Source organism: Oncorhynchus clarkii, chromosome 12 (assembly GCF_045791955.1).
Source record: "Oncorhynchus clarkii lewisi isolate Uvic-CL-2024 chromosome 12, UVic_Ocla_1.0, whole genome shotgun sequence".
Taxonomy (NCBI): Eukaryota; Metazoa; Chordata; class Actinopteri; order Salmoniformes; family Salmonidae; genus Oncorhynchus; species Oncorhynchus clarkii.
In genome coordinates this window covers 38,595,854-38,705,534 of record NC_092158.1, presented here as the reverse complement: position 1 = coordinate 38,705,534, position 109,681 = coordinate 38,595,854, and the positions used below count along the sequence as shown (strand labels likewise).

At 42.8% G+C, this 109,681-nt stretch overlaps 1 protein-coding gene and 1 pseudogene across 1 annotated transcript; both read left to right on the top strand.

Moving 5' to 3' along the window:
- Window positions 1-15,822: 15,822 nt before the first annotated feature.
- Window positions 15,823-23,563, top strand: LOC139422460 (DNA repair protein RAD51 homolog 3-like; annotated as a pseudogene).
- Window positions 23,564-29,964: 6,401 nt separating this feature from the next.
- LOC139423161 (protein phosphatase 1E-like) lies at window positions 29,965-88,169 on the top strand. Its single transcript, XM_071174865.1, has 7 exons — window positions 29,965-30,211; window positions 78,930-79,051; window positions 81,522-81,721; window positions 83,761-83,949; window positions 84,150-84,293; window positions 84,446-84,539; window positions 86,976-88,169. Exons 1-7 carry the CDS (start codon window positions 30,030-30,032, stop codon window positions 87,899-87,901), a joined length of 1,857 nt encoding a protein of 618 aa, XP_071030966.1. The 5' UTR covers window positions 29,965-30,029; the 3' UTR covers window positions 87,902-88,169.
- Window positions 88,170-109,681: the final 21,512 nt, after the last annotated feature.

The following is a 109,681-nucleotide window of genomic DNA, read 5'->3' as shown; positions in this document are numbered from 1 at the left end:
CATCCAGAAGTAGAGGTGAAGTAATTATTGTGAAAAAGAACTTACCACTTAAGGTCTTGAATTGTGTGAAAGATACATTTGATCGCTTTGTTATAATTAATGGTACTTTACAAGGGCAGAACATTTCCATAATTAATATTTACTTCCCCCCCTGCCCACCCCCCTGATTTCCTTACTAAGGCATTTCTAGACTTTTCAGAATTAAACTCAGACACTGCAGTGGTTGGAGGAGATTTTAATTGTTTGTTGAACCCCCTTATTGTTAAGTTTCCCAGCGGTATAGCTTCACTCTCTCCTCAAGCTAAGTCACTTAAAGCTTTTTGTGATGATCTGGGGTATGCTGATGTTTGAAAAACTTTTCATCCCTCCAACAGAGTACACTTTTTTTCTGCACCTCATGGATGTCAGACTAGAATAGATTACTTTTTTATGCCCAGGACGTCTTTGCAGTCTGTTTTATCCTTTAGGATAAGAAGCATAGTCATATCTGATCATGCGGAGGTGATCCTGGACATAAAACTCAACTCAAAAATTCAATCTGTCAAGACATTGGAGGTTGAATACAACCATTCCTAAAGACCATACATTCACATCATATTTTATTACAGAGTTTAAAGCATTTTTCTCTATTAACTCTCAATCAACCAATAACCCCTCGCTCCTTTGGGAAACCTGTAAAGCGTACGCCAGGGTCTGATTATGTCATACACAGCCACTAAGAGGCGGGAAAAGCAAAAGACGTTAGAGGGTGAATTAGGAACTAAAGAGAAGGACTACATTTAACCTCTTTGATCTCTAGGGGCGCTATTTCATTTTTGGATAAAAAACGTTCCCGTTTTAAGCGCGATATTTTGTCACGAAAAGATGCTCGACTATGCATATTCTTGACAGTTTTTGAAAGAAAACACTCTGAAGTTTCAGAATCTGCAAAGATATTGTCTGTAAGTGCCCCAGAACTCATTCTACAGGCGAAACCAAGATGATGCGTCAACCAGGAAATGAGCAGAATTTCTGAAGCTCTGTTTTCCATTGTCTCCTTATATAGCTGTGATTGCGCAAGGAATGAGCCTACACTTTCTGTCGTTCCCCCAAGGTTTTAGCAGCATTGTGACGTATCTGTAGGCATATCATTGGAAGATTGACCATAAGAGACTACATTTTCCAAGTGTCCGCCTGGTGTCCCTGCGTCGAAATTGGAGCGTAAAGCCAGGTGCAATTATTTTTCCATTTGAGAGCAGGGAGAAACCAGGCTTCCACGAAGGATATATCATTGAAGAGATATGTGGAAAAACACCTTGAGGATTGATTCTAAACCACGTTTGCCATGTTTCAGTCGATATTATGGAGTTCATTTGGAAAAAAGTTTGCGTCTTGAGGGCTGAATTTTCGTTTTTTTTTTTTTTTTTTTTTTTTTTTTTTTTTTGGTAGCCAAATGTGATGTACAAAACGGGGCTATTTCTAATACACAAAGAATCTTTTTGGAAAAACTGAGCATCTGCTATCTAACTGAGAGTCTCCTCATTGAAAACATCAGAAGTTCTTCAAAGGTAAGTTATTTTATTTGAAGGCTTTACTTGTTTTTGTGATAGTTGCCTGCTAAATGCTAACGCTAATGCTAACGCTAAATGCTACGCTAGCTAGCTACTGTTACACAAATGATTGTTTTCCTATGGTTGAAAAGCATATTTTGAAAATCTGAGATGACAGTGTTGTTAACAAAAGGCTAAGCTTGAGAGATAGCATATTTATTTCATTTCATTTGCGATTTTCATGAATAGTTAACGTTGCGTTATGGTAATGAGCTTAGGTCTATAAATAGAATCCCGGATCCGGGTTTGGTCGTCGCAACAGGTTAAAACTCCCACCCCTGCCCTATTAAAGGAAATATCAGTCCTTAGATCAACGTTGGACTCTCTCCTAACACAGGACGCTGAAAAGAAAATGAGATTTGTCAGGCAAAAGCTATATGAATATGGCGATAAGCCAGGAAAGTACTTGGCGTACCGAGCTAAAAAGAGAGCTGACTCAGAGTCAATTGCTACTATTACTGATTCTGATGGCAATCATTTATATGAAAATAAATTGATAAATGACTCATTTAAGAAATTGTGTGCAAATCTTTATGCCTCAGAACTGCCAAATGATGCACCCAAATTAATGGAGAACTTATTTTCTAAGATTGAGCTCCATACTATCTCCGAAGAACAGAGGTCTCTCCTTAATGCCCCTATTATCGAGGAAGAGATAATGTTCACGATTAAGAATCTGCAAAATGGTAAGGCCCCAGGACCAGACGAGTTTTGTAGTGAGTTCTATAAAGAGTTCCATGGCCTGATCCTTGAGCCATTGCGTGATATGTTTAACCCCTAATTTTCAAATGACCAGCTCCCTCAAACGCTGAGAGAAGCCAACATATCACTTATTCTCAAAAAGGGAAAATGTCCAGCGTCTTGTTCCTCGTACAGACCAATTTCCCTTCTGAATGTGGATAGAAAATTGCTTTCTAAAATTCTAGCCACAAGAGTAGAGGACTCACTGCCACTAATTGTGAAAGGAAACCAAACTGGCTTCATTTAGGGCCGTAAGTCATGCAACAATGTCAGGCGGCTTCTTAATGTAATTCAAGCCTACCAGCAAAGTGCTATGGATGGTCTTGTGCTCTCCCTAGATGCTGAGAAAGCATTTGATCGCGTGGAGTGGTCTTACTTATTCTTTGCTCTAAATAAATTTGGTCTAGGGGACAACTTTATAAAATGGGTGAAAGTTTTATATGATGATCCTCAGGCTGCTGTCCTTACTAATGGGCTAAGGTCAAAAAGCTTCTCTATATACAGAGGTACCAGACAGGGCTGTCCTTTGTCCCCTCTCCTATTTGCACTCGTTATGGAACCACTGGCCGACGCCATCAGGTTAACTAACGCCTGCTATACAGAGGCTGTTCATTGGTGATGATCACCATAATATAAGCTTGTATGCTGATGATGTCCTGATATTCATCTCTAGCCCCGAGACTTCAATTACATCTCTTATTAATATTATTGAATTATTCAGCAAATTCTCAGGCTATAAGATTCACTTAACTAAATCAGAGGCTATGCCACTTGGTAACCTTCACTCTGTACCTAATACTTCTCCCCCCTTCCCTTTTAAATGGTCTCCCTCAGGTTTTACGTATCTGGGTATATTTGTAACTCCTAAATTCCAACAAATGTATAAAGCCAATTTTGTTCCCTTGTTTGATACAATAAGACAGGATCTGGAGCGCTGGAACTCTCTCCCGATTTCTTGGTTGGGTAGAATATCCCTTTTGAAAATGAACATTTTTACAGTATTACTCTCCAACAAGGTAAAGGATGAAAATGGATGGCTAAGTTCCTTTATATGGAGTAAACGCAAGCCAAGACATAAGATGGCAATATTGCAGCTGCCAAGTTCTATGGGCGGCTTGGATCTGCCCAATATCAGGTTCTATCAGTGGTGTGCCCACCTATGTTATATTTATGACTGGATCACAAACAATGACTCCTCTATTTGGTTAGACATTGAGACTTCTCTTTCAAAATACCCCTTACATGATCTTTTATTTTTCAGAAGTTTCAAGTCTGTAAAAGATCACTGCAATAATCCCATTACACTTAACACACTCAAAGTATGGAGGTCAGTTCAACGCTTTCTGGGAAGGTCCAAACTAACCTCTGCTCTTACCACAATTCTTAACAACCCAGATTTTGGTCCAGGATTGCTGTATGCTGGCTTTACATTTTGGCTTAATGAGGTCATACGCAGACTAAATGACTTATTTGCTGAGAAGATTTGATTGTCATTTGAGCAGATGGTCGAGAAATATCGACTCCCAAAGCAGGACTTTTTCCGCTTCCTACAAGTAAGACATTATATTCTGAAGAGCACCACCTTAATTGGTAACCCTGAAATGCTTTTTTTTTACCACAAAGGAAAATGTCTGTAAGTCTGTTTTATGATGCTTTAAGGTCCTTTTCTGCTGTCAACACACAGCTGGTAAAACAAGTGTGGGAGAAAGAATGGTCTGTTACTATTGACGAAGAGATGTGGGAGGACATTTGGAATATGCAAAAACAATATATGTAATCCTACTAGAACAATCCAATTAGGAATAATACACAGATTGCATATATCCCCAAATCGCAGACATGCTTTAAGCCCATCTTCCTCTTCTCCTCAGTGTCTTAAATGCAAAACTGATACAGGCACCCTAACACATTGTTTATGGTCATGTACCAAAATACAAAGATACTGGTCTGGTGTTCTGCAAGAAATTGAAAAGATCCTAGGGGTTTATCTAGAATTGGACCCAGTTTATTTACTGTTGGGTCTCCCTAGTAGGCATGTTACTTCTGTGGGTAAGAGGAGGCTTTGCCAACATCCTTAACCTTCGCAGCGAGGAAATAACATCCTTTTACAGTGGATTAGTGATGTTAAAGATTGGCATATGATACTATTTGAATGGGTGTCTCTGGAATATCTGACATGTATGTTGCATTCTAAAACAGATCAGTTCTACAAAGTATGGGAACCTTATCTAAATTACCTAGAACCTGAGGTATCAGCTATTATGCTGCAAGGATTCTCTTAGAATGGTGGTGATCTATGTATTTCAGAATTCCACTGTACGTTCCATGTGTGGAACCTAACTTCTTTGTTAAAACTGAGCTTTTTTGTTTAATTTCTGTTTGTAAGTTTGTTTAAAATCTATGTATTGAGAGACGCAATGATGGGGATGGTGTGAGAGAAGCGCCGAGCGGGGAGAGGAAAATAGTGTACGTGTGTATGTATGTATGTATGTATGTGTGTGTGTGTGTGTGTGTGTGTGTGTATATATACGCAGGAATGTGTAAGTGAGTGCTGTTTTTTTTGTTGCTTTGTCTCTGTTGTTGTTGTATCTCTTAATATGGGTGAAAATTGTGAAATTCCAATTAAAAAACTGTAAAAAAAAAAAAAAAAAAAAAAGATGAAGTTTAAAATATAACTCTGAATTGTGTGTGGTTTGTAAACTCTCCTCATTTAGTAATACAGGAAATTACCACGGCAGCTTCCTATCAAGCACTTTGAGAGCCTGTTTGTAAACAGACTGAATGGGTTTTAATGTTGTACAGCAAGCTTGGGCCCAACTAGTCAAGCAGTATGTTAAGTGGGGGAGTATCATAGATTTGAAGTACAGTTTTGCTACCTCAAATCAAATTTATTTATATAGCCCTTCTTACATCAGCTGATATCTCAAAGTGCTGTACAGAAACCCAGCCTAAAACCCCAAACCGCAAGCAATGCAGGTGTAGAAGCACGGTGGCTAGGAAAAACTCCCTAGGAAGAAACCTAGAGAGGAACCAGGCTATGAGGGGTGGCCAGTCCTCTTCTGGCTGGGCCGGGTGGAGATTATAACAGAACATGGCCAAGATGTTCAAATGTTCATAAATGACCAGCATGGTAAAATAATAATAATCACAGTAGTTGTCGAGGGTGCAGCAAGTCAGCACCTCAGGAGTAAATGTCAGTTGGGTTTTCATAGCCGATCATTAAGAGTATCTCTACCGCTCCTGCTGTCTCTAGAGAGTTGAAAACAGCAGGTCTGGGACAGATAGCACTTCCGGTGAACAGGTCAGGGTTCCATAGCTGCAGGCAGAACAGTTGAAACTGGAGCAGCAGCACGGCCAGGTGGACTGGGGACACCAAGGAGTCATCATGCCAGGTAGTCCTGAGGTATGGTCCTAGGGCTCAGTTCCTCCGAGAGAGAGAGAGAAAGAGAGAATTAGATAGAGCATACTTAAATTCACACAGGACACCGGATAAGACAGGAGAAGTACTCCAGATATAACAAACTGACCCTAGCCCCCGACACATAAATAACGGCAGCATAAATACTGGAGGCTGAGACAGGAGGGGTCAGGAGACAATGTGGCCCCCTCCGATGATACCCCGGACAGGGCCAAACAGGAAGGAAATAACCCCACCCACTTTGCCAAAGCACAGCCCCCACACCACTAGAGGGATATCTTCAACCACCAACTTACCATCCTGATTCAAGGCTGAGTATAGCCCACAAAGATCTCTTCCATGGCACAACCCAAGGAATGGGCACCAACCCAGACAGGAAGATCACGTCAGTGACTCAACCCACTCAAGTGACGCACCCCTCCTAGGGACGGCATGAAAAAGCACCAGTAAGCCAGTGACTCAGCCCCTGAAATATGGTTAGAGGCAGAGAATCCCAGTGGAGAGAGGGGAACCGGCCAGGCAGAGACAGCAAGGGCGGTTCGTTGCTCCAGAGCCTTTCCGTTCACCTTCACACTCCTGGGCCAGACTACACTCGATCATATGACCCACTGAAGAGATGAGTCTTCAGTAAAGACTTAAAGGTTGAGACCGAGTCTGCGTCTCTCACATGGGTAGGCAGACCATTCCATAAAAATTGAGCTCTATAGGAGAAAGCTCTGCCTCCAACTGTTTGCTTAGAAATTCTAGGGACAATTAGGAGGCCTGCGTCTTGTGACCGTAGCATACACGTAGGTATGTACGGCAGGACCAAATCTGAAAGATAGGTAGGAGCAAGCCCATGTAATGCTTTGTAGGTTGGCAGTAAAACCTTGAAATTAGCCCTTGCCTTAACAGGAAGCCAGTGTAAGGAGGCTAGCAATGGAGTAATATGATCAAATTTTGGGTTCTAGTCAGGATTCTAGCAGCCGTATTTAGCACTAACTGAAGTTTATTTAATGCTTTATCCGGGTAGCCGGAAAGTAGAGCATTGCAGTAGTCTAACCTAGAAGTAACAAAAGCATGGATTAATTTTTCTGCATAATTTTTGCACAGAAAGTTTCTGATTTTTGCAATGTTACGTAGATGGAAAAAGGCTGTCCTTGAAACAGTCTTGAAATGTTCGTCAAAAGAGAGATCAGGGTCCAGAGTAACGCCGAGGTCCTTCACAGTTTTATTTGAGACGACTGTACAACCATCAAGATTAATTGTCAGATCCAACAGAAGATCTCTTTGTTTCTTGGGACCTAGAACAAGCATCTCTGTTTTATCCGAGTTTAAAAGTAGAACGTTTGCAGCCATCTACTTCCTCATGTCTGAAACACAGGCTTCTAGCGAGGGCAATTTTGGAGCTTCACCATGTTTCATTGAAATGTACAGCTGTGTGTCATCCGCATAGCAGTGAAAGTTAACAGTATGTTTTCGAATGACATCCCCAAGAGGTAAAATATATAGTGAAAACAATAGTGGTCCTAAAATTTACAGTTGATTTGTCAGAGGACAAACCATCCACAGAGACAAACTGATATTTTTCCGACAGATAAGATCTAAACCAGGCCAGAACTTGTCCGTGTAGACCCATTTGGGTTTCCAATCTCTCCAAAAGAATGTGGTGATCGATGGTATCAAAAGCAACACTAAGGTCTAGGAGCACGAGGACAGATGCAGAGCCTCGGTCTGATGCCATGAAAAGGTCATTTACCACCTTCACAACTGCAGTCTCAGTGCTATGATGGGGTCTAAAACCAGACTGAAGCATTTTGTATACATTGTTTGTCTTCAGGAAGGCAGTGAGTTGCTGCGCAACAGCTTTTTCTAAAATGTTTGAGAGGAATGGAAGTTTCGATATAGGGCGATAGTTTCTTATATATATTCTTATATATTTCTTATGTAGGCCTCCTTGCTCGCACACACTTTTTTAGTTCTGCCCACAAATCTTCTATAATTTTGAGGTCAGGGCTTTATGATGGCCACTCCAATACCTTGACTTTGTTGTCCTTACTTTGGAAGTATGCTTGGGGTCATTGTCCATTTGGAAGACCCGTTTGCGACCAAGCTTTAACTTCCTGACTGATGTCTTGAGATGTTGCTTCAATATATCCACATAATTTTCCTGCCTCATGATGCCATCTATTTTGTGAATTACACCAGTCCCTCCTGCAGCATAGCACCCCCACAACATGATGCTGCCACCCCCGTGCTTCACGGTTGGGATGGTGTTCTTCGGCGTGCAAGCCTCCCCCTTTTTCCTCCAAACATATTGATGGTCATTATGGCCAAACAGTTCTATTTTTGTTTCATCAGACCAGAGGACATTTCTCCAAAAGTACATCTTTGTCCACATGTGCAGTTGCAAACCGTAGTCTGGCTTTTTTATGGCGGTTTTGGAGCAGTGGCTTCCCCCTTGCTGAGCGGCCTTTCAGGTTATGTCGATATTGGACTTGTTTTACTGTGGATATAGATACTTTTGTACCCGTTTCCTCCAGCATCTTCACAAGGTCCTTTGCTGTTGTTCTGGAATTGATTTGCACTTTTCACACCAAAGTACGTTCATCTCTAGGATACTGCTTCTTCCTGAGCGGTATGACGGCTGCGTGGTCCCATGGTGTTTATTCTTGCGTACTATTATTTGTACAAATGAACGTGGTACCTTCAGGCGTTTGGAAATTGCTCCCAAGGATGAACCAGACTTGTGGAGGTCTACAATTTTTTTTCTGAGGTCTTGGCTGATTATTTTGATTTTCCCATGATGTCAAGCAAAGAGGCACTGAGTTTGAAGGTAGGCCTTGAAATACATCCACAGGTACACCTCCAATTGACTCAAATGATGTCAATTAGCCTATCAGAAGCTTCTCAAGCCATGACATCATTTTCTGGAATTTTCCAAGCTGTTTAAAGGCACAGTCAACTTAGTGTATGTAAACCTCTGACCCACTGGAATTGTGATACAGTGAATTATAAGTGAAATAATCTGTCTGTAAACAATTGTTGGAAAAATGACTTGTGTCATGCAAAAGGTAGATGTCCTAACCGACTTGCCAAAACGATCATTTGTTAGCAAGAAATTTGTGGAGTTTAAAAACAAGTTTTAATGACTCCAACCTAACCTCCAACTTCAGCTGTATATTGGCATGTTTTCCGGCCTTCAACTTTGTCTCCGGCTGAACAACACCTGTGCCAATATATCCTCCAAACACCGGCTTCTCGGGCATTGTCACTCAATTGTACCATAGCATTGTTGAATACTAATTTCTGATGGGCTTGACGGGAATTCTAGAGCATGCATTATTTCCCTATACACCATGTCGATATTCATGTTATAAAAAATGTATTCCCTTCGACCACGCCCACAAATTGGGGAAAACAATCATTCTTTCCCGTTCGCCCCCATTGTAAAGGCGCCAACTTCGTTGTTGATTTTTTGTTATACAGAAATAACAACAATTGCAGAAAGAAATACCGAAACTTCTGTACTTTTTCAATACTAGAGCATGAAAAACGGTTCAGTACTAGATTCTTACTTTCGGTACTTGTGACTCACACCGTATACTGATTGAGAGGATGGAGTCTGTCTGGATTTTGTCTGACTCTTCTCAAGGGAGCAGTAGTAATCTGGCCAGCCTACTTGCTTATAGAACGGTGAGACAGCTGACATAGCGCAAGACACTTTTGAGAAGCAAGAGGATAGCGAGAGAATGCCAACAGCATGGCTTCTTCTTCTATTGATAACATCATACTCCTGACCCATCCTGTCTCAGCCTCCAGGTATTTATGCTGCAGTAGTTTATGTGTCGGGGGGCTAGGGTCAGTTTGTTATATCTGGAGTACTTCTCCTGTCCTATTCGGTGTCCTGTGTGAATCTAAGTGTGCGTTCTCTAATTCTCTCCTTCTCTCTTTCTTTCTCTCTCTCGGAGGACCTGAGCCCTAGGACCATGCCCCAGGACTACCTGACATGATGACTCCTTGCTGAACCCAGTCCACCTGGCCGTGCTGCTGCTCCAGTTTCAACTGTTCTGCCTTATTATTATTCGACCATGCTGGTCATTTATGAACATTTGAACATCTTGGCCATTTTCTGTTATAATCTCCACCCGGCGCAGCCAGAAGAGAACTGGCCATCCCACATATGCTCTCTCTAATTCTCTCTTTCTTTCTCTCTCTCGGAGGACCTGAGCCCTAGGACCATGCCCCAGGAATACCTGACATGATGACTCCTTGCTGTCCCCAGTCCACCTGACTGTGCTGCTGCTCCAGTTTCAACTGTTCTGCCTTATTATTATTCGACCATGCTGGTCATTTATGAACATTTGAACATCTTGGCCATGTTCTGTTATAATCTCCACCCGGCACAGCCAGAAGAGGACTGGCCCCCCCACATAGCCTGGTTCCTCTCTAGGTTTCTTCCTAGGTTTTGGCCTTTCTAGGGAGTTTTTCCTAGCCACCGTGCTTCTACACCTGCATTGCTTGCTGTTTGGGGTTTTAGGCTGGGTTTCTGTACAGCACTTTGAGATATCAGCTGATGTACACGGGGTATCACACATGTCTGGATCGAACATTGCAATCATAAATGTTGATACTGTAAATTACATGAGTTTTCAAATATGGAAATGTGAAGTGCATATTTGGACTCACGGGTACAGTGCCTTGCGAAAGTATTCGGCCCCCTTGAACTTTGCGACCTTTTGCCACATTTCAGGCTTCAAACATAAAGATATAAAACTGTATTTTTTTTGTGAAGAATCAACAACAAGTGGGACACAATCATAAAGTGGAACGACATTTATTGGATATTTCAAACTTTTTTAACAAATCAAAAACTGAAAAATTGGGCGTGCAAAATTATTCAGCCCCTTTACTTTCAGTGCAGCAAACTCTCTCCAGAAGTTCAGTGAGGATCTCTGAATGATCCAATGTTGACCTAAATGACTAATGATGATAAATACAATCCACCTGTGTGTAATCAAGTCTCCGTATAAATGCACCTGCACTGTGATAGTCTCAGAGGTCCGTTAAAAGCGCAGAGAGCATCATGAAGAACAAGGAACACACCAGGCAGGTCCGAGATACTGTTGTGAAGAGGTTTAAAGCCGGATTTGGATACAAAAAGATTTCCCAAGCTTTAAACATCCCAAGGAGCACTGTGCAAGCGATAATATTGAAATGGAAGGAGTATCAGACCACTGCAAATCTACCAAGACCTGGCCGTCCCTCTAAACTTTCAGCTCATACAAGGAGAAGACTGATCAGAGATGCAGCCAAGAGGCCCATGATCACTCTGGATGAACTGCAGAGATCTACAGCTGAGGTGGGAGACTCTGTCCATAGGACAACAATCAGTCGTATATTGCACAAATCTGGCCTTTATGGAAGAGTGGCAAGAAGAAAGCCATTTCTTAAAGATATCCATAAAAAGTGTCGTTTAAAGTTTGCCACAAGCCACCTGGGAGACACACCAAACATGTGGAAGAAGGTGCTCTGGTCAGATGAAACCAAAATGGAACTTTTTGGCAACAATGCAAAACGTTATGTTTGGCGTAAAAGCAACACCCTGAACACACCATCCCCACTGTCAAACATGGTGGTGGCAGCATCATGGTTTGGGCCTGCTTTTCTTCAGCAGGGACAGGGAAGATGGTTAAAATTGATGGGAAGATGGATGGAGCCAAATACAGGACCATTCTGGAAGAACCTGAGACTGGGACGGAGATTTGTCTTCCAACAAGACAATGATCCAAAACATAAAGCAAAATCTACAATGGAATGGTCAAAAATAAACATATCCAGGTGTTAGAATGGCCAAGTCAAAGTCCAGACCTGAATCCAATCGAGAATCTGTGGAAAGAACTGAAAACTGCTGTTCACAAATGCTCTCCATCCAACCTCACTGAGCTCGAGCTGTTTTGCAAGGAGGAATGGGAAAACATTTCAGTCTCTCGATGTGCAAAACTGATAGAGACATACCCCAAGCGACTTACAGCTGTAATCGCAGCAAAAGGTGGTGCTACAAAGTATTAACTTAAGGGGGCTGAATAATTTTGCACGCCCAATTTTTCAGTTTTTGATTTGTTAAAAAAGTTTGAAATATCCAATAAATGTCGTTCCACTTCATGATTGTGTCCCACTTGTTGTTGATTCTTCACAAAAAAATACAGTTTTATATCTTTATGTTTGAAGCCTGAAATGTGGCAAAAGGTCGCAAAGTTCAAGGGGGCCGAATACTTTCGCAAGGCACTGTATGTGGTTTGCTGACATGACATCAAAACGATATTTGTTATAATCCTCAAGTCCAACAGTTTTTTTTCAATTTCAACTTATTTTAGACGAAATAGTGAATTGTGCAAGGGTGCCAATATATTTGACCACAACTGTACATGTTTATGTTATGTTTTAGTATTTCATTGCAGGTGCAAGGACTACAACTGAAAAACAAAGTAGAGGGGAAAAAGAGGAGGAAATACCTACCAGAGCAAGTTTTGGGCAGCATGTGTTTTGCTTGTTCCTTCTCACTACCTTGGCACCATGAAGTGGAGGCCGGAAGGTTTGGCCATGCCGGGGAGTGTGAGGAGGACGTTGTATCGGGAGAGAGCTCGCAGCACCAGGGCCCGGCCATGCAGGTAGAGCAGAGCCTCACACACTTGCAGCACCACCAATAGCATGGTCTCAGCACTCACCACTGGGAACTCAGCACGCTGGTGTGGAGGAGCACAATTAAGCATGCATTTCATTTATCCAAATATTTAAGTATAAAACACAGATAAATGTTGAAAGTGTGTGTGTGTGTGTGTGTGTGTGTGTGTGTGTGTGTGTGTGTATGTGCGCCTGTGTGACTGGTGGGGATTACCCTCTGGTACAGCAAGTTGTGCAGGGAGCTAACGTAGATCCTCTCAAACAACAGGCGGACCCTTAGCAGGTCACTGGACATGCCCAATGTCATCAGCTGAAGCAGGTCAGGATGTAACAGACAGTCACACTGTAGTTACTGGGTTAGGCACTATATCCCTAGACGACAGCGTCAATACCACTGAAATGACAGGTGTGATTTAGGTAAAAGACTATCATTTGGAGGAACACTAGTGGAAACTCAGCGCAGCAGTTCTTTCATATTTTCTTTAAGGGGTTTAAAAAAGTTCAAACAGATTTTGTTGATGTCTTCTCACCTGGAGAACTCTAGCTCAATGAGCAGCAGATCCAGGTAGTAAAGCCCTGCGCAGGCATGCATTTTAATCCTGAGCCCTACCCATGACGTTCAGACACTACCCTACCCATGACGTTCAGACACTACCCTACCCATGACGTTCAGACACTACCCTACCCATGACGTTCAGACACTACCCTACTCATGACGTTCAGACACTACCCTACCCATGACGTTCAGACACTACCCTACCCATGACGTTCAGTCACTACCCTACCCATTCCCATGACGTTCAGACACTACCCTACCCAGGCCCATGACGTTCAGACACTACCCTACCCATGACGTTCAGACACTACCCTACCCATGACGTTCAGACACTACCCTACCCATGACGTTCAGACACTACCCTACCCATTCCCATGACGTTCAGACACTACCCTACCCATGCCCATGACGTTCAGACACTACCCTACCCATTCCCATGACGTTCAGACACTACCCTACCCAGGCCCATGACGTTCAGACACTACCCTACCCAGGCCCATGACGTTCAGACACTACCCTACCCAGGCCCATGACGTTCAGACACTACCCTACCCATGCCCATGACGTTCAGACACTACCCTACCCATGCCCATGACGTTCAGACACTACCCTACCCATGACGTTCAGACACTACCCTACCCATGCCCATGACGTTCAGACACTACCCTACCCAGGCCCATGACGTTCAGACACTACCCTACCCATGACGTTCAGACACTACCCTACCCATGACGTTCAGACACTACCCTACCCATGACGTTCAGACACTACCCTACCCATTCCCATGACGTTCAGACACTACCCTACCCAGGCCCATGACGTTCAGACACTACCCTACCCATGACGTTCAGACACTACCCTACCCATGCCCATGACGTTCAGACACTACCCTACCCATTCCCATGACGTTCAGACACTACCCTACCCAGGCCCATGACGTTCAGACACTACCCTACCCAGGCCCATGACGTTCAGACACTACCCTACCCATGACGTTCAGACACTACCCTACCCATGCCCATGACGTTCAGACACTACCCTACCCATGACGTTCAGACACTACCTACCCATGCCCATGACGTTCAGACACTACCCTACCCATGACGTTCAGACACTACCCTACCCATGACGTTCAGACACTACCCTACCCATGCCCATGACGTTCAAACACTACCCTACCCATGCCCATGACGTTCAGACACTACCCTACCCATGCCCATGACGTTCAGACACTACCCTACCCATTCCCATGACGTTCAGACACTACCCTACCCATGACGTTCAGACACTACCCTACCCATGCCCATGACGTTCAGACACTACCCTACCCATGCCCATGACGTTCAAACACTACTCTACCCATGCCCATGACGTTCAGACACTACCCTACCCATGCCCATGACGTTCAGACACTACCCTACCCATTCCCATGACGTTCAGACTACCCTACCCATGACGTTCAGACACTACCCTACCCATGCCCATGACGTTCAGACACTACCCTACCCATGCCCATGACGTTCAGACACTACCCTACCCATGCCCATGACGTTCAGACACTACCCTACCCATGCCCATGACGTTCAGACACTACCCTACCCATGCCCATGACGTTCAGACACTACCCATGCCCATGACGTTCAGACACTACCCTACCCATGCCCATGACGTTCAGACACTACCCTACACAGGCCCATGACGTTCAGACACTACCCTACCCATGCCCATGACGTTCAGACACTACCCTACCCATGCCCATGACGTTCAGACACTACCCTACCCATGACGTTCAGACACTACCCTACCCATGCCCATGACGTTCAGACACTACCCTACCCATGCCCATGACGTTCAGACACTACCCTACCCATGACGTTCAGACACTACCCTACCCATGACGTTCAGACACTACCCTACCCATGCCCATGACGTTCAGACACTACCCTACCCATGCCCATGACGTTCAGACACTACCCTACCCATGCCCATGACGTTCAGACACTACCCTACCCATGACGGTCAGACACTACCCTACCCATGACGGTCAGACACTACCCTACCCATGATGTTCAGACACTACCCTACCCAGGCCCATGACGTTCAGACACTACCCTACACATGACGTTCAGACACTACCCTACCCATGACGTTCAGACACTACCCTACCCATGACGTTCAGACACTACCCTACCCATGCCCATGACGTTCAGACACTACCCTACCCATGCCCATGACGTTCAGACACTACCCTACCCAGGCCCATGACGTTCAGACACTACCCTACCCATGACGTTCAGACACTACCCTACCCAGGCCCATGACGTTCAGACACTACCCTACCCAGGCCCATTTGCTTTTGCCAAATTTAAAGCCCGGCCCTGCCCAAAACCCGAAATCAGAAATAACTTCCTCCGTTAGTAAATCCATTAGCTTCTCCTTGATGTCTGCCACTCGCTCTGCGTGCGCTTTGCTCTTAGCGGTTCTGAGTCTGTGAGTCTCCATAGCAACGGTTCCGCTTGTACTTAGCTGTTTGCTACTTTTCGGCACTCTAAACTCCGACAAAACTCAAGGAACATTATTTTCTATGAAATAATCGCTCCTGTCTTATATTTAACAAGGTTGAAGCACTTCTGACACCATGTTATGATCTTAGTCAGATATGACTATACTGAGAAGCAGAACACGAACAAATGGCTCAGCTCCAAATTGTTAGTGATCAAGTTAGTGACTGCGGAGAGGGACTGCAGCTCCTTTAAAGTGACCATGCAGCCCTTCCAGCTGTAACATCCAGCTTAGTGGACAAAATCAAAGACTGTAGCTTCTTAATTGATGCGATCCCATAGGAGTTATATAAGATGTGGTTCCAGGCCCCAGTGGTGTTACTTGGTCATGGTAATGAAGGAGCCACAGGTGAAGGAGAGGAGGGGTTAATGTCCCCCTGCCCTAACTCACTGTCCCCAATCACAGGCAGGGAGGCCAGAAGACCCAATGCATGCCCCGGCTTATCTATAGACAACTGGGTCCAGCAAGAAAACACGGGGTCACTGAGTCTCATCCAGATACACAATACTGCCATTCCAAAATATTACCACACTATATGTCATTTAGCAGACGCGTTTATCCAAATAAACTCCAACACTATCCAGTATATGACAGTCTCATGATGATGATATAGAGACAAATCCTAATAAGACATGTGGGCACATGATGCAACTTTTTTTGTCTTAAATCAACATCACTGATTTAGGCAAAAGTTTGATCTTGAGCCAGAGTGAATACATGTTTGAACCATTATGTTCCTTTCCGAACTGTATCACAGGTTTGGTCATCTTTCGGTTGAGGTGCAGTTCAGAGCCACTGCAACATGGGAGAGGCCATCAGGCCAGGAAAAATAGATAACTCAGAGTATGGTGCCATGCAAAACACATATAAAACGTGCTGTACTAAAACGCTTATTAGCATATCAGAATTTCTATTACACAACTTTGAAGTATTTACTTTATGTCTAAAAGAGAGGAGACTTGAGAGAGTATTTATGTGCAGTGTGTGAATGACTTGTCAGTCTTACTGGTTGGGGTCAGCTCCATATTGCAGTAGCAGCTCCGTAACACCTGCCCGGCCCAGGAGAGAGGCACAAGAACAGAGGTGTCTTTCCCAAGTGACTGACACAGTCCACATCCACACCTATAGCACGGCATCAGAACAATTGATGAATGATAAACTTCATTAGGAAACCATTTATTCATAACTGCAAAGCTCACTGGGTAGGTACTAATAGGTAGGGATGACAAATGCTTACTCATCATCGTCATGCATTACTTGTGTTATTGTTTTGTTTTACCTTTCTTGAGCAGCTTCTCCATCTTGTGCAGATTCTTCTCTGTAGTGTACTAGTGCAGCTGAGCAGGTAAACCTCTATTCTTCACAATGCCTAATCGCACTGGGCAGGGTACCGTCAAAGCAGTTATCCTGCTCCATTCAGGTCCAACTAAAGATACCACCAGGTGGGTCGCTGAGGTTAAATAAGATGTGCTGAATGTCAGTTAGCTGACTAGCTAAAAACAGCTATTTTTTCTTCTATCCAGACAGTACATTATATAAAGACCTTGTAAAAAGTACATACATTCAGAGTTTTTATAACTTTTTTTGTTTTCAAAAACAAGTCGGTCCCTCTCCTTGTTCGGGCGGTGTTCGGCGGTCGACGTCACCGATCTTCTAGCCATCACGGATCCATTTTTAATTTTCCATTGGTTTTGTCTTTCTTCACACCTGGTTCCAATCCCATCAATTACATGTTGTGTATTTAACCCTCTGTTTCCCATCACGTCCTTGTCGGAGATTGTTTGTTTGTATGTTCGTGTGTTATGTATTGGTGCGCGATGGGTTCTTGTACCCACTTTGATTTATTTTGTCATTTTGGTTTGGTCTATTAAACGACTCCATTTATACCAAGTTGGATTCTCCTGCGCCCGACTTCCCTGCCACCTACAAACACATTATTACATCAGAAGAAGAAATTGTGTTAATATATTGTTCAATTTAATTCTCAAAAATAATAAACAGAGATTTTCGACTCATAAAACAGCTGTCTAGCTAGTTGTCTCGACCTCTGATGCTCAGCTATGAAAACCCAACTGACATTTACTCCTGAGGTGCTGACCTGTTGCACCCTATTTAACCTCTGTGATTATTATTTGACCCTGCAGGTCATCTATGAACCTTTTGAACACCTTGAAGAACGATCTGGCGTTAAAGGCCATGTACTCTTATAATCTCCACCGGGCACAGCCAGAAAAGGACTGGCGAGCCCTCAAAGCCTGGTTCTTCTGTAGGTTTCTTCCTAAATTCCTGCCTTTCTAGGGAGTTTTTCCTAGCCACTGGGCTTCTATATCTGCAAATTGCTTGCTTGCTTGCTCTATGGGGTTTTAGGCTGGATTTCTGTATAAGCACTTTGTGACATACAGTTGAAGTTGGAAGTTTACATACACTTAGGTTGGAGTCATTAAAACTTGTTTTTCAACAACTCCACAAATTTCTTGTTAACAAACTATAGTTTTGGCATGTTGGTTAGGACATCTACTTTGTGCATGACACAAGTCATTTTTCCAACAATTGTTTACAGACAGATTATTTCACTTATAATTCACTGTATCACAATTCCAGTGGGTCAGAAGTTTACATACACTAAGTTGACTGTGCCTTTAAACAGCTTGGAAAATTCCAGAAAATGATGTCATGGCTTGAGAAGCTTCTGATAGGCTAATTGACATAATTTGAGTCAATTGGAGATATACCTGTGGATGTATTTCAAGGCCTACCTTCAAACTCAGTGCCTCTTTGCTTGACATCATGGGAAAATCAAAAATAAATCATCCAAGGCCTTAGGATCTTTTTTTTAGACCTCCACAAGTCTGGTTCATCCTTGGGAGCAATTTCCAAATGCCTGAAGGTGCCACGTTCATTTGTGCAAACAACAGTACGCAATTATAAACACCATGGGACCACGCAGCCGTCATACCGCTCAGGAAGAAGACTCGTTCTGTCTCCTAGAGATGAACGTACTTTGGTGCGAAAAGTGCAAATCAATCCCAGAACAACAGCACACAATTCACCCAACTTATTGTAGGAAGCTCGTGGAAGACTACCAAAAATGTTTGACCCAAGTTAAACAATTTAAAGACAATGCTACCAAATACTAATTGATTGTATGTACACTTCTGACTCACTGGGAATGTGATGAAAGAAATACAAGCTGAAATAAATCGATCTCTCTACTATTATTCTGAACTTTCACATTCTTAAAATAAAGTGGTGATCCTAACTGACCTAAAATTTTTACTAGGATTAAATGTCAAGAATTGTGAATAACTGAGTTTAAATGTATTTGGCTAAGGTGTATGTAAACGTCTGACTTCAACGGTATATGCTGATGTAAAAATGACTTTAAAAATACATTTGATTGATTGATATTTGAGTGATTGATTGATACTGTTCATTTACTTCTCCTTGCCTGGGTTTACATTCATTGACCACACGGGGGCGACATAATGTAACGTAGGTCGGTGGAGCTCGTGAACACAATTTAGGAGGGATCGTTGAAAACGGCTAGCTACTTACTTGCAAGTTGCTTTTCTCATAGCTAGCTAGCAGGTGTCTAGTTAACTCCAGCTTCTGTAGAAGTAAAACGTGTCTTACTGAGGAGGTAGCTAAGCGAAAAACTGGAGTTTTATAAAAGTTATATTTTCTGTGCTAGGCATTTTCACTGAGGTGTTTGTTATGGGATTTTTATGAATAATGACTAAATTAGGTATACATTTAACTATAACTAAACATAATACTACTATGTTACTGTATGAATGTATGAATCTTATTATAATCATAATACTGAATATAATGTGTGTAGTTTTAGTCAAGAATTATAACAAGGACTTTCTGTTCCTTGTTAGAAACTAATGGAGACATAGTCAGACCGGCTGGAATACTGTATTCCTTACAGGACATTCTGTCCCTACCCAGGGAGGGGAGAGACCTTGGGCTTGTAGTAGATTGTTTAACAGGTGGCAGACAATGTGGGAACTATATTGCCATTGTATCTGAGAGGAGGAGAGACATTTATGACGAAATGTGAGGTATATAAATCAATGTACATGATATTATGACCAGAGCTCTCGGAAAATAAACGCTACTGATTCATTTTGAGACTGGTCTCTGTCCATTTTATGCAAATAAGTATCTTACAAATTCTTAGAAACGGACAGAGTGTTTTAATTGAATTGGTTAATGAACATAAAGGTGTTAGAAACTGGTTCAATGTATCAAGCAAATTATCATTACTGGCAAGTGGCATGCTAGCTTTTTAATTTGTCTGCCCGTATCCATCTCATTCAGGTCGCTGAAATGGGTAAGAAAGAGAAGGTGGCAGAGGGCTGTGTTAAGCTACGCCGCCTGTCAAAGTGAAACTGCTTAAATCTGGGTTTCATTCCGCTGCAGACGTGTTTGACTTGCAACCTCCAACTAAGCAAAGTTAGCCAACCAGTCACAGTTGTTGTAGTTGTTGATGTATCATTATTACAGTAGTAGATTATAATACAGTTACAGGACATGAACTGGGTGAAACAAATTACACCTAAATATCCCAAATATATTGTTTTTGTCAATGTGTGGTGCCAACTTTTTCCCCCAATGTGTCTTACAGTGCATTAACATTTGTATCTCTCCCCTTCAAGATTGTCTATCTTGTCCTCTTCAGCTCCATCCCTGTGTTTGTATTTGTAGAGGCTCCCAGAAGGAGGCGGTAGAGGTGCTGCAGCCTGTGAGGTGTGAGTCTGGCCAGGAGAGAGCAGCAGCATGCAGGCTAACGGCACAGGAGCTTCTGGAGGAAGAGCAGGAGCTGGGCACCATCTTCACCTTCTGCTCAGCGCTGGACACAGCCCTGGGAGGGAGCCTGCCGGTGGCGAAGAGCACTGAGGCCTGCGAGGCGCCTGGAGTGGGAAATACCCAGCTCTGGTAAGCTCTGGTACCTCTGTGTGGAAGAGTTACTCACCTGTTCCGTATAATGTAATAATAACATAGTAAAATAACTGCACCATACATTCACACCTAAACCCCTCCTTATGTGTCCCTAAGTATCCAGTTGGCAGTAGATGTGCAGATCCCTATGTGTTTTGGGGGGCTGGGAGACAAGGCTCTGTACATAGACACAGAGGGCAGCTTCTTGGTCCAGAGGGCTGTGGACCTAGCCCAGGCAGCTGTGGACCACTATGGGCTGCTAGCAGAGGATGCACGTAACTAAGTAGTACAGGACAGAACAAAAACAATGAGACTGAACGTTTATATCATCCATCATGTAGGATGACTTATAACTGATTTCTTAAGCATCTAATTAGTGCTTATGAGTCAAATCAAATCTAATTTGATTTGTCACATGCGCCGAATTCACCTTACAGTGAAATGCTTACTTACAAGCCCTTAACCAACAATGCAGTTTTAAGAAAGACTTTCAAATGTTACACATATTCGTCACATCGGTAGTTGTCACTACATTGTCATACATACTAGGCTATGAAGAGAATGGTTTACTGATGAAAAACTGTAGTATTGTTCTGTTATTTGGTAAATGCTGACATAAGGGGATCAACAGTACTGTTGCATGCATTCAATCACTGCTTGCTCGTTTCGTCACACCTTTTAATCGCTACACTATGTGTGAGCCATGACAAAATGTACAACAATAGAGACGGTTTAGAGAAGGGTTCCGTCTTAGATTCAAGCTTAATTGGAGAAATGTTTTACTTCACTGTCTCTGATTTATTTGTCTTAATTTTTTCCTTCTCCAGAGCAGCAGAAGGCCTTGAAGGAGCTGACTGTGGAAACAATCTTTTCCACCCTCGTCCTCGTCCGTTACCATGACTACGTGGAGCTGTTGGCGGAGATGTATCTCCTGGCTGACTTCCTGGCTCAGCACCCTGAGGTACTAATCCCTACCAATACTGTCACTGATCCCAAAATATCCAACCAATCCAAAGGGGTTATTTCTACAACCTCCATTTTGGGTTGGGCTCCGTTCCATTTCAATTCCAGTCAATTTCAAGGAACGAGTCGAAATGGAATTCCTTAACTGAAATGCTCATAGAAAATTATGGTTAAATTTCTGGATTGACTGGAGCAAAATAGAATAGTAAAAAAACTGGAACAGCAAAGACAGCATCAATAAAATACTTTGCTTGTGGCTTTTGTATATTAACTTGGGCCCCAGTATTGGTCAAATCCAGGTCCAGCTGGTGGTGATTGACAGCATTGCCTTCCTGTTTCACCATTGCTTTGATGACCTCTCCCAGAGGACCCGCCTCCGGAACAGCCTCGCCCAGCAACTCATCCAGATGGCCACCAATCGCAATGTCGCAGTATGACCTGACATTGTCCACCTTGCTGCCTCACCAGACTTTCACTAATTTCTTCTCCATCGTTTGTATTCTTAACCCGTCTTCCTTTTAGCTGGTGATAACTATTTTCTAGGCCTGGTAAAAAACACATTTAAAGGAGCAATAACAACCAAGAAGAGTCCAGTTACAACCACATCCTCCCATAATTTATAGAGCCTATCTACCTACTCCCTATTGCAAACTACTATAATGTATAGTAAATAGCCATAACTGAGCTATCCTTCCAAGCCCAACCAAAACTATGCTCACCAGACTTGCTTTGTGTCTCTCTGTCCCTACTCAGTATTTACTACCTCCCATCTCCGGTCCCAATCCAACCACGCATTTAGACTAAGCACTCTCATTCCAAGAGATAAAAAGGCTCTTATTAGTGCAATGCTGATTTAAGCAGCCAGGTAGATTGGGATCTAAATGGAATGGCCGCTCCATGCCAGGATGGCGCTGCACAGTTTTTAATCAGCAAAAGAGTTATCTTATGAGCCCTGGAGCAAATTCACTTTGTTATAGTAATTTGTTGGTTGGCGGCACTCAGGGACCCCTTGGAGGACACACAGGAAAAACAACACAGCCAGTGGATAGGACAACCTGTTCCAATGTGAGCGGGGGGACCCTAGGGGTCCATGGAGGTACTGCTAGCGGTCAGCGATGTTAGTTTAGTTTTCCTTTTCCAATTATAATGTGGGGTGGTCCAAAAAATTAAATACTGTCTACCAAATCTTTTCATTAAAAAAATGGTCATTCCTTCTTCTTGCCATTTATCACTCACCTGATGATAAGACAAGAAATGTGATTTTTTTGGTGGGCTAAGGTAGGATGGGGGTCCCTGGGTTGCCGGTTTGCCTGGGAGGGGGTCCCTGACAAGAAAAGGTTGAAGGCCCCTGCCGTACAGTCATACCAGTAATGATCCTCTGATTGTGGAGAGCTGGAGTTCTTTTCTGCTGCTCTGCTGTAGAGAGGGAGAGTATGACTCATCCTGACGCAAGCCCACAGGACCTGTCTCTATGTTTGCTGAGTACATTCCTACTGTATGTCTACCAATACCTAAGTCCACAAAACCTATTATTGTGTTACTCGGTGCCCAAGTCCACATAATAACCTAGTCTAAATGCCATCTCCAATGTCGTCTCTCAGTCTGAAATGACAATATAGCATACCGGCTGTATTGCTGATGGAAGGAGCATCAACACATAGGCAGGAAATTATAAACACTACACAATAATTTTGGGTCTCCCAGCCTCACAGCTGTAAAGGACAGCAATTGAAGTGGAAAAAAGGAGGTGCCACTAATAATGTGTTGTTAAGGAGGGATGTGTTTTATTCATTGACAAACTCTTCTTTTCTCAGAACATACCACTGCATCAATGAGACTGAAGAGGACTTTTTACCTTTACTTTTTCTATCAGGGTGAAATGATTAACACAATACATTTTGCCTGTTGTCTTGTTTTTGCCTCTATCATGTTTCTGCGGAAGCCAGTTTCCTTTTGATGAACTTTAATTTCCTTTGTGTTTAGGTTATTCGTGCCAATCAGACTTCAAAGGTTTGAATCAGCCAATCGAAGCTTATTCCTGCCTTAGATGAAAAGGACGGCTCCCGAGTGGTGCAGCGGTCAAAGGCACAGCATCTCAGTGCTAGAGGCGTCACTACAGACTAGAGGTCGACCGATTATGATTTTTCAACGCCGATACCGATTATTGGAGGACCAAAAAAGCCGATACTGATTAATCAGCCGATTTTTAAAAAATGCATTTGTAATAATGACAATTACAACAATAGTGAATGAACATTTATTTTAACTTAATATAATACATCAATAAAATCAATTTAGCCTCAAGTAAATAATGAAACATGTTCAATTTGGTTTAAATAATGCAAAAACAAAGTGTTGGAGAAGAAAGAAAAAGTGCAATATGTGCCATGTAAGAAAGCTAACGTTTAAGTTCCTTGCTCAGAACATGAGAACATATGAAAGCTGGTGGTTCCTTTTAACATGAGTCTTCAATATTCCCAGGTAAGAAGTTTTAGGTTGTAGTTATTATAGGAATAATAGGACTATTTCCCTCTATACCATTTGTATTTCATTAACCGTTGACTATTGGATGTTCTTATAGGCACTTTAGTATTGCCAGTGTAACAGTGTAGCTTCCGTCCCTCTCCTCGCTCTGTGATGTTTTATTGAAAACGACCTAACTATTAACAAATTTACTGCCTGGTGATGTCATACCACCAAAACAGGCTGACATTTCAGGCGATCTTTTCAAACAGCTCTTACACTTAAAGGGCATTATTATAATTTTCACAATTTTGTAGTATTATTCCAACCTCAATTGTCACGCCCTGATTTCACGTGTCTTTGTGCTTGTCTCCACCCCCCTCCAGGTGTTGCCCATCTGCCCCATTATTTCCTGTGTATTTATACCTGTGTTCTTTGTTTGTCTGTTGCCAGTTCGTCTTGTGTATGCCCCGTACTTCTGTTTGCTCTCTAGTCCCTCTTTTCTATTTTTTCCAGTTTTGACCATTCTGCCTGCCCTGACCCTGAGCCTGCCTGCCGTTCTGTACCTTTCGGACTCTGCTCTGGATTACTGCCCTCTGCCTGCCCTTGACCTGTTGTTTACCTGACCCGTTTTTGTAATAAACTTTTGTTACTTCGACCTGTCACCATCTGGGTCTTATCCTGAGGTCTGATAGAAATGCACTGGGCCTTTAATGGTCTTCTGATAGACCTCCTTTTCACAATGGATTGGCAGACTAGATCAACTCGGACAACAAAAATAATCCTTGCTCTGTGCACCCACACCATTAAGTGATTTGGACTGTCAGTTTTGGGCGGTTCCTCAACAACCAAATTATAATGAGATGCCTGAGTGCATCTCTCCTGCTCTGCCACAGATATTACATCCAGCACCAGTCAAGTGGTTTTGAGGGAGGCCTGGTAATGCATCTCTGTAATGAAATTATACACTTTAGAGCTGGCCTCTGTAGCATTGGGAAGGCAGGTGAAATACGAACACCTTTGCTCACATTGACATTGCTTGTTCTGATATCCAGGCTGTATCACAACCGGCCGTTATTGGGAGTCCCACAGAGCGGCGCACAATTGGCCCAATGTCGTGTGGGTAGGCCGTCATTGTAAATAAGAATTTGTTCTTAACTGACTTGCCTAGTTAAATAAAGGTTAAATATTATAATTTTTTAAATGTCTTAATTTCTTATTTTTGTTTCACTTTTGGATTATGTGTGTATTATTATTGTATTGCTAGATATTGCTGTATTGTTGGAGCTAGATACTTAAGCATTTTGCTGCACCTGCGATAACATCTTCAAATCTGTGTACGCGACCAATAAACTTTGATTTGATTTGGACCTCATTTCACGTGGAGAAATCCTCAGGATGAACGATGTTCAGCTCACAGTTATATGTCAAATACTGCATCCATGATGACATTGGAAGTAAGGGGAAATACAGAACTCTGTTGGATGGTATGCTGTTCTTGTGGCGCGCACACACACACAAACGCGAAATTGTCTTGTTCGTGTTTTGTGTCAAGCCAAAATTTGTCCAAGAGCTTTTTGGCAATTAATTAGAGCGTGATTGTTCTTTAGAAATATTGACAGCAGCTGCTTCCAAGACCCACACACACACACTCAGAGCCAGCTCTAGCCTTTTGGGGCCCCTCTGCAAGATTGCTTATGCCTGGACCTGGCCCTGCACACATTGTGCACAAATGCACACTGTCCACACACTCACACACACATGACTAGAGAGCAAATCAATGAATCATTTTCTGAACCCAATAAGTAGCCTAAGAAGTTTACCATTACTTCATGAAAACCTCTCATGACCTCCAAGTAAACTTAACCTATGGGGGTATTGATACCTTGGGTCAATGTTACATTTGATCTTTTCTAACAAGCCAAAGTAGGTAGTAGGTACAAAATCAGAACAAGCACTTCCTACAAAATAATGCTAAATGCATTGAACCTAACTCTGCTTAATGTACCCAGATATGTCTTTAACCCTTTAACTGGCACACCAGGAAAATATCTATAAAATAAATATGTGCATTTAGCCTCAGTATAGACAATAACTAAATAATGTTTCTTTGATAGATAATGCATTGCAAAATGCATCGCAAACAATTAGTGTAAAGTCATTTTGTATTGGAATTTGCAAAGACTTTCATTTATACATGAAGTAGTGTTGTTTGCTCCATTTACTTATAATGGAAGATAGGCCTAGTTAAATTAGGACTGATATCAAATATTAATAAAATACTTTACATTTGTGTCAAAATATGAATATCAGAATGCATGTAAATGAATGTGTTTATAATTTATATGCTTAGAATACCAGTAAAATGACATGTACTGCATGATATTGTGAAACATATTGAAGGTAACAGACAGACAGTAAATAATTATATGGATTTGAAAGGATTTTTGAATTTGAAAAAAATAATCCTTTGACAATATTTCTCCGTTGTCCATGTTCACAAACTGAGTTAATAGCATTCCTTTAATGGGCAACTCAACTGCCTGATAGAGCATACATTTGTAAAACAACATATTAGTAATTTAATAATTCTTAAATTATGTTTTAGAGTTCAACAACATTTTACAACATTGCAATTTCCCATTGTATACACAATTACACTGAACATAAATATAAATGCAACATGTAAAGTGTGGGTCCCATGTTTCATGAGCTGAAATAAAATATCCTCGAAATGTTCCAAATGCACAAAAAGCTTATTTCGCTCAAATGTTTTGCCCAAATTTGTTTAAACACCCTGTTAGTGAGTATTTCTATTTTGCCAAGATAATCCATCCACCTGACAGGTGTGGCATATCAAGAAGCTGATTAAACAGCATAATCATTACACAGGTGCACCTTGTGCTGGGGACAAAAGGCCACAAAATGTGCAGTTTTGTCACACAACACAATGCCACAGATGTCTCAACTTTTGAGGGAGCATGTAATTGGCATGCTGACTGCAGGAATTTCCAGCAGGGCTGTTGCCAGATAATTTAATATTAATTTCTCTACCATAAGCCGGAATCAACATAGTTTTAGAGAATTTGGCAGTACGTCCAACCGGCTTCACAACCACAGACCGCGTGTATGGTGTTGTGTGGGCGAGCGGTTTGATGATGTCAACATTGTGAACAGAGTGCCCCATGGTGGCGGTGGGGTTATGGTATGTGCAGGCATAAACTACAGACAACGAACACAATTGCATTTTATTGATGGCAATTTGAATGCACAGCGACACCGTGACCAGATCCTGAGGCCCATTGTTGTGCCGTTCATCCACTGCCAACACCTCATGTTTCAGCATGATAATGCACAGCCAGCCCCATGTCGCAAGGATCTGTATACAATTTCTGAAAGCTGAAAATGTCCCAGTTCTTCCATGGCTTGCAGACTCATCAGACATGTAACCCATTGAGCATGTTTGGGATGTTCTGGATCGACGTGTACGACAGTGTGTTCCAGTTCCTGCCAATATCCAGCAACTTCGCACAGCCATTGAAGAGGAGTGGGACAACATTCCACAGGCCAAAATCAACATCCTGATCAACTCTATGCGAAGGACATGTGTCACTCTGAATGAGGCAAATGGTGGTCACACCAGATACTGAGTGGTTTTCTGATCCACGCTCCTACTTTTTTAAAAAGGTATCTATGACCAACAGACATATCTGTATTCCCAGTCATGTGAAACACATAAATCAGGGCCTAATTTATTTATTTATATTGACAGATGTTCTTATATGAACTGTAACTCAGTAAAATCTTTGAAATTGTTCCATGTTGCGTTTTATATTTTTGTTCAGCATAGTAAAAAAGAAAATGTGGTAAATGAGGTTCAGTTTTGCTCTTGTTCACTTCCTGGTTTTCATCTTTGAATGCATGTTTCAATGTAAAAAAATATGGGTGTTTCGATAATGAAAACCACATGATAATTTTACTAAATGACATTGGTTGAGATTATAAATATGCCAAACAAAATGTAATTTATTTTAAAATTGGTTGTCAAAGTTAGCTTAACCGCCTCGTTGAGCTGCCTGTTAAAGGGTTAAAACCACTGATTATTGCACTTGTAGCTTAACTGAACAGCTCTGCAGGTATTGAAATGGTTAATTCTCATTCTGAGTGAAATCCACTACAGTGGATATTTTTAGCATGGGTGCTTGGTGTCCTATATACACATTTAAGCCATAGAATCTCACTATTGATGCCAAGCTGTTGATGAATGCTAAAAGTGCTGTTTTATCATGGATAAAGGCCCTATCCATATATACTGAACAAAAATATGAACGCAACATGTAAAGTTTTGGTCCCATGTTTCATAAGCTGAAATAAAACATCCCAGGCATTTTCTATACGTACATAAAGCTTATTTCACTCAAATGTTTTGCCCAAATTTGTTTAAACCCCTGTTAGTGAGCATTTCTCTTTTGCCAAGATAATCCATCCACCTGACAGGTGTGGCATATAAAGAAGCTGATTAAACAGCATGATCAATACACAGGTGTACCTTGTGCTAGGGATAATAAAAGGCTACTCTAAAATGTGCAGTTTTGTGACACAACACAATGCCACAGATGCCTCAAGTTTTGAGGGAGCGTGCAATTGGCATGCTGACTGCAGGAATGTCCACCAGAGCTGTTGCCAGATAATTCTATGTTCATTTCTCTACCATAAGCTGCATCCATTGTCATTTTAGAGAATTTGGCAGTACATCCAAACGGCCTCACAACCACAGACCACGTGTAACCACACCAGCCCAGGACCTCCACATCCGGCGTCTTCACCTAAGGGATCGTCTGGGACCAGCCACCCAGACAGCTGATGAAATTGAGGAGCCCTTTTGTGTGTAAAAACTAATTCTGATTGGCTGCGCCCTTGCCCAGTCTTGTGAAATCCATAGATTATGGCCTAATTAATTTATTTGAATTGACTGATTTCTTTATATGAACTATAAGTCAGGACAGTCTTTGAAATTGTTGCATGTTGTGTTTATATTTTTGCTCGGTATAAGTTTTTGTAACCAGGGTTGAGTTTCATATTACATGTATTCTGATTTTTTTTTAAAACTTGCAATCTAATTATAAAAAAACTAACGTAATCAGTTAAATTACCAGCAGAGATATTATAATCCGATTACAGTTTAAAAAACTGGATACTTTTTTGGATTACATTACAATTCGGTAAGAATGTTTGCGAAAGATTACATTATGAAACCTTTCTGTTTTCTCAATGACATTCAATTCCGCATTTAAAAAAGGCCTAAATGTAATGTTGTTCCACCTGAACACTATGATGACATACCAAATGTGTTTGATGGATCCTTTTTGTCAGTAATCAGATAACTTTTGGATTAACCAAACTTAATGTTTGTAATTACTATTTTGGGCAGGTAACTAGCAAATGTAACGGATTACATTCAGAAATTAACCTACCCAACCTTGATTTTTATTTTATTTGGCAAGTCAGTTAAGAACAAATCCGTATTTACAATGACGGCCTACCCTGGCCAAACCCTCCCCTAACCCGGACGACACTGGGCCAATTATGCGCCACCCGATCACGGCCGCTTGTGATACAGCCTGGGATCGAACCAGGGTCGGTAGTGATGAGATGCAGTGCCTTAGACCCCTGCGCCACCTATCATAGGCGTTTTATATTGTTTAAATACGGTATATTTTTGGATAAGTCATTACATGTCCTATGCACTTTAAAAAAAATACGCTATTGCCGTTAGTTGTTACAGTTCCTCCACAGTGAAGGCAATTTGCCTCATTTTAGTGCTTCTTTCAAAGCAGTGGGTTTATTTAATCCTCCATCGGCGTTCAAAACGCACGTATCGCATGTGAGGGTGCATAGTGCGTACGCGTTCCCGAACCTAACACAAACCTGATGCTTCTCCCGCTTTCTCAAAATTACCTCCCCTCTCTTGTCATCATCCACCCACCCTCTCCTGTGATTGAGCGAAAACCTTGTTCACGCGCGCGCGTTCCCAACCGGCGCGAGTGGGGAGCTGTCCAGCAAGCGATTTGAAGTAGTCTTCTTGCCCGGCAAGTGCGGTCTCTTGTCTGTCCAGGAATGAGAAGTGATGGCCGGCTCTGCAACTGAGGAGAAAACCTTCCGAAGGTTCTTGGAGCTCTTCCTCCGAGAGATGAGACCACCACTCCAGGAGAATGACCCTGTCCCAATGCGCCCTTTGTCTGACCTCACCTCGGAGGACGAAGTTGAAGGGGAATGCCTCGATATGTGTCTTCAGCACTTGTGCAAATAGTAAGTACGCTACCGATTTGATGTTACAAATGGTTTTGTATGCAGCTTAAACTAATGGTTTATGTTTGTTTTTGCAAGACAATTTCAGACGAGAATAGGAATAGAATAGAATATGAATTTGGCGTCATCAAAAGTGAAAGCTAATTTTGCCGGCTAAATATATTTTACACGAATTGGCAGGACTGTTGCGCAAACACAGTTAATATAAATTATAGAATTATAAAAAAAAGAAGTAGCCTTCTAGGTGCAGTGAGCAATTCGGAATTAGTTGCTACAGAATTGCTCTCAGTTTTGCCGGGTATCATATGAAGCCACTCACAATGTCTTGACATCCTCATCTATCATGTTGCCGCCGACGTCATTGGGCATGTTGCAAAAAATTCTGTAACAAAGGGAAGACAAACTTTAAATACATTTCAGGATGGTTGCAAATACACTGAAATGGGGGAGCAGAGGGGAAAATCAGGACATACTGAACAAAGTGTGCCCGTAAATAAAGTGTTGTCATGTAAAATAGCCTACATCGACAAAGCTGTATGAATTGGAAAGCACATCTTATGAGAAAAGCCTGCCATGGTAACTATGAGGAATGCAATCGTTTCTTCCTACGAATGAAATGACGTCGTGCGACGCAAAAAGGAAGGGGAATTCACATTAACGGACATCGGATAAATGGGATGGAGGATCATGAACGAATGGAAACAGAGAAGAACCGGAGTACAACTGAAATGAAGCGCACTTGCAGTTCGCCGGCGCAGGCTCCCTAGTAAATTCAAAGCAAAATGTGTTTGGGAAGGGTTGAGCATTTTCAGATATATTACGTCACACTCACATCCATAAATAGCACATGTAACCAACCACTGAAGAGACCTAAAAGACAATGGTGAATTTCTAAAGCCTGTCGAGGATGATTGCAATTTGACACGTCAGGTGTAATTGTGAGATCACCACCACCAATAAACGACCCAACAAGAAGCAAACACAGACAGTCTAAAATAGAGCCATTTAAGGCACCCAGGCGCACAAGTGCTTGGAAATAATTCATTCTTGACCTTGAAAATGTGAGCTTACAATTGACTATGTTTGCTACAGTGCATTCTGAAAATATTCAGATCCCTTCCCTTTTTCCACATTTTCTTATGTTACAGCCTTATTCTAAAATGGATAAAATAAAATAAAAATCATCCTCATCAGTCTACACACAATACATTTGCAAATGTATTAAAAATAAAAAACAGAAATACCTTATTTACATAAGTGTTCAGACCCTTTGCCATGAGACTCGAAATTGAGCTCCGGTGCATCCTGTTTCCATTCTGTTTTTCATCCTTGAGATGTTTCTACAACTTGATTGGAGTCCATCTGTGGTAAATTCAATTGATTGGGCATGATTTGGAAAGGCACACATCTGTCTATATAAGGTCCCACAGTTGACAGTGTATGTCAGAGCAAAAACCAAGCCATGAGTTTGAAGGAATTGTCCGTAGAGCTCCGAGACAGGATTATGTTGAGGCACTCTTCCTAGAGCTGGCCGCCCAGCCAAACTGAGCAATCAGGGGAGAAAGGCCTTGGTCAGGGAGGTGACCAAGAACCCGATGGTCACTCTGACAGAGCTCCAGAGTTCCTCTGTGGAGATGGGAGAACCTTCCAGAAGGACAACCATTTCTTCAGCACTCCACAATCAGGCCTTTATGGTAGAGTGGCCAGACGGAAGCCGCTCCTCAGTAAAGGCACATGACAGACCGTTTGGAGATTCTCTGGTCTGATGAAACCAAGATTGAACACTTTGGCCTAAATGCCAAGCGTCATGTCTGGAGGAAACCTGGCACCATCCCTACGGGGAAGCATGGTGGTGGCCATACTGTAAGGATGTTTTTCAGCGGCAGGGACTGGGAGGCTAGTCAGGATCGAGGGAAAGATGAATGGCGCAAAGTACAGAGAGAACCTTGATGAAAACCTGCTCCAGAGCGCTTAGGACCTCAGACTGGGGCGAAGGTTCACCTTCCAACAGGACAACGACCTTAAGCACACAGCCAAGACAATGCAGGAGTGGCTTCAGGAAAAGTCTCTGAATGTCCTTTAGTGGCTCAGCCAGAGCCCAGACTTGATCCCGATCGAACATCTCAGGAGAGACCTGAAAATAGCTGTGCATCGAGGCTCCCAATCCAACCTGACAGAGCCTGAGAGGATCTGCAAAGACGAATGGGAGAAACTCCCCAAATACATGTGTGCCAAGCTTGTAGCATCATACCTAAGAAGACTCAAGGCTGTAATCACTGCCAAAGGTGCTTCAACAAAGTACTGAGTAAAGGGTCTGAATACTTGTGTAAATGTGATATTTCTGTTTTTTATTTTTTATCAATTTGCAAACATTACAAAAACCTGGTTTGGCTTTGTCATTATGAGGTATTGTGTGTAAATTTATGAAAAACAATGTAATCCATTTTAGAATAAGGCGTTAACTTAACAACATGTGGAAAAAGTCAAGGGGTCTGAATACTTTCCGAATGCACTGTATGTGTTTACTCTACTGAGAGCTAGTTAATCAATACTGAACCCAATGTGTTATGTTGGGTTTCGTCATGTCCCACATAGCCTACAGGGCTTATCATACAACAAACACTATTTTGATGTTCACCCCTGCTCCATTTCAAAGACCTAAACTTGTTGTGTCGATGTCACCAATTCCCAGTCTTTGAGAAGAGGGTTGTAGCAGTATCAGTCTGCTAGATCTGCTCTGCACAAAGAGCTTATTGTCTGTGACTTTGCGCTCAGCGCTGGATGCTGCCAGGGCCCATACAACCAGAACAGATCCATACCTACAGTAGTGTTCATGTATTGACAGTTATCAAATGTAATTGACCCCATGGATAGTCCTAAGTCTATCTAAGAAGAAGGAAACACCCACATATTATGTATTTATTACACAATAACAATTTCCATTTGTGGATATTTGCAGTGGTTCCTGGTTCCCTCTCTAAAGCGATCACAGTTTGATTGATTATTTGTTTTCCATGGGATCATTCCTGCAGCGCTAATGATAGTATTTTTGAAGGAGAGCAATGTTGTAATTCGGCACGAAGTGAGACCCATTCTCACACTTTGTTCTGCGAGGATCAGGTCCTTCCGTTGTGTTTCAGCTGAACGTGTGATTATTTTGTCTCTGGGTTGAAGATCTAATAATATACCTGGGAGAGAGGTGGAGGTCTCCTTTTCTGCTCTTCCTGTGTGGAGGTCCCTGTGTGTGTGTGTGTGTGTGTGTGTGTGTGTGTGTGTTTTGCAGCGGTGCTGTATTGATGGGTAGGAGAGGCTCACAGTGTGGGTATGTATGTATTTGAAAAGGTGGAGATGAACACAGATTGTGCAGATCTGGACTTGTGTGTATGTGTGTGTGTGTGTGTGTGTGTGTGTGTGTGTGTGTGTGTGTGTGTGTGTGTGTGTGTGTGTGTGTGTGTGTGTGTGTGTATGTGTATGTGTGCAATGACGACAGTGTGAATAATGTTTTGTCACATTCCCATCCCTGTCTGAGGTATCAGAGGCACACATTTGTGTGTGTGTGTGGGGGGGGGGGGGGGGTTTGTGACATGGTACGCCCCGCCCAGTGTCAGCTGGCTCAGTGTGTGGGTGAGAGACAGCCCTCCTCTCAAATTGTCATGGCTGACGTGTAATGATACTTCTGGAGGATAAGGGAAGCACGACACAGGGATGGGGCTGTCACATTTAATGACAACTTACTTTTGAATTGAACCCAAAATAGTAGGGTATGAAAAAAAGGAAAGAGTCACGATTTAAGTGACAGGAATGCTTTGATTTTGCAACCAGGAAGCCTGTGATTATTGTCTGTTTGGATGTCTTAGGGACTATACACAAAGATAATGTACTCGTACATCCATCAAATATGACAAATGATCATTGTCCAACCATCTAAAAACACAGAAGGACCATTGACCTGGTCTTCATTTGAATTCTGTAGTTCTAACACATTTGTACCATACTCTGTAATTGCCAGAATATGCTGGAAGCAGTACTGTCATGTGCAATGTGAATAGAACACAGACCTCACTCAGTTATCGCTAGCGAGTGGCCACCTCTCTCCCCATACAGCAGTACATTTCCTTGAAAGTGTGTGTGGTGTGTGTGTCGGACATGGTTCAAATATTTTAGTATCTGCTCTGTGTATTTGAGTATTTTCAAATACACCCCAAAACAAGTACTTTTATTTGGTTTGTAAAATCCAAACAGTCTACCAAATTGTATTTGAGAGTATTATTCAAATATTCATTTCAAAAACAATTTTTAAATACCTGGTCAAATGCATGGAAGTGTATTTGAGTATTGTCAAATACTTTCCAAGTGTATTTCCAAATACATTAAAATATCCATCTACCATGTCTTTTCAATTAAAATATATCTGAATAATTATTTTGAATGTACGTGAAAGTAATTGAGATATTTTAAATAGTATTTTGTGTGTGTGTGCGTACGTGTGTGTGTTCAGAGCAGCTGATTAATAATCCAATAACAATTCTAATACTGAAAGCAGCTCGGCGTTGCAATCCCAGTCGGCTCGTGTGTGAAGCCTTCACCTGAGGCATGCGTTCGTGGCCTCCATTTCTCCTCATCGCTTCATCATCTGACAAGGCAGGTAGAAAAGCTGCTCTGTTTGTCCAGCTTCAAAGTGTCAAGCTTTCCTCACACTCCTTAATGATAGCTGTTAACTAGGGAGTGAGAGAGAGAGAGGAGCATAATGGATGCAGGCATACGTGTCAGCAGGCTCATTGGTCCTCGCTCACAATTCCACCACGTCATTATGATGAAAAATAACCATAGGAGGAGCGTATGCAATATACAGTATGCAATACATAATTCAACACATATGCTGTGATGGCTAAAGATAGACATTGCTTACTGCCTGACTTCACTCTGAGTGTTTTGAGAGCTAGTTCTGTTGGGAACAGCTGTAGAGGCCATCTTGAGGGTGGGTAACAACAGAGGGAGGGATGGAGGAGAACCATGACTAAGCCTCCTTCCTCCTTCACTTCTTTCTACCCCCATTCCCTCCATCCCCTCGTTTCCCACTGCCCCCGGTACCTCTACTGGGAGCGCCGATAATTGAGAGAGGGGAGCTCTCCTAAACCTCATTAAACTGGCACGTCTCCCACAGCTGTAAACAACCACGCGCACATCCGGATTCCTCCAAGACACACACATGCGCACGCGCACACGCACACACACACACACACACACACACACACACACACACACACACACACACACACACACACACACACACACACACAGTCTGCTTCCGCACACTGCTGGAGGAACAGTGTGTGGTGTCGGAAGCGCTGCAGCTGACGGCTGCGTTAATGAGCACTGCTGTGCGACCGGATTGGACATCAGAGGAGCAGGGGACACACTCATCTCCCCACAACTTCTCATTCATAACACAACAGGAAGAGAGGGGGTCATCTGTGTCCTCACCCGAAAGTGCCTCAGTCCTAATGGACTACGACAGTGTCGCAGAGTTTTACCGGATCAAGCATTGCTGTCCATTCACATCTTAATAACTACAATGTAATTACAATGTTAGTGCAATCTTGCACTTGTTCAGGGTTAATGATATAAAATGTAACCCGGCCTACAATTTGTCCATCTCATTTTGACACAGACCCACAAAAGACAAATGAGATATGCGCTGTTCCAAATGATCAGTTCCATACATTTTTCAGCTCTCACACCAAAGAGTGTTGGTTTACATGAAAACAAATTGATTTATGCACAAGAGAGCCTTTATGACATTTTCCTGTTTGTCTTTTGTGTGAAGACACAATTCAGCTAAGAGCTTTTGGGCATTGAATTAAGAGCGTGATTGTTCTTCAGCAACATTGACAGCTGCTGCTTCCAAGACACACACACACACACACACACACACACACACACACACACACACACACACACACACACACACACACACACACACACACACACACACACACACACACACACACACACACACACACACACACACACACACACACACACAATAATCAGATAGAGGTTTTAAAGTAGACACAGAGCAGGCCTCTGATTCAGAGAGAAAGAGGGCATCTCTCAGCCTCCCTCGTTTGTCATAAATCTGGAGATGAGATACAGGATAAAAGGCAAAGATAACCTTTCCTTGTTTGAGTCTGACATTGCTATTTGTGTCTAGAAGTTAAGGTGGTGTTACATAAATGTACCAGGGTTCTGCTAGCTAGATTTACTGTCAATGCGGTAGCATATTTACTACACCACCTGCAACTCCCAATAGACTTATTTGGCTGTAATTTGGGATCTTTGCTAATCGAGTCGAATTGATTTAGACCCCTAAATGACCCTCAAGTTTGACTTATAATTTACAGACTGGGCCGCTATAGAAGTCCAGATGAGTTGTTGACACTTGAGCCCAGTGAGAATTGATGGATAAGAGCGACCAAAACATTTGATCTCAACAAATCACAAATTAAAATGGTGAGATCAAGACACATCAGTACCAAAGATTTACAACCAGGGTTCATCTCCACTACACTCTTTTCCAATTAAGGTGCATTGCATAACGGGATGCATTGCTTAATGGGATTGATACATCAAAGCAACGAAACACTAATGGCCATGCTAGGCTATGTCGTACCTTGACCCACAGCATGAGTTTTTTTTATATCCTTCTTCAAAAAAGGCCCAGCAGTTCAGGCTGAATCCTTGCCATGACTTGTCCAGGACACAGGCGGTAGGAGTGAGCACGTCTCCTCAATGTCTGTTTTTATTCTAGCCAAAGGCACAATTAACTGCCTTTCACACTTGCAATCGATGCTTCTCAATTTAGAATGCCCGGCTAGGCTAAACAAGGGCAACAGAGAGACAGAGAAAAGGGATCCGCAAGGATTCACAAGTCATTACTTCCAAATCAATGAAAGCGTCCTCTGCTTATATGTACTGCCATGAATGATCTTGTTCCGCAGAGAAACAAGTCTGGGGTCAGAGGTTTATATCTGCTGTGTCGTAGCTCCCAGAGAACAGTGTCCATCTGCCTAAAGATTTTTCAGATCCCTGGGGCTGTCTGACTCTGGGCCTCTCACGACACTAGTGATGTCTCTGAACTTTGCTTTAGTCTTGAGGGCCTCTTCCCAGAACCTCTAGTGGCACAACTGATTTCTGGTGATCATTCTGATGAAGCATACATCTTTAATTTACTTTGTGTCAGACCTTTTGTTGGCCTCTTCTTTTCACTTGTACGTATATTTTGGCCTCTTGAGCTTACTGAAGAAGCAGGGGAGCGTTAAAGACATCAGTTGCACATGCTGTTAAATTGAGCGGCAGGTTCGCTGCATGCCTCAAACATGACCCTAGATGGACAATTGTTTGGCAATTAGCCCTCACTTAGAGTAATTGCCATAGTAATCGTCATCCAGCACTTAAATTCGTTTAATTAACAGGAAAAAAGATCATTACAGACTGTTATGGTTGTTGAACATACCCAGGAACCTGCTATCATTCAGAGCAGAACTGGGTACTGTCATAGACATACAGCAGCTTAAACAGAGAGGTGGTAAGGGCTCTGAATTCATAGGTAAGTCAACTATTTTCCACAGAGAAAGGTGAGTTTGGGTGATGACTGTATCTGTCAGTAGGTCTATTAAAGGCACTGGTGTTTGCAGATGAGAAAAAGAGATGATGTAATCTGCATCAAGGTTGGCATAAACAAGGTTTGTCTATTTAAACAACCTAAAAACACCTAGCACCTGGATGGGCCTTACGTAAGAGCCGCAGACCACAAAAAGCACTCTGCTTCAAAGTGTTGTGCAATGCACTCTGTTTTATAATAACTGGCAACTCTACAGACAACGGACACCCCTCAGGGTCCTCCCAGGTTGTCTCCCCCCCAAGCTTTTCATTTGAGCAAAAGGGGTCTGGCACCTCCTCTGCGATGACCGGCTTGCTAATTGGATGAAAATATGATTGATTTGGTCTCCTCCTGCCCGCCACATAGCAATTACTCTGAGTGTATTTGACGCCAGTTTCCGTCTATACATCTTCCGCAGGTCAAACATGGTCCCGACGCTCAAGATTTTGCATTTCAATTAGAATGTGGAAGGTCACTCCCAGGCCCGTAGTGCAGCATACATTTGAAATATCACATTTGATTTAAAAGCAGAAACCAGATATTAGGGCAGAACCAGTGGTCTATCCTTTGTGATGCCTAGAGGGGGCTTGCCTTACTTTTACTAAACATGATCTTCATAAACATAAAGTCAATGCCTTCAATACACAGTGCATATCAAGAACAATTCATTTACTGCAGTTGATTATCGTTAGAATATTTTGTCATTCTATAGCAGACTAATCAGAACATTCACTTTCAGAACAGTCCCAAATGTACTGTTTCAGGATGATCTGACCTCTTTTTGCATTGAACTAGTTTCAGAATCTAAAACAATGGATGTACCCTCATCACATTTGTGAAAGTTTAAAGGGGAAATCAGCAATAGAAACAATAACAAAACGTTCTCCCTGTCCTGTTTCGGTAAAAAAGCTGAGGGATGAGGCTGGAGAAATGTAACCACTCTAAAATTCATAGACAGAGCTATGGATGCAAGGACTGACCATCCATGGTATAAACATTATAGTTGTAACCATGTTTTGAGGCCATAGAGTGTTTATTTATATTTACTTTGTTTACAAACATTAGAGTTAAACAAGTTTATATTTTTGGTTCTGATGGGGTAGGACAGTTGAACTAAACTCTTGAGGCATTTTGTCACATATCCTTCCGGAACTTTCATCACGCACACCTGTCCCCTATTCCCACTGATTAGTCTTGGTCTTGTCGATTATTGTTACAATGTCCGTTGGTGCGTGTAAGTACCTGTGTTGTGTGTTTTGGGCTTTCGTGCCCTTGTGGATTGCGTAGATGATTACTGTTCTCGTCCCGTGTGTTAGTCATTGTGTGGGTGTGTTATTTATTCTAGGTACTCCTCGCTCTTTTGTTTTGAGTTTCAACCCTGTGTTTTTGTTACGTGTTTGTTTGGTCTTCGTCCCCATTCCTTTACACGGCACGCCGTAATTTGGGCTTAATAAAAACCCATATTACACATTCCTGTGCCTATCTCCCGAATCTCTTCATGCCAAAGTGACACATTTATAAATTATATTCTTCAAGAATCAATGGGTATATATAATTAATAAGTCCAAACAATGGATGTAGCAACTGCTGAGTTCCCCTTTAAGAGACCAATTTATATCATAATGTTGCTGTCAAAGATAAGATCATTTTGGTCTCCCACAGTAGCACAATTGTACATTCTTGATGAAAATTCACACCCAATGTGTTGACATTAACATCAGTTCTGCAGGAAACACAAGACCTGAAGGTTAAACAATGGGATGATGAGAAATTCAAGCATGGTGAGCAATGTAGCAGTTGTGGCTCTTCCACCATGGCTGCTTGCAGTTCAATGTCCAAAGGAATGACATGAAACATCTGAGGCCTCGTTGTGCACACAGCGATCAACTCCCATTTTCACCCCATTCAAACATCCCATTGGAAGCTGTGGCCAGGGTATTTCAGCACACCCGGTATTACTTGGTCTGCTGTGAAGAAGTTGACACAGAGAAGTTCTAGAACACGCCACTGCAAATTGAAGCCGCACAGGTCCCATCGGCACCTGCCTCTCCTTAGAGCTCTCCTATCTTAGTGCTATTTTGGCCGCTATGTCTGACACAATTACTATTATTTAAAGGGCCACTAACCAGACAGTGACAGCAAAGGCTGCTTGGCGATCCTGGATAAGCTGTCCACCAGGTTTCAGCTTATCTTTACCCCAGATGTAGGTACAGGGGTGTCCAAGCTACCCCTCTCCTGGTCTCCCTTCACCCCTTGCCCTTTCACATCCTCCTCTGGCTCCTGGTGGTTGGGCTACCCCAGGTAGAGAAATTACTTGCAGGAGCAAATCCCTTAATCAGTGTCTCTCCCTGCGATTAACAAGCCCAGACAGTGCCCTGTCCTCTCTGGTCACTTAACCCCTCAGCGGATCCAGGGCAGAAGCACAGCACAGTGCCTTTACCTGGCAGCAGGGACAGGGCCCTCCACCATTGGCCTCCAGCTCTGGTTTACCATGACCTCAGAGCTCTGGAAAACCCCAACGAGCTTCTGCCCTTCAGGGAATAGCATTCATGTTCATACATGGGTATACTGAGTCTAAAGACCATGTGTCACTGAAACATTTGACTCTTCTCTGCCTGTGCTGATGGATATCTTTACTTGGGCACAGTGTTGTTGAGTTAGTTATGAGTTAATAACGCCTTGGCAGTCTGGGTTATTATATTTGCTTGAAGATTACATTTAGGTCCAGTTTGGTCTCAGTAGCAGTCTGGTAAGATATTTCTAGTGCTTGGGAACACCAAATCTCTGTTTATCCTGGCTATTCCAAATGTCAGTCTTATGAAGAGGAATGCCAAAGGCAGTAAGCACAGTTAATCTCCGTTAAGCCCAACATTTGACGTTACCAATCTGTCCTGACAAAATCATTCGTATTTCTTCCTTTCTAAACAGGTTGCACTACGTTAAAAGTTTGACGAAAAAAGACTAAATGCCCTTACATTTTTAAATGTTTTTTTTTTCACCTTTATTTAACTAGGCAGGTCAGTTAAGAACACATTCTTATTTACAATGACGGCCTACCCCAGCCAAACCTTAACCCGGACGACGCTGGGCCAATTGTGCTCCACCCTATGGGACTCCCAATCACGGCCGGTTGTGATACAGCCTGGAATCAAACCAGGGTCTGTAGTGACACCTCTAGCACTGATATGCAGTGCCTTAGACTGCTGCGCCACTCGGGAGCCCGTTGATGACTTATTGCTAATCCAATCAGTTTCCCACGTTGATTCAATGTTATCACATAGATTGTTGGGGTTGAAATGATTTGGAAACAACATTGATTGAACCAGTTTTTGCCCAGTGGGAAATCACAACCGCTGAGTCACAGTGATTCACAGCCAAGCCTTGCTTTTGCACTGACTTGATTGAAGAATTCAACACTGTGCCGCTGCCTTAAAGCTTATTTGATCATTGTGGGCACATTTAACACCAAATCTACATGGATGACAGCTATACATAGATGAGTTGTACGCAACAGTTTCCAAACACTTGACATTGTGTTTCTATCAGAGGTTGCTGTGTCTCAGTATGTAGGGCTGGGTATGTGAAGCACAAGCCTCCCTCTGTAAAATGGTCCAGTCAAGGGCATACAAAGTGGACCAAACTTGAGTGATGCACATGACCTGCTCGTCTGCGAGTTCTCTTCCTCGCCGGCTGTTCTCTACCACCGCTCCTCAGGCAGTGGAAAGAGGACTGCGTGGAGGCGGGAGATGGTTGCCCTACATTCATAAGCAGCAAATGCTTCCTGGGAGCTGTACCTTCACGGCCATGCCTACTTTCCCTAGCCTCTCCGGGGTTTTGAAAACATTCTTTTTTTAGCGCCTCTCTGCCAGCGTCTGGCTTGCAGCTTCTAGTTCTCCTCTTCAACCTCCATCAGACTTACTAGTGGTTTCCTCATAGATGCTTGAGTGTCTCGTGTCCCCGGAGAGACCTAAAAGCAAAGGGCTGGTTGGACAGCCAGCATGTGGTTTCTTAACTATTATTAATCTCTTACCCAAGGTTAACAAGTTCCCAGCGTCACTAATGGGCACTTACCTCAGCTCTACTGGCGTGACAGTAAAGCTAACCTGAATGGCGGATTCAGGGGGCAGGGATAATCAATGTTATTCTGGGGGCAATGATGGTAGATTTATGAATGGGATTATTTTTCTATGGTCCCATTAATCAGACACATGCTGGTTGCCTAAAGCTGCTCCTGTAGAGGGGGAATGTAATGATGCCATCACCTTTGAAACAGTAGTTCTATCACAGTAGGTATTTTCCTTATTTATTGTGCTAAAATCCGAGCAATCTTTGAAATAGTAATTTAAGTGTTGAGTCCAGGTTATTTATTTTGTAAAATGTCAGCTCTGCAGGTGGCCCAATTGTGGAAGTAAAATGACCTTCAAAACGTCCTGAACTGTTCTACTGTATGTCCTCTTTCTCCTCTTGTCTCTCTCCCTGAAACAATATTATAGATACATGTGCAGATGTTTTTCCTGTCTGCTCTTGGCCAGTATATCCAGCCGCTTTGTTTATGAGCAGCCCATAGTCAAATGTTGAGTCATGTGTTTGCAGCAGAAGAAGCAAATGCAAAGCAGTTGCTCCGACTGACAGACTGGAATCCCTACTTGCCCACCTAGTGCTCTGTCTATCCTGGCAGAATGCAAATGATTGCCATTGAATAGAATGCAAAAAGAGGGAGTCTGCCTCCAGCAGGTAATATGCCAGTCCATGTACGAATCCAATCATGCGAAAAAGGCAACTTATTGCTCTTAACAGAAATGCATAAAAACAAGCCATACCTGAGGCGAGATCAGGTAAGCAAGTTTCTTTAAGAAATACCAACATTGAATATCACCCGTGTCTTAATGCCGCGTTCAAAACAACTGGGAACTCGAAAAATACGAGGTCAAATCATGACGTCAGTGATTTTCATGTTGGAAAGTGAATTCCGAGTTGGATGACAGTTAAAATCGTTTTTTCCCAGTCAAGAGATCTTTTTTTTTACGATTTCCCAGTTATTTTGAACGCACTGAAGTCAGAAGTGGGATATTTCTGACTTCCCAAGTCCGAGTTCCCAGTTGTTTTGAACGCGACATAAGCAGTCATGCATAATAAGTCAATAAATCTGTCTATACGGGTTATTAGCGCTTCCATTTTAGATGTGCTTACGTGCCCAATTAACTACAGTGCATGACTGCTTCAACAATATGTATTGTGTAGTTTCTGTAGAAAAACATTCAACAAAACACACATTTCAACCGACCTTATGACCTGACAGCAAAATGAGCGATGCAGCAGAAGACAATCCACAGAAAGATATGTGGAATGTGCGTCTGTCTCTTCACTGAAAGCACAGTCGGCTGCATCTAATAAAGTGAATGTGTAAAGAACACATTAAACCAGGGGAGATTTCAGATTGCTCTCAGTATGAACCCCACCCACACCCCCACCAGAGCACACTGCCCAGTCTGGCCTATTGTGTTAGATGGCAGCGGTCTCTCTTATCCAGTCTCGGCCTCTAAACAGCTTTACCCTCTATCATTTGCTGTGGGGCAGATAGACATGGCTGAGGCCTTGTTTGGTATCCTGGCTATGACACCACAAAACAGGATAGAGAAAGTAAGTCTGCATTATTGAGACAGCTTCCACCGAGGCCTACATATTTAATAGAGATGCTGTGCTATTAACTTACAGTGCTCCCTCTCCCCCCCATGACAAAAAGCTCAGCCCCATCTCATTTAGTTCTCTATGCTGCATGGTTATCAGAAAGTGTGTTTTTCCTTTGGGCTCTCATTATAATTGCCTTGTTTGTTCTTAGATCCAGTTCATTGGATCTGCAGGATTGATTTAATTTGTGAACAAAGGCGATTTAGTGATAATGTTATGAAGCCTAGTTAACTGGTCTGCAACCTGATTTAAGATGTGCATCTATGTGAGAAATCATTTCAGGACCATGTTGGATGCACATTGTAATGGTTTTGACTTGAGGTTATTGTTTCTTAGTGGTGCCAGGTAGGTTGTGCCTACCAGAGACATTTTTGATTTCTCCATTAAGTTTGTGAGTCGGTCTCATCTATCCGTCATAGTCTAGAGACCAATACAAAGGACTCATGAAAAAGTAATAAACTCTTAAAAACATTAGAAATAATTTCAAAACAATGATTGTTTTGAATTGTTTGTATTATAAAAAATAAATAATCATACAAACAATTGTCACAAAATAATAATAGAAGTTACTGAGGGAAAGTCCCGTAGCTAGGACATAAAAATGGTCCGGCCCTGTAAATGATCCAAGTGATCCCAAGTGACCTCAGTCACGCAATGTTCGTTCATAATGTGAGGCAGAAAACCGGTCTCATTATACATTCAGATCACAAATCTCCCGTTCCACACAACAAAAAAAGATCAGCAGGACTCACATTACTCTTCTCCAACAATTGAACATATTAACCAACCCAAACCGGAGTAGATCACAAGAAGATACAATAAACACCGCTTAGGAAAAGTTGTTAGTCAGTCAGTCAGTCATTCAGTCATTCAGTCAGTCAGTCAGTCAGTCAATCAGTCAGTCAGTCAGTCAATCAGTCATTCAGTCAGTCAGTCAGTCAGTCAATCAGTCAGTCATTCATTCAGTCAGTCAGTCAGTCAGTCAGTCATTCAGTCAGTCATTCAGTCAGTCAGTCAATCAGTCAGTCAGTCAGTCAGTCAATCCGCCAACAGATCTCTGGCGGAGAAAGGCCACGTAGAGCAGCGGAGACCACTGGAGATGTGTAGTCCAACAATAAAATGAGTGGATCCGATCCTTGTTGATCTTGTGACACAACTACAATGCACACTTTTAATTAGAACAAAAACAAAACGGAGTAAAGGAGCTTCGGAACAGAAGGTTGGAACTTCGTCTATCACGCCACGTCACCCCCGTTGCGCATCCGATGCTGGCTATTTAATGGGAAATTAAAGGGGAAGCGCAGCATCGGGAGAAGAAGCTCTTGGTCGGCCAGTCCAAGCGGTTCGTTGTGTTGTTCAGATGGTGACGAAAATAAATGTATACAAAAATAAACTACAAACAGGCATGCCCAAGCTAACATGTGAAATAATCCCTGGAGATTTGGACAACCTCTGAAAGTTGCATGGTTAGGGTAACTCAGGTGTGTGGCAAGTTGCAGTGTGGCACACAGACAGACCTGTGAGGACCCCTCCGGTCTTTTGCTGGACTGCATACGCTGAACATGAGTTCACATTATTACCCCACCTCTGTGGTGGCCTTAACATTGTCAGCACCCAGAGAGAGAGCGAAAGAGAGGTAAACAAGCTTGCTGTGTGAGGGCTGAGTCACAATAGGCAGTGTGCTGACAGGCTGACGCGCTCCAAAGCCCAGCGATTAGCTGCTTCACTTTAGTCAAGTGAGCTTCTCATCCACAGAAGCCATGAGTCACCGTTGAATAACGGGAGGCATGTCCCCCCAGGTATTGGCAGTGATTCAGTGTGACCTTCGCTGGCTTTCTCCTCAGCAGGTCCAACAGTGCCTATAGTTTTAGGGGCTAACTAACACCCTAGCCTCGTCTCTGTCCACCATCCACCCTGTCTTTCCGTATCCCCATGGTAACTATAGGCCTACGAGCACCGTTGGATCCTTTTCTTATGCTTTGATAATATTAGGTCAAGTGGTAGTGTGGGGTAGGGCTGATAAGATATTATCACGATACTTTGGTGACAATGAGGTATGTATTGCGATTCTCACGATTCTATATACATTGCGATTTTTTTGCGATTCAGTGTCCCAAACATATTGCTCACCATATGTCTGCTGCAGAGGCACAAGAGAGCGAGCCATGAGAATACAAGTTTTGATCAGTCATGGAAATAAAAGTGCTGAAAAAAATGACTGCCTATTTAAAAAGAAGATGGAAAACAAGCTATGAAGGAGTTTTGGTGCAGGTACAGCCAAACTAGCGCAAAAATAATATTGTCAAAACAATACGATATGATATATCATCAAAAATAATATGTAACTGTATCAATTTTTCCCACATCACTAGTGTGGGGTCAGGACCCAGGAGCCTTGGCTAGTCAAGAGTCCCTGCGATTAGGCAGGCCTTGGACACGTTTTAGCTACCCCTTAGGCTATTATGAAACAACTGATCTGCCAGCTGGTGGATTACATAATACTATCTTGAGGCTCTGTGTAGAGCTGCACAGAGCTCGCTCAAATGCCTCCAAGCGAAGTACATTTAAATTCCCAATCTTGCCTAGTATGGGAATGAGTTTTGCTGGATCATTGATGGTGGAAACTATGCACTCTCGTACCAGGTCTAAAGCTACAATTTTCACTGAACAAAAATGTTGGTCTCATGTTTCATGAGCTGAAATAAAATATCCTAGAAATGTTCCATATGCACAAAAAGCGTACTTCTCTCACATTTTGTGCACCTGGTTGTTTACATCCCTGTTAGTGAGCATTTCTCCTTTGCCAAGATAATTCATTGACCAAATAAGGTGTGGCATATTAAGACGATTATTAAACAGCATGGTCATTACACAGGTGCACCTTGTGCTGGGGACAATAAAAGGCCACTCTAGAATTAGCAGTTTTGTCACACAACCCAATGCCACAGAGGTCTCAAGTTTTGAGGGAGTATGCATTTTGGCATGATGACTGCAGGAATGTCCACTGGAGCTGTTGCCAGAGAATTGAATGTTCATTTCTCTACTATAAGTCGCCTCCAACGTTGTTGTAGAGAATTTGGCAGTATGTCCAACCGGCCTCAAATCAAATCAAATTTTATTGGTCACATACACATATTTAGAAGTTGTTATTGCGGGTGTAGCAAAGTGCTTGTGTTATTGGCTCCAACAGTGCAGTAGTATCTAACAAGTCACAACAATACAAATCTAAAAGTAAAAGAATGGAATTAAGAAATATATAAATATTGGGACGGGCAATGTCGGAGCGTCATTGACTAAGATACAGTAGAATACAGTATATACATATGAAATTAGTAAAACAGTATGTAAACATTATTAAAGTGAGTAGTGTTCCATTATTAAAGTGACCAGTGATTCAATATCTATGTACATAGGGCAGCACCTTCTAAGGTACAGGATTGAGTAACCGGGTGGTAACCGGCTAGTGATGGCTATTTAACAATCTGATGGCTTTGAGAACAGAAGCTGTTTTTCAGTCTCTCGGTCCCAGCTTTGATGCACATGTACTGACCTCGCCTTCTGGATGGTAGCGGGGTGAACAGGCCATGGCTCTGGTGGTTGATGTCCTTGATGATCCTTTTGGCCTTCCTGTGACATCGGATGCTGTATGTGTCCTGGAGGGCAGGCAGTGTGCACCCGGTGATGTTTTGGACAGACCGCACCACCTTCTGGATAGCCCTGCAGTTGTGGGTGGTGCAGGTGCCGTACCAGGCGGGGATACAGCCCGACAGGATGCTCTCAATTGCACATCTGTAAAAGTTTGTGAGAGTCTTAGAGCTGAATTTCTTCAGCCTCCTGAGGCGCTGTTGCGCCTTCTTCACCACACTGTCTGTGTGGGTGGATCATTTCTGATTGTGATGTGTATGCTGAGGAACTTGATGCTTTTCACCTTCTCCACAGTGGTCTTGTCGAAGTGGATAGGGGTGTGCTCTCCTGTCACCTGAAGTCCACTATCAGCTCCTTTGTTTTGTTGATGTTGAGGGAGAGGTTATTTTCCTGGCACCACTCTGCCAGGGCCCTCAGCTCCTCCCTGTAGGCTGTCTCGTCATTGTTGATAATCAGGCCTACTACTGTTGTGTCATCTGCAATCTTGGTGATTGAGTTGGAGGCATGCGTGGCCACACAGTCATGGGTGAACAGGGAGTACAGGAGGGGGCTGAGCACGCACCCTTGTTTTAAGGATCAGTGTAGTGGTGCTGGTGTGGCCTACCTTCACCACCTGGGGGGCAGCCCATCAGGAAGTCCAGGACCCAGTTGCACAGGGCTGGGTTCAAACCCAGGGCCCCAAGCTTTATAATGAGCTTGCAGGGTACTGTGGTGTTGAAGGCTGAGCTATATTCAATGAACAGCATTCTTACATAGGTGTTCCTCTTGTCCAGACGGGATAGGGCAGTGTGTAGCGCGATGGCGATTGCATCGTCTGTGGATCTATTTGGGCGGTTTGCAAATTGAAGTGGGTCTAGGGTGTCAGGTAAGGTGGGGGGTGATATGATCCTTAACTAGTCTCTCAAAGCACTTCATGATGACAGAATGAGTGCTATAGGGCGATAGTCATTTAGTTAGTCAGTTACCTTTGCTTTCTTGGAGACAGGAACAATGGTGGACATCTTGAAGCAAGTGGGGATAGCAGACTGCGATAGGGAGAGATTGAATATGTCCGTAAACACTCCAGCCAGCTGGTCTGTGCATGCTCTGAGGACGCGGTTAGGGCAGCCATCTGGGCTGGCGGCCTTGCGAGGGTTAACACGCTTAAATGTCTTTCTCATTTAAGCGTGTTACTGCAGCCACGGAGAATGAGAGCCCACAGTTATTGGGAGTGGGCCGCGTCAGTGGCACTGTGTTATCCTCAAAGCAGGTGAAAAGTGAGTTTAGCTTGTCCGGAAGCAAGACGTCGGTGTCCACAAGGTTTTCCCTTTGTAATCCGTGATTGTCTGTAGACCCTGCCACATACGTATCGTGTCTGAGCCATTGAATTGCGACTCCATTTTGCTTCTGAACTAAAGTTTTGCCTGTTTGATTGCCTTACTGAGGGAATAAGTACACTGTTTCTATTCAACCATATTCCCAGTCACCTTGCCATGGTTAAATGCGGTGGTTGGCGCTTTCAGTTTTGTGTGAATGTAGCCATCTATCCACGGTTTTTGGTTTGAGTAGGATTTAATAGTCACAGTGGGAACAACATCCCCTATACACTTCCTGATGAACTCAGTCACCGTGTCCGTGTATACGTCAATGTTATTCTCAGAGGCAACCTGGAACATATCCCAGTCCACTTGATCAAAACAATCTTGAAGCATAGATTCTGATTGGTCAGATTAGCGTTAAATAGACTTAGCACAGGTACTTCCTGCTTGAGTTTCTGCCTATAGAAAGGGAGGAGCAGAATGAAGATGTGATCTGATTTGCCGAAGGGAGGGCGGGGGAGGACATTGTAGCCATCCTGGAAGGAAGCGTAACAATGGTCAAGAGTTTTTGAAGCACAAGTACCACAGGCAATGTGTTGTTAGAACTTTGGTAGTGTTTTCCTCCAATTTGCTTTGTTAAAATCCCCAGCTACAGTAAATGCAGAATCAGGATATGTGGTTTCCAGTTTGCACAAAGGGTGGTGTAGTTCCTTGAGGGCCGTCGTGGTATCAACTTGAGGGGGAATATACACGGCTGTTACTATAAACGAGGAGAATTCTCTTGGGTGGTAATACGGTCAGCATTTGATTAAGGGATTCTAGGTCGGGTGAACAAAAGGACTTGAGTTCCTGTACGTTATCACTATCAAACCATGAGTAGTTAATCATGAATCATACACCACCGTCTTTCTTCTTTCTGGAGAGTTCTTTATTCCTGTCTGCACAATGTACTGAGAACCCAGCAGGCTGTATGGACGGAAACAGTATATCCGGAGAGAGCCATGATTCCGTGAAACAGAGTATTTTACAGTCCTTGATGTCTCTCTGAAAGGAGATCCTCACGCTGAGCTTGTCTACTTTATTGTTCAAGGGTTGAACATTAGGGAGTAATATTCTTGGAAGCTGTGGATGGTGTGCATGCCTCCCGACTTGGACTACAATTCCACTCCGAATAATTCCTCTCCGTCGAAGGCGTCTTGGAGCAGCCTCTGGAATAAGTTCAGTTGCCCTGGGGGGTACGAACAAAGGATCCAATTCAGGAAAGTTGTATGTGTGACCGACCGGTCTTATGTAGCAAAATTTGAAATTGTGTTTTTTACTTTGGATAAAAGTAGAGACTCAGAGCTAGAACATTGTATATTACACGCTACAGTTGAGGAACAATGGGAAAGTAATTCTGCTTTGAAAGTTGATAAACTTGCAACCTCACTTTTGAGGAAATGGCCCTTGAATGTTTTGGTAAACCTACTGGAGAGCTCTTCTTTGTCTACACCCATTCAGCATCGTTCCCATCCTCTTAAGCCTTAGCCCCACTCATCTCTTTAAGGATTCACATGTGAGGCCGTGTACAAAACAAGGCTGGTTTATACTGTCTATCGACAGTTGTCGCAATGACATCATGAACATTCTATTGTCATCTGACATCAATCTTGTCGTTGTCGTTATGAAAAGTATAAACACAAAAACTACAGGCTGCATGACAGGCAGCAGCCTGGTGGTCCAAAATATCATAACTAAGTGTATTTTAACACCAATAAATCCACCCATTTTAAAAATGAATTTAGTATATGTCAATCTAGCAAACCAGGGAACTAAATGCAACTTTATAAACAATGTTTTGGTTAGTTTTTAGCTTGTTAGCTCGCTAGCTAATGTTAAATTAGCTGGCTAGCCAGTTCAAATAGTGACCATATTATATAACGTCTTCATTTTAGCTAACCAACCAGGTTCATTGTTACAGGAAAATAAACTCACAACAAGATCATTATTTACAAGTTAATGGCGAACAAATGACAGAAAATAGGTTGTGAGTGTGACAGAATAAAATCAGGGCATTCTACTGAAGGATTTTAGAACTTGGACACTGTCTCGTTGACCAAACGTTTCATCCTAATTTGACTTTGGTGCAGGTCATGTTCTTCACATTACCGTCTCTGGTAAAACACATAATATATCAAATAAAATCAATGTTGATTTGTCACATGACAGGATACAGAAGGTGTAGTGAAATGGTTACTTGCATAGTAGAGTATTTTGTTTAGACATACAGTGAGGGAAAAAAGTATTTGTTCCCCTGCTGATTTTGTACTTTTGCCCACTGACAAAGAAATGATCAGTCTATAATTTTAATGGTAGGTTTATTTGAACAGCGAGAGACAGAATAACAACAACAAAATCCAGAAAAACACATGTCAAAAACGTTCTAAATTGATTTGCATTTTAATGAGTGAAATAAGTATTTGACCCCCTCTCAATCAGAAAGATTTCTGGCTCCCAGGTTTCTTTTATACAGGTAACGAGCTGAGATTAGGAGCACACTCTTAAAGGCAGTGCTCCTAATCTCAGTTTGTTACCTGTATAAAAGACACCTGTCCACAGAAGCAATCAATCAATCAGATTCCAAACTCTCCACCATGGCCATAACCAAAGAGCTCTCTGAGGATGTCAGGGACAAGATTGTAGACCTACACAAGGCTGGAATGGGCTACAAGACCATCGCCAAGCAGCTTATTATTCGCAAGTGGAAGAAACAAAAAAGAACTGTCAATCTCCCTCGGCCTGGGGCTCCAGGCAAGATCTCACCTCGTGGAGTTGCAATGATCATGAGAACGGTGAGGAATCAGCCCAGAACTACACGGGAGGATCTTGTCAATGATCTCAAGGCAACTGGGACTATAGTCACCAAGAAAACAATTGATAACACACTAGGCTGTGAAGGACTGAAATCCTGCAGAGCCCGCAAGGTTCCCCTGCTCAAGAAAGCATATACAGTGGGGCAAAAACGTATTTAGTCAGCCACCAATTGTGCAAGTTCTCCTACTTAAAAAGATGAGAGGCCTGTAATTTTCATCATAGGTACACTTCAACTATGACAGACAAAATGAGAAGAAAAATCCAGAAAATCACATTGTAGGATTTTTATTTATTTGCAAATTATGGTGGAAAATAAGTATTTGGTCACCTACAAACAAGCAAGATTTCTGGCTCTCACAGACCTGTAACTTCTTCTTTAAGAGGCTCCTCTGTTCTCCACTCGTTACCTGTATTAATGGCACCTGTTTGAACTTGTTATCAGTATAAAAGACACCTGTACACAACCTCAAACAGTCAAACTCCAAACTCCACTATGGCCAAGACCAAAGAGCTGTCAAAGGACACCAGAAACAACATTGTAGACCTGCACCAGGCTGGGAAGACTGAATCTGCAATAGGTAAGCAGCTTGGTTTGAAGAAATCAACTGTGGGAGCAATTATTAGGAAATGGAAGACATACAAGACCACTGATAATCTCCCTCGATCTGGGGCGCCACGCAAGATCTCACCCCGTGGGGTCAAAATGATCACAAGAACGGTGAGCAAAAATCCCAGAACCACACGGGGGGACCTAGTGAATGACCTGCAGAGAGCTGGGACCAAAGTAACAAAGCCTACCATCAGTAACACACTACGCCGCCAGGGACTCAAATCCTGCAGTGCCAGACGTGTCCCCCTGCTTAAGCCAGTACATGTCCAGGCCCGTCTGAAGTTTGCTAGAGAGCATTTGGATGATCCAGAAGAAGATTGGGAGAATGTCATATGGTCAGATGAAACCAAAATATAACTTAACTCAACTAAAAACTCAACTCGTCGTGTTTGGAGGACAAAGAATGCTGAGTTGCATCCAAAGAACACCATACCTACTGTGAAGCATGGGGGTGGAAACATCATGCTTTGGGGCTGTTTTTCTGCAAAGGGACCAGGACGACTGATCCGTGTAAAGGAAATAATGAATGGGGCCATGTATCGTGAGATTTTGAGTGAAAACCTCCTTCCATCAGCAAGGGCATTGAAGATGAAACGTGGCTGGATCTTTCAGCATGACAATGATCCCAAATACACCGCCCGGGCAACTAAGGAGTGGTTTCGTAAGAAGCATTTCAAGGTCCTGGAGTGGCCTAGCCATTCTCCAGATCTCAACCACATAGAAAATCTTTGGAGGGAGTTGAAAGTCTGTGTTTCCCAGCAACAGCCCCAAAACATCACTGCTCTGGAGGAGATCTGCATGGAGGAATGGGCCAAAATACCAGCAACAGTGTGTGAAAACCTTGTGAAGACTTACAGAAAACTTTTGACCTCTGTCATTTCCAACAAAGGGTATATAACAAAGTATTGAGATAAACTTTTGTTAGTGACCAAATACTTATTTTCCACCATAATTTGCAAATAAATTCATTAAAAATCCTACAATGTGATTTTCTGGATTTTTTTTCTTCTCATTTTGTCTGTCATAGTTGAAGTGTACCTATGATTAAAATTACAGGCCTCTCTCATCTTTTTAAGTGGGATAATTTGCACAATTGGTGGCTGGCTAAATACTTTTTTGCCCCATTGTATGCCCATCTGAAGTTTGCCAATGAACATCTGAATGATTCAGAGTACAACTGGGTGAAAGTGTTGTGGTCAGATGAGGCCAAAATGGAGCTCTTTGGCATCAACTCAACTCGCCGTGTTTGTAGGAGGAGGAATGCTGCCTATGACCCCAAGAAAACCATCCCCACCGTCAAACATGGAGGTGGAAACATTATGCTTTGGGGGTGTTTTTCTGTTAAGGGGACAGGACAACATCACCTAATCAAAGGGACGATGGAAGGGGCCATGTATCGTCAAATCTTGGGTGAGAACCTCCTTCCCTCAGCCAGGGCATTGAAAATGGGTCGTGGATGGGTTTTCCAGCATGACAATGACCCCAAACACACGGCCAAGGCAACAAAGGAGTGGCTCAAGAAGAAGCACATTAAGGTCCTGGAGTGGCCCAGTCAGTCTCCAGACCTTAATCCCATAGAAAATCTGTGGAGGGAGCTGAAGGTTCGAGTTGCCAAACGTCAGCCTCAAAACCTTAATGACTTGGAGAAGATCTGCAAAGAGGAGTGGGACAAAATCCCTCCTGAGATGTGTGCAAACCTGGTGGCCAACTACAAGAAACGTCTGAACTTATATAAACAGGTGTTTGCCTTTCTAAATCATGTCCAATCAATTTTAATTACCACTGGTGGACTCCAATCACGTTTCAGATATATCTCAAAGATGATCAATGGAAACAGGATGCAGCTGAGCTCAATTTTGAGTCTCATAGCAAAGGATCTGAAAACTTATGTAAATAAGGTATTTCTGTTTTTTAAATTCTAAAAATCTGTTTAAAAACATTACCTAAATGTAACATTAAGCTAATATAAGTCATTTTGTATAAATTAAGTTTGTGCAGTAGGTCTAAAACATTATCACAGCATATTGGCATACATGCTTGGCCTGACAATATTGTTATTCTCAGACCATTTTATATTTCAAAGCTCGAGCTTTGAAAACAAAATAGATCATTTGGTGTAGCACTTGCGAGGCACAGTTGAGCATAAATTTAAATCATTTGCTTTTTATTTTAATAGACTGGTACCTGCGTCTGTCATGATGCTTTCAATACAACTGAGAACTATGTCAAATCATGACATCAGTGATCTTCAGGTCGGAAAGTCAAAGCTCTAGAAAGATGGCAGAGTTTCCTTCTTGGAATTACGAGTTAGGTGACTGTTCAAAAATATTTTTTCCCAGTTGGATATCTTTTTTATCAGTCGGAAGTCTGAGATTTCCGAGTTCCCAGTTGTTTTGAACAAGTCATTAGTCTCAGCGGAGGGAGGAAGAGAGCAGCAGAGGATCCATCTCTCATGGCTGCTGCTCTTTCCTTCCTTTCCTTCGGTGAGACTGACCAGAGAGTGGGGGCACTGTTTTTCAACTGATTACGAAACTGGAGTCGCATCGCATCTGCATCATGCACAAATTCATGTTGTTCCTGTGAGCAGAGAAAGTTAAATATTTCTCGATATCATTGCAGCTGCAGCGCAAGTGTATGTAGGAAAAAGCATGTTTAATGTTTTGTAATAGTGTTGAATAAAAACAGTGTTGACAGTGCTTCAATACTTAAACATGAACTCACTCGTAAAAACAGCAGCTGTTTGCTGTATTCTTTGACAGTCTCTCGCTGGTCATGGTTTAAAAGTTATGAAATCTCACGTAGACTATCAAACGTTGCTGTGGCCGGGTCATGGAAGCTGTAGGCACGGTGATTTGAGCTAACCGATTGGCCAGCGCAACTCAATTTAGCCACAGATCTCCTGGTCCACCGGGTAGGCGGGGTTTGTATTTTCAGACAAAGGAAATTATTCAAAATGGGAATAGTTTGCCTATCCGGTACGCAGGGCTTATGAATCACGAACAGCTACAGCCAACAGCACAACAAGAAAAAAAGAAAAGGAGCACAAGCCTTTATCATTGGCTGTTCTACAGAAATGTTTGGTGATCGACTAGGAATGCTTTGAGTGTTCGACTAGGAATGCCTTGATTATCGACAAGTCAATTGCGATCGACCGGTTGGTGACCACTGTTGTAGAGCATGAACCTGCAGGAGTGAGTTACTGCTTTGATGTTTGCAGAGAATGACAGGGTGTTGTCCAGGGTCAGGCCAAGGTTCTTTGCACTCTGGGATGGGGACACCGTGGAGTTGAAAAGGTCTTGGAGTGGGCAGGCCTTCCCCGGCAGGAAGAGCAGCTCTGTCTTGTCGAGGTTGAACTTGAGGTGGTGGGCCGACATCCAAGCTGAGATATCTGCCAGACGCAGAGATGCGTGTCGCCACCTGGGTGTCAGAATGGGGAAGCTGAAAATTATTGCAATGATAGGCGATATGATGGAGCCAAGTGACTTGGTGTAAAGAGAGAAGAGGAGAGGGCCTATAACTGAGCCCTAGGGGAATACCAGTAGTGAGAGTGCGTGGTGCAGACACAGATCCTCTCCACGTCACCTGGTAGGAGCGTATATCTACCCTCTCATTTGCTAGAATGGTCCCACCTGATCTCGCCTCCTTCCACTTGCCTTCCATCTTTGAGGACATGTATTTTCATTGTTAAAGTAGTCCCTTGAATATCTTGTCAATATAATAGACAATCTTTGATACGGCTGATTATGAAGTGGTCAGAAGGGAAAGAGGTGAACCAGCAGCAGGGTCTTGGGAGGACAAGTGACTTCCTAGCTCTGAGTCAATGGTCCTCCTGACGATGTTCCAGTGAACAACAATTAAACTCGCCTGCTGCCTAATGACAGTCTCTGTAGTGTAATTAAGAAAACACAAGTGGGTGCTCCAGAGAAAACAATAACTGGTAAAGGAAGGAATTAGAGGCAACCGAACCAGTCAGGGGACTGAAGCTAGTGGAATGAAATCATGTCCGTGCACGTCCTCCCTGACAGTTAAAGGGACAGCCATGGGTGTGTTTTTGTGTGTCTGCGTGGCGGGTGATGGTTCATTTGTATTTCAGCCTTAGTTACTATACACTGAGTGTACAAAACATTATGAACACCTGCTCTTTCCATGACATAGACTGTCCAGCTGAATCCAGGTAAAATCTAAGATCCCTTATTGATGTCACTTATTGAATCCACTTCAATCAGTGTAGGTGAAGGGGAGGAGACAGGTTAAATAATTATTTTTAAGCCTTGAGACAATTGAGACATAGATTGTGTGTGTGCCATTCAGAGGGTAAATGGATAAGACAAAGATTAAAGTGCCTTTGAACAGAGTATGGTAGGTAGTAGGTGCCAGGTGCACTGGTTTGTGTCAAGAACTGCAACACTGCAGGGTTTTTCACGCTTAACAGTTTCCCGTGTGTATCAAGAAGGGTCCACCTTCCAAAGTACATCCAGCCAACTTTCGACACCTTGTAGAGTCTATGCCACAACGTATTATTTTTGACAATATATGATATAGTTTTGGCAATATCACAATGATATTTTTGCTCTAGTTGGTTAACTGCACCGAAACTCCAGTATTTTTCCTTCATTTTCATGTCTGTTCAAAACTTCTTATCTCATGGCTCTCTCTCTTGTCCCCCTGCAGAAGACATATGAGGAGCAATATGTTTGGAACATCAAATCGCAATAAAATCACAGTATTGAATTGCAATACATATAGAATTATGAGAATTGTGACGCTTTCAAAGAGCGGGACACTAATCCGGGCGCTTATAAGAAATCCCGCTATGCCCTCAGACGAACCATCAAACAGGAAAAGTGTCAATACAGGACAAAGATTGAATCCTACTACATCGGCTCTGACGCTTGTCGGATGCGGCAGGGCTTGCAAACTATTACGGACTACAAAGGGAAATCCAGCCGCAAGCTGCCCAGCGACGCGAGCCTACCAGACAAGCTAAATGCCTTTCATGCTCGCTTCGAGGCAAGAAACACTGAAGCATGCATGAGAGCACCAGCTGTCACGGACGACTGTGTGATCATAGTCTCTGTAGCCGATGTGAGCAAGACCTTTCAACTGGTCAACATTCACAAAGCCGCGTGGCCAGACGGATTACCAGGACGTGTACTCAGAGCGTACACGGACCAGCTGGCAAGTGTCTTCGCTGACATTTTAAACCTCTCCCTGACCGAGTCTGTAATACATACATGTTTCAAGCAGACCACCATAGTGCCTGTGCCCAAGAAAGCAAAGGTAACCTGCCTAAATGACTACTGCCCTGTAGCACTCACGTCGGTATCCATGAAGTGCTTTCCTGATGGCCTGCACCCAGGTGGTAAGGATAGGCAACAACACATCTGCCATGCTGATCCTCAACTCTGGGGCCCCTCAGGGGTGCATGCTTAGTCACCTCCTGTACTCCCTGTTCACCCACGACTGAGTGGCCAAGTACAACTCCAACACCATCATTAAGTTTGCTGACGTCACAACAGTGGTAGGCCTGATCACTGATAACAATGAGACAGCCTATAGGGAGGAGGTCAGAGACTTGGCAGTGTGGTGCCAGGACAACAACCTCTCCCTCAATGTGAGCGAGACAAAGGAGCTGATCGTGGACTACAGGAAAAGGAGGGCCAAACAGGCCCCCATTAACATCGATGGGGCTGTAGTGGAGTGAGTCAAGAGTTTCAAGTTCCTTGGTGTCCACATCACCATCAAACTATCACGTTCCTAACACACCAAGTCAGTCGTGAAGAGGGCACGACAACACCTTTTCCCCCTCAGGAGACTGAAAAGATTTGGCATGGGTCCCCAGATCCTCATAAAGTTCTACAGCTGCACCATTGAGAGCTTCCTGGTTGCATCACCGCCTGGTATGGCAACTGCTCTGCATCTGACCGTAAGGCTACATAGAGTAGTGCGTACGGCCCAGTACATCACTGGGGCCAAGCTTCCTGCTGTCCAGGACCTATATACTAGGTGGTGTCAGAGGAAGGCCCAAAAACTTTTCAAAGACTCCAGTCACCCAAGTCATAGACTGTTCTCTCTGCTACCGCACGGCAAGCGGTACCGGAGCACCAAGTCTAGGTCCAAAAGGCTCCTTAACAGCTTCTACCCCGAAGAAATTGAACCCCCCCTTTGTTTTTACACTGCTGCTACTCACTATTTATTATCTATGCATAGTCACTTTACCCCTACCTACATGTACAACTTACCTCGGCTGACCTTATAATTTTTTTTACTTTAGTTTATTTAGTAAATATTTTCGTAACTATTTCTTGAACTGCATTGTTGGTTAAGGGCTTGTAAGTAAGCATTTCACGGTTCAAATCAAAATGTATTTGTCACATACACATGGTTAGCAGATGTTAATGCGAGTGTAGCGAAATGCTTGTGCTTCTAGTTCCGACAATGCAGCCCCCGGTGATGCGTTGTGCAGACCTCACTACCCTCTGGAGAGCCTTACGGTTGTGGGCGGAGCAGTTGCCGTACCAGGCGGTGATACAGCCCGACAGGATGCTCTCGATTGTGCATCTGTAGAAGTTTGTGAGTGCTGTTGGTGACAAGCCAAATTTCTTCAGCCTCCTGAGGTCGAAGAGGCGCTGCTGCCTGTGTGGGTGTGTGGGTGGACCAATTCAGTTTGTCTGTGATGTGTACGCCGAGGAACTTAAAACTTACTACCCTCTCCACTACTGTTCCATCGATGTGGATAGGGGGGGTGTTCCCTCTGCTGTTTCCTGAAGTCCACAATCATCTCCTTAGTTTTGTTGACGTTGAGTGTGAGGTTATTTTCCTGACACCACACTCCAAGGGCCCTCACCTCCTCCCTGTAGGCCGTCTCGTTGTTGTTGGTAATCAAGCCTACCACTGTTGTGTCGTCCGCAACCTTGATGATTGAGTTGGAGGCGTGCGTGGCCACGCAGTCGTGGGTGAACAGGGAGTACAGGAGAGGGCTCAGAACGCACCCTTGTGGGGCCCCAGTGTTGAGGATCAGCGGGGTGGAGATATTGTTACCTACCCTCACCACCTGGGGGCGGCCCGTCAGGAAGTCCTGTACCCAGTTGCACAGGGCGGGGTCGAGACCCAGGGTCTCGAGCTTGATGACGAGTTTGGAGGGTACTATGGTGTTAAATGCTGAGCTGTAGTCGATGAACAGCATTCTCACATAGGTATTCCTCTTGTCCAGATGGGTTATCTTTATATATATGGATAATCTTTAAAAATAACTCACGATCTACAGCAATCCTTTAAGTGGACCACAACATGTTTTAAAAACTTAGGATGCTTGATACGTGACAACAAGGTTGTTGTATTGTATTCGGTGCATGTGATAAACACATTTTGATTCAATTTGGTATTGTCACGCCCTGACCTGAGATATCTCTGTTTTCTTTATATTTTGGTTAGGTCAGAGTTTTTGTAAGTCTAGGTGAATTTGTATGTCTATGGTGGCCTGATTGGGGATCATATTTAGGTAGCCATTTCCTTTTTGTGTTTGTGGGATCTTGTCTACAGTAAGTTGTCTTTGTACACTCCAGTAGCGTCACATTTCGCTTGTTCTTTATTGTTTTTGTTCGGCGTTCATTTAATAAATAGAGAATGTACGGATACCACGCTGCACCTTGGTCTCCTTCATATGACGAACGTGACAGGAATATTGAAAACTCAACGATCCCTTTGCTAAAAATATTTTCTAAATACAAAAAAAATGTCAGGATATAACATTTATGTGAGAAAAAAAATGGCAATAGGAAAAATAAAAAAATAACTCACGATCTACAGCAATCCTTTAAGTGGACCACAACATGTTTTAAAAAGTTAGGATGCTTGATACGTGACAACAAGCAACAAATATATAAAGATAACTTTATTCCATTACTCAACAATATGAAAGCAGATCTAATTAAATGGAATAATCTTTCTACACATTTTACAGGTACTGTAGAATAAACCTCTTTAGAATGGCTTGGCTACCAAAGTTTTTGTATTTATTTTCGGTAATACGAATTACCCCACTGAAGACGTTCTTTAAAAAAGTATACTCGGTTATAACAGACAAATAAAATTCATAGAATAAAAAGGAACATTTCACATCTTTAGTCAGAGGGTGGTTTTAACCTTCCAGACTTGGGATTGTATCAACTCGCTACCCAAGGCTTTTACTTGCCACATATAGTTAAATGCACTAAAGAATTACCATGGGTACATATTGACGATGTTTATGCGCATCCCCAGAATATTTTTACCCGTCTGTTGTTACATTAATAACAACTTCATAGCTAAGAACACTATAACAATTCGGAAGAAAATTCAACGTATTCTACAAGAACCAATATCACGTCCTAAAAACACAACCTTATGGAACAGTCATTGGATAGCTTTTCAGAATTCACAGATAAATTGGTCCACAATGAAAAACTGCAGCCATAGAAACCGTAAATGACTTTGTAACAAGAAATACATTTATTTCCATGACAGAATTAAAAAGTAATTTTGGACTGACCAATGTAGATAGTTTCAAAAACATGCAACTTCAAAAATACGTATCACAAAATGTCTATTTGAAATCTTTTGGACATCAGAGCAACCTTGAGGGAATATTATTTGAGTCAGAAAGGATGTTCATATAATAAGGAAGATACTGCATGAAAACACCTTGCAGAGAGCATATGCAACTGACAATTAGCTATTGGAACCAAGGCTTAAAAATAACTGATGTTGGCACAAGATGGAGGGAAAGTATAACTAACAAAATTACAGTTCACGAAAGTATATGCTTAATCCATTATAAGATAATGTAAATTATTTATTATACAAGAGACAGAATTCACAAATTCTACAGTACAACGGCAGTCATGTCTTAAGTGTAAAACTAACAATGACTCAATATTCCATGCTTTCTGGGAATGTTAAAAAGTCCAAAAGTTGTGGGCGAAGCTGACAGAAGTATTACAATGTAAACATACTTTTAATCAGTCATTCTGTATATTTCAAGACATGGTATATGGGGGTGTAGTGAGATATCTGATGGGTACTCATCACTCATCTTGAAAAAATGTATACCAAAAACGTGACAATCAATCACTTCGCCATCATTAACACAATGGAAAAATCCAATGATTTATTAGTGAAATATTGAAAGGGCATCGCCTACGGAGAGAAACTGTGATCGTGATGTTTCAGGCCATGTGGTGGAGAGTGATGCGGGTTTTGGAGATGGGGGTGTGTGCTAGTGAGTCTGGGCAGGTGTGATGTAGTTTATGTTTGTATGATGTTGTCGATTGTATGTGTATGTTTTGTATCGTTTATAAAAGATAAAATACAGTCTTACAAAAAAACTAAAATCATTGTGAGAATCGCAATACATATCGTATTGCCGCCTAAGTATAGTGAAAATATCATATTGTGAGGTCTGTGGCAATTCCCAGCCCTAGTTGTTTGTGCCTGTTTGTGTGGTGGAGTGTTTATGAGTGTGCATCGTGCCTGTGGCCCGTGACAGCTGGTTGACAATTTAACCCTTTGAGAAATTCCACAATGCCTAACGTCTGATAAGGCAGACTGTCAGTGGGAGAAAAGTACACACTATTATGCTCTACAATCTACATCAATGTGACATAGCTCATGAAGAGTAGATGTATTACTCTTTTCATCCAACAAATGTGTCATCTGTGTCATTATGAAACAAAGGCTATCGGAGTCAACCTTCAAAATGCCTTTTCTCAAAACGACTCAATGCACACATACTAGGGTTGGGCAGGTATTCGATAATAACGCAGGAATGATTCCTATATTTTTTAGGGATGTTTTGTTGAAAAAATGAAATGGACGTCAATTTATTAGGTGAATGTCTAGGGTTGTGCTAGTGGGAGTGCTAAGGAGAATTCTGGATTACACAGAAGTACAAAAATAAATGCATACCAGATCTACAACCAAGATACAACCTACATTGACTCTGTGTCTCTATCATGTTCACTTCCCAGCGCACTTCCGTTACGTAACTTCTGTCTCTGAGGAGGCAGGCAGGGGCATAATTTCCATGTCACTGTTTCAGAAATGGATTACTTCCCAGGACAGCAAAAGTCCGAATTTGCCATTGGAATGGAAAGCGGTTTGGAAAGCGGGCTCTCATTGGCGATACAGTGGTGGAAAACAGTGCGCACCATAATCCCAGAGATGTAACATTTAATCCCAGGCCGCGACACAGAGGAAGATATTGCCCCATTGTGTGGCTGATTTGTTTCCTTGAAACCCGGCAGGCTACTCAGCACCTGAGCACTGTCTAAAGAGTCACCTCTGTCATTATGTTTTAGTGACCCATAATCACATTTTCCAATACATTTCCACATGCACACGACTACCATGTCAATTGTCCATGTTAATGGATCATTATTTGCATGGTATTATCTGTAGCACTAGAAATATGATTCACTCCTTAACTATGTGTAGATATTGCCTCTCCAGAGAGTTCTTTGATAGACAGAATAAAATGATAGAAATGGACTGATAGTTTGGTATCATTCCATTCTATTGTAGTAGTCCTCCATCTATGGCATTGCTCTCAGTGCTCAGAGCTGCTTCACATGGGATTTTCCAGAGCCACTTGGCTCAGTGTTCCCCGCTGTGCAAACACACTCTGGAGAGGCTTTTAGTGGTGAATAGAGCAGAGGGAAATGAGTCTAACCCACACTAACAACACAAACAACCCCATGAAGAGCCACTGAACAATGGCTTATGCAGGTGAGGGGAAAAACCTCCCTGCTTTCAGATGCTGTTGTTGCTGGGCAATGTCCATTAGGGATCAAAATGACCCAAAATGGCTCTAAATAGATTTGATTGTTGAGTGTTTGTGTTGTGCGGTTCCAGCTGGTTTCTCCGATCCAAGCTCCTGTTAACATCCGACAGCACAGGGCACACTCTTATCAGGCTTATAACCCTGCAGCTCTTCATACATTGTTATTATATATGAAGGTAAAATGTCATGCCTGGAGTCAAAGATAAAGAACATCAATCTTGCCAAAGGCCTCAAGGATCTTCATTTTCATTCTGAGAACATTCCCTAGCTGTCTTTCATCATCAACCTCCATTCTTCATCACTACACGCCATTGACTGACAAGATTATCTGCCCATCCAGGTGAAATGGGGAATTGTGTGTGTCAGATCAGCAGTGATGGAGTTTTCCAATGTGTACTTGACTGATTGAATTAATGTGATCTGTTGAAAATTCGGACCTCTTGTTTACGCTGAAAATATCCTAAAATTAAAGAATAATTTGGTCTCCGAGCGTCAATTCTTGTCAATTTCAGTTCAAAATGACAAATCTGAGTTACCATGACAACCTTATATTTGACCTGTGATGGCTAGTTCTTCAGAAAGAACAAGTGCTTTGGCATAACAATAAAGCAAACCCTGGATCAATGCATGACTCACATACCAAGTACTGCACAAGAGTACTTGGTAAATGTATTCCTCTCCAAAACACCTCATAGCATTCAAGCAATTTCTCTCCATTTTATCAGTACAGCCTGTCAACGCTCCCTGCAATATTGTGCCCAAATATAGCAGTCGATGAAAGTAATTGATGAAGGACTGAAACAATCAACAGTGGGTGCAGTTGTAAAACAATTCAATTAACTCTGACCCTGTCACTATGCATTTTTAAACAAAATAATTAGGGCATTTCTTCCCAGTGCAGTTTTTCTTCCAGAAAGCCAGGCATCCTATTTGACTATAGAATGAAAGGTGGACTGAAACTATCAGCTTCCCCGACCCTGGCATACAGCGCCACTAAATTAAATCAAATTCTTAAAATGTTATTGGTCACATACACATATTTAGCAGATGTTATTGCAGGTGTAGCGAAATGCTTGTGTTCCAGCGTCACTAGTACTAGCCCAGAGTTTTTGTGACCTTACAAATATTGCTTTCTCTCTTTCATATGACAGTATGTAAACATTTGTTTTAGTCTTTGTGTGAGTTTGACAGGAAATTGATAGAGACAGCTACTGTATTTCCGGCTTTTATAGCTGCAGGAGAAATATCCCCCAAAAAAGTTAGCGAGCTTGGAATGTCTCTCAAGATCTCAAGATTATGTAACTGCTTTTCCCAAACCAAAGTTGATCGCAGATTCTACTTGAACGAAGACGCATATATACAATTAGGGCACTATCTTAGACCAACTGTGTGTGAAGAGAGATTTGAGATTAATAAACGAGAACAGGCTACATGGTACTGGAATGGTTTTAGGACGGCTGATATTCTTCATGTTGTGTCAACATTATTGTGTATAAATAATATGATTTAGATTCATATCATGTTCATGAATCATGACTGACATGATAAACAAGTGAAGTTGAGTGAACTTGCTTTGAGGTGTAGTCAATACAGAATCAATACATTCAACCCCAGTTCATCTGTTCTCCACACTATAATCTCTGTTCAGAGTATGTCAAAATCAGGCCCACTCTATATGGTATGTCACTGCTGTATAAGATGCAGCTCTGATTGTGATGCGTGGGGATTTTCCACCAGCCTCTTTCCTTAAGTGCCGAAATACCGGGATGTAGAGCTCCTCATCCTTCAATGTCACAACAGCCCAAATAACTGTCCTCTTTGGCCCAGCTAAGTCACCCTCTCCTAAATAGAGCCAGTCTCACTGCTCGGTTAATCTCAGATCTGACACGTCTCACCTTGTTTACACCTTCACTACACTAGAAAAACTACTCAACACATATAATGTGAAGTATTTAATTAATCGGGGTGTTTATTTGCTTTAATCACTGAACACAACAGGCGCTTATTAGAGTCAGGCTTCTATTTGAGCCAGGTATCTATTTCCTTAATGCACACAGCTTTTGCTCATTTGCATAGTTAATTGTTTCATTCCAGCATTCACTTCCAGCATTTTAATCAATTTCTTAATTTCCTTCACTAATGTGTTATCGTTTACACACTGTGCCACGTTTCTTTTCTCACAGTGTGCCTGTATAAAGAAATTCCAAAAACCATTCCTTGACAGAATAATTATTCTCCTCTTTGACTGCATTTTTGGGAGTTCCTACCTTCGCCACTAGAGAGCGATCAGACAATTTCTAGGGGTCTGTACTCCCGAAGTTGTTGACTGCTTTAGCTAGCCATTCTCAGCTCTTAGCAGCCAATGGCAAGCAGTTTTTTACTGCCACTAAAAACGGATGATTGCCATCATTTTTTTATGTAACAAATCAAACATTAAACCTCACTATTCATGGTAACCTCATAAACAATTCATTTAGACCCAGAGTTTATTTGAAATAACCGTTTATTTGCTGAAATGTGTGTCGTTGCCCGGCTATTAAAAGGTACAGGCGGCTATTAAAAGGTACAGGCGGCTATTAAAAGGTACAGGCGGCTATTAAAAGGTACAGGCGGCTATTAAAAGGTACAGGCATTTAATTGAAGTTTTACAGTATTCACACTTGGCTCCAAAGCTTACATCTTTGTTTGCCCATAATGACATGTCGGTGTGTCCTCTTCCTAGCTTTAATTTCAGCCTAAATGCTCCTTTTACTAATTGGAACCAGAGTTTGGTAACAACTTTGCTGTGGGCTCAAGCAAATACTTTCGAAGCGAGTGAGATTTGTCCCATTAGTTACCATTGTTTTGTTACACTTGAACCAGACATGCATCCCCACCACAACACCAATGCAAAATCGGTGTGTTCTTGTACGGCTGGCTCATGGTTCCTTGTTGGCTGATCTTCTGAAGTGCAGTGTAGGAATAAGCACCCTGTCCTGGTTTGCACCCATAACCTTGGCTAATACTCAACTCAACCTTTCACCCGTAGTAGGCAACGTTTACCCTTGATTGTCTTACTGCCACAGGGTATCAACGTATTGTTCCAAAGATAATAGCAATGTGACCTGTCCTATATAGTTGTAGGATCTTAATTTGAGCCGGTTTGCCACAGCAGGAAAATAATCCTGCAGCAACAGGAAATGTGAATTATTATGTGGATTATAATTAATGGACATTTTTCATAAGGGAAAATAAAGTCGGACATTTCAAAGTGGAAATTACAAACTTCAGAAGGCTTTTTAAATCTCAAATACACTACAAGTTTTACATTTCCTGAATTGAGAGGGTGATCAAATTAAGATCCTACATCTGTAACCCTTGATGAAGGAACATTTCCATTTCTAATCCATGAGTATCTTGAGCAAAGATAATTGCTCTGGTATCTGAACAGAGTATTACATTCAGTATTACGGCCCCTCGTGATCTGCTCCCAAGCTTTCGGCAAAGCTAGCTCTGGGCCTGTGATGGCTCTATCATACAATCTACTGCTTAATGAACAAGACGACCTTGGCTTTAAGCTTGCTACTATTCAAGTGGCCCTTAAAAATTATGAAATTTCCAAGATGTTCATAAAGATGTTGAAGACGGGGATTAAATAGGCCTAAAAATATAATAATATATTTTTTATCTCAGAGACATTTTCCTTTTCCACGATCAATCTAATTCACACTGTATGCTGTTTCCCTGCATTCCAGGAACAAACATCAACTCCCTAGATTAGAATATCAATGCTCATCTTATGGCGGGTGACGTGTTTCCAGTGTTCTGACCTTTTGATAAGAAAGAAAGAGGGGATAAAAGGACAGCTGTAGAGAAAAATAGCCATTTGCCCTCAAGAGTTGCTAGTTGTGGCATCTGTACATTTCTATATGATATAAGAGTGAACCTCCTGTATTCGGAAGCGTTTGCAGATAATGCCGTCACTACCGCCACGGCTGAAACCCCTTAATATGTGTATCCACATGGGTGGTCACAGGACCAAATACGGTATATAAGATAAGCCAGCCCATATCACCAACATTCAGCTCACATTTCTTTCCCAAGCCACAATGCCAGGCAATGAGCTTCCTTGTCCTTGTTTTATTACCAAAGACTGTGTTAGACAAGATGCCCAAACAAACCCCTGCAAAGTGATCAGCACTTTCTCTTTGGTCTGGCTTTGGTTTGACTATGTTGTAGGGTAGAGTGGGTTAAGTTGAGCCATGTTTTACATTCTCCATCACTCCGTCAAGAAAAGAGGAGTATTCTTTCTAACAAAGATATCTACATATGTTTCAGGATGTTATGTATCCATGGAAATAATCAGAATTCATCTAATCATTTGACAACATAGCTTATGGGCTGCAGGACAGGGTAAATTAAGCTGCCTACACATTTCTGTTCTGAATGAAATATTACCACTTCCTTTAAAAACCATGTCTATCTTTATTTCCCAAACACAATTCAACATAATCACATTTTAAGCATATTTTAACACAAGCTTAACACCTAACAAACACTTTGTACCTTGTTTACAATTTTCATATAGGCCAGGCCCTGTTGTTGCCTTGCATTACACCTGGGAAGAAAACACTTCAATTTGCTCAACTTGTCATTGACCGATACAACTGATACAATCTTAAAATGATATAATTTGGTTTAGATACATCACGAAACACAATACATTCCTTCCAATGATGAAAATCCGTTTTTTCCATGTGGTTTCTTCCTTCACAGACTCCATAACATGATGACGTATTCCTAAATATTTGGTCATATTATACATTTTGTGTCTGGTTTCCTAGAAACAACTTGCTCCACTCTCCCCTATTGATTGATGAATGCTACATTTGAAATATTCTCCACTAATGGGAATGAAATCCTTACATTCAGTGAATTATTACAATGTCTATCGCTTTGAATAAGAGCTCACGTAAATCTATGAAACCATCAACAGTAAAGACATTTAGGGAATGGCAGAGAGTGATGCTGAAATCATTCACCCCAAATGTTTAGAGGACCAACATCACTGAGAGACTGAGAGTCCATCCTCAGCCAGACTATTAGAGCTGTCTATTCCAAGTGCCAGGAACACGATGACTTCCATTTCGGTTGTGCCTGAGTCAAAGCACAGCTCAGTCTAGTTTTCATTTACTTTCAACACATAGTCAGTTGCCAGAGCCTTGCTAAAGTCCCCCAGCCATGTCACAGGTTCGTGCTACACTGTAAAGTAGCCAATAAGAAGCTCACCTCACAACCGGATCTGTTCAAACAAAGCTACTGTCACTGATTAATAGTCTGACATCCTGCGTAGCTATAGATATCGAATACCAATAGTGCCCAGGAGGAATTGTAGCACAGTCCGGTTAATGTGGATCATAGCAGTTTGATTCTCCACAGGAATGTCCTCTTTGAGACTGAGGCCACAGTCATGCGACGATGGAGGTGCTTTCGTTCCGCCAACTTTAACAGAAAACCCTAGGGGCACCTCCTTGATACGAGGCATCCATAACAATGTCTACTCAATGTGCTTGCCAGCTCCTTCCACATGGATGGATTCATGACTTACTTAATTACTTGGCACTGAGCTCAGAGCTCAATGGCATTTTTAGTCTGATAAAACCACAACACACATACAGTCCATAAAACGAACCAAATCTAACCATGTCTACATTTAGTGGTTCCCCGTGATGTTGACAGAAAATGTTATGGCCCAAAGTTGACTACTTGTTGTCCACTTCTCCTATGTTGCCCCAATACAATAAGTCAAGAAATACAAGAAGTCTGATCGATCTACTCCCACCCACCTTGTCCCCAGCCGAGTCATAGCTGTTTCTCAAAGAAAATCACACACACACACACACACACACACACACACACACACACACACACACACACACACACACACACACACACACACACACACACACACACACACACACACACACACACACACACACACACACACACACACACACCCTGCTGTAGATTAACCTGCTCAGCTAAGGGAACACAGAGCCCCCCAAACCCCCTGTGACTCGGGAGGTGAATTCATATATAAAAGAGAGCAAAGAGAAAAACTCAGGTTAGCAAGAAAGAGAGAGAGAACGCACTGATGCGAGAGAGGGATAAAGGGAGAGAGAACGCACTGACGCAAGAGAGGGATAAGGAGAGAGAGAACGCGCTGACGCCAGAGAGGGATGAAGAGAGAGTGAGTGATGGAGAGAGTGTGTATGTGAAGGAGAGGTGGGCGTTGTGACGTTAGCTGTGGTCTGCACTGTGAACAGCATCACAGCCACGCACCAGTGACGTCCAGTGGACACGACTGTGTCATTCACAGTTCTGGCAAGCAAGAGGGGAGGAGGACAGCCCTAAGTCAAGACAGCCCAGTACATTTATCCCTACAAGTTCTGTATGTATGGGAATTTGTATTGTCATAAGATGAGTCAAGGTTTGGATGAAGCTCTCTATACAGGTATGTCATAGAAGGAACACTATGTAAGGACAAACTTTCAGGCTGCAGTGTGTGGGTGTGTAGAGATCTTGCCAAGTCTCTGTCAAGGACAGTTGAAAGTTAATGTACGAACAGGAGCCCCCTGAGAGACGGTTGTGACGCACTGTTGCAGGGATGGGTCTGAGCTCAGGCACTGCCTTCTCACACACTGTTGCAGGGATGGGTCTGAGCTCAGGCACTGCCTTCTCACACACTGTTGCAGGGATGGGTCTGAGCTCAGGCACTGCCTTCTCACACACTGTTGCAGGGATGGGTCTGAGCTCAGGCACTGCCTTCTCACACACAGTTGCAGGGATGGGTCTGAGCTCAGGCACTGCCTTCTCACACACAGTTGCAGGGATGGGTCTGAGCTCAGGCACTGCCCTCTCACACACAGTTGCCTGTGACGCTGTTGTTGGGATCACTCTGCACTGATACATGATGCCTCAAAATCAGCACCAATGCAACTGACACATACCCAATCGCACAGCTGCCCTCTTTTCAATACACACTCAATTCTCTGACATGCAGCTATGCCTATGACTTCAAGAGATCCTCATAGCAATAACCTTGACAACGTAACCTGCTACAGGGTTCACTGGGATCCTAGTTATGTGATGTTCATTTTCCAATGAGAGACGTCTCTGGGAGGCTAAAACCCTAAACAATGGAGCTGCCAGCAGTCTTCTCCATTAGTTTGAGAAATACGCTGCAAAGAGAACTACTCGTTTATCAATCCGTGGGTATGCTCTCTCTCTTTATCTCTCTCCCACTGTCTCTCCCGCTTCCTGTCTCTCTTGTTCTGTCTCTTCCTCCCTCTATGCAGTAGTGAAACCGGGCTTAGCCTCCTCTCTCTCAGTGTGACGTCAAAGCGAGGCTTCCTGACCCAGATCTCTCACTTCCACAGACAGCAGCTGCAGTAAGCTGCAGTAAAGCCCTCAGCGCTATGCTGTCTCTCCCAGCCTCACTGCTACACTATGCATGTCAATATAGGCATACACCATGCAAACGCTAACATCACCCATGATGATAACGAAAGGGTGAAAAACTGCTCGCTATAGGCTAGCTGGCAGGGGGAGGGGAAGAGAAAATACACAATACATGTGTGTGTGTATTTTCTGTAATGTCTGTAATCCGGGGCTCATCTGTAAAAGAGACCTTGGTCAAAGTTTGACTCCCTGATAAAATAAAGGTTCAATTGTCTCAAGGCTTAAAAATCATTTAAAAAAAAAACCTGTCTCCTCCCCTTCATCTACACTGATTGAAGTAGATTTAACAGGTGACATCAATAAGGGATCATAGCTTTCACCTTGTCAGTCTATTTAATGGAAATGTTTTGTACACTCAGTGTATATGGAATATACTGTATATATAGAAATAACCCAGTAAAGGAGTCGGCCAATAGATGAAAAATACTGCAAGCTGTGAAGCTCGAACGCGTTGTATCTGTTGTTGTCACTATAAAAGCAATGTGCGTTGTTAGGTTTGTGAAATAGAATTCACAAAGATAGCTGTGTGAAAAAAGCTTTTCTCTCCTCCTAATCCCAATTCCTCACACTGATCTGACTTCACTGTGTCGCACAAGTAGATGAGGGACCTTATTGGCTACCGACGGATGTGCTGGAGTCCCTCAGCCAATGAGGGCCCCACACCTCGGCACCCACCCATCTTGGGCAAGCAGTGACGGAGTATGTGAGCTAGTGAGCGTGAAAAGAGGACAGAGAGAAAAAGAGCGGAAGAGAGAGAATTTCTATGAATGGAAATGTGGAGGAGGAACAGCACAGAGTGCAGCCCAGCCATTGGCATGTCAGCTGGAGACCGATGAGACTGTTAGCATCTCTCTCTCTCTCTCTCTCCCTCCCTCTCTCTCTCAATCCCATATAAGGAGACCATGCCTTACCTTTGTCACATATTTTTTTCACATGAATTAAAACACACACACACATGCATGCCCACGCACACCACTAACCACAGACCCACCCCACAACCCCATATTATCTTCCTACACACATGCACATACAATACCCTCATACCCACCCACGCACACACCCTCAGGGCATTTACACACTCACTCCCTGTCCTCTCCAAATCCCCTCCTCTCTACTGATTCAATAAAGAAGTTATCAATTAGTAGAGACCCAATGGTCCAGGTACATTTCAGTCTGCCCCATGATTGCATTTTAGTCAGATTAGAAATTGAGCATGAAGAGAACTTCAGTGGGCACTGTTACTTATTGTGTATAGTGTACCCTCATTAACAACCTATGAACTGTTGAAATGGAGTCGGTTAATAGGGGCATAACATTCAAATAGAATAGTATTTTTTATAAGCAAGTGGGTCCAACTGGAAAGAGGGTAGTTTAGGAGTTAGATAGTTGCTGAATAAAATGCTACATTTACATTTGAGTCATCTAGCAGATGCTTTTATCCAGAGCGACGTACAGTTCATTGCAGTGAGCTTGTCTGTCAGAAAAGTTCTCTTGTCCAGCTCTCTACACACCACCAACTTTAAACCCCAGAGAATATCCTGCTTACTGCTCTCTAGTAACACAGGAGTTACGTAAGCACTGATAGTAGCGTTGTACTGAGTAAACTCTTCTTAATAGGCTGTGCCATCTGCTTTCCACCAAACTAGGCTACTTCGCTCAGACCATGAGAGTCTATTACACAAGACATCTGCAACGAGGACAAATCTTTATTTACAATACAACCAGAATTCAGTCAAACAATCTGTGCCTGAGTTAATTTAATTGGCTGTAGTATCTGGAGTCCAAATAATCACATTTTAGGCTTGAGATCAACTTTAACTCGTTTTGAACGTCTCTATCTGACTTAGATTCGTATGCAGTTCAAAATAACCTGTGACCTTGCTATCATATGTATTTACTGTAGCTGCACTTTCAAAATAACCTGTGACCTTGCTATCAAATGTATTTACTGTAGCTGCACTTTCAAAATAACCTGTGACCTTGCTATCAAATGTATTTACTGTAGCTGCACTTTCAAAATAACCTGTGACCTTGCTATCAAATGTATTTACTGTAGCTGCACTTTCAAAATAACCTGTGACCTTGCTATCAAATGTATTTACTGTAGCTGCACTTTCAAAATAACCTGTGACCTTGCTATCAAATGTATTTACTGTAGCTGCACTTTCAAAATAACCTGTGACCTTGCTATCAAATGTATTTACTGTAGCTGCACTTTCAAAATAACCTGTGACCTTGCTATCAAATGTATTTACTGTAGCTGCACTTTCAAAATAACCTGTGACCTTGCTATCAAATGTATTTACTGTAGCTGCACTTTCAAAATAACCTGTGACCTTGCTATCAAATGTATTTACTGTAGCTGCACTTTCAAAATAACCTGTGACCTTGCTATCAAATGTATTTACTGTAGCTGCACTTTCAAAATAACCTACATTTCAGAGGAATGCTGCAAACTTTCTATTCTCTGCCGAAAGATAAGATTACTTGTATCAGCAACTTCCCTGATGATGATTGTTACAATTTACCAAATACATTAAACAGGTATTGTAACTAGACTGGTTATCGCTGGTTACCCGCAATAAGATGGAATGGTGACCGTGGTTGGCAATTTAGCCTGTTATCTGAGATAATTTATCTTCTCATGTTAATTTGAGTGTTCTTCTTATAGAGTAACTAGGCCGAGTTACCTTGGTTACCTCAATATACCTAGGTGCCTATCATGAGTATTCACCCACTTAGATATCTTCAAATTGTATTGCGTTACAAAGTGGGATTAAAATGGATTGAATTGTATTTAATTTCCTTTCGTCAACAATCTACACAAAATACACTGTAATTTCAAAGTGTATGAACAGTTCTAGCATTTTATTTTAATTAATGAAAAATTAATGAAAAACACTAATATACCTTGATTAAATAAGAATTCACTCCCCTGAGTCAATACATGTTAGAAACACCTTTGGCAGCAATTGGAGCTGTGAATCTTTTTGGGTAAGTCTCTCTAAGAGATTTGCACACCTGGATTGTGCAATATTTACCCATTATTCTTTAAAAAATGTTCAAGCGATATCAAGTTGGTTGTTGATCATTGCTAGACAGCCATTTTCAAGTCTTGCCATAGATTTTCAAGTGGATTTAATCAAAACTGTAACTAGGCCAGTCAAGAACATTCACTGTTTTCTTGGTAAAGCAGTGTAGATTTGCCCTTGGGTTTTTAGGTTATTGTCCTGTTGAAAGGTGAATTTGTCTCTCAGTGTCTGGTGGAAAGCAGACTAAATCAGGGTTTCCACTTCAATTTGCATGTGTTTAACTTTTCTGTTTATTTTTATCCCAAAAAACTCTGCAGTCCGACTCCTTGCTGATGGCAAGCATACCTATAACATGAGGCAGCCATCACCATGCTTGAAAATATGGAAAGTGGTACTTGGGGATGTGTTGGTTGGATTTGCCCCAAACATAATGCTTTGTATTCAGGACATTTTTTCAGTACAGGGTGGGGTGGATATTTTGGAATATGTTTATTCTGTACAGGCTTCCTTCTTTTCACGCTATCATTTAGGATAGTTTTGTGTAGTAACTACAATGTTGTTGAGCCAACCTCAGTTTTCTCCTATCACAGCCATTAAACTCATTAACTATTTTAAAATCACCATTGGCCTCATGGTGAAATCCTTGAGCGGTTTCCTTCTTCTCGGGCAACTCAGTTAGGAAGGACGCCTGTATCTCTGTATCAAATCAAATCAAATTTATTTATATAGCCCTTCGTACATCAGCTGATATCTCAAAGTGCTGTACAGAAACCCAGCCTAAAACCCTGTAGTGACTCACCATCCAAAGCTTAATTAATAGTGTCATCGTGCTTAAAGGTATATTCAGTGTCTGCTTTAAAAAATGGAAAAATTTAAATTAAGCACCAATCGGTGCCCTTTTTTGCAAGGCATTGTAAAGCTCCCTGCTCTTTGTAGTAAAATCTGTGCTTGAAATTCACTACTCGACTGAGGGATCTTACAGATAACTGTATATACTGTATGGTGTGCAGAGATGAGGTAGTCATTAAAAAAATCATGTTTATGTGATTTGTTAAGTACATTTTTACTCCTTAACTTATTTAGGTTGCCATAACAAAGGAGGTGAATACTTTAATAACCAAGACATTTTAGTTATTTATCTTTTATTAATTCGTACATTCACTTTGACATTATGGAGTATTTTTTGTAGATCAGTGACAGAAAAAATTCACAATTAAATAAATTTCCATCCCACTTTGCAACACAACAAAATGTGAAAAATCCAAGAGGGGTGAATACTTGTGATACCCACTATAGAGGTGACCCGGATTACCTTAATGTAGAGCAGCAGCCTGTCATTGTGGACTGTCCTTGTTTGAGAATGTTCCACTTTCCCCTCGCTCGCTGCCTGTTGAGCTGCTTGCTTCTCCACTTCCTTAGACAAGGGAAGGGCTTATCCCTCCCTCCTTTCTCTCCTCCTCTATCCCTTCATCCTCACCCCCTGTGTTGTCTCTGGGGCTGTAGTGGCTCTGTAAGGTCACCCCCTGCTGCATACGTACACACGCACAAACACACACACAATACCTGTAGCCTTCTGAGGTAGACTGTGGGCATGCCACCTGCCCAATGAACCCCTGCACCTGCTGTCACTGCCAGGCAGTGCAGATGTAATGGGGACCCCATCATCAGCTGTCAACACACTGGGTGCCTCAGGTTACCATGGGTACAGGAGCTCAGTGCCACAATGGCGTATAACCTGCCCAGATGAAGGCAGCACCTGGACCAAGATCATGTGACACAAACCCTCTCTTCCCCCTCCAAGCTGCCTGAGGCTCCCAGGGTGCACCTGAACACATAGTTCCGCTACACCTCGTCAGCGCTGAGTAGTTCTATTTGCAGGCGGGGCAAGTATTGGCATCAGTGCACTGGAATGTTTAAGCTTAGGATGAGTAGGAATCAGGGCTAGGGGTCAGATTCAATCCGATCCTGTTTTAAAGGAAATGTTAACCTCTATGCATGTTTTAAAGGCAATGTATTGGCATCAGTGCACTGGAATGTTTCAGCTTAGGGTAAGTAGGAATCAGGGCTAGGGGCCAGATTCATTCCTATCGCGTTTTAAAGGCAATGTTAAATGCTATGCACGTTTTAAAGGCAATGTTTGCGGAGACCACATTCACAGTAAATGATGCATATGTTGTCACAATCTGAAAATGACCTTTAAATGTAAATGTTGCTAAATACTGAATCTAGGCCTAGACCTATTTGAAGGGAGCACATTGATGCACAGTACATAACCTAGAGAGTAGCCAGATGTAGACATTTGAATGGTTCACTCATGACTTTCCTCTAATTGCGGCCATTGCCTGATTTTGAAGGACAATTTAAAAATGAACTGGTCACCATAACCACAGTTCCGCGGGGAGGTCTGATAGCTCAATAGTAGCTACTGACAGACGCAGAATCACTCAATGAATTTCCCCTCCAACAGGGACATGGATTGAGTTTAGACAAACAGATCTATACTGGCACATCTCTGGAGAGGGAGAGTATTTGTCTCTTCTCATCTGACTTGTCGTTTTTCTTTTCTATTGGAACAACATAAAGAGGACATATCTCTCAGTCTAGTTTGCTTAAGGAGCTTCTAAATGGATGTGTTCTTTGTATTTTGCTGTTTTCTCATCAGTCCAGTAAGGATTTCATGATTGCATGGTTATATACTGTCCTTAAAAGTCATTGTACTTTTAGCAGTGATAGTATAACGACACTTAAAAACAGGATTTTTCCACTGGGTCTCTGAGCCAAGTTGCTCTGGGGACTAGCCCCAATGTGACTTCTGCAGTATAGAAATCACAATGGGGCTAGTTCAAGGGCCTCATTAATATTTTGATTGCAATACAAGATTTCACTGAAATAGTTTGGCATTGCCTTTGAATCAATCCAGGTGCTTCACCCTTGTTAGCGCGCCAAGAAAGGGCTACTGTACGGAACTGTATCTCCCATGGCAGCTACAGTTGATAGAATTTGAACAACAACACAAAAGCTCGGCCAGGCTCATGTGCGAGCACTAGATTTCGTAATATGACAGCGCCCAGCGCTCGGTAGAGTGCCTATAGAGCTCGCCAGCTTGTAATCCTAAAAAATGGAAATGAGTTACCTCTAGTTTGTTCAGCCATTCCTATTGGGAAAGAATAAGGTTTTGGGATAAATGCCGAAAATACATTCTGAGGTTAACACAGGCTAAGGAGATCTAATACATCTTGTTCTGTAAAATAATGTCAGACAGTTAATATGATGGCTGCTGTCTTACGGGCTCCTGACCAATTCTGCTATTTTGTGTGTGTTTTTTACGCTGATATCTTAACATTTTTGTACATAATATTTCCACTATCAATTTCTATGACTGAAAACAGCCTCTGGACTTCAGAACAGCGATCACTAACCTCGATTTGGATGAAGATTTCTACATCAACGAGTCAGCAGCTGTGGATGTACTGCTCATTTCGAACCAGGCCCTAATCCCCAGGACTATAAAGAGGAAAAGACGGCGCAAGTGAGACAAACGAACCGGTTACCTGAATGTGCAATCACCCGAGAACAAACTGGATGAGCTCTGTTTGAGACTATCAACAGGACCTGAAGAACTGTAATATCCTATGTTTCTCTGAGTCGTGGTTGAACAATGAAATGGATACTATACATCACTGGTTTTTCTATGCATTGTCAGGACCAAACAGCAGCCTCGGGTAAGGTTAAGGGGGTAGGTGTGTGTCTCTTTGTTAATGACATCTCTAATGTTAAGGAAGTCTCAAGGTTTTGCTCACCTGAGTTAGAATACCTCATGATAAACTGCAGACCATACTATTTACCAAGAGAGTTTTCATCTATATTTTTCGTAGCTGTCTATTTATCACTACAAACCGATGCTGGCACTAAAACCACACTCAACGAGCTGCATAGGGCCATAAGCAAACAAGAAAATGCACATACAGAGGCGGAACTTTTACACACACAAAAATGCATTCAAAGCTCTCCCTCGCCCTCCATTTGGCAAATCTGTCCATAACTCTATTCTCCTGATTCCTACTTACAAGCAAAAACTCAAACAGGAAGTACCAGCGGACTGTTCTGGTCTGTTCCGCTAGCACAGACTGGAATATGTTCCGATATTAATCCGATAACATTGAGGAGTTTACCACATCAGTCAACCGCTTCATTAATAAATGCATCAACAACGATGTCCCTGCAGTGACGGCACGTACATAACCCAACAAGAAGCGATGGATTACAGGCAAAATAAAATTCACACTGAGCACCAGGAGTTCCGGATGACTATGTGATCTTGCTCTCCGTAGCCAATGTGAGTAAGACCTTTAAACAGGTTAACATTCACAAGGAGACAAATTACCAGGACGCGTACTCAAAGCATGTGCTGACCAGCTGGCAAGTGTCTTCACTGACATTTTCAACTTCTCCCTGACCAAGCAGACCACCATAGTCCGTGTGCCCAGGTGTGCTCAAGAACGCCAAGGTAACCTGTCTAAATGACTATCGCCTCGTAGCACTCACATCTGTAGCCATGAAATGCTTTAAAAGGCTGGTCATGGCTCACATCAACACCATCATCCCACACACTCTGGACCCACTCTAATTCGCATACCGCCTCCAACAGATCCACAGATGACGCAATCTCTATTGCACTCCACACTGCCCTTTCCCACCTGGACAAGAGGAACACCTACGTTAGAATGCTGGTCTTTGACTATAGCTCAGCGTTCAACACCATAGTACCATGGCAGAGTTAGTGCCTGCAAAAAGACGCCATTACTATTTCCATTATTATTCACATTACGGTGCCTGGGAACAAGGGCGTGTCCATTTACTGTGAATGTTTTCCTACTTGCATGCCAATTGATCTAGCGGCGCCATCTCTAACTAGATGCTAGATAGCTAGCTATCCGGTGCCAAGAACCTAAAATGTAAGGAGGAAAACAACTGTGTTCGATCAGGAAGTAGGTCAAGTGGGCAGGGCATCATAGGTGAATACGCAACTAAAAGATCCTAAAAAGAGTGGTGGCAGAACAATGCTCAGGATCCCCCGCCAGTGTAAGGAAACTCCTCCATTGGATCCCAAAGGTTGGTCGTGTCACTCATCCCGTTGGGGAGTTGCAGCAATGAGACAAGATCGTAATCACGAAATTGGGGAGAAAAAGGGGGTAAAAAAATTACAAACCAGGAGGTAAAAAAATTACAAACCAGGAGCGATTGGAACGTAGAAAATTAACAGGCCTGTCTCATGCCAAAGGACAGACAGACTTCTACTCTGGGATTGGTTAAAGCTGCTCGATTGAGGGAATTACTTCAGTGGAATGAATTGATGGTAGGCTGGTCTCTTTGGAGTATGATAACTCAAGTAAGGTTGATGGGGATGTTACAGCTACAACCTAGAACACACTCTCTCTCCATCATTCTCTCTCAATCTCTATGCTATATGATTGTTAGATCTGGTTGCTACAGTATAATCGTCCTATACCTCCTTCCATCTATTCCTCCTAGGCTTTTATCTTACTCCCTCCCTGGTGTTGAATGGATGTTTTAACCCCTCTCATTTTCTTTTTTCTCTCTCTACTACAGTAACTGCCCCTTCTCCCTGGCGGCTGCCCTGGCGCGGGCTACGGCAGACAGTGTTCTGCAGAGTGACCTCTCCATCTACCACATCCAGAAGACCGTCGAGGATGGAGTAGACCCTTTCCCCCGTGAGTCCCCTGTCAGCCTGCGCATGACATGCAAAATCAGGTCATGTACTGACCTAGCTAGGCTACTGAAAGGACAGAGGTATTTCTTATTAAATATATTGGCTTAAAGCCTTAATAATTTCAGGTGTTGTTTTATTCAACACCGTGGACAAATGAGAAAATCACCAACTTTAACACAAACACATTGTATTTGTGGCACAGCTGCTACAATCTCTTAGCGAATAATTAGCATTAAAACAGTTGCGCTTCCTGGCTCACTGGTTTTATACCACAGCTTGATGTCAACCGCTGTCACTTAGAATTCCCTTTACTTTGTTAGTTACAAAACAAAGCACTCCGTGGAGCGAGCGAGAGCAGAGGTCTTTTAGAATAGAAGGGAACAGCAATGAATAACCCTGCGACAGTCCTCTAAGATCTCTGTGTTCTTATCAGAGAGAGAGAGGGAGGAGGAGAGAGTGAGGCAAAAAGAGAACGCAGGGGAAAGATAATTTTGGCTCTGGTGATTTGCGTGACGGGGTTGCTGTCTTGGGACGGAGGGTGGGTTGGTGAATGTCAGGTGGGCGGTAAGAGTGGGTAAGAACAGAGGATAGCAGACAGCCTGGCCATCTAGGCCCAGGGCAGAGGAGACACACGAACACACCCACACACCCACACACACAGAGCTCCCACTGCTCACTGACAGGGCTCTGAGATGGAATGGGAGGTTAAATTTAACTACAGAGCCTGGGGAGTTAGGGAGAGGAGGAGGAGGAGAGGAATAGAGAGAAGGGGGAGAAAGGAGAGTGAGGAGGATTGGAGAGTGGAAAGACCAAGTCCTTAGTTCCACTAGGTGGAGCAGAGAATTCATTCAAAATGACCTCGTCCAGATATTCATTATAGAAGCTATGGAGTCTTTAAAAGATACTGCGAGATTTTGAGATTTTGGTTGTTTTTCTACTTGCGCTGAGTCAAATGAACTCCTAGAGACTATCAACTTCCTCATTCTGTCCCATCTGGCCACTGTGTTGACTTGAGAGGTTGCGCGCAGCCTATCATCCGTGTGCCCACGGCGGACGAATGAAATGCGTACATCAGAGAAAATAGTAAAGTCAAAATGCATTTAAAACAACTATAATCTAAATGTTATCGTTTCAAACGAACTTGTAAAAAATGCATAGTGGACCAAGTGCTAACCACCAAGCTTTGTAATAGTTAGGTCTAATTTCCCTGTTTTTGAGAGGAGAATGCAGAGACATAAAAATGGTATCTCACAGTATTTATAGGATTATAGGTATCTATAGTAAAACATAGGACTCTATAGTAAGCATCAGAGCTTCTTAAGACGAGTTACAACCGCTACTATTCTGTATATTACGAATGAACAATTCGTGAGCCCTTTGCAACAAACAGTAAGCCCACAAGTTTTCTTACGAATGTCAATCACCCAGTTAATCCCCCCTCACAACAACCAAGGTAACTAGGAAACAGAGTACTTAGAGAGATTTATCTATATTTCAGGTTCATCAAAATAAAAACAAACACTTTAACATTGTTTCCTGAGTCCCTCTCTGTTGCTCGACCCGCTGTGACAGAGAAGAAAAAGGCTAAGGGCTTGATTCAATCCGTAGTCCTGAAGAGCTGCGCTACAGCACAATATAAGTTTAAAGGCAATGTTCCCACATTAACGGACACTCCATTCACGGTAAACGCTGCATATGTCGGCTCATTTGGAAATGACCTTTAAATTTCGATACGGATTGAATCGAGCCCTAAATTAGTTAACTTCCTCGAAATTCCGTCAGTGAGCTCACACCGATGCTGTTTAAAACCCAAAAGCCATTTCTATTCACCTATGAACACATTTTGAAACATACAGAAATAACAAACATCCAAATTGAAGCTCAAATGATTGATGCGTTCTGTTCTAATGGGAGTACTGTAGGTACACAGACTATGATAACCAACCAAAACATGTTTATGTCACTTATGACAGGAGAGATTATACAGTTGCATTTAAACAATTCAATGTCAATAAATATGCAATATAATATCAATGCAAAATGTCAATATCAATGCAAGCATATTTATTGCAACCAAAAATGTATCATCAGAAACGTTGACAGTAATCCAATAAACCCTGTTGTTGACTTACATGAGTGCCTTTGGGTTCAAGTGTGACAGAGCTCTAGTATGGAATAGGGGTGTCCCAGACTACCAGATTAATTGGGACTGATTGCAAACAAATGTGTGTGTGTGTGCATGCGTATGTGTGATTACGTGTGTATGGTTTCATGTGAGTCTACATGTGTGTATTTTAACGTGAACAAACGTGAATATACATCTGGAGGCTGTAAATGATGTGCATTCTTTTCACATGTGCACTTATGCATGGATACATGCGTGTATAATGTATATGTGTGCTAGCCTGAGGTCTAATCACATGCCATTTATGTGCGGTTGCGTGCGTGTGCGTGTGTGTGTTCTCTTTTAGAGATTGAGTCGGTGGCCTTTGCCCGACTCATCTTCAATAAGTTGTGTGAAACATGCTGCCTGTGGCTGAAAGACTTCCCTTACCGCCGCCGCCCTCAGCCCTACTACGAGACCTCCATCCACGCCATCAAAAACATGCGCCGCAAGATGGAGGACAAACACATCGTCATTCCCGACTTCAACACCCTCTTCAACATACAGGTAAGCATGAACAGAGTAATCCTTAACCACAGGTCTAGGATCAGTTCAACATACAGGTAAGCATGAACAGATCAACATACAGGTACGGGTGACTCCAGCATGTCGCTAGGTTGATGAAGAGAGCAGCCTTCAACCACAGATCTAGGATCAGATTACCCTCCAGTTCTTACCGTAACCATTAAAGGGATATGGACTCTTTACATTCAATTACAATTGATTGCCGTTTCTGGTAAAGCATAAGAGGAAAGGGTGGGAAAAGAGGGCTCGAACACTACTGTAGCCCTGCCCTGTGGCTTCTCCCTAGTGGGCTAGGCTTGGGTGATATACCTTATACCGGGGTATTTAGACATAACGACGCTATGATTTTCAATATCATTACAAAAAATATATATAGATAGAAGAAATGTGGGCTGGTCTCTTGTGCGTGCTACGCCACTGCTTATAAGTTCACTTTTTTAAAGAAATAGCGCCCTTGGTGTTTTACATTCGGCGCCCCCCCCTGGTGTTTTACATTCGGTAATACCAGATATCCCAGTGTGGTACAGAACCGGTATGAAATATGGATACTACTCAACCCTATAGTGGCCTTTAAAGTGCTTACTCTAAAAGGGCTCTCTAGAAACCCCAAGACACATGGCGGATGACATCCTGATGACCACAAAATCAATACCTTGTTCTTGGCCACACTCAAAATATATCCTCCTATCAAAGACTCCAGGATGTCTGTCATTGTTTGAATGTTTCTTAGCAACATTTGGCCTAACACTTGATGCAAGAACAGTAAAACACAGTATCACCATCAATTCAGGAAGTAAACAGAAATTCCAATTCTAAATTGAGGAGTTTCAGTTTACATCCTGAATTGCCTGAATTGAAATGGAATTGACCCCAACCCTGTAGAGGCACTCTTCAAAATCGCTGCCGACTGGCTAAAAAGAGCATTTTATTATTCTGTGTATATCAGCTAATGAAGAGACACCCCCCACTGAGTAGGCTAACCCAGCTGGGAAGCTATCGACTCACTTCACTATGGGGGGAGATCAATAAAACTCCCCTATACGAGTTATTCCCATTACAACCCCAATAAGAACAGTAAATGATAGCACAGTAGGTAGCCGCTGGTGAATGAAATGCTTCTAATAGCATTATTGGCTACAGCACTCTAACGTGCTCCCTCGGGCATGAAGGAAATGATTTCAATGAACCTGAACAACACACCCTCACACACACACACACACACACACATAAACACACACACACACACACACACAGAGAGGCAAACAGACAGATAGAACTGGAGCTAGAAACATTTCGCTGCACCTACGATAACTGCAAAATATGTATACGCGACCAATCAAATGTGATTTGATTTGACAGAGACACACCAGCCAGATAATAGCATGTTATCTGAGCCACACTGAGTCAATCAGTCATTGAAGTCCTATCCTTATTAGTTTTCCAGTCATCCCCAACGATTATGGCCCCTCCCCTTACGTCCACTCTGAGCCAACTGGCCAGTGAGACATCCCCGGGACAGACAGGCAGATGGACAACAGCAAGGATCCTGAGATAATTATTCAGTTGGATCACATGTTTATCTCATTCGATTAGCTAAGCATGCTAGTGGCAGGTACGCCTCCCCAGTTAATCAAAACAAATAGATGGAGACGCAAGCAGGTTATATTTCGATTTGCATATTCGTGATGAGGCACTACTACACATCAAGAGTATGAAGCAATGCAAAGAATTCATCTGTCTCAATCATTTTTACAACAAGCTTCCATAAAGAAATTGAACTCATCATAGTCATGTTTTCTAAATTACAATTGCTTCTACAGCACAGTTCGTTGCGTGCCACTCTCGTGACGTTGTGTGTTTGCCATTCATGGAAAACGAACTGTGCTATCATGTGAGAACAGGTGATGACTCCAATGAAGTGCAGAAATAAGAGTGCTTCCTGAAAGTATTGAAGCTCTAAGACATTGCAGGCTCATCCTCTTGTCATACTGTTTTGACCTTTGACCTGTGTGTGTTTTCAGGACCAGGAGGAGCAGGCCTTCTTCGCCGTGTTCGATGGCCATGGGGGCGTGGACGCCGCCATCTACGCCGCCAACCACCTCCACGTCAATATGGTGCACCAGGAGTGCTTCAGCCAAGATCCGGGGGAGGCCCTGTGTCGCGCCTTCAGAGTCACCGATGAACGCTTCATCCGTAAAGCTAAGATGGAGGTAAGGGCTCAAATTGGTATAGTATGGACATTTTCATTCAAATCAAATGGGGTGTGGTCAAAAACTGATTGAAATCAAATGGAAAGACCCAGTAGACATGTTACCGGACATTCATATATGTTTATGTCTAAATGTGTGTGTGTGCTTCCACCCGTATGTATATGTGTGTGTGTCTGTCTATGTGTGTCTGTGTGTTACAGAACCTGCGCTGCGGCACCACGGGGGTGGTGACCTTTCTAAGGGGACGGACCCTGTATGTGGCCTGGCTAGGGGACTCTCAGGTCATGCTGGTCAAGAAAGGCCAGGCCGTGGAACTGATGAAACCTCACAAGCCTGACAGAGAGGTCACACGCACGCACGCACACACAAAACACACTCACTTAATCACTGTTCACTTCACACACACAGTGGTTAACATCACTTGAGCAGAAATGTCTGTCTCATATACAACCACATATCATTGTACATAATACTATCTTTCTTTCTCCCTCTGCAGGATGAGAAGCAGCGTATTGAGGCTCTGGGAGGCTGTGTCATCTGGTTCGGCACGTGGAGGGTTAATGGCAGCCTGTCCGTATCCAGAGCCATAGGTGCAAACAATCACTCTATGCCTTGTATTTATACAATTACTGTATGAAGTACAAGAGGTCGGAGTGTGTCGAGCAGAGAGTGTGTGTGTGTCGAGCAGAGAGTGTATGTGTGTCGTGCAGAGAGTGTGTGTGTGTCGAGCAGAGAGTGTGTGTGTGTCGAGCAGAGAGTGTGTGTGTGTCGTGCAGAGAGTGTGTGTGTGTCGTGCAGAGAGTGCGTGTGTGTGCAACTCACCACTCAGCAGGACGCCCATAATCAGTCTAAACTATCATGGTGATTGAGTGCCACAGCCAAGGATCAGCTGCCACTGTGCTGAGTGGGAGACAGATAGCAACCCAGAGGTGGGGGTTGAGGGTTTCCTGTAACTTTATGCATACACAAGTGTACGTAACTTTAGGTTAGGTGACCAGTCTGATTTCCCAGCAGGTATTTAAAATCCTAATGGGATTAGATGGAATAATCTCACAGCTCCAATAATACATCATCACAATCACAACAATACTGTTGTTCTCTTGAAAACAAATGGCCTTTACATTGGAATCCACTGTAAAGACTGCCTTAGAATCCAACTGTACTCATTTACATACACAATAGTGTTGGGGTCAATTTAAATTGAAGTCTATTCAGAAAGTGATTCGATTTTATTTCCCCCAAAAAATGGAAATAACTGACCTCAATTCTAATTGACCCCCAACCTTGATGCACAAGGCAACTTGAGGCTAGCTTCTAGTCTTATTTCCTGATAGTTATTTTAGTGGTGGCTAGTGAGAAAGCCCTACTGTGACCTGCTGTTCCCTAATCCTAAAGCTCCACTAATCTGATATCAAAACAAGCGCTTCCTCGACAGCAAATGGCTGCTACATAACAACTGTTTAATACCTGCTGCATGAAGGAGAGAAGAGAAGACAGATATTGCAACACTGATATTCATACGTATATATAAATACATTAGTCACAAAGGACCGAAAATTACGCTTTTCTTACGCACGCCTTTCCTATGCACTTCTCAGCAGTTTCAAACGTACTTTATGAAGGTGCGTAACGGGCTTTGCAGGTGTGGTTCCCTTGCGCGCGCTGAATAAATGTAATTCAACCGCGGAGCTTTTCTCGTGGAGTTTTCATTCAATAGGGTTTTCGGTACATTTATCTGAAGCCATCCCTTTAAATACGGTGTACCTTTTATTTTGTCGACAGACTAGAATACATCAAGAGAACGGGTTAAAGAAGTAAGGATCAATAAAATAAATCCATCTAAATATATGCATATTCGTCTCCGTTTTAGCACCAACTGGTGTTTAAAATTACTCAATCAACTGTTACTAATGATCCTCAGCAACAACCACATGGCCGTGACGGCGTTTACAGAGGAAGGTAAATGAAACAATGTAATTAAATGGAATGATAATGTAGGCTATACCAACTGAAGGGAACTAACAGTAAATTACCAATTGAATGTGTTGTTTTTAGACCTATACTGTATACTGATAGTGACTAATATTTAACATGATAGAAATAGGAAACAGAGAAAGTCGGGGTAGCAAGTTAAAAGGCTGTACAATTAAAATTCGACATAATGGCACAGTATTTCACAAACTTTACTGTGGGAATGTTGGTATGCTTCAGTTTGCTGCCATATGACTGGTTTCACATTTGTCTCCAGGTGAAATAAAACAAGTGTCATTTATATTTACAATTCCCTTCTCCAAACGGATTACTCATTTACCTAGCTCTTATCAATAGCGGTATCAAGTTGTAAATTACAGTGCATGGAGAATGATGTTATTTCTATCATAAAAAATTAAGTGGATGCTTTTTCCACTTGGAAACTGCAGATTCACTCAACCTTATTCATGGTTTCCTCTCACATAAAGGTGGTGGAATTATGAAGGAATTAAGTCAAGGTCAGAATAAGGCGTATCTGTAGACACACCTCTGCCACACGTTCATTTCTTAGATTTCCATCCCGAACGAATAGCAGGTGAATAGCATGAATACGCAAAGAGAGAAAAGTGCATAAAAAGGTTATAACATTCCGTTTAGGCGCTCTTAACTCGGTTTGGAGTACTGAACAACACGTTTAGGCGCTCTTAACTCGGTTTGGAGTACTGAACAACACGTTTAGGCGCTCTTAACTCGGTTTGGAGTACTGAACAACACGTTTAGGTGATAAGGTGGCAAGCAGAAGATGTATAATTTATTATTACATTTTAAATGAACATTTATTCTTTGTTTTTCTCAACCATGATTTCAAAACAGATGCATAGCCTTGTGGACTTGACAGATAAAGCAGCACTGAATATCACATGAAGTTGTTGTCAGCTCTTTGAGGGTTTAACAGGTTCCTGTTTTTATAAAAAGTGCTTCAATGAGAAACATTTGACAATATATAGAATACATGATTTGTTTTCTTTGTTTCTTATCTCTCTTTGTCTTGACAGGTGACAATGAGCACAAGCCCTACATCTCTGGCGTTGCTGACCAACACATCGTCCCATTGGATGGCACGGAGGACTACCTGATCCTGGCCTGCGACGGCTTCTACGACACAGTCAGCCCCGAAGAGGCGGTGCGTGTGGTCAGCGACCACCTGACGGAGAACAGCGGCGACAGCACCATGGTGGCCCACAAGCTGGTGGCCTCAGCCCGTGACGCCGGCTCCAGCGACAACATCTCAGTCATTGTGGTCTTCCTCAGAGACCTCCGCGCGCCCACGCCGGGAGAGGAGGACGAAGAGGGGGAGGAGGGAAAGGATGAGGAAGTGGCGGAGGTGGAGGAGGAAGGTCAAGGGGAGATGGGCTGCCAGGATGGGAGCACCACGGACGTTGGGGGGAAGGGTCATTGTTTCCTGCAGCAGTGCTCGGCTCCAGCCGACCTGGGCTATGAAGACCGCACAGACTCGTTGACAGACAGAACCAGCCTAGGCCTGCTGGGGCCCATGCTGGGAGAGGATGGTCGGATCAGGCTCCCCCCTGGCTGCTCACACCCTACCCCCTCCTTAGCCCTCACCCAGAATCTCATGCCTACCGAGGGCCATGGGGCGGCCTGGTTGCCCTGCCTAGAGGAGGGGCTCCAGGGCTCCAGGCACAAGCCCCAGCCTAAACCCTGTGTCCCCGCCTGCCAGGAGCCCAGCTCAGACGGACAATGGCCCCTGGCGGCCTCCCTGTTTGGCCACGCGGGGAGGCGCACCCGGAGGATGGAGTGCGTGAGCCCCAGGTGGGGGTGGGTGTCCCGGCGTTGGGGCCGTGCCCCCAGGGAGCTCCCTGGCCTGCTGCACTCCACCTGTAGTGTGCCCTACCCCCAGCGCTGCCCCGAGAGGAGGCCCGGGGTGGCCCTTCCCCACCTGCCCCACGGCAGCAGAATCTGATGATGTGACCTAATCTTCACTAGCTCCTCGCTCTCCTGCCCTTCCTCTATCTGACTACAGTCATTATTTCATTCATCCATCCATCATGAGTTCCTCATCCAGGACACTGGCTCCACACCCATACCCTCACAGCCCCATTCAGGAGGCAATCTACCTACCCCTCCCCATACCCTCACAGCCCCATTCAGGAGGCAATCTACCTACCCCTCCCCATACCCTCACAGCCCCATTCAGGAGGCAATCTACCTACCCCTCCCCATACCCTCACAGCCCCATTCAGGAGGCAATCTACCTACCCCTCCCCATACCCTCACAGCCCCATTCAGGAGGCAATCTACCTACCTACCCCTCCCCATACCCTCACAGCCCCATTCAGGAGGCAATCTACCTACCCCTCCCCATACCCTCACAGCCCCATTCAGGAGACAATCTACCTACCCCTCCCCATACCCTCACAGCCCCATTCAGGAGGCAATCTACCTACCTACCCCTCCCCATACCCTCACAGCCCCATTCAGGAGGCAATCTACCTACCCCTCCCCATACCCTCACAGCCCCATTCAGGAGGCAATCTACCTACCCCTCCCCATACCCTCACAGCCCCATTCAGGAGGCAATCTACCTACCCCTCCCCATACCCTCACAGCCCCATTCAGGAGGCAATCTACCTACCCCTCCCCATACCCTCACAGCCCCATTCAGGAGGCAATCTACCTACCCCTCCCCATACCCACACAGCCCCATTCAGGAGGCAATAACAATTCCTGCTCCTGGCCCGTATTGCAAACAAACACACACTGTACTGTACTTTCCGATTCATAATGGAAAACACATTATCCGCCCACTCTATCTTCATAGATGGGAGTACTTAATACAGGATTATAAGTAGTGGTCACTTACCTGAATAAATCCAACATATATAGACTGATATGTATTCCAGATGGGAGTACTTAATACAGGATTATAAGTAGTGGTCACTTACCTGAATAAATCCAACATATATAGACTGATATGTATTCCAGATGGGAGTACAATAGAGGATAATGGCATGTAGAAGGCATATTATTAAGAAATTATATTCTATTTATCATTTTGGGGATGATGTCATCCAAGAGCAGACAGTCAGTCCTTGCCATGCCTGTCAAATTGAGGTAACGTTTACATAAAACTAAACACGAGATGTGTTCTCATTGACAAGAAATCATTCCCAACAGACTAGGTGTGAAAAAGTTGCCAGACTTACTTGGCCAAGATAGTTCAGACGACTCAGCAGAACATGTGCCTTCCCTAAACAAGAACAGGTTTATGGGAATTTTGAGCCTCAGTCAACAAAACCCTTTCTAAGCTTCCCATTACAATATGGACCCATGTGTTTCATATCGCTTACAGGGGCTACTTAACCAACAACTATTCTGCTTTTTAAGTTCACTAACAACATTAGAGCATAAGAATGATGAATGTCAAAGACTTCATCTCTGGTTTGACAAATATAGTAAATGAATCTTAATCTCACCATCTTTTCAAATGTGAATGTTTATTTTATATTGAAACTCCGTAGAAGATGCTGTATACTGTAGCAGTGACTAGGTTCTGTAAAATGTGCCTCCATTCTCCTGGCCCAGGCAACCGTTGTTTAATATATATCAAAGACAGTTCAGTCTTGCTGTTGGAAAAACTCCCAATCTTTTCACCTTTAAGAAAACAGGAATTGTTTGTGCCATTCCTGACATTTTTAACTCTTACTAACACATTGTGCCATTTCCATACTTTTTTCCCCCTAACATACCCCCCCCCCCCCCTTCCCTCCCCAATCCCACTGAGTTCCCAGGAGCAGGAGACAAGGACACAGGGTATGAGTGGCCAAATCCCCTCCCTGACCCACAGTCACACAGAGAAATACCCCCAGCCAGTCATTCAGTTCCCAGTCACTGTCATTGCCTACTGCTACCCTGAAACACCTAGCCGTTGGTCGCCTGGTGGCCTCCCCACTGAAGAACATGGTGGTCATTTACAGAAGGCCATTTGGACAGTGTCATCGTGAAAGATCCCCAGAAAGTAGAATGTATTCCAGTTGTCGAATGTACATGGAGCTCTCCCGGGACCTTCATAGATGGGCCAGTAGGACTGAGACAGTAATGGGGTTTTTGGACTGTGGATGTAAGACAACCGTGTCTGGATGCGGTACACCTGGAGGACACACTATTCTGGAGGCGTTTGTTAATCATGAGATACTTTATCAGCTATCCACCTGTATCCTCGCTAATCTGAGTATTCTATCCTGGTGTTCCACTCTGAGAGAGCAGGATGTGGATAAGCACACTGACTCTCAGGCAGAAAGATGCCCATGCTTCTGTATCTTTCCCTTTGCGTAAGCAACACCTGCATTTTGACTCTTGGAAGAACAGTGGACCACACAAATTGACATATTCTGACCAATTATGAAAGACAACCAGAAAGTCGAAATATATAAGGGTAGTTATCAAATGCCCCGAGTCCCCCCAACTTCCTCCCCAGTCCCATCACCACCCACATCAACTGCTTTTTCAAAGCTTTCTGCTTCTTTTTGAGAGCAAAAAAAACGCACATATTTCCCATCTTAAATGTTCCTCGGACGGGGCACCAATTGCTTATTGGAATTTATCGTAAATTCACATATTATGTACATGTAGGTATGAATGTGTGAAGGCGTACGTGTGGGTGTGTGTATACGTGTTGAGGGTATTCATGTGGTCTGTCTTATAAGTCTACTATTTAAAATCACCACTGTAAAGTCAGCAGGATGGTGGAACAATATTCTGTGTTGATATCAAGCTTCACAGCCCCCAGCACTCTACTGTACTTTTCATGTGACACCTTTGGAAGTAGAGTTGTGTATTTTAGCAGTGCTTTAGCAGTGCTTGAGTGACAAGGGAACATGGGAATTCAAATGCTGGGCCACATTTCCACTGAAATGTCAAAATGGTCCCCCACCTCGCAGTCCTCTAACTCTGCAGTCGTTCATATGACGCTGAACCTTCAAGCCATAAACAGAAAAGTGTATGCTAGAATTCCCCAGCTAAACCCTCTTGCTCACATATCCCATAGTTCCTCTCTCTCTCATCCACTTCTGCGGTATAACCCTTCCCTTTTACCCCCCCATGCCTATATGACCCTTCGCTTCTACCCCCTCATGTCTATATGACCCTTCCCTTTTACCCCCCCATGCCTATATGACCCTTCCCTTCTACCCCCTCATGTCTATATGACCCTTCCCTTTTACCCCCTCATGTCTATATGACCCTTCCCTTTTACCCCCCCCCCCATGTCTATATGACCCTTCCCTTCTACCCCCTCGTGTCTATATGACCCTTCCCTTTTAACCCCCCCCATGACAGTATGACCCTTCCCTTTTACCCCCCCCCATGCCAGTATGACCCTTCCCTTTTAACCCCCCCCATGCCAGTATGACCCTTCCCTTAAAACCCCCATGCCAGTATGACCCTTCCCTTAAAACCCCCATGCCAGTATGACCCTTCCCTTAAAACCCCATGCCAGTAGGACCCTTCCCTTTTACCCCCCCCGATGCCAGTATGACCCTTCCCTTTAACCCCCCCCCCCCATTCCAGTATGACTCTTCCCTTTTACCCCCCCCCCCCCCCCCATGCCAGTATGACCCTTCCCTTTTAAACCCCATGCCAGTATGACCCTTCCCATGCGGATAGAAACAGACCACGCTATTCAGGTCTGTTCCCCTCTCTCCCCTTCCTTTTCCTATGCCACTCCATTGCTCTCCATGACTCTGCACTGTGTGTCCATGTACACAAAATGCTTTGTTCCTGTAAGCAATAATGAATCTTTACGAGTCGCGCATGGAAAGGCTTTTGTTCAGAGGGTTTGTCTTCACTGAGCAAGGCGGAGGGAGCTAGAGCCAGATCAAACTAACCACAGCCACCCTCCTAAACTCTTACCAGTGCTCACATTCACATTGATGGGCACACACCACTTTACTTCTGCTCGATGGTAGAATGGGACACAACCTATGATGTACCCCTTAGAAAGTTGTCGGTGTATATAAAACACTACCACGTTTGGCGGCCATATTGAATTAGTCTCAAAGAGAAACACTAGAAAGGGTTTCTATGCTTTGCCAGCCCCCTCTGACAGGGTGGTTCAAACTCTGTATGCCAGGCTTCCCTGAAGACAAACCCATGACCAGCTCTTCCCCAACCTGCAGGTTAGGTAAACCAGTAAAACGTTTCAGTATCTCTATCTTCTGTGTTGTTCTCGTAGTATACAAATGTGTATCTTAACGGTGACTATTATCATGTATAAAGATTAGACCAAGTCTTTTGTCTAAAGGGTTTTATTTGACCTCTTCTGCAACCGGATGGATTTTAATTAGACCTTCTGAATTTTCCCAAACATTTTTGGGGGTGTTACTCTCACCATTGGTGTGTGTGTAGGCACTCAGGTGTGTGTGCTGTGGCTCCAGTTGCTCCACCTAGAGATCCAGGGGACTTGATTAGAGTGTCTTCCGCCTCCATCTGTCAAGCTGTGGCAATAGAACAGCCATATTTAATTAACTACCCAAGATGCTTTTTAATCAAGCCCTCCAACTGTCCTGTGGTGATATGCACATATGCCCATGTATGTACATGATGGCCAGTATTTACAGGGAAAACTCCACCCAAAATCTATCTTTTGGTATTTGTTTCATTAGTCCATTATTGATATATTCCCACAATATTTTGCATGTCAGTAATCAAGTTTTCAAGATATGTAACTTTCAAAATAGAGAAATCTGGCCCATATGATGCATTTCTCAATTGCTGACATGCAACAAATACTAAAAGATAGTTTGTGGGTGTAGTTTTCCATTAAAGGAATGCCAACACCCTGTAAAGTGCATCAAGCATTCTTCAGATAGAGAATACAGATGGCAAGCTACAGCGTTTTAATCAAATATACTAGAAAAGGAAGAGGGCATTCCCTTGTTAACATTCAAGCAGAGAAATGGAAACATTGCTATGTTTTTATTTCACCGTCCAGGTGGAATGAATGGTGTGCAGTCAGATGTCCATTTATCTGTTCTCTGACATCATAAAACATTAATCATCATTACTTATTAATGTATATCTTTTTAAAAAGCATTATAGGTCAAGAACACTTCACAAATCCCACCTGAATTTCGGAAACAGCTTTTCAGACTTAATACGTTAAAAGTTTGTGCTCCACATAGCACATATGGTATGGTATGTGCAGAAGCTGCTTATACCTTGACCAAACCGGTCCCACACGTATCTTCGAGTGCACCATCGTTCACATGTTCATTTTGTCTCCACCAGATGCGTTCATGCAGGTTAAAATACCAAAACCAACTGTGAACCAACTATATGAATTTGAGGACAGGTCGAAACACATAAAACACTCATGGACATTTAACTAGCTTGCTGTTGCTAGCTCATGTGTCCAGGGGATGAACATTGGGGTTGTTATTTTACCTGAAATTCTTATGGTCTTTTTTTTTTGCTGGATCTTTGTAGAATTTTGACCCATTTTGAGTCGTACAAAATCGTGTGTTCTCTACTCTGACAATTAATACCCAGATAAAAGGCTAAACCTAGTTCGTTTTTAGTTCGTTTTCTTTGAATAATCTCTCCTCCATCTTTCAATCACCCATGTGGGTTAGCATGCATGTAAAAACCGATGACACGCGCAAGCAGTTTGGATGAAATGATTGAATAACGTGCACATTTATTTTGCAATGCTCGCGCACACAACGTCTGTGGTCTATATTTTTACATCATGTAGCAGCACAGCTGAGTTTTTGTACATGATTGACTGAAGGCACTTTTTGTTGTTGTTGCTGCAGGCCACGTCATGTCAGGCAAAAACTGGATTCTGAATGATTCAAATTTAGACCAATGTGCAGGTTCTTGTATGTATGTGAAGGTTTAAGACACACTCAAGTAATGAGTAATGTTGTTCATCAGCTTGAGGACACTCACACACTACTTAATTACTATGCGGTTTACTAGCTGACATAACAGATGAGTGTGCGTTAATATCCACCAGGGTTCACAGTGAATTGTGTGTTCCAAATGTAATCAAGAGGCAACCCCGCAGGAAAAGCCATGGCTTTAATCGAGGAGTCACGTTAGTGATCAATTAAAGGACATTTCGGGCATCAGAGACCAAATAGCCCCATTTTCTCATTTAGGCGAGTGCTTACGAATAAGGGTGGGAGATGTACAGTGTTGCGAGAGGGTCATTAACCGAAGGCTGTAATAGGGACCACTTCAATGGAGTCTGGCGTGACAGTCAGAGCGGCTCGGTTTGGCAGTCGTCAACAGACTCCTGTCGCTATAAAAAGAATAATCAGCTTCAACACTTAATCTGGATTTATTCAATCCGTCGTTGTAGTTGGGTGAAAGCAATGGGTGATGAAATCTGGGGGGGAGGGAGAGGGGGATTACAAGAAAGACATTTTGAGTGGAGCAGCTTCCTGAACATAACCTTAACAGGTTAAAAACTGTCATAACATGATGGTAAGAGACCTCACAGTGTACAATATGACCGGTCCATTATGTGGCCTTAACTGTGACAAAGATTGAAGAAAAGACTTCACACTAACCAAACTATACACTGGTTTAATCGGCCTAGAAAGCTGTTAAAATCTATCAGCAGTTCGAAACAACTTATTCATGAGGAATCGAGAATCAAATAAAAACTAATGTGAGCTTTTAACCAAGAAAAAGTGTGGAGGTGGAGCATTAGTGATGGAACTTAATGCCATGACATATTAAATGAATCATAAAGCTTAAAGTAGTGTCTTCACACGTTACATCTCAGTTGGTAATGTGAATAAATATACTTGAGTCATGCCAATTCCTATGGGGCTTTCTGGGCTGCAGACTAATGTGCAACATGTCCTCCTCTCCAACCCTCCTAAATGAAGCCCTGCTTCCTGGCATGGTGGCCCTCTGAAAGAGGGGAGAGTTGGTGGGGACCGGATGCAAGCAGGACATGGCCAGTGCCAACGTTCACTCACCCAAGTAATCTCTGCTGAGCTCTTCCCGCGCCAACCTGGCAGACTGAGCCCCCACCCCCCACCGCCCTCCAGACGCGTTTATTTGTATAGTGCTTTTCAGTACAAGTAACAAAGTGTTTCACATCATAGAATAATAAAATACAAGTATTAACAAAGAAACAAAAACAATATAGTTAATTAAAATCATACATTGAAATATACATTAAAAGGTATGGTATTTAGTATTGGTATTTTATTGGGATCCCCATTAGCTGTTGCAAAAGCAGCAGCTACTCTTCCTATGGTATACACAAAACATGATATAATACAGAACATTAATATACAAGGACAGCTCAAGGACAGAACTACGTAAGCACACATAGCCTACATATCAATACATACACACAAAATATATAGGTCAATAAGGGAGAGGCATTGTACTATGTGGTGTTGCTTTATCTGTGTTTTTAAACCAGGTTTTCTGTTCATTTTAGCAATATGAGATGGAAGGGAGCGCCATGCAATACTCTATATACAGTTGAAGTAGGAAGTTTACATACACTTAGGTTGGAGTCATTAAAACTCATTTTTCAACCACTCCACAAATTTCTTGTTAAAAAACTATAGTTTTGGCAAGTTGGTTAGGACATCTATTTTGTGCATTTTTCTAACAATTGTTTACAGACAGATTATTTCACTTATAATTCACTGTATCACAATTCCAGTGGGTCAGAAGTTTACATACACTAAGTTGACTGTGCCTTTAAACAGCTTGGAAAATTCTTATAAATTCGTATAAAAAAGAAATGTCTTAAGAAGCTTCTGATAGGTTAATTGACATCATTTGAGTCAATTGAATGTGTACCTGTGGATGTATTTCAAGGACTACCTTCAAACTCAGTGCCTCTTTGCTTGACATCATGGGAAAATCAAAAGAAATCACCCAAGAACTCAACATTTTTTTGTAGACCTCCACAAGTCTGGTTCATCCTTGGGAGCAATTTCCAAATGCCTAAAGGTACCATGTTCATCTGTACAAACAATAGTATGCAAGTATAAACACCATGGGACCACGCATCCGTCATACCGCTCAGGAATGAGACACGTTCTGTCTCCTAGAGATTAATGTACTTTGGTGCAAAAAGTGCAAATCAATCCCAGAACAACAGCAAAGGACCTTGTGAAGATGCTGGAGGAAACAGGTACAAAAGTATCTATATCCACAGTAAAACGAATCCTATATCGACATAACGTGAAAGGCCGCTGAGCAAGGAAGAAGCCACCGCTCCAAAACCTCCATAAAAAAGCCAGACTACGGTTTGCAACTGCACATGGGGACAAAGATCGTACTTTTTGGAGAAATGTCCTCTGGTCTGATGAAACAAAAATAGAACTGTTTGGCCATAATGACCATCGTTATGTTTGGAGGAGAAAGGGGGAGGCTTACAAGCTGAAGAACACCATCCCAACCGTGAAGCACGGGGGTGGCAGCATCATGTTGTGGGGGTGCCTTGCTGCAGGAGGGTGCACTTCACAAAATAGATGGCATGATGAGGCAGGAAAATTATTTTGATATATTGAAGCAACATCTCAAGACATCAGTCAGGAAGTTAAAGCTTGGTCGCAAATGGGTCTTCCAAATGGACAAGCATACTTCCAAAGTTGTGGCAAAATGGCTTAAGGACAACAAAGTCAAGGTATTGGAATGGCCATCACAAAGCCCTGACCTCAACCCTATAGAAAATTTGTGGGCAGAACTGAAAAAGCGTGCGAGAGCAAGGAGGCCTACAAACCTGACTCAGTTACACCAGTTATGTCAGGAGGAATGGGCCAAAATTCACCCAACTTATTGTGGGAAGCTTGTGGAAGGCTACCTGAAACATTTGACACAAGTTAAACAACTTAAAGGCAATGCTACCAAATACTAATTGAGGGTATGTAAACTTCTAACCCACTGGGAATGTGATGAAATAAATAAAAAGCTGAAATAAATAATTCTCTCTACTATTATTCTGACATTTCACATTCTTAAGACAAAGTGGTGTTCCTAACTGACCTAAGACAGGGAATGTTTCTAGGATTAAATGTCAGGAATTGTGAAAAACTGAGTTTAAATGTATTTGGCTAAGGTGTATTTAAACTTCCGACTTCAACTGTAATACTGTACGCTTTCTTAAATTTGTTCTGGATTTGGAGACTGTGAAAAGACCCCTGGTGGCATGTCTGCTTGGGTAAGTGTGTGTGCCAGAGTTGTGTGTAAGATGACTGCAAACAATGTCATTTTCAACACAATGTTTCTTATAAAAAGAAGAAGTGATGCAGTGGAAGACATGCATGGTATTTATATCAGCCCTCTGATTACAATGAAGAGCAAGACGTGCCGCTCTGTTCTGGGACAGCTGCAGCTTAACTAGGTCTTTCTTTGCAGCACTTGACCACGACTGGACAATAATCAGGAGAAGAGAAAACTAGAGCCTCCAGGACTTGCTTTTTGTAGTGTGGTGTCAAAAAAGCAGAGAATCTCTTTATTACGGATAGACCTCTCCCCATCTTTACAACCATTGAATCTATATGTTTTGACCATGGCAGTTTACAATCTAAGGTAACAAGTATTTAGTCTCAATTTGTTCAACAGCCACACCATTCATTACCAGATTCAGCTGAGGTCTAGAGCTAAGGGAATGATTTGTACCGAATAAAATGCTCTTATACTGAACAGAAATATAAACACAACATGCAACAATTTCAATTTCAAAGATTTTACTGAGTTACAGTTCATATAAGGCAGCGGTTCCCAAACGTTTTATAGTCCCGTACCCCTTCAAACATTCAACCTCCAGCCTCGTACACTCTCTAGCACAAGGGTCAGCGCACTCTCAAATTTAATTTGTAAGCCTGCCACACACACAAACACTATATGATACATTTATTTAACATAAGAATGAGTGTGAGTTTTTGTCACAACCTGGCTCGTGGGAAGTGACAAAGAGCTCTCATAGGACCAGGCACAACTAATAATATAATAAACAATAATTATGCTCTTTATTTAGCGATCTTATTTGTGAATAAACAATTGTGAATAACTCACCACAGGTTAATGAGAAGTGTGTGCTTGAAAGGATACTAATAACTCCGCAATGTTGGGTTGTATTTGAGAGAGTCTCAGTCTTAAATAATTTTCCACACACAGTCTGTGCCTGTATTTAGTTTTCATGCTAGTGAGGGCCGGGAATCCACTCTCACATAGGTACGTGATTGCAAAGGACATCAGTGTCTTAACAGCGCGATTTGCCAAGGCAAGAAACTCTGAGTGCAGCCCTATCCAGAAATCTGACAGTAGCTTCTGATTAAATTAAATTTTCACAGAACCGCTTGTTGCAATTTCGATGAGGCTCTCTTGTTTAGATGTCGGTAAGTGGACTGGAGGCAGGGCATGAAAGGGATAACGAATCCAGTTGTTTGTGTTGTCCGTTTCGGTCAAGTACCTGCGTAATTGAGCACCCAGCTTAGCTATATCACATTTGACATTGTCCGTAAGCTTGAGTTCATTTGCACACAAAAAATCATACAATGATGGAAAGACCTGTGTGTTGTCCTTGTTAATCCAGACAGAAAAGAGCTCCAACTTCTTAATCATAGCCTTAATTTTGTCCCGCACATTGAATATAGTTGCGGAGAGTCCCTGTAATCCTAGATTCAGATCATTCAGGCGAGAAAAAAAATCGCCCAGATAGGCCAGTTGTGTGAGAAACTCGTCATCATGCAAGCGGTCAGACAAGTGAAAATTATGGTCAGCGAAGAAAACTTTAAGCCTGTTTCTCAATTAAAACATGCGTCAATACTTTGCCCCTTGATAACCAGTGCACTTCTGTATGTTGTAAAAGCGTTACATGGTCGCTGCCCATATCATTGCATAATGCAGAAAATACACTAGAGTTCAGGGGTCTTGCTTTAACGAAGTCAACCATTTTCACTATAGTGTCCAAAATGTCTTTGAAGCTGTCAGGCATTCTCTTGGCAGCAAGTGCCTCTCGGTGGATGCTGCAGTGTATCCATGTGGCGTCGGGAGCAACTGCTTCCACGCGTGTTACCACTCCACTATGTCTCCTTGTCATGACTTTTGCGCCGACAGTAAAGATAGCAACACTGACCATCTTGACCACCAAAGACCATTTGATGTCACAAAGCTGTCCAGTACTTTAAAAATATCCTCGAATGTTGTCCTCGTTTCCAATGGTTTGCAGAAGCGAATGTCTTCCTTAATTGACCTCCCCCCATAAACGTAACGGATATATACCAGGAGCTGTGCCAGGCCCGCCACGTCTGTTGACTCATCTAGCTGTCATGACGTGGCCCTCTTTGGGTATAGCGAGTACCATCACCCTCTCTCTCACCACCTCTCTCTCCCTCCTTCACCCAGGTTCTGTTATCTCAGGTCATAAATTCCTGGAGGAGACTCTCTCCTCATGGCCATGCAGTATAGAGAGAGAGAGAGAGAGTTTCATAGTAAAACAAAGGAACTTCTTCTACATCACAGAACTTGAGAACCGAACAATATCCATGTTTTGGAGAATGTGTAAACGGTCGGTGGAGTAGCCAGCTATGACCCGGTCCGTTTTGTTTCATGTTTGTGACCTCATGAAAGACAATACAGCTACATTACCATGACTCTGTTTATACAGGAGCCTCCGTTATGAGGGTTGCGTCTAATTATTGTATAAAATGAATGAGTAAAGATGAAACTATTTGTGAAATTATGTAAGGTGATGTTGAACCGTTAATGTGAGATAATTTTATTCCCTTCAAAGTTTAACTAAGTCATTGGCCCGCCCCCGTGAGCACAGACATGATCTGGCTCATGGGACAGCCCTTTTCTACTGTTACGAATAAAAGCCACACCTGAAGGAACCCACTTCAGACCATGCGTACCTCGGTCACCGAGAGGGCAAAGGTTTGAGTAGAGACCACAAAAACTTCAGTATAAGCTAAGGTTGTAATGGTTGTTGAATTCCTAACCAAACCACGTGGAACATTGGTGGAAATGGTTTAACTGAGACCATCGATCCCAACAGAATAAGAGCAAATCTTCGATACTAATTACTAGTCTGCAGCTAGAAATTATGTACATTGAATGTGAGGACCGACAAACGGCAAAATTCTATTCTGTAAGAACATTTCTGAATGGGACTCTGAAGTAACCATTCTAACCACGAAATACGTTTTGGAAGCAGATGGAGAGACGAGCGGATGAACTTTCCAACAGAAAGACGGATGATTCCAACAGAGAAACGAGGCTACTCAGGTGATAAAAAAACATCACCCAAATATATAGCCCCGGTGGAAAATATAAATGTACTGTTTGAAAATGTGAAGGTTGCTGACACGTACAGTGGGGAGAACAAGTATTTGATACACTGCCGATTTTGCAGGTTTTCCTACTTACAAAGCATGTAGAGGTCTGTAATTTCTATCATAGGTACACTTCAACTGTGAGAGACGGAATCTAAAAAAATCCAAAAATCCAGAAAATCACATTGTATGATTTTTAAGTAATTAATTTGCATTTTATTGCATGACATAAGTATTTGATACATCAGAAAAGCAGAACTTAATATTTGGTACAGAAACCTTTGTTTGCAATTACAGAGAACATGCGTTTCCTGTAGTTCTTGACCAGGTTTGCACACACTCCTCCATACAGACCTTCTCCAGATCCTTCAGGTTTCGGGGCCGTCGCTGGGCAGTACGGACTTTCAGCTCCCTCCAAAGATTTTCTATTGGGTTCAGGTCTGGAGACTGGCTAGGCCACTCCAGGACCTTGAGATGCTTCTTACGGAGCCACTCTTTAGTTGCCCTGGCTAAGTGTTTCGGGTCGTTGTCATGCTGGAAGACCCAGCCACAACCTATCTTAACCGCTCTTACTGAGGGAAGGAGGTTGTTGGCCAAGATCTCGCGATACATGGCCCCATCCATCTTCCCCTCAATACGGTGCAGTCGTCCTGTCCCCTTTGCAGAAAAGCATCCCCAAAGAATGATGTTTCCACCTCCATGCTTCACGGTTGGGATGGTGTTCTTGGTTGTACTCATCCTTCTTCTTCCTCCAAACACGGCGAGTGGAGTTTAGACCATAAAGCTTTATTTTTGTCTCATCAGACCACATGACTTTCTCCCATTCCTCTTCTGGATCATCCAGATTGTCATTGGCAAACTTCAGACAGGCCTGGACATGCTTGAGCAGGGGGACCTTGCGTGCGCTGCAGGATTTTAATCCATGACGGCGTAGTGTGTTACTAATGGTTTTCTTTGAGACTGTGGTCCCAGCTCTCTTCAGGTCATTGACCAGGTCCTGCCGTGTAGTTCTGGGCTGATCCCTCACCTTTCTCGTGATCATTGATGCCCCACGAGGTGAGATCTTGCATGGAGCCCCAGACCGAGGGTGATTGACCGTCATCTTGAACTTCTTCCATTTTCTAATAATTGCGCCAACAGTTGTTGCCTTCTCACCAAGCTGCTTGCCTATTGTCCTGTCGCCCATCCCAGGTCTACAATTTTATCCCTGATGTCCTTACACAGCTCTCTGGTCTTGGCCATTGTGGAGAGGTTGGAGTCTGTTTGATTGAGTGTGTGGACAGGTGTATTTTATACAGGTAACGAGTTCAAACAGGTTAAGTTAATACAGGTAATGAGTGGAGAACAGGAGGGCTTCTTAAAGAAAAAGTAACAGGTCTGTGAGAGCCGGAATTCTTACTGGTTGGTAGGTGATCAAATACTTATGTCATGCAATAAAATGCAAATTAATTATTTAAAAATCACACAATGTGATTTTCTGGATTTTTGTTTTGGATTCCGTCTCTCACAGTTGATGTGTACCTATGATAAAAATTACAGACCTCTAGATGCTTTGTAAGTAGGGAAACCTGCAAAATCGGCAGTGTATCAAATACTTGTTCTCCCCACTGTATATGGCCGGTCATTGGTAAAAATAGAAAAGAGTAGAGGGCCTAAAGAGCTGCTCTGTGGTACACCACACCCTACATGCTTGACAGAGAGGCTTCCAATAAAGAAAACCCTCTGAGTTCTATTAGATAGATAGCTCAGAATCAACAATATGGCAGAGGTTGAAAAGCAATAAAACCTCACTTTTCAGGTTATATCAATAATATCAAAGGCTGCACTGAAATCTAACAGTACAGCTCCCACAATCTTCTTATTATCATTCAACTAATCAGTAATTTGTGTCAGTGCGGTACTGGACCTTTCTGGTCAGGTCGTCCATTCTTTTATTAGTTGACTTCACAAGTATTTGGACACAACACTTGAAGCTATTTTCATGTTGTTGTAACAACTGCTTGTTGAGCTATTTTTGTTTAAAAGACCCTTCACCTGTGATAGACACCACTGTCCTCAATGGTACTCCCGTGCAACGTGGGTTACACTGTTACTCCTGGCAGTTCCAGACAGTTCAGGTCACAGGGAAGATGGAAACAGCAACAAACAGCAGAGATCTAGCAGTCACAAGCTCGGGACAATCCGCTGTCCCAGCCACAATGACTAACCCCCTGCGTTCAAGCCCTCAAGGAAACCCCACTAGCTTGATAGGCAGCTAACAGTGGCATCTAGGCTTGCTGCTATGCCAAGCAGCTCATCAGACCCCTTGGTCAGCAGGATCCCTGGACCGATAGCAGCGGTCTCAGAAACTGATGCCAACTGCAACGTGGGATCCAAACTCAAAAGGTAGCGAGCTAGTAAGAGCTGTAGCGTTTTGAACTAACTGTGAATCGACTGATTTCTGACTGAGATAGGTAGGTATAGAAAGAGTTACAGTGATCCAGGCATGAAGACGTAAAAGCATGGATATGTTTCTCCAGATCAGTGACTGAGATAAGACTTGACTTTAGCTTTATTTCTTAGATTATAAAAGCAGGGCTGAACAACTTTTTTTACATGCAGCTCAAGATTTAGGTCAGAGTCAAAGCCAACAGCAAGGTTTCTGCCTGTAGGCTTTACATTTGTAGACAAATGACCAAGTTTATCTATCATCTGAGTTCAAGGTGGTGGTCAAATACAACAACCTCAGATTTTTTATCATTAAGGTAGAGAAAATTGTCAGACATCCAACATTTGATGTCAGCAAGACACATTTGGAGAGAACTGTTCAGAATAAGGGGTCACAGAAAGAAAGCCATGTATTGTAAATACACCCATATTAGTCTCATTTTCAGCACCAATTGGTAGATTGATTGGTACTCCGATCTTTACCTTATTTAGGGTTAGGAAAGTATTTATGAATAATAATACAAAAAAACAGGTTTGGATAAAGATCGGTGAATCAAAAATACAGTGGTTTGATTCATCCAGAAAGTTACCATATCCATTGGTTCAATCCATGAAATATTGGAAGGCGAGAAAAGCGTACAATATGGGTTGAACACTAGTCCTATGAACCTTCACTAATAACGAACGAAGTCAGCTATCCCCACATGCTTCAAGGTGACCATTGTTCCTGTACCCAAGAAGGCAAAGGTAACTGAACTAAACAACTATCACCGCCCGGGCAACAAAGCATTTCAAGGTCCTGGAGTGGCCTAGCCAGTCTCCAGATCTCAACCCCATAGAAAATCTTTGGAGGGAGTTGAAAGTCTGTGTTGCCCAGCAACAGCCCCAAAACATCACTGCTCTAGAGGAGATCTGCATGGAGGAATGGGCCCAAATACCAGCAACAGTGTGTGAAAACCTTGTGAAGACTTACAGAAAACATTTGACCTATGTCATTGCCAACAAAGGGTATACAACAAAGTATTGAGATAAACTTTTGTTATTGACCAAATACTTATTTTCCACCATAATTAGCAAATAAATTCATAACAAATCCTACAATGTGATTTTCTGGATTTCTTTTCTAATTTTGTCTGTCATAGTTGATGAAAATTACAGGCCTCTCTCATCTTTTTAAGTGGGAGAACTTGCACAATTGGTGGCTGACTAAATACTTTTTTGCCCCACTGTACAGTGCCTTGCGAAAGTATTCGGCCCCCTTGAACTTTGCGACCTTTTGCCACATTTCAGGCTTCAAACATAAAGATATAAAACTGTATTGTTTTGTGAAGAATCAACAACAAGTGGGACACAATCATGAAGTGGAACGACATTTATTGGATATTTCAAACTTTTTGAACAAATCAAAAACTGAAAAATTGGGCGTGCAAAATTATTCAGCCCTCTTAAGTTAATACTTTGTAGCGTCACCTTTTGCTGTGATTACAGCTGTAAGTCGCTTGGGGTATGTCTCTATCAGTTCTGCACATTGAGAGACTGAATTTTTTTCCCATTCCTCCTTGCAAAACAGCTCGAGCTCAGTGAGGTTGGATGGAGAGCATTTGTGAACAGCAGTTTTCAGTTCTTTCCACAGATTCTCGATTGGATTCAGGTCTGGACTTTGACTTGGCCATTCTAACACCTGGATATGTTTATTTTTGAACCATTCCATTGTAGATTTTGCTTTATGTTTTGGATCATTGTCTTGTTGGAAGACAAATCTCCGTCCCAGTCTCAGGTCTTTTGCAGACTCCATCAGGTTTTCTTCCAGAATGGTCCTGTATTTGGCTCCATCCATCTTCCCATCAATTTTAACCATCTTCCCTGTCCCTGCTGAAGAAAAGCAGGCCCAAACCATGATGCTGCCACCACCATGTTTGACAGTGGGGATGGTGTGTTCAGCTGTGTTGCTTTTACGCCAAACATAACGTTTTGCATTGTTGCCAAAAAGTTCAATTTTGGTTTCATCTGACCAGAGCACCTTCTTCCACATGTTTGGTGTGTCTCCCAGGTGGCTTGTGGCAAACTTTAAACGACACTTTTTATGGATATCTTTAAGAAATGGCTTTCTTCTTGCCACTCTTCCATAAAGGCCATATTTGTGCAATATACGACTGATTGTTGTCCTATGGACAGAGTCTCCCACCTCAGCTGTAGATCTCTGCAGTTCATCCAGAGTGATCATGGGCCTCTTGGCTGCATCTCTGATCAGTCTTCTCCTTGTATGAGCTGAAAGTTTAGAGTGACGGCCAGGTCTTGGTAGATTTGCAGTGGTCTGATACTCCTTCCATTTCAATATTATCGCTTGCACAGTGCTCCTTGGGATGTTTAAAGCTTGGGAAATCTTTTAGTATCCAAATCCGGCTTTAAACTTCTTCACAACAGTATCTCGGACCTGCCTGGTGTGTTCCTTGTTCTTCATGATGCTCTCTGCGCTTTTAACAGACCTCTGAGACTATCACAGTGCAGGTGCATTTATACGGAGACTTGATTACACACAGGTGGATTGTATTTATCATCATTAGTCATTTAGGTCAACATTGGATCATTCAGAGATCCTCACTGAACTTCTGGAGAGAGTTTGCTGCACTGAAAGTAAAGGGGCTGAATAATTTTGCACGCCCAATTTTTCAGTTTTTGATTTGTTAAAAAAGTTTGAAATATCCAATAAATGTCGTTCCACTTCATGATTGTGTCCCACTTGTTTTTGATTCTTCACAAAAAAATACAGTTTTATATCTTTATGTTTGAAGCCTGAAATGTGGCAAAAGGTCGCAAAGTTCAAGGGGGCCGAATACTTTCGCAAGGCACTGTATATACTGTATTTTATACCATCTATTGCATCTTGCCAATGCCGCTCTGTCATTGCTCATCCATATATGTATTCTTATTCCATTCCTTTACTTAGATTTGTGTATTAGGTAGTTGTGTGGAAATGTTAGACTACATGTTAGATACTGCTGCACTGTCAGAACTAGAAGCACAAGCATTTCGCTGCACATGCAATCACATCTTCTAACCATGTGTATGTGGCCAATAAAATTTGATTTGAACTGTGATGACAACTGCCCAGTCATCAGTGAACCGTGCACCAGGCTCCAGACTTAACCTGCTATGTATGGCCTGCGTATCATAATGATTCATATAGGTTACATGTTCCATATTATTGCACAACATGTAATACATTAGCCTAATATAATCCACTACGGCAAGCGATCCTCATGAACAACCACGGACGTGACAGAGGAAAGAAAGGTAAACTAACAATGGAATGGAATGATGCATAATGTAAGGAAACTAACACTAAAGTGACAGTTATAAATGTATGTGGGTATAAAAACTGACAGTGGCTATCGATAGTGCAGTATTAATTTTGGAACTTCCAATTTTTTGTTGTTGTCTAGTCTTAGTTGTTTTGACTAAAATACCGTTAAGGCTTAGTCGCATTTTTGTCAGTTGAATATTGATTTTGTCTAATCTCAGCAAAAAAAGAAACGTCCTCTCACTGTCAACTGCGTTTATATTCATCAACCTTAACATGTGTAAATATTTGTAGGAACATAAGATTCAACAACAGACAAAAACTGAACAAGTTCCACAGACATGTGACTAACAGAAATGGAATAATGTGTCCCTGAACAAAGGGAGGGAAATCAAAAGTATCAGTCAGTATCTGGTGTGGCCACCAGCTGCATTAAGTACTGCAGTGCATCTCCTTCTCATGGACTGCACCAGATTTGCCAGTTCTTGCTGTGAGATGTTACCCCACTATTCCATCAAGGCACCTGCAAGTTCCCGGACATTTCTGGGGGGAATGGCTCTAGCCCTCACCCTCCAATCCAACAGGTCCCAGGCGTGCTCAATGGAATTGAGATCCGGCCTCTTCGCTGGCCATGGCAGAACACTGACATTTCTGTCTTGCAGGAAATCACGCACAGAACGAGCAGTATGGCTGGTGGCATTGTCATGCTGAAGGGTCATGTCAGGATGAGCCTGCAGGAAGGGTACCACATGAGGGAGGAGGATGTCTTCCCTGTAATGCAGAGCGTTGAGATTGCCTGCAATGACAACAAGCTCAGTCCGATGATGCTGTGACAACGCCCCAGACCATGACGGACCCTTCACCTCCAAATCGATCCCGCTGCAGAGTACAGGCCTTGGTGTAATGCTCATTCCTTTGAAAATAAATGTGAATCCAACCATCACCCCTGGTGAGACAAACTGCGACTCGTCAGTGAAGAGCACTTTTTGCCAGTCCTGTCTGGTCCAGCGACGGTGGGTTTGTGCCCATAGGCGACGTTGTTGCCAGTGATGTCTGGTGAGGACCTGCCTTTACAACAGGCCTACAAGCCCTCAGTCCAGCCTCTCTCAGCCTATTGCGGACAGTCTGAGCACTGATGGACGGATTGTGTGTTCCTGGTGTAACTCGGGCAGTTGTTGTTGCCATCCTGTACCTGTCCCACAGGTGTGATGTTCGGATGTACAGATCCTGTGCAGGTGTTGTTACACATGGTCTGCCACTGCGAGGACGATCAGCTGTCCATCCTGTCTCCCTGTAGCGCGGTCTTAGGCGTCTCACAGTACAGATATTGCAATATATTGCACTGGCCACATCTGCAGTCCTCATGCAGCATGCCTAATGCACGTTCACGCAGATGAGCAGGGACCCTGGGTATCTTTCTTTTGGTGTTTTTCAGAGTCAGTAGAAAGGCCTCTTTATAGCATCCTAAGTTTCCATAACTGTGACCTTAATTGCCTAAGCTGTTAGTGTCTTAATGAACATGCACCTGTGGAACGGACGTTAATTGTTTATGGTTCATTGAACAAGCATGGAAAACAGTGTTTAAACACTTTACAATGAAGATCTGTGAAGTTATTTGGATTTTTACAAATTATATTTTTTTGCTGAGTTTAGTTATTGTCAAAATGATAAAAACAGTAGGCCATTTTAGTCAACTAAATGCCTTTTAAGTTGTGTCACATCACATTTGTATTGTCTCATTAACCTACAGTGCATTCAGACCCGTTCACTTTCTCCACATTGTTACATTTCAACCTTATTCTAAAATTGATTAAATTGTTTTATTCCCCTCAATCTACACACAATATCCCACAATGACAAAGTAAAAACAGGTTTTTACAAATTTGAGCAAATGTATAAAAACCCTGAAATATCACATTTACATAAGTATTGAGACCCTTGACTCTTTGTTGAGCCCCTTTGGCAGTGATTACAGCCTCGAGTCTTCTTGGGTATGACGCTACAAGCTTGGCACACCTGGATTTGGGGAGTTTCTCCCATTCTCTGCAGATCCTCTCAAGTTCTGCCAGGTTGAATGGGTAGTGGTGCTGCACAGCTATTTTCGGGTCGCTCCAGAGATGTTTGATCGGGTTCGTGTCTGGGCTCTGGCTGGGCCACTCAATGACCTTCAGAGACTTATCCCGAAGCCACTCCTGCATTGTCTTGGCTGTGTGTTTAGGGTCATTGGGCTGTTGGAAGGTGAACCTTCACCCCAGTCTGAGCTCCTGAGCGCTCTGGAGCAGGTTTTCATCAAGGATTTCTCTGTACTTTGCTCCGTTCATCTTTCCCTCGATCTTGACTCGTCTCCCAGTCCCTGCCGCTGAAAAACATCCCCACAGCATGATGCTGCTACCACGCTTCACCGTAGGGATGGTGCAATGTTTCCTTCAGATGTGACGCTTGGCACGGTGGTGAGTTTGATCTTGGTTTCATCAGACCAGATTATCTTGTTTCTCATGGTCTTAGAGTCCTTTAGGTGTATTTTACTGAGGAGTGGCTTCTGTCTTGCCACTACCATAAAGGTCTGATTGGTGGAGTTCTGCAGAGATCGTTGTCCTTCTGGAAGGTTCTCCCATCTCCTCAGAGGAACTCTGGAGCTCTGTCAGAGTGACCATCGGGTTCTTGGTCACCTCCCTGACCAAGACCCTTCTCCCCCGATTGCTCAGTTTGGACTGGTGGCCACCTCTAGGAAGAGTCTCTGTGGTTCAACACTTCTTCCATTTAAGAATGATGGAGGCCAGTGTGTTCTTGGGGACCTTCAATGCTGCGGACATTTTTTGGTACCCTTCCCCAGATCTGTGCCTCGCTATAATCTTGTCTCTGAGCTCTACGGACAATTCCTTTGACCTCATAGCTTGGATTTTGTTCTGACATGCACTGTCAACTGTGGTATTTTATATAGACAGCAGTGTTCCTTTCCAAATGATGTCCAATCAATTGAATTTACCACAGGTGGACTCAAAATCAAATTGTAGAAAGAGCTCACGGATGATTAATGGAAACAGGACGCACCGGAGTTCAATTTTGAGTCTCATAAATGGTTTGAATGCTTATGTAACCAAGGAATGTTTTTTATTTTGAATAAATTTGCTAAAATGTCAAAAACCTGTTTGTTTTCGCTTTGTCATTATGAGGTATTGTGTGTAGATTGATAATTATTTAAATCGATTTTAGAATAAGGCTGTAACGTAACAAAATGTGGGAAAAGTGAAAAAAAACTGAAATATCACATTTACATAAGTATTGAGACCCTTGACTCAGTACTTTGTTGAAGCCCCTTTGGCAGTGATTACAGCCTCGAGTCTTCTTGGGTATGACGCTACAAGCTTGGCACACCTGGATTTGGGGAGTTTCCAATACTTTCCGAATGCACTGTATATGAAGTAGTTCTAAAATTCCAGAAGCAAAAATGAATGGTGAAAAAACAATTTGAACTATTACCGGGTTTTATTCGTATTATGCGTCCACTGTATGTGCTATTTGTGCTGGGAATGATACTGAACCACCCATGTTCACTGAGAAACATCTGCCACAAAAATAGGACCTGAACTAGTTGAGGACCAAGCCAGATTCCCACCCACATTTCCAGATGGTCAACAAGGATGTTCTTATCAAGGGTCAAATGCAGCATTCAGATCCAAAAGAACTAGATAGA

Coding starts and splice junctions, on each gene's coding strand:
- LOC139423161 (XM_071174865.1), top strand. CDS start 30,030: ATGGCCGGCTCTGCAACTGAGGAGAAAACCTTCCGAAGGTTCTTGGAG. Junction 83,950..84,149: donor TCCGTAAAGCTAAGATGGAG/GTAAGGGCTCAA, acceptor TGTGTGTTACAG/AACCTGCGCTGCGGCACCAC. Junction 84,294..84,445: donor CTCACAAGCCTGACAGAGAG/GTCACACGCACG, acceptor CTCCCTCTGCAG/GATGAGAAGCAGCGTATTGA.